Below are 111920 nucleotides of genomic sequence, written 5' to 3'. Positions count from 1 at the left end.
AGCAGAGGGCGTGAACACGGCGCCGCCCGCCGCCCCGCCCGCTGTCACCCGCCGTCACCCGTCTCCTCGGGCCCGCGGCCCCGACGCACGCCTCGGGCCGCGCCCGCCCCATACCAGTCCTAGCCGCGGCCCTCCGCCCGTACGGGTTCCCCGCCCTCCAGGGCGGCGGCCCGGGCCCTGCACCACCCTCTCTAAGGAGCCCCCTCCCGCCTGGGGCGCCTTCCCCGCAGCGCCCCCCACCGGGCTGCCGAGCGCCCGGCGCTCAGCCAGAGCCGCCAAGGACAGGGCTGAAGAAAGCCCCGGGCGCCTCTGCGCCTGCGCACTATCCTACAGGGAGCTTTTTCGCGCTTTTCAGTCTCCTCCCGTAAAAACCTGGAAGCGGCGCGAGCCCTTTCTCACGCCGGAGCACTCGGCGGAGCGCACAGACGAGATCACACGATGACCGGTGAAAGGATGCGGCGGCGGGACAGAGAGCAGATCTGGGCTTGGGGCGGGTCTGCGGCCCCGGCGACCCAGGCTAGGGCTGGTGCTGTCACCCTGCGTCCCAGAGCCGAGCACCGGACTGAGACGCAGAACACTGTGGGAGAGGACATCGCTGCGGGTCAGCGCAGTTGTGGAAGGCGTTGTGGAGGAGGTGGTTGGCGAGCAGTGAAATTGGGTAACTTTGAGGAGAGGAAGAGATCATTTCATAACTTGAGCCGAAGTGCAAAAGGAGACACGGCCAAGGCATCCCGGCTACTTAGAGCGAGAGACCAATCCAAATGCAATGTAGTATTTTAGTACACGTGCAAAGGAAGCCAGAGGAGAGGATCCTAAAAGCCACCCGGACGCAAGGAGGCTTCATGATGCGGGCATCTCTACGCTGGGGATTGGGGAGGCCAGCAGCCTGATTCTCTCACATTTAAGAGTCGTGGTTGAACAAGGTGGATAGATTTTTGTTGACTCGTAATTTTACAGGGCCGATACTAGGGTAAGGCTAGTGAGAGACACGTGCCTCAATTGCAAAATTTATGGATTCGAAAAAAAAACCCCATACTTCAATAATCAAGATAAATATTTTAATGCAATATTTTTAAAGTCAAAATTAATTTCAAAAAATAAAAAAATCCATAAGCAATATATCAAAACTTCAAATATATAAAAACTTTAAATGCACTTTTGCATTTGCACGATCCTGCAATTTGCAAGATCCTCTCTCTTTCCATCTTAATCCCACCCCTGAAAGCCTTATTTACAGAAGTAGGCAGTTAGCAGATGGCCTAGTTTACCAATTTTTAAAAAAAATTTTCATTAAAATATTATTTATCTTGATTACTGAGACTTTTTAGGCCCCCATTAAGCTTCACCCCCAGGAGAGTGACTCACTTATTTACCTCACCCTACTTGGGGCCCTGGTAGGAAAGGAGTGCAGGACTTTTGAGAGGCAATACAGATAACAGAAAGATAGCGTGGAATTAAATAGTGCTTTAAATGCCCCCAACAATCAGAAAGTGAGCAGGAAGCATGACGTCCTCTAAATTTCAATCTCTTAGACCAAGGGGAGCATGGAGTCCCCTCCACCCAAATTAACCATGACTTAGGTTAGCTTCTCATTGGTGTCTAAATTCTAGAATGCAGGATATAGATTGAAATCGACTCCACAGATTTATGAGCAGGCATGTTCCTTTTTGGAAAGATTTTATTAGGTGACTTCTAAAAAGTGAGGAGATAATACCTCATACCCCACATTATACATTCCCATTTAAGCCCCAGCTGAAGCAATGTCAAAAAATGAGATTCTCCTAGTTGGAAAGTGACAATTTTAAGTCAAATCTAACCTTCCTCTTACTTTCTTTTTCCCATTTTCCAGAGAACAGTTGCTGTTCCAAGGGCTGGGGAAGGCAGGACCATCCTTTGCTTTCTGCCTTCCCCAGAGTGATGTCCACTAGACTTATTCAGCAAGCACTCTCTGGGGCCTGGAATCTACAGAAAAATAACTCCAAGTGTAGTTGATTAAAAAACAAAACAAAACAGGGCACATGGGTGGCTCAGATGGTTAAGCGGCTGCCTTCAGCTCAGGTCATGATCTCAGGGTCCTGGGATGGAGCCCCACATTGGGTTCCCTGCTCAGTGGGGAGCCTGCTTCCCCCTCTCCCTCTACTGTTCCCCCTGTTCTGCCTGCCTGTGCTGTCTTGCTCTGTCAAATAAATAAAATATTTAAAAACAAAAAACAGGGGCGCCTGGGTGGCATAGCGGTTAAGCGTCTGCCTTCAGCTCAGGGCGTGATCCTGGCGTTATGGGATCGAGCCCCACATCAGGCTCCTCCACTATGAGCCTGCTTCTTCCTCTCCCACTCCCCCTGCTTGTGTTCCCTCTCTCCCTGGCTGTCTCTATCTCTGTTGAATAAATAAATAAAATCTTTATAAAAAAAATTGTTGGTTCACATTTCTAAAAATCAGACAGGTGGTAGGAAAACAACTTCGACAAAAATGTTATGCTAAAAATAAAAATCCTTCCCAGCCATCATATAATATGCAAGGCAAGAATTATTTCCATAGACTCTAAATAAAATGTCCATGGCTCTTATAAAATATATACGATGGGGGAATGGAGTAGGGAATAAATAAATATTGGCAGAAGGATCACTAGGACTTCCATAGTCATCACACACACACACACACACACACACACAAAAGAGAGCTACTTTAAATATATGTGTGTGTGTATATATATATTCAATATATATTCATATGAGAAGTTTGTCGTAATGCAAAGCAATAAATATATATGTTTTGCAGATGCATATATGTTATATATACGTTATTGTTTGCATTACTACGACCTCTTCCCATTTAAAAATAAGGATAACTTCTCTTTACCTCTTTAGAAGTTCTTTGGCTGCTAAAAAAGGCAAGAAATAGTCAAAGCTGTGTTTGGGAAAGTAAGACTCAAACACTTAGATGTGAATGGATTAATAGTACAAAATCCCACAGAAAAGCAAGAAAAGGCTGTGTATTAATTCTGAGACAACAAACAAAAGTCCAAATCCTGCCCACTGACAGACAGGAGGGGCTCTTGGTGGAGGTGTGATTGAACCCAGCAGTAAAGTCTGGCCCTCAGTGAATAGACTCTTAATAGGTTTAGTGGCTAACAGGTGTTGAATTCAAAAAGGATGTCTTTTGACAGAAACTTGAGAGCTGTTGGGATTACTTCAAGAACAGTTCCACCTGTGGGTGCCTGTACCTCTCAAAGGGCGACAAGGGTGCTCATGTGGACAGCAGGAGGGGGCCCATGAAACACAGCAGCACAAGAAGCAAACACAAATCTTCCTGGTGTGAAGCTTGTGATAGGATGAGGGTGGGGGTGGGGTTGTCATTTGACCTTTCTTTGTACATTTCTTTTTCTCTTAACTCAAGCTTGCAGTTCGTCTGGTCAAGGACAGGAGTGGCAGGGCAATGGCTGAAGGTGAAGCATGCAGTTCAGTGAAGCGTGAACCACGAAGGGGGTGGAATCCACATGGGGCCGAATTTGTAAATTCCACCAAAGTCCAGATTGAAGTTTTTGGTAACTCATCTGCACTGTGTGCTCCCCGTGAATGCTGGGGCTGTAACTTAGTCTCAGCAATAGGACTCAGGCCGGCTGAATGCAATGTCAGTAGGTTTCAGCATCTTTGGCTTTTACATTCTCTCTCACCTTCTCCCCAAAGATTCTAGAGAAAGGTTGTTATGGGTTGAATTGTGTCCTTCCAAAAAAGATATGTTGAAATCCTAACTCCTAGTATCTCAGAATGTGACCTTATTTGGAAATAGAGTGATTGCAGTTATAGTTAATGAAGGTAAGAGGAAGCCAGATTGGAGTAGGAGTAGGGTATCTTGATGAGAAGATGGCCATGGGAAGAGAGAGACACATGGGGAAAATGCCATAGGATGACCAAGGCAAAGATGGGAGTTATGCAGCTGCAAGCCGAGGAATGTCAAAGATTGCCTGCTAATCCCCACAAGCTGCCCAGAGGCAAGGAAGGATTTCCCTACAGGTTTCAGAGGAAGCATCACCCTGATTTCAGCCTCCAGGACCATGAGACAATAAATTTCTTTTATTTTAAGCCACACAGTTTGTGGTACTTTATTAAGGTAGCTCTAGGAAAGTACTACAAAGACCTAACATCAGTATCTTATATAATACTACCATAGATGCTCAGTATTTGTCCACTTAACACATGTTTAGCCAAATAAGCAACCGAGTTATTCAGGCTCCTCTGAACAGTCAGTTTGCAGGTCTCACCTTCTATAATGCTTAACTTTATCTTACCACAAGTATGTTCCACAGCTGTCCAGATTTCAGGCTACAAACAAGTTTGCATGATCTCATGACATGTAGCTCAGGACTATTCCACAAAAATAACATAAATGAAACGAGACAGTGAGCTGATTCTATGATTTGTATAATATTTAGGTACAGAGTTTTCTCTTATGTTAAGAGTCTGAGGTTGGACCCAGACATAGAGAAAAATTTTAGCATATTTTGAATATAAGGTGAAAGGCCCAAAAGTTACAAAAGGACACATACACTAATACCCTAGTCACTCACTCCTCTCTAGAGAAAACCACTGTTCCTTGTGTATCCTTGCAGAGATATTCTGTTAATATATGAGTGTATGTGTGTGTAAGTACATATATTTTTTATTTTAATTTTTTACACAAATATAGCATACTATACATGCAGCCCTGCACCTTGTGTTTTTCATGGCACATCTTAGGGTTTGATTCCCGACTGGCACATAATCCTTTCTAAAGGTTGCATGGTGTTCCATTGCCTGGATGTACCCCAATTTATTTAACTAATGTCCTAATACTAGACTGTAGTTTCTGGTCTTTTGCTATTATAAACAATACTGCAGTGAATATTTTTGTATGTATTTATCATACCACACATGTGGGAGTATGTATATAATTTAAATTCCTAGAAGTGACACACCTATTAGAATGATGAAAATTATTGATTAAAAATTAAGAAAACAATAAAAGATAGTCTCCTGTGTAGAAAAAGGGACGAAAATTTTAAAGATACCAAAAGACTACCTGAAAAAAATATACTTGATAAGTTTTATCACATATTTATTTATTTATTTCTAATTTTTCCCTCATTTTACAAACCCTTGTGTTGAGGGCCTCTTTCAAAAAAAATTTTTTTTTATTTGAGAGAGAGAGAAAGCAAGAGACAGAGCACAAGCAGAGGGATAGAGGCAGAGGGAGAGGGAGAAGCAGACTCCCTGCTCAGCAGAGAGCCCGATGCAGGGCTCCATCCCAGGACCCCGGGGTTATGACCTGAGCTGAAGGCTCAAAGCATTAAAAGGATAGATTTCTTCATCTATTTTATGAAATTTCATGAGCACTAATATTTAAATCTAACAAAGGTAGCCACCAAAAGTGAAACACAGAAAAATATCAACATACAAGTCCTTAATAAAACAACAGTCAATCATATCCAACAGAATATTACAAGACTTAAAAAAACCACATTATTGCTAAACTAACATGATAAGAATAGAACTGTCACATTGCACAGTGTCCTGAGAAAGAGCATCTAGATCAAGCCACCAGCCAACGTCATACTCACTAGTGAATCACTAGCGAAATAAGACAAAGACGCCAGTCATCACTGCCGCTGTTAAACATGGTGCTGGAGGTCCTAGCCAATGGGAGAGGCAAAAATGAATGAGGTGTAGTTGTAACAAGAGAAAGATGAAATTATCATTACATGCAAATTATATTCTTATTTACCTAAAAAACCCCAAAAAGAGTTAAGTGAAAAATAATGAAGCAATAAGAGAATTCCATGAATTCAAAATTCAAAAAAATAAGTTTTTCTGTGAATGAAGGTAGAGAATACACTGCCCAAAAATGGCACTAATAATTGCAATAAAAACATAAAACACCTAGGGGCGCCTGGGTAGCTCAGTTGGTTAAGCATCTGATTCTTGATCTCCACCTAGGTCTTGATCTCAGGGTGATGAGTTCAAGCCCCACATTGGCCGGCACCCTGGGTGTGGAGCCTACTTAAAAAAAAAAAAAAGTAAAACACCTAGTAATCAAATTGAAAGGAGTGTACAAGACAAATGTGAAGATAATAATAAAGCTGTACTGAGGTAGAAATAAGAAGACTCAAATAAATGAAGAGATATTTTCCTGGATGTGTAGACCAAATATTAATACATGATATGTACCAGGTTCTGTGTTAAGCAATTTATACACATAATCATACAACATTTTGAGGGATTTTTTTGTTTTGTTTTTAAACAAATGAAGAAGTTGTAGCCCAGAGGTGAAGCAATTTGGCCCAAGTCACACAAATAGTAGATGGCAGAGCAGGATTTGAATTCTGGCAGTTTCCAAAGCACATGACTAACAGCCAAGTCAGTTTTCCCACATTAATGTATAGATTTAACATAATTCAAACTAAACCCTTGAAAAAAAATTTTTTAATTGCTGAAGTGAATCTAGGTTATAAAAAAATAAAGAAGCCAAGAAAAACATCAGTTAATTGTAGCCAACTAAATATAGAGCTTCTCATACCTGCTCCCCAAAACTATATGGACTAACAAAAAAGAACAAATAAAGCCACATAAATCTCATACCTGTAACGTTATTACAAAGCTCATATTGCCAGTACATAGAAAAATAAACACCAGTTTTTACCAGAGCTATGTGTCCAGCTCTGTCACAAGGCTTTGAACAGAACTGGGACAGGAAGACTCCAGAAAAACTGTGAAAACAAAAGAAGAGGGGAGCAGGGGGTCTAAAATTGACCTAAAATCATGAAAGAGAAGGAAAACTTAAAGATGAAAATATGGGGGAGAGGGAAGAGTTCTAGTGGATCAAAACACTAGCCACAAGGAAAGAACAAAATGAGCAAGACTTAAGGTAACTACCTCAAAAAAGGAAAGGGAAAGTGGAAAGAAGGGAGGGTTACTCTTTGGAGAGTTGGTGGTACAGAGAAAAAGAAGAAAGAGGGGAAATTTTGAATCTTAAGTTTGGAAATAAGAACCAAAATCAATGATCACAATCCCATCCTCCTCCCTTCAGAGAGGCATCCATTAAATAAATCGCCTTTTACTACCCTGACAAATGAGGGCACTCCCAAATTAGTCATTTTGTAACCTAACCCCCAACCGCCAACTCTGCTCATAGAATGCTTAGACTTTTCATCAACACAAAACTATAAGAAAAGAAAAGGAAGATAAAAGCATTTCAGCTGATAAAAACTCTTCCCCCCCAAAATGACAGAAAGCAGAAGAAAACTGTGATACCATACACAAAATTAAATTGAATATTTTCAGTCAAGCATTGAATATTTTCAGTCAGTCAAGGAAAAACACCTTGAATCAGAAATTAAACTAAGAACAAAATAGGCAAAATTCGGAAGAGAAGAAATTGGTTGGTTGAATTCAAGAAAGAAATGGACAAAAACAAAACGTTATCTCTGAATTAAAGACTAAATGGCTAAGTGCCCAAGGGAAAATAGTTTCAAATAAAAAATTTAAAAAGCAGCATTGAAAAAAGGCAGGAAAATAATCAAAACAAAAGAGAATAAATGGCTCAAATGGAAGATGGTAGAGAAGGTCCAAAATTCTTATAATGGAGAAGCAAATCAAAACAATAGACCAGAACTAATATTAAATCTATAATCTGGGATACCTGGGTAGCTCAGTCAGTTAATTATCTGACCCCCTTTTTTTTTTAAGATTTTATTTATTAATTCGACAGAGATAGAGACAGCCAGCGAGAGAGGGAACACAAGTGGAGGGAGTGGGAAAGGAAGAAGCAGGCTCATAGCAGAGGAGCCTGAGGTGGGACTCGATCCCATAACGCTGGGATCACGCCCTGAGCCAAAGGCAGACGCTTAACCGCTGTGCCACCTAGGCGCCCCTAATTATCTGACTCTTGATATCAGCTCAGGTCTTGATCTCATGGTCATGAGTTCAAGCCCCATGTTGGGCTCCATGCTGGGCTTGGAGTCTACTTAAAAACAAACAAACAAACAAACAAACAAACAAAAAACCCCTACAATCTAAGAAAACATTTCAAAAATAAAAATAATCTGAATCTACTATTTAAAGAGCCCACACCTACTTGAGAAAATTGACACACGAAGGTCAATTCTGAGACATATGATAGCAAAATGGTTAAACTTTAAAGATAAATTCTCCAAGACTCCAGCCGAAAGGATCCACTGACTTGCAAGGGCAAGGGAATTAGCTTTCAGACTTTTCAAAGTTAATATGCAAAGTAAGGCAACTATGGAGGAGCATTTTTTGAAAAGAAAAGAAACTTGAGGAAAGAAAGCATAAACTAAAGATTTTATAACCAGCTAAGCTGTCTGTGTCGGTTTCCTAGGGCTATCATAATGGATTACCAGAAACTTGGTGGCTTAAAAAAATGGACATTTATTCATTCAGAGTTCTGGAGGCCAGAAATCTGAAATCAAGGTGTTGGTAGCATTGGTTTCTTCTGGTGGCTCTGCAGGATAATCTGTTCTGTGCCTGTCTTCTAGCTGCTGGTGGTTGCTGGCCATTCTGGCATTCCTCGCCTAGAGGCTGGGTAACTCCAATCTCTATCTTTTCCTTCACATGGCATTCCCTTATGTGCCTCTGTGTTTAAAGTTTCACCTTCTTTCCTCTATTAGGGCACCAGTCATTGGATTTAGGACCTATCCTAAATCCAGAATAGTATCATCCCAAGATTGTTAATTATATCTGCAAAGACCCCCTTTACAATTAAGTTGATATTCACAGGTCCCTGGGGTTAGGACTTGAGCATTTCTTTTTGTGGGACACTATTCAACTCACTACATTGTCCTTTAGGTATGAAAACTATAGAAAAATTGTTTTGAACATGGAAAAGCTTGGGAAATATGGAACTTATATGAGCCTTTCTTGAGGAGTCTATGAGAGGATGACCTTCAACTAAAAGATGATTGAGAAATCTTTTTTTTTTAAAGATTTTATTTATTTATTTGCCAGAGGGAGAGAGAGTGAGCGCACAAGCAGGGGGAGCAGCAGGCAGAGGGAGAAGCAGACTCCCCGCTGAGTAAGGAGCCCGATGTGGGACCTGATCCCAGGACCCCGGGATCATGACCTGAGCTGAAGGCAGACTCTCAACTGACTGAGGCACCCAGGTGTCCTAGGATGATTGAGAAATATTTAGCAAAGGGCTGATGGTGAGCATGTAATAATAATTAATTTAAATCTAAGACCAAGTGGGTGTCTGGCTGGCTCAGCCTGTACAGCATGTGACTCTTGATCTCTTGGCTGTGAGTTCAAGCCCCATGATGGGCATGGAGCCTACTTGAAAAAATTGAAAAATTTAAAATAAAAATAAATAAATAAATCTAAGACCAAAACAAAGTTGGGAATGAGGTTAAATTAGTAATATATAAATGTGATATATTCTAAGTAAAAATTTAAGCAACTAAAATAGGAGGAGAAGGAGAGGAGAAAGAAAAAGCAAAATGAACTGTCTAGACAACAGATGGGAATCAGTGGATATGAATACAAATGGACAAATCAGGAAAGTAAAAGGGAGCTAACACTAGAAAATAGAGAATTCCAAAAGTAAGCTCTAGAATAAAAATACAGTTTCCTAAATATCAAAAGAATATTTAAAAATAATAGAGCAAAGAAACACATCATGTAGAGAAACATGTCAACTAATCATACACAAAGCAATTTTAACACAAAATAAATGAGTAAATGTAAATGGATTTAGTTAATCTATGGAAATAGAAAGGTTTCCATTATGTCTAATAAAACAAGATCAACTGTATTCTGTATATAAAAGAATGGCAGAAAACAAAGGGATGGAAAGATGGAAACAAAAGCAAGTTCTGTGATCTTAATGCAGATAAAGTAGAATTCAAGCCAAAAAACCACTAAACATGAAGAAGCATATATGTATATGTATATATATATCTGTATATATATTTTTTATTTACATACATATTTATATATATATATATTTTAAAGATTTTATTTATTTATTTGACAGAGATAGAGACAGCCAGCGAGAGAGGGAACACAAGCAGGGGGAGTGGGAGAGGAAGAAGCAGGCTCCCAGCGGAGGAGCCTGATGTGGGGCTCGATCCCATAACGCCGGGATCATGCCCTGAGCTGAAGGCAGACGCCCAACCGCTGTGCCACCCAGGCGCCCCTATATATATTTTTTATACACACACATATATATTTTTTAGAGAGAGAGAGAGGGAGCTGAGGGGCAGGGGGGAGGGAGAGGAAGAATCAATCTTCAGCAGGCTCCATGTCCAGGAGGGAGCCCAACATGGGGCTTGATTTCACAACCCTGAGATCATGACCTGAGCTGAAATCAAGAGTCGGATTCTTAACTGACTGAGCCACCCAGACACCCCTAAAGGCACGTATTTTAAAATAAAAGTCAGAATTAGCAATGATGATACAACAGTAGCCACTCTTAGAAGGCAAAAAGAACTGGAAATGCAAGGAGAAACAGAAGCACACTAACAATAGCACACCTGCACATACCGATCTTAGTAGAAGAAAGGATGGACTAAAATTAAATAAGGATATAGAAAATCTAACCAACAGAATCAATGGGGTAGATGGTATGGATATATATTGAACTTCACATCCTAATAACAGTCTTTCTCAAGTGCCTGTGTGGTACTCACAAAATATGATCCTATATGATGTCGCAAAAAACCATAAGTTCCATAAAACAGAATCATTACAAACCACACTCTATGATTACAATGCAATAAAATTCAGAATTAATAAAATCAGATGATAGAAAGAAGCTTTAATAAAAAGTTTTTAAAAACCTTTTATTAAATAACACTTGAATAAAAGGGAACTTATAAAGAAAAAATACAGAACCTAATCAGTTAATTAATTAAAACACTATGTATCTGGGACACCTGGGTGGCTTAGTCAGTGAAACGTCTGCCTTGGGCTTAGGTCATGATCCTGGGGTCCTGGGATCGAGCCCCACATCGGACTCCTTGCTCAGCAGGTTCTTGTCCTTTCTTTTATTAATGTCGTGTATCACATTGATTGATTTGCAGATGTTGAACCACCCTTGCAACCCTGGAATAAATCCCACTTGATCATGGTGAATAATCCTTTTAATGTTCTGTTGGATCCTATTAGCTAGTGTCTTGGTGAGAATTTGTGCATCTATGTTCATCAGGGATATTGGTCTGTAATTCTCCTTTTTAGTGGGGTTCTTTGTCTGGTGTTGGGATGAAGGCAGTGCTGGCCTCATAGAGTTTGGAAGTTGTCCCTCCATTTCTATTTTTGGTAAAAGTTTCAGGAGAATAGTTATTAATTCTTCTTTAAGTGTTTGGTAGAATTCCCCTGGGAAGCCATGTGGCCCTGGACTCTTGTTCGTTGGGAGATTTTTAAAAAATTTATTTATTTGAGAGAGAGACAGAGAGAGCACAAGTGGTCCCGGGCAGGAGGAGGGGAGAAGTAGAGGGAGAGGGAGAAGCAGACTCCCCGCTGAGCAGGGAGCCCGACAGAGGCTCAATCCCAGGACCCTGAGATCACGACCTGAGCTGAAGGCAGATGCCCAGGTGCCCCTCATTGGGAGGTTTTTGATTACCGATACAATTTCTTTGCTGATTAAGGGTCCCTTCAGGTGTTCTCTTTCTTCCTGTATCAGTTTGGTAGTTTATATGTTTCCAGGAATGCATCCATTTCTTCCAGATTGCCTAATTTGTTGGCATATAATTGCTCATGATATTCTCTTATGATTGTTTGTATTTCTTCAGTGTTAGTTGTGATCGCTCCTCTTTCATTTGTGATTTCATTTATTTGGGTCCTTCCTGTTTTCTTTTTGATAAGTCTGGCTAGGGGTTTATCAATCTTATTAGTTCTTTCAAAGAATGAGCTCCTAGTTTCATTGATCTGTTCTACTTTTTTTTTTTTATTTCTATATCATTGATTTCTGCTCTGATCTTTATTATCCCTCTTCTCCTGCCAGATATAGGCTTTATTTGCTGTTCTTTTTCCAGGTCCTTTAGGTATAAGGTTAGGTTGTATATTTGAGACTTTTCTTGTTTCTAGAATAAAGCCTATATTGCCATATACTTCCCTCTTAGGACAATCTTTGCTGCATCCCAAAGGTTTTGAACTGTTGTGTTTTCATTTTCATTTGCTTCCATGTATTTAAAAAAAATTCTTCTTGGGGCGCCTGGGTGGCACAGCGGTTAAGCGTCTGCCTTCGGCTCAGGGCGTGATCCCGGCGTTATGGGATCGAGCCCCACGTCAGGCTCTTCCGCTATGAGCTTGCTTCTTCCTCTCCCACTCCCCTGCTTGTGTTCCCTCTCTCGCTGGCTGTCTCTGTCTCTGTCGAATAAATAAATAAAATCTTCTAAAAAAATAAAAATAAAAAAACTCTTCTTTACTTTTCTGGTTAACCCATTCATTCTTCAGTAGGATGTTATTTAACTTCCACATATTTGTAGTCCTTCCAAATTTTTTCTTGTGGTTGATTTCAAGTTTTATAGGGTTGTGGTCTGAAAATATGCATGGTATGATCTTAGTTTTTTTGTACCGGTTGAGACTTGATTTGTGACCCAGTATGTGATCTATTCTGAGAACGTTACATGTTGCACTAAGGAAGGATGTGAATTCTGTTGCTTTAGGATGAAATGCTCTGACTCTATCTGTGAAGTCCATTTGGTTCACTGTGTCATTCAAAACCCTTGTTTCCTTGTTGATCTTCTGCTTAGATGATCTGTCCATTGCAGTGAGTGGGGTGTTAAAGTCCCCTACTATGATTGATTATCAATGAGTTTTTAAAATTTTGTTATTACGGGGTGCCTGTGTGGCACAGTGGTTAAGCGTCTGCCTTCACTCAGGGCATGATCCCGGCGTTATGGGATCGAGCCCCACATCAGGCTCCTCTGCTGGGAGCCAGCTTCTTCCTCTCCCACTCCCCCTGCTTATGTTCCCTCTCTCACTGGCTGTCTCTTTGTCAACTAAATAAACAAAATCTTTTAAAATTTTTTTTGTTATTAATTGTTTTATATATTTGGCTGCTCCCAACTTAGGGGCATAAATATTTACAATTGTTAAGTCTTCTTGTTAGATAGACCTTCTTATTATGATCCGTTGTCCCTCTTCATCTCTTATCACGGTCTTTGGTTTAAAATCTAGTTTGTCTGATATAAGGATGGCTACTCCAGCTTTCTTTTGATGTCCGTTAGCATGATAAATGGTTCTTCACCCCCTCACTTTCAATCCGGAAGTATTTTTGGGTCTAAAATGCGTCTCTTGTAAGAAGCATATTGATGGGTCTTGTTATTGTTGCTGTTTTAAGATTTTATTTATTTACTTGAGAGAGAGCAAGTGAGAAAGACAGCATAAGCAGGGAAGAAGGGCAGAGGGAGAGGGAGAAGCAGACTCCCTGCTCAGAACTCAATCCCAGACTCAGGGCTCAATCCCAGGACTCTGGGACCATGATCTGAGCTGAAGGCAGATGCTTAACTGACTGAGCCACCCAGGCACCCCTCAATGGGTCTTGTTTTTTTTTTTTTATCCATTCTGATACCCTATGTCTTTTGATTGGAGCATCTAGTCCATTTACATTCAGAGTGATTATTGAAAGATATGAATGTAGTGCCATTGTATTACCTGTAAAGTCTCTGTTCCTGTAGATTGTTCTCTGTGCCTCCTGGAGTTGAATGCTTGTTTCCTTCCCCAGATTAGGGATGTTCTCAGCTATACTTTGTTCAAATAAACCATTTGCCCCTTTCTCCCACTCCTCATCTTCTGGGACCCCTATTATATGGATATTATTTTGCTTTACGGAATTGCTTAGTTCTATAAGCCTCCCTTTGTGATCTAATAGTTTTTTTTCTCTCTCTTCTTTTCAGCTTCCTTATTTTCTATCATTTTATCTTCTCTATCACTGATTCTCTCTTCTGCTTCACTCATCCTAATTTTTATAGCCTCTACTTGGGACTGCATCTTGGTAACAGCATTTTTAATTTCAGCCTGACTAAATTTTAGTTCTTTTGTTTCTTCGGTAAGGGATTCTCTAGTGTCTTCTATGCTTTTTTTTTCAAGCCCAGCTAGTATCTTTATAATCATTGTTTTAAATTCTAGTTCAGACATCTTACTTATATTCATATTGATTAAATCATGGCAGTGAGTTCCACCTCCTGTTCTTTCTTTTGGGGTGAATTTCTCTGTCTCATCATTTTGTCCAGAAAAGAAAAGAAGAAAGAAAGATGAACAACAACAACAGGAAAAAACAACAAACTAACAAAAAACAAAACAAAACAAAACAAAAAACTAGACCCTGGGTGTGTTTTGGTCTGTTTGTTAAAAGAAACTTCCAAAAAGTGGTTGCTTCTCTACTTGTAGAATTGCAGCATTTCTTTTCTCCCTTGATTTCTCAGGTGTTCAGAATGATTTGATAACTATCTAGCTGAACTCGAGGGACCAGACAAACTTAGGGTTCCCCTCCCTACTCCTCCACCATCTTAACTCCTCCCCTATATCTTAGTTATAAACTAACATTTTACTTAAAGAGGAAGTATTAGCTGCATTTCTGTTAATGTCAGGAACTGGAAAGGATGCCCAGTATCTATGTTACTATTTCACATAGTACCAGAGGTTTTTGCCAATGCAAACAATAAAGAGGAATCAACCAGAAACAGGAGAATTGGTAAAAGAAGTAAAAAGGTCTGTATTGCATATGATATGATAGTATCCCTAGAAAGCTCAGAGAATCAATGATAAAGATGAATGAAACAACACAGTTCTATTATAGTAGCAAAATATAATAGCAACATATAAAATTCAAAAGACTTCAGATATACCATAATTATATAATATAGAAGTACATTTAGGAATAAACATAAAATATATGTTCAAAGTTTACATAAGGATACTTTAAAACACTTCTGAAAGGTACAAAAATGGATTTTAAACAAATGGAAATTTATCCAGTGCTCTTGGATAGAATAGCTTAGTCTCATAAATGCACCAGTTCTCTGTAGGTTAATTTCCAAATTTAATGCAATCTCAATAAAATTACCAAAAATCTTTTTTAGAGACCTAAACTAAAGTTCATATGGAAAAATAAACACACAAGTAGAAAATTAAGGCGAAAAAATGAAAAAGTATTGACCTTACTAGTAATTAAGGGATGAGATACCAACCTCCCTATTAAATTAACCATATTAACAAATATATTAAATGGACCAATATATTTAAAAATAGAAATAAGTCACTAAAATAGAAACACGAATAAAATGATTGTGGAGAATGTAAGGGATAGCATGTTCATATAACTTTTGGTGATCTTTGGAGGACTATTTGGCAACATGTTAAAAAAATAGAAAAATACACTTCTTTTTAGTGTTTCACTTCTAAAAACCTATCCTAAAGAAAATGTTAGGAATGGACAGCAAATTAAATGGCCCATGGTCAAAGACTTATAAAGTGAATTATTGCACTCCCTACAATAGACCATGAAAAATCATGCAGAAGAATGTTTAATGACAAGAGAAAATATTCATGACATATTGTTAAGTGAAAAAAAGGAGATGACATTAGTAGCATTGTCAGTATGATCCCGATTTTGCAAAGAATTGGTTGAGTAGCCAAACATTGTATGATTCTCTCTGAGTTGCGTGGCTACTTGTAATTCTAATATTTATCTTTGTGATTATTGGTATTTTTCGTAGTAGCCTTTAGTAAAAACCCTCTTTTGATTAAAAAAAAGGAAAATGCTCAGGGTGCCTGGGTGGCTCAGTTGGTTAGGCAACAGATTCTCGATTTCGGCTGGGGTCATGATCTCAGGGTCATGAGACTGAGCCCCACATTGGGCTACCTGCTCAGCAGGGAGTCTGTTGGAGATTCTCTCCCTCTTCCTCTGCCTCTCCCCCTGCTATTCTCTCTCTCTCTCTAAAATAAATAAATAAATCTTTAAAAAAGATACCTTCATATACCTTCATGTACCCAACTGGTGTATCTATACCAAGGTTCAAATACTGAATAAAATATTTGAAATCAGCATGTATATGTTAGTTTCATTTTCCTAAACAGCAGTACTTCATTTTAATGTCAGGGATGATTAGGGGATGGGAGGAGTATGTGAATTGATTAACTGTCTCACTGTTTAGACTTTTTTTGGGCTGCTTGAAATTTCCTTTGGCTTAATCAATAAGGATCATCTTGCCTATTTACACACCATGTACCCCTTATTTCTCCTGTCTGAAAGATTGCTTTGGCAGCAGGTTTCCAAAGCAGACTCCTTGTTATATAGCTTCAAGAAATGTCAGTGGGCTTAAACAAGACCAGAAAAAAAGCTAATGGTGTTTCTGCAGCTAAGTAAGTTTGGAAAGAGTTTTTAAAGTGTAATTTTCAATAAGATACAAAGCATGACTACCTCTTACAAATATAAAATCAAACTGTGTCAAAGATCTATTTATTTAATTGAAGTATAGCTGACACACAATGTCACATTATTTTCGGTGGACAGCACAGTGATTGTCTGACGGGTCTATATGTTACACTATGCTCACAGATGTAACTACCATCTGTCACCACACAGCGCTGCTACAATGCTATGGACAATATTCCTTGTGCTCTCTTATCCCCATAACTTACACATTGCATAACTGGAAGCCTGTATCTCTGTCTCCCCTTCACTCATTTTTGCCCATCCCCGTCCCCTCTGGCAACCGCAGTTTGTTCTCTGTATTTACGGGTCTGTTTCAATTTTACTTTAGTCTCCCACAACGCTTACAAAGTTCATTGTGCAGAGGTAATCTTCCCTTGCTCCTGGAAGAAAAGTCGGGTAAGCACAAAGATTTTCTACTTTACCTAGGTAACAGTTCTAATTTGGTACCAAATCTCCTTCCTTGTCACCTCTGGGGTTATTTTTTCTATCTGACAGAAATCTAGATTCTGGGCTTTATAGCACTTTTTTTTTTTTTTCCTAAGAGAGAGAGAGCGTGAGCAAGAGGGACGGGGGAAAGAGAGAGAATCTTCAGCATGTTGCACACCCAGTGCAGAGCCTGACGCCGGGCTCAATCTCATGACCCTGAGATCAAGACCTGAACTAGAACCAAGAGTCAGAGGCTTAACTGACTGAGCCACCCAGGTGCCCCCACAGATTCTGGGCTTTAATGAAATAATAAACAACAGATGACTAAATTTCTCTAGATGACTAAATAATCATCCGTGTAAACTGAATTGTCATGCCCCCCACCTTTTCTTTTTTTTACCTTTCCTGTCAATTGGGGTCCCTGGGAAGCAGACATGAGTGCAAGTGGGCTACTGGGGTGTGTGGGTTGAATTGTGTCCCTTGCCCCCAAAGAGCACAGAGGAGGGATGGGGAGCTCAAAGTCCCCCAGTGGTCAAGGAGATGATGATAAGCAGGCCAACTCTCACTTCTACCCTTTGGTTGCTGGACCCTTGTATTCTTTCTATTGGAGAAGAGTGTGGTTACAACGTAGCTGCCATTTGTGGCTTGAACTTATTGAGGCATTCATCATAAATCAAGTTTGGGCGTCTTCTCCTACCTCACCCCCCTTGGCTAGTCATGTAAATTGGGGGAGGGTTCCTGGTGAGTGGCAAGGGGTCTGGCTACTCTAGTTCGTGGTTTACTTATACCGTCTTGTCCTGCTTGGGCTTGATTTGCATGTGCCATTTCCCTCCTATGACAATTGTCTCTGGGCTCACCTGATCCTATGAGCCATGAGTCTGACCGAACCCAGGTCTTGATAGGCAGCTCTACGTGCACGGCCGCTTGGTGTCCATGGGCAAACTTTTTTTTTTTTTTAAAGATTTTATTTATTTGACAGAGATAGAGACAGCCAGCGAGAGAGGGAACACAAAGCAGGGGGAGTGGGAGAGGAAGAAGCAGGCTCATAGCGGAGGAGCCTGATGTGGGGCTCGATCCCATAACGCCAGGATCACGCCCTGAGCAGAAGGGACGCTTAACCGCTGTGCCACCCAGGCGCCCCCATGGGCAAACTTTTGATCTCTTCCAGAGCCCGCAGCACATCAGGAGCACGTAGGACAGCCTCATTTGAGAGCCTGAGCCTGCACTGTGAGTTGCCCTCTGGAGCTTGCCGTCAGCTCCTCACCAGATCTTCTCCACCATGGATACGTCTGCTAGCTTCGGGCCTGTTGGGCCATATGACCCAAAGCAGGGCTGCTTTGCCTGCAGCCTGGGTCTGTTGAAGAGTTCCTTCCTGCTCCAGGCCCCATTCAAAGGGGGAAGCCTTTTGTGCCATATGGTATAGGGGCTGGAGCTCAGAATCTTTGTGTGGTTTATCTCTTAGCATCTGAAGTAGTGTGTCTTTCTTTCTTTCTTTTTTTTTTTTAAAGATTTTATTTATTTATTTATTTATTTATTTATTTGTGAGAGAGAGGCAGTGAGAGAGTGAGAGAGCACATGAGCAGGGGGGAGGGGCAGAGGAAGAAGCAGATCCCCCCACTGAGCAGGGAGTCCTGCGGGGCTTGATCCCAGGACCTTGGGATCATGACCTGAGCCAAAGGCAGATGCTTAACCGACTGAGCCACCCAGGCGCCCCTAAAGCACTGTGTCTTATCAAGTCTCCAGCATGCTAGCCATATCTTGCTTATTCAGTGAATCAGCATGATGTCAGCACCATATATTGTATATACCTAGAAAGGTCGGCTCTCTTCCCATGTGCTGGGTCAGGCACATAAAGTGGTAGAAGAATATGACATATATCTCCAATATAAAAATATGTGGTCTTAAAGGGTAAAAGAATGATTACAGAAGATATTTTGCCATGCCAATTTTCTGGCTTTGTTTGAGACCACATCATTAGATCAGATAATGTATATTACATGACAAAAATAGAGTTAAGTTTTAGACAAAGTGTTGAAAATTTGCCACGGAACTGGATTTTGAGCCTTGTTTTAATAAATTGAACTTAAAAGAGAAGGAATTTATTTTTCCTTAAGAGGCTAGATCTAAGGCATTAATGTTCATGGGAATTTCCTGAGCTATTGGGCACATTTACCAAGAACAAAACAAAACAAAACAACTTACCAGGAAGGCTTAGCACACGTTGTTAGTATTCAACTTACAGGCAAACATTTCATATGTCTGAGTACCTACTATTAACATGGCTGGCCTTTCTGTTACCTGAAAAACGGAGGTACCAGTGGAACAAATCTGGAAGTGTGAAATATTCACCCTACATCCAACAGAACTGACAACTTCCAGAAGTGGGCCTGCCCTACACATGTTTGGAGGGCATCGTTGAAGTAATGCTAAGTGTAATGAAGTATTTCCTGTGATCTTAAACTTCTTGGGCCACACTTGACAGTATGCTCTTTGAACTTGCAGAATATCACATCAGGGGACAGGGCGCCATAGTGTATCACCCCGATGGACGTGCTGGAAGTACTTCAGGTGTTGTTTTTTGCTCATGGGTAGATCCATGGCATTATTGCTCATAGGAACTACTTGAATGGTTGTGCACACTTACAAGAAGCAGGCAGATCCAAAGCAGCAATCCTGGTATTCAGCCTACAAGCAAACACTTCACATCAGAGATGTCTGAGCGCCCGCTGTGAGCAAGGCCTCCTGGGTAACTGAAAACCAGAAGTAGCGCTTGAGTACCATCTCTACGTGATTTCTCATGACTCTCTGGCATGTAGCACCATGCCTGGCACACAGCATATGCTCTGTAAGTGACAGCTTTTATTATTATCCTTTATAATGACCCCATGCTTCTGTCTACTCTCCTCTTCCTCTCCCCATCTCCAGCTGTCCCAGACACCAGAAGAAGAACATCACCTAAAAGAGTCTCTTAATATTTTATCATATCTTTCATTTGGCTTAATGCTGATTATCACCTAAGTGCTAATCCCTTCCTGACACTGGGAGGCCCCACAGAAGCCAAACACCTGGCAGAGAAGGGAGAAGCTACTTCCTCCTCAAGGGATTCACATTTTTACCTTCATCATTCACAAAGAAGGTGAGAGGATGGGGGAGTGAGGGAAAATCTATGGGACTTTTAAAAGAAATGTACGAACCATTGGCTGTAAGAACTGTTTGATCAGAACATAAAGGCCTGAGAGAAGGTCCAAAAACAGAGAAAAGGAGCAGGGAAATTAACTTCTGGCCTGCCTCCAATACATGTAAATATGGCTCCGAGCTCAGCAGAGAGGGAGGAGAGATGCGGGCAGGAGGCTGGGCTGCAGTTGATGGGAGACTCTCAGGTGTCCTCATCATGGCGCGCTTTTGGGCCGCAGCATGGATGGGCACAGCGCACAAACAGAAGGCCACTGCAGGACCCCCCAGCTGCAGTAAGCAGGCCCTCTGTGTGCTCTGACTGCCGCTGGAAGGAAGCCCGAGCAGCTCTGTCCGCACTGTTCAGGACTCACAGATCACTGAGAAGAGCGGCCTTCAGAGCCCAGGCTGGGAGCCACATGCTGGAGCCTGGCCCTGTGCCATGCTCGGGTGGTGGGATCCGACCCGTCACACAGTCTCAAGTTGGATTTGAAACCATGGTCATATTTTGGGAACTCTTAGCAAGTCGAGAAAAGGCATGAGGCTTGAAAATAACACGGGAACTGGCTAAGAGGAAGATAAGACAGGAAGGGGCTTGCCAAAGACAGTCCAAAACTTCGGGGATAACAGATTCTCAGTAGCACTGGAACCTAGGGATTTTATTCTTTAGGGGGATTAAGTTTATAATTAAAGAGAAATTTTATGTTGATTCCCAGCTGCAGTGTTTTTTTGTCCATTAAGAGGTGGTTTGTTGATTTCTCTGTTTTATATAACTAGCCCTTAAGAAAGACGATGATTAAGAGGTAGATTAAGTGTACAGTGCAGTATAGGAAATTTCCGGGCACTGAATTATGGCTTGATATCACTGCAAATCACTTTATTTAATTTTTCTGAGCTCAAGTAATAATTGCAGTACCTTGTCCCTTGTCGTACTTACATATGCTTTTATTCTGAGAAGCCAAAGGATTTTACCAAAATAAATTCAATGAGCCATTAGACAGTTTGTGGGTTAATTCAGGTTTGAGCTTTGTTTTTTTTTAATTTAATTTTATTTAAATTAAATTAATTAACATATAGTGCATTATTAGTTTCAGAGGTATATCAGTGAGAGCTTTGTTTTATAAATAGAGGCAAACCTAGAAACATCAATCAATCTAGTAATATTGGCTTAGCCAAGAAATACATTTGAAAACAAATTTTAGACACTTTTAGGAAGCATAAACCCTGTTTTTTCAAAAAAAAAAATAGCAAAGAAACTAGAACAATTCAAAATACAAAACTTGATGCATGGAGCTGATATCTGTGATGTTGCTCCAGTGAAGAAGTCAGCCTTAAAAGTCCTGCAGGTAGTTGAGCTGCAGTCTTCTCAAGGGCGAAAGGAGACCTATTGCTTTCTCCCATGACTGCGTAGCTACCATGTGCAACGCATTAATTTACTCACTCATTCAGTGAGCGTTTGAGTCCCAGTTATAGGTGAGTTACATCATTTGGAGGCAGTAGCTTATCTTTCGAATTTTTTCTTTTTTTGGTAACAGCTTTATTGAGATTTAACTCACCTACCCTACAACTCACTCATTTAAAGCGCACAACCCAATGGTTTTAGCATATTCAGAGTTGTGCAGCTATCAACATGGTCAATTTTCATCAAGCCCATGATACCTTTTGATTTTATCTTTGATTTCTCTAGGCAAATGTGTTGGCTTTTACATATTTTTGGAAAGAGATATTTTACCAACTTAGATTTTTTGGTTAATATTGCTAAGTACATATTATGGCGCCATTTGACTATGAAAATTTATCTGTCGTAAGCGCTACTTCAATTCTTTTTTTCCACATTTACAGATGGATACAGGCTCAGAGAAGCCAAGATGCTTACCCGAGGCCACGGCACGCCTCACTGCAGCTGGGAATCAACAGCACGCCTCATCTCTTTAGGCCACAGCGTTCCACATTCTGCAAATAAACCCTGGGCCGCCTCTCCTGCACCAGCTCAAACTAAGCAAGCCAACTAAAATACCCTTCTTCCCTCCCCCGCCCCACCAAAACTCCCCCATATTGCTTTTTGACAGGTATGCGCATTTCATAGCATCTGAATTCAGTGTCCACCCTGCTGGAGAGAGTAAACTGTACATCCCACTGTAATTCCAGAAAGCCAGATTGAGAGCAACAGCATCAGGCGATGGGACAACCAAGTCCAGGCTGAAGCAGTTGGAACTACTGGGATTGTACCCAGACAAAATAGCCAGCATTAACTGAATTCTCTGGGTTTGTTGTTGTTGGTGTTGTTTTTCCCCTTCTTCATGGTTTCAAAAAATAACCTCAAGTTCAGAGAGGCTAAGCAGCTTACTCTGGTTATCATACCTCTGTCAAAGCTGAGTGTTGTGAACAAAACCTAACGCAAAAGTATAAATCTGAGTGAACTAAAATAAATCATATTGGTTCATAAGCTCATTATTTTATTTACAACCTCCCTCCTTCTCCTTTTCCTTTTTTCCTTCCCACCTGTGAGCACTGAGGAAGGACCTGCACCCAGGACTACTGACCCCAGCCCTTGTACCTACTTGTCTCCTTGAGCAACATGCCTTGTCCTTCCCTCTCCCCAACCTGGATTCCCCTCCCCAGCATTCAGAAGGTCCCAGAGCAGTACTGTCCAGTTTCCATGTGATGGCCTCATTAGTGGGCCGTGAAATTAATCAGTAGGTTAAAAATTATTATTAATTTAAAAAATTATTAATATTAAAAATTATATATCACAGTACATCACATGTAGACATTTATGCACCACACCCTGTTGAGTCTCAGATTTAATTTAAAACATTTTTTTGAACATTTCTGGAATCAAGAGAGGATGAGACTTACAATTGGATGGCACTTTACAGCTGCACTCAGCTAGGCGGTACTTGTGACACGTGAAATGGGTTGTTAGTTAGTCCAGGTGCCAGGAAGGTATCACTGCGACTGCTCGTTATGTCCATCAGCAAACTATCTAGGGACAGTTCAGGAAGGAATAAGAAGTTTGGTTGTTTTCCGAAAGCCTTCTGTTGACACCTAAGATAAAGAAGGTGTCAACATCAAACCTTGAAGAATATCCTGGAAGAAAATCCTAGAGACAACAGTGGTGCTTTTTTTTTTTTTTAAATAACACTTCTAATTAATTAATTTATTTCGGAGAGAGAGCGAGCGAGAGAGAGTGCATGAGCGAGAGAGGCAGCGGCAGAGGCAGAGAGAATCTCAAGCAGTCTCCATGCTGAGCACGGAGCCTGATGCAGGGCTCAAACACATGACCCTGAGATCATGACCTGAACTGAAATCAAGAGTTGGACGCTCAAACGACTGAGCCACGCAGGTGCCCCAGTGGTGCCCTCTTTTAAGATGCTTCATCCGACATTTATTTAAGGACACAAAGGGGAGAATTTAGATACTGATGACTGACTCAAGAAATTGAACTGAAGGTAAAGAAGTTTTTGGACCACAATACCAATGTATTTCACTCATGGGGGAAAAACTATTAAGTCTTAAAGTTTTAAAATAAACATAAATTTAAAGTTCTAAATAAACATGAAAATTCTAAGTGACAAGAAAGCATTGCTCAACATTTGATGATAGCAAAAATAAATGGTACATAGAAGAATGCACCTCTTCTAGTCAATGGAATCCTAGTTTAATAAAATCCAGTATACGTGCATTCTAGGTCACAATATAAAATACATTTTTCTTGTGGGTTGAGGTCTAAACATTTGAAAGTGCCTGCTTTAGGAACTTTCATTAAAGATCAAACCAAACCAAACAACAGGCAATTAAATGATTCTTTTTTGCTTCCACATGTCTCAATCTCTGCCCCCTCTTTAAATGTCTCAAGTGCTGCCTGCATCCCTCGCTTTGCTCTCCACTTTCTCACCGTTTTATTCTTTCAAAAATGTTTTAAATAAGATGAAATAAAACTTCTTTGTACCACATAATGAACAGTTCTCGAGTGCACACTGTGGTGACCACCACCTAAGTCAAGAAATAGAATTCTAGTGTCCCTTCCTGATCAGGACCCTTCCCCCTCTACAGTTCTGTCATTGTTGTACACATATTAAAACCTATAGCTAGTTTTGTCTGATCTGAGCTCTATGTAAATGGAATCATTCTGTAGGAATAATTTGTCTTTCCTTCTCTTCAGTCAACACTATAAGATACATTCATGTTGTTACTTGTAGCTCTGTTTTCTTAGGGTCAAGTTTTGTATGACTATTCAGTAATGTATTTTTCCTTTCTATTCATGAGTGTTTAGTTTGTTTCCAGCTTTGGGAAATGATAGACAATGTTGCCACGGACATTTTCATATATGTATCCTGGTGGATGTGGATTGCTGGGAATAACAGAGTTCAACTTTCTTCAATTTAGCTACATAATACCACACTCTTCTCAGATAGGTTACAAATTTACATTCTCACCAGTGGAGGGTCTGATGTACCAACACTTGGTGTTGTCAGGCTTTCACAATGTTGTTAGTCTGAAGAGTGTTTAACACTGTCTCATTGTTTTAAATTTGCATTTCCCTGAGTAATACAAGGTTGAGTGATTTCTGATTTATTGACCATTTGGACTTCTTTTCTGAAGAAGGGCTTCCCTTTGAGACTTTCGCCTTTACCTCCCATTGACTATATGCTTTTTTCCTCACTGATTTGTAGTTCTTCATATATTTTAGAATTCTGCAGTCTGATATGCTAGTCACTAATCTCATGTGGTCATTTAAATATAAATTAATAAAAAATTCAGTTCCTGAGTTACACTATCCATATTTCAAATGCTTGATAGCTATCTGTGGCAAGGAGCTATTTTATGGGACAGCAGAGAACTACAGAATGTGCCCCACATCACAGCACTTTCTATAGGACAGGAGAGAGACTACAGAACATTTCTGTCCTCACACAATGTTCTATAGGACAGGACAGAACTAGAGAACGTTCCATTGTGCAGCTGATTCCACCGCACGATGTTGCTCTAGACACTTGTCTCTGTTGCTCATGTGTTACAAATATCTCCCCACATTCATGGCCTGTCCATTAGTTCTTCTGATGAATGAATGTTTTGAATTTAATCAATCTTGTCATTTTTGGTTAGGGCTTTTTGTTTCTTTAGAAATTTCTTCCTACCCCAAGGTCGTGAGGCTGTTCTTTAATGCATTTGGAACCAGTTCCCCTGTGGATTGCCCGTTGTCTTAGCCCTGTGGAAACAGCCTGTTCCTCCATCGTTGTATGCTTATCACCTGTCACAAACGAAGTGTCTGTATTTGTGTTACTACCTTTCCACTTTTCAATCCATTTCAATGTCCTTTCCATTTCTGTTACTCAATCATAACTACTAGGGCTCAGATTGGAGCCATCTGCCCACTAAGTCTAATGGATATTCTCCAATCCTTATTTGAATGCTCGGTAGCATCAAGAGAGCTGATGACTCCTTTTTTTTTTTTTTTTTAAAGATTTCATTTTTAAGTAATCTCTACTCCCAACATGGGACCCCAACTTACAACCCTGAGATCAAGAGTCGCATGCTCCACCAACTTAGCTTGCCAAAGTCTTCCCCCTACCACTCCTATTTTAGAGCACTTTCCTCTCTCGGTTCCTGGGGCAGTGCCCTCTCCTGTTTTTCCTCCTTTGTTGGCTGCTCTTCCTTTCTGACCCATACATGCTAGAGAACATCAGGGCTTAGTTGTGAGCCCTCATCTCTTTTTACCCTATGCTCTTATCCTTGGTAATCACATCTATTTGGAAGGCTTCGAATTCCAACTACATGCTAATGACTCTTGCCTTTGTTAGGGACAGGTTCAATGATTGGCAGGCCTAATGCAAATTGGAGAGGTTTGCTGGAGCTTCTAGATATTTTCTCCTTGCTCTAAAGAGCAAGGAATGAAAAAGTAAGCTCACATCCCCACTAGACATGCATGAGGGGGAGTTTGGCCTTCATTGCTGTTGGTAGCCCTCTCCCAACAGGAAAAGTCAGGCTGTGATCAAGTCAACTGCAGAAGAGAACACAATAGAGTTACAGAACACAGGAGGGGCCTTTAGTAAGTTGCACGTGAAATCCACCTGACCGCTACACTTCCTGTTATGTGAACCAATAAAATTCCTTATTTTTAAACCACTTGGAGTCAGATTTCTGTCCTTAGTGGCAGAAAGCACTCTAACCAATCTAAGTCCCAAACTAGCATGCCAAGGCAGACCTCTGCTCTGAGCTCTAGGTGTGTCCATCTAAATGCCTATCTGGTATTGTCACTTGGTTCTCTTATATGCACATCAAACTTCAGAGGCCCAAAACTGAATTCTTGATCTTTGCCCCCAAACCTCCTCTTCCTCCAGGATTTTCATCACAATAAATGGCAACCCTATCCACCAAACTGTTCATGCCAGAAACATGTGGGTCCATCCACAATTCCTGTCTTTTCTCCCAATACAACCCAATAAAGTCTAGACAACCCACCTCTAAAATACTCATTGATTTGTCCACTTTTCTCCATTTCCACTGTGGCCACTCTAGTCCACACCATCCTTCTCTCTCTCCTGGACAACTGCAATGATCTTAACTGGCCTCCCTGTTCACTCTCATACCCTCAATCCATATTCCTTACAGCTGCTAGTGATTTTTTTTTTAAATTAGTGATTATTTCATTTTCTACACCATAGCAGTCAAAAGAATGGACTGTGGAGTAGGACTGATATGCTAGTTATCTATTTGACACAAGAAATTACCCCAAACCTCAGGTTTAAAATGACATTTGGTAACTTACGGTTTCTGTCAGTTAGGAATCCGGGTAGACTTAGCTGGGTACCTGTCTCGAGGTTGATCAGGAGGCTACAGTCTTATCTGAAGGCTCAGCTGGGGCAGGATCCTCATCCAAGCTCACTCGTGTGGTGGTTGGCAGGGTTCAGGTTCTCACAGGCTGTTGGTTAGAGGCTGCTTTCAGTTCTTTGCCTGAGGGGCCACTCCATGGTAGCCCACTATATGGTAGCTGGCTTCCATCAGTTAGCTGTGCCCTGCAGTGCTTGGCACAGACGAGTTCAGTTAATGTTGCCTAGTTATCCTGATGCTGAAGTGCAAGTCCGCTGCAAATGTGTGTATGTCCTCTTGCTGCCAGTGATATTAAGGTGGAACTTGGACTTGATCACTTCCTTGTTGTACACCCTTCCATGGCTTCCATCCCACCTGGGATAAAAGCCAAACTCCTGACAGTGCCCAAAGCCCTGCCAATTATCCAAACTCGTGTTGTGCTGTTCTTCTGTTCCTTACTCACATTGCCTCAGCCCCAGTGGACTTCTTTGAGTGTACCAGGTTTTTTCCAGTTGGGGGTCTGGACCATTGTTCTCTGAATTCTGCCTGGCTAACTCCTGCTTACCCTTCAGGTCCCAGTTTCACTATTACTTCTACCGGGAGGCCCTCCTTGAATGCTTAGTCTAAATTAGATCTCCGGGCATATTCTTTTGTTGCATCCAGGACAGCACTCCCAACTGTTTGAAATCGTATATTTATTTATGGTATTAGTTGATCAATGTCTGTCTCCCTCTTTATAAACTCAAGCCAGGCCTGTATCAGTTTCTCTTACTGTTGGATTTCTGCCCACTAACACAATGTGTGATCATAATAGATACTCACATATTTAATATAAAAATATTTCTTTTAAGAATTTCAGAATCATGGGACAGTATATAAATTGTCCTTCAATGGGTCAAACTGGCAAGGAACATTTGCATTCCTCAAATTCTTTAATAAAGATTTTCTGGTTACCATAAAGCAGTTTCAGACTCATTTGGTTGCTATGTAGGGGTCAATAATCTGAATCCTTGTTGTGAGCTCGGCATAGATATAATGGACACTTTTCTCAAACATGCAACTAAAAGACAAGTTGAAGTGCAGACTAATCTTTTAATGCATACATTTAAATACCAATGTGGGCAATAGCAAAATTAGAAGCCTACATAGTCAATGAATGTTTTTATACAACCAAGACATTTTTAATATATGAATAAAATAAATGAAAAACTAGTAATCACAGCTATCCTTAGAAGCTGGATCTTGGATACAAAAACTTCAAATTGTTTCCCGTTTCATCTCTATTTCTTACTTTCCTTTATCTCAACTTTCTCTTTCTTTTGGCCAGTGTACTGCTAAATTGAAATTACAGTCAGATTTTCCTGCGCCTATCAGCGTAAGAAATTTCAGCTGTTTTTTTTTCTTCTGCACATTATACACATTGCAGAGATTTATCGTTGTGGCTCAAAATAACTGAATACTTTCAAATTTCTTTTAGCAATATATTAAGTTTGTTCTTACTGCCAGTTCCTGATCCTGCTAGATTCTGCTGCTGACTTATTTGGCAAAGCATGAGTCTTATAACTATTGCCAGGAACATTTGGTTACTAGTAACCTCAGGTCACTCTTTACCTGGTACTACGGGAATGAAGGGAGACAAGAGCCTGGGGAAGAGCATGAACCCTGGAGCCAGACTTCCCAGGTGCAAATCTTGGCTTTTTCAGTTACTAGCTGTGTGACCCTCTGGCAAAGTGACTTAAACCAACAAGGCCTCAGAATCCTCATTTGTAAAATGCGGATAAAAATGGTGTTTATCTCACAGGGTTGTTATGGAGATTAAATAAAAAAGTTAATTTTCATAAAGCGCATGGAATGATTCTGGTAGATAGTAAGCACTATATATATATGTTCGTTAAATATTCACTTTTCCTTTTTGGAGGTTTTTTTTTTTTTTTTTTAAGGTTTTTCTATCATCAGGGCTATATCCTCCAGCTAGAACTTGAGGATACTGAATACAGATCCTCTATGTAACACATTCAAGATATGTGACCATTCCATGTTGGGTATAGATAATAGAGCTTCTCTGGGCTTTAGGTTTCATCTACAAAATGGTAATATCATCAGTCCTGTCTGCCTAACAAAATTGCTCTGAAGAGAAAATACAACGCAAGAGAGCAACCTCAAGAGTCTAACTATGTTCTTACGCAGCCTTGTGGCCATAAACATACGTACATACCCCTTAGGATATTCCTAAGATTCTGGGAAGTTGTGAGGGGCATTCTATAAAGTTAAATTATCCCAAATTAAAATTAGTTCAAAAAAAGAGGCCAAACATGCAGCTCATTAAGAGCTTGAATCCAGTTACAAAGTATATGCATGATCGGTAATTTGAAGACCGAGCAACATAATGCATTTTTGTGTTTAATCAAAAAAATTTTGCATTAAAAAACAAACACAAAGACTTTCCAAATCATCCCTAATCAGTGGTATTTTCACTTCTGAGAATGATTTGGCCCAATTTAGGGACTTTATTGTTTCTAGCAATATACCATACAATTTAACTTAAGAGTTCACTTATTACAGATCAGAACACATTTGAATTCTTCACCACACACTATGTGGAAGTGGTGGAGGCACTAATGGATCCTTCTTACACTGTTACAAATATATAGGTTTTTATGAAGAAGAAACATTTCCTATTAGCATCTTAGGCTCAAGTAAAAAAAATTTCTTTTGGCATGGAATTCTAGAGTCTTTAGTTTCCTGATAATTCTTGGTGTTCTTGCCAGAAAATTGTGTTTCACAGTACATTAAAAAAATTCTGGCATCATTTAAATTTTTGAACGAGTCCTTTATCTGGAATTGTTTGAGAAATAGTTTAAGTTAGTTAAATAGCACAGTTCGTATGCCCCTTAGAAATTTAATAAGGGGGTCATTAAGGAAAACTGGAAGTGGGATCTTCCCAAATTACTCTAGATGGTAAAATACATGTTGTCTCCTGTTAGCAACTGGCAATCTTGGATGTATAAACAGTATTAAATGTTACCAAGAGGAAGCACGATTCAAAGTAAGCTGAACAGAACACAGGAACAGGTGGGAGTGTACCTGCGTTGGGGCCAGTCTGGCTGACACGAGTGGCTATCATCCCAGAGAGGTGGGCTGCACGTCACCCCAGGACAGGTCACACACCCGCCTGCCCTCACAGTTTAAATGAGATGACAACACTTTTTTTTTTGAAACTAAATACATTTTAATAGAAAACAAAATACAAAATAACTCTTTTCAGAAAACAGAAATATTTAATCCTTTTTCCATGAATTCGAACTTGCTTCATCCTCAAAGCACAGTTTTAGATGTATGTACTTACGATTTGTTTCACAAAGTGTTCGTTAAACCGCTATTGCAATGCAGGAGGTGGGAGCAAATGATGGCAGGAGAAAAGACGCTGAGAGAGCCACACCTCCGAATAAATGGGCATTTGGAAATTTCACATCTTCCAATTCAATCTTTTGACTTATCGCTTCAAATTCTTATCATTTCTTTACCACAATCTGTCCTTGCAGGGGAGAGAACTGTTCACAGAAGTGCAGCCATGAGGAGACTCTTCCTCTCCCACCATCACTGCAAGAGCCCAGGACTTTCTCAAACCAACCCACCCACCCACTTCTAGACACATCAGCCGGAGTGATCCGTCACCCAGAAACTTTCCCTTTCTCCCAAAACACTGTGCTACCAAATTCTCTGAATTCCCTGAACCTCAAGATTCCAAGTATCACAGCCAGTGCCAGGAGTAAAACCTGAAAGATGAGAGCAGAGAAGGCCCCTCTGCCAGTGCTAGGTTTCCTCTTCTCAATAATAATAATAATTATAATTATAATAATAAAAAATCCTGGTTCTCTGTAATTACGGAAAAGGAAAGACTTTTTGCCAGGATGATCCCCGCCCCCGTTCCTAGTTCCCACCCCCGCATTCCTACACCAGTCGAGATCCCTCGCACCGCAGCCGCCGACCAAGCAGCCGTGACCCTGTGGCACCGCTCCTCGTGACAGTGCCCCGCAACCATCCTTGGACCAAACGCAGCACCCGGCAGCGAGGTAAGCAGCATCTCGGGGTGCCACGCGGGAAAATGAGACAGAGACACGAAGCTGCTCGCACGAAGACACGGGTGGGATCTCTGTAAGAACTGGCAAGCTGACCTCCAGAGCCGCCTCCTTCTCCATCTCATGTCCAATCACAGCACTGTCCCCCTCCAGTCCTTCGACATTGGGGGGACCGAGTGAAGGGGTGATGAGCTCAGGATGTCTGCATGGGAGAAGGGGGAGAAGCGGGGAGTCTTTCACAGTCAGTCAGTGATTCAATCTCAATTTGTCCTAAGACTTGCAACCTGGAGGCTTTCCACTACTGCTCCAGTCCGTTACACAAAGATTAAAAAAAAATTAATGTTCCTGATTCTCTTGTGTGATTCCAGTCACTAGAAGAAGGTTGCAGGCCATGAACTGCACACTCAGTACATTGCTCATCTGCCCGGTGTACACGCCCACGAGTTCACCAGACGAGCCGTCGGCAGGCGCGCTGCAGTAAGTGTTCCTGATGTCCCAGACACGCACCGAGTTGTCCATGGACGCAGACGCGATCAGACTGCTGTCCGGACTGAAGGTGAGGCTGGTGATGTTGTCCGTGTGACCTCTCAGTTCTTTATAAAGAGTCCCAGAGGCCAAGTCCCATAGCTTCAGCCGCTGGTCCTCGCCAGCTGAGGCCAAGTACTTACCGTTGGGAGAAAAGGCAAGAGAGAGCACAGGGCCACGGTGGCCCGTGAAGAGCCTCACCGAGTTGCCCTGTTGAGCACTCCACAGCCGGACAGTCTTGTCGGTCGAGCCTGTGGCTAAGTAGTTTGAATTAGGGTGGAATTTGACACAGTCCACATCTGCCAGGTGTCCGGCATATATTCTCAGCGGGTACGTCCGATCAAATGACCACAGCCTCGCGGTGCGGTCATGGGACCCGCTGGCAAAGTACAGGCTATATGGGCTAATGTCCAGATCCCACACAGGGTAGGCATGTCCTTGGTACAACACAGTGTTGGTGAAACTCCCGAGGTCCCAGTACCTAATGGACATATCTTCAGAACAAGAGAGCAACCCTGAGCTGTCTGCGAGGAACCTTGTGCTGTACACTGGTCCACAGTGTCCCCGTAGTATCTTCATCTCTGTGCCCGCATTGTCATCCTCATCATCCTGGGGACAGTGGGGGGGAGGGGCGGGTGGCAGAGAGACACACAAGGGAAAAATGTTTAGTGGTCTGCCCAACAGTCCAGGAAAAAAAAAAAAAGCTACTACTTGGGAAATGGCATGCCCAGTAAATGACAGCAGTCTTGCCCTTAAGGGTGACCCCGGGAAAACAACTCATAATTGCACAACTGAATAAGAAGTCTCCTGCAACTTACAAATTGTCTTCCTCAAATTCATCTTGCAGCTAAGACTATGTCAAATTAAAAGTACACAAATGCAAAGCTATTATTACCCAGTAATAACTGTGGACCTTAGTGTTAGGCTGAGCATAACAAATTCCAAAGGCTGCTTAAAAGGTCGCCCACGGTAACTTCCACTCTTAATCCTCCTAGACATCATTTGGAAAGATTTAATTCTGAATTTACATTAAGTTCTCAGTTTCTTTTATTCTGTGGGCCTGTCTTCATCCGTCAGTTTTAGCTGCTTTATAAGCCACATTACTCCCTGTTTCTATTCCACTAAGAAAATTCCTGGCACGTTTATTACTCCCATGAGTGGGGTCAATGATGAAGGCAGACATGGTTTCACTTCAAAATTAACATAAAACCATTGTAGGAGGTTAGCCAAAATAAAGCCCGGACATATCAGAACAAATAGTAAACCAGAAAGGTGCAGTTATCAATGAATGACACTCACACTTTGTGACCACGCATAAACTGCTAGTGTCCAAAAAGAAATAAAGATGACGTTTTATAACTCTGACTTTCTGGAGGGTCTCAAATATTTTCTCATGCCAGTCATAGGTTCAGAATGGCTTTAAACAAAGCCGAGTGACTCATGGGACTCTTGGACCTAAATTCCTGTGTGTGGGGACAGAAAAGAAGACAGCCACTCATGGTACCAAGGGAGAAAGCCCCTTCCTCACCCTCTTCCCCACAAGGACAGTATTTCTGTTCGGAATCCATTTTCCCTTCATTCCCTCACAGACAAGCTCCTTAACACTATAGCTGTCTCTATCCAAGAATTCACAAATTAGAGTGGGTTTTAATTAAACACCAGAAGAATGAGGAGTAAGAAGAGTTTTGAACCAATCGGCTTTGTTAGCTTAGATATAAATATGTCTGTGGGCCTTAAGTTCTTGTACAGGAAAATGGCATCTTTTTAACTTCCATTTGAAAACTATTAAATTCAAAATAAAACAAACGCCTTCAATGTGTACAGATTTCAGAAAAAGTTGAGAGAAAATAAACACTGATGTCCATGAATATTCAAAATGGCTATTCCAGACACTCAACATTAAAAATACATAAGCATTTGGGAGCTTAACGTTCTACCGAGTGTTACCAAGAATATTAGTAATTTTCCTTTCAAAAGAGGTTATGACAACACTTTAAAATTTCAAGGATGACTCATTGCTGTACACCAGAAAGTTTATATAAAAACCGTGGGAGCAAAAAACGACCCCAGATGAATTACAGAGACCCTCTGAAAGTGAGTGGTGGATTTTTAAAGGGCACGTTACCATCTCTGAGGCTTAAGTGGTCTTCGTTCGGAGCAGGAAGTTAGGGAAGCGGGTCTTCAGCTCCTTACTGGGACCTAAACAGCGTGCTCAGAGATGGGAAGAGGAGGGTGCGCCAGGAGTCAAGCTGGCACTCCCCAGGGGTCTTGATGATTGTCCCCAGCATGTGGAAAAGCGCCTGGTTGACTCTATAGACCAAGAGATGGGGAAACCAGAGCATTCCTGCTGGCTATCACTATCAGCTCTTTGCCAGGACCACAGCTTAAAATAACCCAGCCACATTTTCTTCTGTGGCTCAACCCAGTCCCACAAGGGCCTCAGCACAGTCAAGCTAAAACTCTGAACAAGCAGCTGATTCACACATGCCCAACCCCAGATTCTCCTACCTTTCATGCTCACAGGACAAAACCCCAAACTCCCTACAAATGACTGAACACCCTATAGTAAATGGGCATGCATCCCAAATAGGAATTTTTAATTTGTTAAGTATATTTGTGTAACAATGAATCATACTATGCATATTATAAAACATGCATAAAATAAGAAATTTAAAAATAATAGGAAAACTAAGTATAAAAAGACTTTCAAACATTATCTTATGTACCCCTGTGTGCCATAGTTTGCTAAGCCCTGCTTTAGACCATGGAGGCCCTAAAAATCTCAGGCTTGTTATGGATGTCTGCTTGTGGACTAGGAGGGTCAGAGTGCCTCAGCTCACACTCATCTTTTCTAGCTTGAGGGTACTTTTGGGGGGGTCTGAAATTAAGCCTTGGGCCCTTCTCCCAACGTTAGCTGCCAATGGAAATGAAAGAAATTAAATCTGGCTGGGCTTGGGAGTGGGTTAAGATTTGGAAGCAAGTGGGGGGCTGCTCTCTCTGGGAGAGATGACAGTGGCCCGAACTAGAACAGAAAAGGCGGCTATTGGCTAGTTGAGCTGAACATGTGCTGTAAGTGTAAAACACACCAGACTTCCAAGACTTAGGACAAAAAAGGAGAATGTAACAGATTTCATTAATAATCTTTTAATATTGCTTACATGTTGAAATGATAATACTTTGGTCATACTGGATTGAATAAAATACATTACTGAAATTAATTGACTATTGTTTTTTACTTTTTTAATGTGGCTACTAGAAAAATCAAAGTTACAAACACGGCTCACATTATATTCCTCTAGGCCAGCATAGACCTACACGATTGTTTTATATACAAATCACAGAACTGAATATTATACAACACTGACTTCTTTACTTTTCAAAGTTAAAGACTGCTGGATTGGGGGAAGGCTCACTAGCCAGTACATGAACCGAAAACTGGTGCTGTAGTGCTGGGCTAGGAGGGCGGGAGGCTGGCAGTGACGAGGGTGATCGTGTACACATACCTGAAACGAAGAGCAAATCCTTGATATGGTATCTGTGGTTCTGCCATGTCGCTCAAATATTAAAAATACAGAGTTACTAGTCAACAAGAGCGGAAGTTGGACCTCATTTCCAACTCCATTTAGTGTGGAACACAGGATGGAGGATCTCAGACAGGATGGGGGCTACTGGTCCTGGTGGGGAGAGGAGCACTGCAACGCCAATTAATAGCTTTTCAAAGGTTAACCTAGAATATCTTTAAGTTGCAGATAATCAGAAGCTATAGGCCAGTGCTGTAAATCCAGTTTTATTTGGCTTAATAGAGAAAATTTTATGCCCTCATAGGAGCTTTTGATTACTGTTTTTGACTTTTTAAAACTAAGATATAATTCCCATACTATAAAATTCACTCTTTGAAAAGTATAATTCAATGACTTTTAGTATATTCACAGAGTTGTGCAACTATCACCATTATCTACTACAGAACATTTTTATCACCTCAAAAAAGAACCCTTTTACCCATTAGCAGTCACTGCCTATTTCCCTGTCCCCAGACCCCGGCTGTCATCAATCTACTTTCTGTTTCTATGGTTATACCTATTCTGGATATTTCCTAGAAATGGAATCATATAGCATGTGGTCCTTTGTGACTGGCTTCTTTTATTCAGTTAGCATGTTTCCAAGGTTCATCCACAACACAGCATGTCTCATGTCTATGTAGCTTCATTCCTTTCTATGGCAGGATAATATTCTATTACATGGATATGTCACATTTTGTTTATCTATTAATCAGCTGACATTTGGGCTGTACCCACTTATCGGCATTATGAATAATGATGTTACGAACATTTGTGTACAAGTTTTTGTGCGGACACATGTTTTCAATTTTCTTGGGTATATCCCTAAAAATGGAATTGGTGGGTCTGGTCAATATTTTAAATACCCACTATGAAAACATTTTATCCACTAACTTCACAAAGATTAAGGCAGAGGTTGCAAACTGGCTTTTTAATTGGGTTTTCATGTGCTTTCGTACTTCCTACCATCTCTTTGATCCAGGTATATTTACCTACTTGGCTTCTACAGGCATGTGAATTTGTGACCTTTGCATTAAGAATTTCTATTTTAATTGTGAATTCTATAAGGAAAAAAACGTCAAGTTCTCACTGAAGAAATATTAAAAACTAACTACCAGAACTGATTTATACCTTGCTTCTCCCCAAAATGTTCCTTGTCAGGAACAACAAAACCCCCCCCAAAACCCAAAAAACCCCAAAACAAGTCCCCCCGCCCCCCCACAAAAACCACCACCCCATAACAACAAAAACCTCCATAAACTGCTATAACAAAATGAGTGGGGGATGTAGAAATCCCAAACAGGAAACCCTGTGACATGATAAGAAGATCTCAACTTTAGTTCTAAAATGAAACAAAAGTTTGTTCCCAAGGAAAGCAGTACCTTTATACTGTAGCAGAATCCCCAGTGCTTTCAGTATGGATAATAGGGAATACATCAGGAAGATACTTAAACAAAGTATCTTCCCTTGGTAGGAACAGCACCTCCCGCCATCCACCCAGGTGGTCCAGTCTGAGATACAAATGTCATCCTCAACTCCTCCTTTCCCTCTAGCCCCTCCACTGAATCCAGTAAGAGAGCTCTTGTCTCACCAGTCCCTGTGCTCCCTTCCTGCCGCCACTCCCCCAGCACAGGTCACCATAATCCCAGTACAGCCTGTGGTGCCATGCTGCTACCTGTCTTAGCACCCCCAACTCCAGCCAGACTTTCTTTCACTTCTTGGAATTCATCATGTTATTCTTCACTTCTGGGTCTTCAAATGCATACCTTCCAAAGCCTGGGAGTTGTCACAGAATAAGTCTCTAATTTTCAGTGGTAGCCAGGGTAGAATCTTATACATTTTTTTGGTCTAATATTATTTCCTTCTTTGTATCTACCTTTCTATCTTTGCTATCTTCCTTTAATTTGTAATGCTGAGAATAATCTCCAAACACAATGTCATCAAGCTAATAAGGTCGGTGGAAAAATATTTTTCCTTGTATTTACAGAAAGTTGTAAATCAATTATGGCTGCATCCTTCAGTTGTAATGTGAAGAATGCTCAACAGGCTAGAATTGTCTCTTAGGAAAAGAAATTTTAAAACTCAAATACATGTGCAATAAAAAAATTTTGGAGGGTACCATAAAATCCTAGAAATCAAAGTGTGTACATTGGAATGTAGACCTTTTACTCAACAAACTCCTCTAATTATAATCTCAGTCACCAGAAACAAAAACTCAAAGACCATGCTAACTGTAAGTTGACTAAGAAAACAAGAATAGGAAAAAAGGGCTTATTTTGTGCATCCAATATTCTTGGTATCCTTATCACCTGTGGAAATTAACTTGAATGTTGGTTTTTTTTTTTAATTCCTTAATTTTTCAACCCCATGCAAAGAATTTTCCATTGAAAGTAACCTGAGGTAGAGCTACTTGAATTTCAGTGGTGAGATGACAAAAATATTCTAGCTCCCAGCTTTTGTGGGGCCACTCGCAGGGGAAGTTAACTCTGTGAAGTTCAATTTTATCTCTTCGTGTACATGTTTTCTAAGGCAGTGATTCTCAGTGACCCAAAACTCAGGCCACTCGGCCTGCCCTTTTCAGTAACCATCCCAAATCATTACACTGACCGATGGATAAAATAACAGCCATACTTCCCGTGCACTTTTCAAGCTGGGGTTTGGGAACACCCTGGAGCACACTAAAGCCAGAGGACGTGCACTGGCCTCAGACAGGCCACAACACCCAGTGTTGGTGAGAGAAGAGCAAGCAGTGTTCTCACTTACTGTTGATGAGACTGGAAAATGACAATATTCATCACAGTTTAAAATGCAGACCCTTTGACCCAGTAATCCTACTTCTAATTGTTTATATTCGCATAAACGTACAGACACTTACACCACATGCACACACGCACACACACTGTAAATCTCAATATTAGCTAAGGGTCTTTAATTAGGCTTAGCAATATTGTCCATATTCAGACAGTAATAAACACTGACCAATCATTAATAATGTTCAGTTAATGTTGTTAAACATAGTTTTCATGTCTTCCAAGGTTAGGCATGAGCAGGAATTCAGCGGCTACAGGTTACATGGGTATTAGTCTGGCTTTAGCTATACGATGGAGGAAATAATGAAGTCCATTCTCCGTAAGAGCTGTCATGTTTGGTAAGAATTCTAAGCAAATTAGTAAGGCAGGTGTAGGGAAGAAAAATGATATTCATACCTCCTCCTCCAGAATGTCACAAGCCAAGTGGATGCGGGACACGTCTACTTGATGGGGTTCTGATTTTAACTTCTTGGATCGTAAACTCCACAGTTTTATACAGGAGTTGTCAAACCCAGCAGCAAGCAGCTTGCTATCTGGGGAGATTTCTGCAGTGTTCAACAGCTGCTCTGTGTTATAGAAGGCATAGAAACAGATGGTAGTGAGGGAGGGAGGGCCATCCTTGACGCGCTTAATGCTCTCCTGCAAGACCTCCAGGGCAGCCTCGTTCTGCAGAATAGGGGCGGGCATGTCAGTGGGCTCCAAGCCGCTGCCCTCGCCTCGAGAGGAGCTGCCGCTGGTATAGAGCTGGTAATCTGTTCTCTTGGCAGGCTGCACGTCAAGATGGATATGCAAGGTGAGGACTTTGCACAGGGCGGTGTTGTTGTCACTTTGGAGGTAGCGGATAAGGTAGTTGTAGCTGTCTTCCTGGAGACGGACCACGTACTTGTTATCTAGGAATGCTCGAAGCTTGAAGTTAGACAGGATGTCCTGGATGGTTTGAGTGGTCTGTAGCTGCTCAATGACATCCTTCTGGCTAGCGTTCTGCAGAAACATTCCATGGAAGCGGCTGTAAAAACTTTCCACTGTGCTCTTCGGACTGTTCTGGACCAGGTTGAGATGGAGGTAGACAAAGAGAGGATAGAGGAGAGGCATCACTTCGTGGCTATGCTGGGAATCAGAATCTATAATGGAAAAAAGTGAGGGCTTTATAATCAGTATAATTTCAAAGAATAATGTGGCCCTCCTGGGGAGCCCACCATCACACAACACATTCTGGTCAGGACTGGTGACTGAAATATAAGCCCAACATAAAATTATGGAAACTCAAAGTTTTTGACTGAAGAAGGAAGAGCAGGGACTCAGAAGTCCAGCCAACCTGGGCCTGAAGTCGGCCCCAAATCAGGAACTGGCTGCCCAGAGAGGGTAAGTGACTTGCCTAAGTTCTCACAGCACTTCAGGAGCTTGTACCCAGGTGTTCGAGGTTTACTGTTTTTCCTCAATACATTAGCGTTCCTCAAATTGGAGAGCACAGACCTCTGAGGGTCCTTAGATATATTCTTGGGAGACTGTGAGTTCTTCAGAGAAACTTTTTAGTTTGATAATTTTTAAAAACGATAAACACAGGCATATTTATAATTATCTGGCTGGCCATTAGGCAAGTACTGACATATGATTTTAGTGCTCTATTTTGTTTTGTGACTACTTTTGGCCTCCATCATCCAACAGTATTATCGGAGTACTTATTTTAGTGAGTTCATTAACATGCCTCGCTACCCAGGCTGACACACCCTAACGCTAAGATGACAACACTCACCCCAAACTGTCCCATATTTGACAGTGTAATTGTTTTGATCACATTGGCTAAAAAGTAAAACTACTCTTTTGCAGTGATAATTTACAAATGAGATATTTTCATGTCATTAAGACTAAACCATTTACTTACTTGAGACTTTAACACCATGTGACTACGTGACAGAGGATGTTCACGTGTCTGGCTTTAACTGCCACAGGCAAATGAGGAAAGCACAGAGGTGTACCCGACACCCACATATGTGAGGGCGGAGTGAGCTGTGATGGTGCAGAGGTTCCGCAGCCATTCAGCCGCACGCGAGCGAGGGCAGCAGGACCCACGCAGGGCGCAAGCACCTTGGGAAGCTGAATGCAGACTAGTCTGTGTCACAGCCTTCGGGACCAGCCCCTGGCCCACGTGGAGCAGCAGGTTAGTTCTGGCAAAATCTATCTATTATATTCACTTGCTGTTAATTTGAATTTTGCTGTTTTGTGGTTTTGGTTGTACTGTATTTGTAAATGAGTTTTGGTTTCATACAGAAATACAGTAACCATAAACGTTTTATATCTTGTGTAATGTTTGTATATATTTAAGTAAATTAATACTGAAACGCTTTAAGTCAGCATTTAATACGTCTACTAGCATTTTTTTTTTCCTTCATGAAAAAGAATCCATACATGGCTCAAAATCAGGAACATTACATTAGGGAATCTCACCTCCCTAATTTGATGATAAATGATACCAGCATGCTATCTCTGCTTAATACCCTATTTCACTTTATCACAGGTAAATTAATTGCATAATATGTGCATTTTAGAATAAATGCATCCCTACTCAAAGACATATTTAGAAAATGAACTTAAATTACAACATGATTCCAATAAACTTAAGACTGTTACCCAGCCACTTTGGGCTCCTCATGTCTTCAATAGGCCAAGAAGGGAGTTACGGTGCTGGCTAGAGTGACTGATCCTTACTACCAAAGGGACATTGGACTGCTAGTCCATAGTGGAGGTAAGGCAGAGCATGTCTGCAATACAGGAGATCCCTTAGGGCATCTCTTAGTATCATTCCACCCTGTGGTTTAGGTTAATGGAAAACTCTAAAAATCTAATCCAGGTAGGACCAGTAAAGGCTCAAGACTCTTTAGAAATGAGATGTGGGTCACCCTATCCAGTAAAGAACCAGAACCAGCTGACATGTTTGCTGAAGACAAAGAAAATGCAGAATGGGTAGTGGAAGAAAGTAGTTAAATACCAGCTATGAAGTATGTGACCAGTTACAGAAATGAAGACTAATTATTTGTTATCCTCCTTATTTTGTTATGAATATGTGTGTGTATATCTACACATGAGCAAATATCTTTGTTTCCTTCCCTCTCTTGTTCCCTTATCATGTACATAAGTTACCCTGACTTTTTGTCGGAGTAGTTAAGTGTGGTTAACTCCACACCATGGTATTTAACTTACAGGATATCAAGGAGAACAGTAAGTCGCCTCAGGACTTCGCTTTCTCTTCTGGGGAACGGGTTAGTACATTTTTGGTTGTACCCAGGGGAGCTCTATCATGTTAGGTGGCTTAACAATAATCATCGTTATTTGGAGTTTAAGGTAGATATGGGTACCGAACTGACAGGGGATAGACTTGGGGTGGTTAGTTCTGTGTCAGCCTGGCTGTGCGACAGTGCCCAGATACTTAAACATTATCTAGATGTTTCTGTGAAGGTATTTTTTAGATGAAATTAACAGTTAAGTGAGTAGAGTTTGAGTAAAGCAGATTACCTTCCATAATGTGGGTAAGTCTCATCCAATCAGTTGAAGACCTTATGAGAACAAAGACTGACCTCCCCAGAAGAGGGAATTCTGCCAGCAGATTGACTTTGGGTTTGCGCTGCAGCTCTTTCCTGGGTCTCCAGCCTGCCTTCCTGTCTTACAGATTTTGGACTCGCTAGCTTCCATAACTGCACGAACCAATTCCTTAAAATGTATCTTTCTTTATATACATTCTACTGGTTCTGTTTCTATGGAGGATCCTGACTAATTCACATTTTGGTATTTCTTTAAATGCTGTAATTCTTTGGAAGACCTCTGGAAAATTTTTCCCCCAAAATACTAATTAAAAAAAACCAAACAAACTCAACCCTTATCAATTAGACTTCCAATATATTCTACTGGGATGAAGGATTGTTTGCAATTCCTTAAAATCTTAGTTTTAGGCTTATTTTTCAGAATAAGAGGCATTTTAGTTTAGTAAATTTAGGAAAAAAACCCAAAACCTAGCTACCAAGAGACAGGACTGCACTACTTTAAAACTTACTGAAATTCACTATTGTTTCAGCTCAGTTTCAAAATTGTTTAATGGTTTTCTCTTGTCTGAAGAGAACAGTATGTCAGGTATAAAATAAAATTTTGATCAACATATTCATTATGTGGAATAAAGTAAGACTCACATAAGTCTTAACTCTCATTTTTAATCTTGTTTCCTTGAAATCATAACATACACTTTATATTTTACTGAAAGTGTACTTGCTTGAAATACATTTTTTCGAATTTCAAAAGTAACACATCCCCTACAAGTGCACTCGTCCTTCCTTCTGTCCATCTCTCCACTGGCCAGGTAGCCAACTCCTACTTGGTACCACACTCTGCTGGTGCTGAAGTAAGAGGACGTTTTTCACAGAGCTTGTGGAAATTCGTCGTGAAAAGGACACTAAGTTAAACAAAAACCAAGCTTGTTAGCCCTGGTTCTCCTGCCTGTCTCTGTGGGGTCTGACCCCACTGACCTTACACCCGTCTTTTGTTCTGCAACACCACACTGCCCAGCTCGATTCTTCACTTCCCTCCCTTTCGGGCTCCTCTTCTCCTCTCATTCCTCACATATTCATTTCGTGTCAAGGATGAACACTGAGTGTGTGTGTCCTGTGGCCCAGGCACTTGACATCTATCGTCATGTCTAAGGGTCACAGCTGGCCCCACGTTCACACGCAGACTGCTCGATTCCAAAGTCTATGCTCTTCCTACTATGCCTCCTAAAGAAAAGGGCCCAGAGTACCAGGTGAGCTCACAGAATCTCTCCCCCACAGATAACTTATGGAGGAAAAATACACTTACTATAGCCCGAGATGCTCTTATTTCCCTTGTATCTTCCTTTGACATTTATCATCTCATAAAACTGGCATTTGCACCTCCATGAAACTGATACTGAGTTTTTTTATCACAAGTCTGTATCTTTCTCTTAAATACTACCCTCCAATTTCCTACTGCAAGCTATCCAGTAGGAGGCCACCCTCATAATGATGTAAAAAACCTGACTTATTTCTGCTCAATAGAGCGTAAGCCCCCATTTGTCACGGAGCCCGAGTCATCCTCAACTCTTCCTCCTTTAATCCTGAGCCTTGGAGAGTCTATCTTGGGAATTTTAATTAGGAAATCAAGACCTTGCTCTCCTCTTGCACAGCACTGTTGAGTTGTGGTTCTTTTCCAGCTCACTTCTCCAGTACTGCAGTGTGGACGTTAGGCTGGCCTCCTGGTCATCACACTTGCAGACCCTTTCGACAGCTGCTTTCAGACTTTTGTCTCCTAGTCCTGATGGTCAGATCTCTCTTCAGACTGGCTTCAATGTGGCTGGCCTTATCTCCAATCTGAACACCCCATTCTCAACAAAGCCGCTTCCTTCACTGTCCCTGCCCAAAGAATCACCATCTCTGCCCTTTTGCTCCTGTCTTTCCACATACCCCAAATCCTCCTACTTCTCTTCTTCCACAGATTACTGAAATCCAACCCATCTTCCAAACGCTAACTTAAATTCCACCTCCTGATACTCAGTAAGGCCTTCTCTGACTATTCCGTCCAAACCATTTTCTCCTTTCATTCCATAGTTCCTCTATGTGCAAACGTTAGCACTGATTTCATCCTGGCCTGGGAAAACTCTTCCACCGTATTTGAACTTCATTTAAAAACTTTTACTTTTAGCTTTCTCATGTTAGGACTGCTCCCTATTTAGATTAACGACTATATTTTATACTTTATCCTGGTGCTCAGGAAACATGTGTTCATTTCACTTGGCTGACTGCTCTTCAGAGACCTGAGGGTAGGGAAAAACATCCCAGGAAAAGCAGTCTGTAAAAAACACAAAAACAGGGCAACACTTTTGGGTTCCCTCCCTCCTCGGAAGCTTTGTGCTATCACTTGGCTATTGCTCAATAAACCTTGCTTTAAAAAAAAGAAAATAAAACAAAAAATAAAAAAACAAAAAACCCCACAAAAAATATTTACCCCCTCCAAATAACCTGTGCCCAGAGGATTAAAGCATTACAGGTAAAATAACAGACAACTTCCTCAGTTTTGAAACAAGACAAAGGAGAGGGTTAATAGATTACCATTTATTGAAATTTAAAGTTCTGGGGGAAGGAAATTAGGAGAGGAGAATAAAAAGGTACCACATATTAGGAAAAAACCAGCATCATCACACACAAGGAGTCAACAGCTATTCTACATTAAGAGTTTTAGTAAATATTCAAGAAAAACAACAAGAGCCCCCCCCAATAAACATTTTTTAAAAGATTTTTTAAAAAAATTTATTTTAGAGAGAGAGAGAGCATGAGCAGAGGCAGGGGCAGAGAGAAAGGGAGAAGCATACTCCCTGCTGAGCAGGAAGCCCAACACAGGGCTCCATCCCAGGACCCGGGATCATGACCTGAGCCAAAGGCAGACGCTTAACATACTGAGCCACCCAAGTGCCCCTCAAAGAAATAAATCTAAGCAGAAAACTTTGCACCAGGATAAGTCACATTAGTGATCAATTAGATGTATTAATTCTTCATTGTGAAAAACAATCATAGTTCTGTAATAAAATTATTCCAAGGAGTCCATTTTATTACAACTGTGCTTCAGTGATTAAAAAATATAAACAAAAATCGATATGTCACTACAGTCACGAGTGTCATTCATAGCGGAAATAAGTCACGTTTATGACAAGAGCCATCTCATGGCATGAGTACATGGAGGGCATCACTATTATAATGATACACTGGGGCTTTATGCTTTTGTCTGTTTCCCTCATGAGGCAGTAGGCTCCACAACATGTCCTATTGCAACATCTAGCCCAGCAAGTAGTCAGTGCCTCACATAAATATCAGCTGAGCGAATGAAAGAGAAAGGCTGAGAGAAGCCAGGCATTCCTTCTTAAACCACCTTCCCCACCGGTAGCATGGAGAGAGAAATTGATCATGGGGAAAGAAATACAGTTCCATTTTAAAAACAGAGTAAAATGTCTTTCTAAAGACTTAAAATTTAAAAAAAAAATTTGCTTAAAGCCTCATAAACCAACGCCAGTGATTACATAACGCATTATCTCCAAGTTCTTGCTTACCTCTGAATGAAAGCCTTCTTATAAATTCAATTTTTCTTTTATTATCCTTACTGGAGATGGAAAGCAGCTGATCATTGTTCTGAGATATTTAACATTCACATGATATGAGGATCTTAATGGAACTTTCTTTTCAGTTTAAACATAACAGACTCTTTTCACTAAACCTTTAAGCTTCATAATTTTTTCATTTTTGTAACAACTTAACAGATGATACTTATGAATGAATTCCATCACTCCAGTAACTCTGAGGCTGATAAGATAACCCTAAGGTTTTATTTTGTAACCTTTATTTCTTATAACATTTTGGCCATTTTCCCTAGAATACAGAAAATGTGGACTCTTTCCTTTAAAAAATACAGATCATCGTGAGGGTCAAGTAAAATCAGGATGACCATAAGCGATGTAAAACTACGTATGTTATTGTGGTTTGTACACTGATCACCTCACATGCATCTCGTGTGTGTGTGTGTGTGTGTGTGCGCGCACCTTATATACATCTTTACCATATATACATCTTTACCATTAAAACTTATTATCCTGAGAATTTTTTCAAATAAGTAAAGAAAAATGAAATAACCTTAAAGTGTTTTAACTACAATTTACACTTACCAATACCTGCTAATTACTCTCAACCCTTTGAGGGCAAAGTTTTTTATTTCTTACACCTCAAGGTGTTTTGTATAAAGAAAGTACTCAACAAAAGACTTTGATTAATAACCTGAATCAACATGGTCTCCCTCACTGCAATAATCTTTCCAACATTAAAATCATAATCAGTTATCTTAGGACGGGATCAAATCACTTGGTTATACATTTGAATCGCCTTATTTCACAGATGAAAAAACTAGGGCACTAGAGATGCTGAACAACTCCATTTTTTTTTAAGTGATTCATTTAAAAAGTCATACCGTGAGTTAAAAGAACTGATTGGAACTCGTATCTACTGATTTTGTGTTTTAGGGGTCATTACACCACCCACAAACTGGACTAAACTACCTCTAATTTTTTTTGTCTTGCTGATTCATGAGGACTAGTGTCTTGCGCTTTGGGAAATAAGGGGAAAAGGTCATTTTGAGATGTACTATATTCTTAATAGTGATTTCAATGCACACTTCAAATTCTCTGCATTTAAGGATGCTTCTCTACACAGCTGATTTAACTTGCACTGTTTCAACCCAAGTTCTAGTCACTCTGCTTACAGCCAAGGACAAAACAGTGACCAAAACACTGGGAGCCCTAGCCCTTGCAAACTTTAACTTGTGATTTAACACTCCTAGGAGTTCCAATAGATCGTTAAGATTGAATGCAAGGACTGTGCTAACTACCTTTGAATCTGTACCAAGTACACCATCCCTGGAATATAGTAGGTTCTGAGGGAAACTTGCATGATTCTTTCTTAATAAGAGGAAGTTCTTAGTACCAAGCACTTACCAGTGAGAAAATTCCGTAGTCGTCCGAACTGTACTTCATATTGCTGGGGCTCTGCCTGGCAAGGGGCTGCAGACACTATGTTGGCACAACCGGATTCTGATTGGACTAAGGAGGAAAAGATACATAAGGTGGGGATGGGAAACACAATTATTAATCCAGTATGTGGGAGGATGGATGCAAGAGGGTATTAAGTATATGCACCAGTAGCAATGGATATTTCAGTAGATTTTCAATGTATGGTCAGGTGTCTGGTTAAATATGGCTGAGCGATGACACTCATCTCCTCTCCTTCCTGATATCCGAAATAAAATGACAGTGGAGGAATGAAAAGGTATAAAGCACAGGATTAAGTTGAATGAGAGAGGACAGGTACATAAGTTCATGGGGGACATATCTGAAAGCATTTGACCCCATGTTCTGACATCCTACAATAATGGGCCTCGGTGTGGGTCTATTTTCAACCATCATGATGGACACTTAGCGGGCCCTTTCAGTAAAAAATCATGCCCCTTGGTTCTGAGAAATGTGCTGATTCTGTTTTCTTCTTCAGGGACCCTACTATTTCTCTTTCTTCTTCGTTTGTTAAAGAAAGCTCTAAGCCCAATGTGGGGCTCAAACTCACAACCCTGAGATCAAGAGTCACATGCTCTACCCACTGAACCAGCAATGTGTCCCCTGGGACTCCTACTATTTCAAGGTTAGATTCCCCTGAACTGATCTGCTTCCTCAACTTTCAACCTTTCTACTGATTTCTCTTCACTACCATTTACTTAAATTTACCACATTTCTTGCTGTTCTCCCAATGTTGTTTTTTAAAAATAGCATTTTCTTCTTGTCTCAAGGATATCAGTGACGGTATTTTTGAAGTTTTCTTCTCTCAGCTGTTTGCTTCACTCAAGTTGCTTCTCACTGATTCTTTCCACCTCTCCTCTTCACAGTGAGTATGTTACGTTCTTTCATGGCTGAAGGTGAGGTACAACAGAGGTGATGGAAACTCCATGTGTTTATCACCCGGCATGAGCTGGGTGGGAGATATCCCAATGTCAATGTTTTTATAGGTCTCCTCTCTTGGGCAGGTCAGATTCACCAGGGAAGAATCTGTAATCACCTTCCTGAGGGATGTGTGACTGGCTGCTAGTGACTAACCTTCTCATTGGATCATTCTCTGGCCTTCTAACTAGCTTCCCTGGTTCTATTCTGAGCCTTCCCCAATCAATGCTGCCACAGAGTGATCTTTCCATAATTCACACTTGAGAACCTGGATACCCTTCTCCAACTTGTCCCCTGGTAAGCTCCTAATGGTTCTTTTGAGACTCAGCTCACTCCTTCTGTTTACTAACCCCTGACTGTATGCTGGGAACCACGAAACCTTTGGGGAAGCAATCCTTGACCTGCCAAGCTAATTTAGATGACCATCTTCTTTGTTCCTACAGAACCTGAAACATTCTTCCTTCATAGAAATTACTACATCATGCCCTCCTGTCATCACTGATTTATCCGCCTCATTTCCTGGCTATAATGTTAAGCTCTTCAGGAGCTAGGATCAAACCGTAGCCATCTCTAGGGCTTTTCAGCACCTGACCTATAGCAGATGTTCAATAGGTGGTCTGCTGAATGAGGACAAAATCATTCAGATTACTCAACTGACAGAAAGACCTAGGACAAAATTTTATAATACTCACATTTTCTGGTGGTTTTCCAGGAACAACAGTGACCTTCCTAACAAGCCATTATATCTGACTGAAGATGACCAGAAGAGTCATGTTCTGTGTAACAGGGTTTGCTTCTATTTCCTATCAACAACTGCGTAGAATTACTGCTCCCAGGTTCTAATGAACATGGGGCAGCAGATTATTCATGGACATTAAAGGCTGTGCTGGCAATCTGAGAAGGAACTACTCTGGCTCTATAAATTGGCCATCCTACTCGAAACAATAAGGCATTTAGTAATCTATTCCAAGTCCCTCATCTGGCTCTGTTCCTGTCAGGGGTAACCCAGTCTGAAAGAAAGGAACAATAGGGGTGGATCTGATGTTAAAGAATAAAAAGGCAGATGCCTGACTGGGCTACTTCTACTGTCTCAGGGGGAGTCACGAGGCACCTCTTTGAGGACATCCTCGGGTCCCATCATTCTTGCCTATGGCAATGGCAATACAGCCTTAGAGTGTGAAGGGTCTGGGTTCATGACTCTGAAGATAATAAGAGGGAGCAGAGGGAGCTGCTGTTAGCAGTGTGGGGGTTGAAACCACTAAGGGATGAAGTAGGTGGTGACAGGTACTGAAAAGAGCAGAAGGAAGTACAAGGATAAAAAAGACAGAGGAGTCCAGTCGGAGCAGGTAAAAGGAACCAGGGCTGAGTAGAAGAAAGCACTGCAATGTTGAACTCCACATACAGCCATTAAAGCAGCACACAGTCACCCGAAAAGCACTGTGGCCATCTGTTTTTTGGCAAAGTCTTCAGTACCCAGATCCAATAGAAAAAATTATATCACATAAAAACGGAACTCATAACATAGCTAAGTAATCATTATTTGCTGTTCTAAATAGATTTAAGACACATTTTTTTTCTAAAAAAGAATCTGATTTCAAAACAGAAACCAAAAACAAATCTTAAAACCCTCAGGAACATATCTAGGATGCCAATCTTTCCCACCACTGATCCCAAAGTACTCGTTCACCCAGCGAATCTGACTTCCATGGGCAAGGCTCCAGGCTACAGGGAGGGACATGTGCAAGAGGGGGACAGAAACCCTGGCCCTCCGGCTCTTGTAGCATTATAGTTCACAGAGGGAAAAAGTTGCACGTAACATCAGATAGAGAGAAAAGCAGAGAATCCTGAGGCAGGATGGGTTACTGCAGGAGGCTTCTAGAAGTGGCTCTGAAGGACAGATAGCATCTCTGAAGGCCGGCATCATCATGTGGCCTGCCCGCGGAGGCTGCCGCAGTCTCTCCAGAAGAGGAGGGAAGGAACTTCTCACGGACCTCTGCACCAGTTCTGTTCCAACCTGCCCCTTGAGCGGCCCCCGGGGTTACCTGTGAGGTTGGCCGCCATCTCCTCAGGAGTCTGTGACAGCCGCAGTCCTTGCTTCAGGGGACCGTCGGAGTCCACGTACTGCCGGCGTTTGAGGTAGCAGGACACTGCCATCTGAATCTGCTCGGTGCGCACTCGTTTCATGACCTGCGGGCGGGACCATAGAACACCAAGCCATGTGGGCGACCACCCGCCCCAGCAAGGGCATGGCAGGGGTAAAATAAGGAGCGGACAAGGACTGGCCCTGTGGCTAGTTAAGTGACCTACTTAAGCCACAAAGCAAAGTGCCTTAGTGACTAACCTGGAGCACTCTCCCACGTGTCTATTTTCTCAAGAGCGATACAGTCAATTTCAATTGTGGAAAACAGGACTACTGTGGAGAATAAAACCCCACAGACCACCCCCAAACTTCAGTTAATACCATGATTTCAATCTTTCTGGTGGAACTTTTCATTAGAGCTGCTAACACCGAGCAAACAGGACCAGGTCAATTCCAGAGCCTTTGATTTCTCTGGCCTCCTCTGGGAGAGAGGTGTTAATTGGCAGTGAACCGGCCAAATAAAGCAGGCAGGAGGCAATACAAAAATCAAAGATCTAAGAAACTCAGAAACTGGATAAATGGATGTTGAGAAAGTGAGCAGTTAATAATGAGGAAAGGAATGCTCTGTTTTTCCTAACAGTCAGGAAAAGGCAGGCAGCACTACGTCAAAGATTTGAGCAATGTGTTTCCATTGTAATCCCATTATTTACCTCTTTCAGTCTTTATTTGTAACCTCAGGCACAGGAAAGCATCAAAATGGTCAGAGAGCATGTATACGCATTAGAATACGCATTAGAATACGTCTCACAAATTCTTACAAGAAAGAAAAAGAAAATGGTAGGAAGTGCACCAAATAGGGCTAAATTGCTTTTGATAATTCAAGCTAATTTGAGGGTTTCCCTCAAAAAGGACTATTTTCCTTGACGGCTAAATTAATTATCAAGAATAACAGGAACTCCTGAAGGCGCCACAGGTCTCAAACACTGCTTTCCCAGAAGTAAAGGATACTGCAGTCTGGGTGACCCATGACGGCTGGATGAGTTTTCTACGTTCACTTCTGTCCTGTAAAAATGGCATGCTTGCAACATTATCCATACACATGCTATTGTCCCCATCAAAGTAACCTTCCCTAAATCAATGGCTCCCACTGTTTTGTGTGTGGGAGATCTGCTTTTGGTAATTTATTTGGTGTGTCTGAGTTTTCTGTTTCAACGACATGCACACGCCTTCTCCTTTGTGATTTCCCTCTATTCCCTTTTAAGATTTGAAATTCCCCCATTCCAGAAATCTGCCTTTTTCCTCTTTAAACGTTTCAAAACATTTTATTGTATCTGATTTTTATCCACCTGCCATTTCTTTTAGGACATAAGTGTGGCAAATAGCCAAATGTTTTATACAGATACTGAAGCAACAAATTATTCTACAATTATCTGCAAATAATCCTTTCTTTCCAAACTGATCTGTGGTAGCCCTTTTAAAATATACTCTGAATATCTACTTTTCAATTCCCTAAAAGTCCTACAACAGAGCAAACAGTGAAGGCTGGAGACATACACACTAAAACATATATATCTATATAAAAATATAAATGTTAGGATATCATGTTACTTTAAATCATGTATTTAGAAAAATTGTATTCTCTATGTATTTCAGTTTTGGATTAAGAAAGAAAGTACAAAATCATTTGCTAAAAAGGAGGGGCACTGGGTGTGATATGGTTGACTGTGATACAATGAAAATTACTAATAAATTTCCCAAAACTGAACCACCTTTTTACTGGGGAATTTGCCTCACTCAGTTTTGGTATATTAGTCTTTCACTATATTGTTAACTTATTTTTTTAATTAAGTTTTTTTTTTTATTGCCAACACAAGGATTTTGATACATTGAGAGTGGGAATCCCTGCTCCAAGCATTCATCTGTCCATCAATGAAAGCAGATAATTGTTTTTTGGTGGCTACTAATAAGCATTACTTTATCATTTTGACTGTATCAGTGATTCTCTATGGTTCTCTAACCTGGCCACACCTAAGAACCTCCTGTAACTGTGTCTATAAATTATTTCAGCCCTGGAGATTCTGATTCAATGTTATATGCAGAGAAAAACAATGAAATGCACACAGAGACTGTGACAATATTGCCCTTTGCCAGTGTCACCCCAAGTCAGGACTAGTCAAATCCAACCGTTCCCACTGCCCCATCCTGTGCCTCCCCGCCTTCCCCACACAATGCTTGCTAAAGCTGCTTTTAATCTAATTTCAAGAGCACCCAGTCTCTGAACTCTTCCAAAGCAGCCTGGTTCCTCGTCTTTTAGCTGAGACTAACACTTTTTCAGATTTCCTCCTGCCAATCTCTTGTTGCTATGGGAATACATGCTTGTATCAATGTGTGTCCCTCAGTGCTCCAAATAAGATGGGAATAAGAGACCACCTCTCTAACAGGAAGAAACCATGCATGTGAAAGACACAGAACAACTGACAGAACAGACCCTGCAATGACACACTGCCCTCACAGTAGGGCAAAGTTTATGCACATCAGAGGAAGAGGAGAAAAGATATGAAAGGTATGGAAGAGTAAACAGGAGTGAGAATGAACAGCAGCAAAAACTGGCCATATTTGGGATTGCTAGAAATTAGTTTGTAAATACTGATTCTGATGAATTTGTCCAAATTAGCTGCCCCAAATGGCAGTTTCTCAGAACTCAAACCACTATTTATGACAAGGGACCTTCCCTGAGGGTGGGTGGTGAGCCATGTAGGGCCAAGGACCTTAAGAGCAGGAATGCTGGCATTAACTAACTCTTTTTCAACCACACTCAACTGAAATACCAGAGACATGATCCAATAGACTTAAGTGGATTTGATTCCAACGCACACATATTTCAAATGAAATAAATAATGAATAGTTCTGTGGAGAAACCAGTTCCTCTCCCCCTACTGATTTCTGTAATACTAATATCCATAAATGGACGCATGAGAGAGAAAAAAAACCTCCTTAAAATAGACCTTTCGAGAGACTCAGACATGACACTAACACTGCAATTTCAAGTTACTTGCTTAGCTTTTCCCATAATTATAAAATCTTTTAAATTTAAATTAAGTTTGGATATAATTATATCCTTGTTAAAATTTCAGGATTTCCCATGGTTTTCAATTTACATAATATCTTAACTTTGAAGTAAAAATAGATAATCACATATCTTTCTCTTCGTGTCATATTAGTAGTATTTCTGGAAATTAAAAAGAGGATTCTGACACAATATGTATCTATTTCTCATATATCAATAGCTGCCTACTGTTTAACTAATACTTTAACAAAGTTGCTATATAAAGTCAAGACATGATCATCTTCCTGTCTCAAAGTAACAACTGTGCAGGAAAAACCACAGCCACACTCTTGATATTTAATTACAGAAATATGGGGAGGCAAAGACACATAGAACCCAGGCACACTCCTAAGATGATGATGATAATATGGGACTGCCACCAAGTGAATTTCTTACTGGTTACAGACTGCATCCTAACCCCGCCCACTTATGTTCAAATGTGTGTGTGTGTTGGTGGAGGGTGCTGGGAGAGATATCCCTGGGCCACCACGTGAAGGGCTAAGCAGGCAAGATACTACACAATTCCATTAAATGCTAATATAATACTGTATAGACAATACCCCCCTGGGTAAGGTGGCAGCTTTGAGCATGGGTAAATTCAGAACAAATCCGGGTAAATTCAGAACAAATCCAAGCAAATTCACCACCACCATTCTCAAATCAGCTCCCCAAATGAGTCCACTGACAGGTGGCTAGGGGTGTGTGTACTTTGAAGCAAATGTATTCCAATAACAAATTTATGCTTAGAAACAAATAAAAATGCTTGTGTATTTTTCTGTTAAATAAGATGCTATATAAAGTGCATACTAGGTGCTCTAATACATTAGTTCTCTTCTCTTTACTTGCAGAAGTCTAAATGTAATAGCTATTAAAAGGTCATTCGAAGGAGGACCTAAAAAGCTAACTTTTGCATTAATCATCACGGTAAAGTGTATTCAATTATCTTTGTGAAAATATAAATCACAGGTGACAAATGAGCCATAGTCATTTCTAGTGATGTTCTAGTAATGTCATATAATTTTAACACTATGATGGCCTTTCATATTTGATTTCTGCTCACAGACTGACATGAATATACCTGAACTAGAAGCTGTGTTCTTTCTTATGGGGTCCCAAGAAATAAATGGCAGGAGAATAATGCTCAGAAGTAGGAGCTCAGGATGCAACCTAGCACCTGGAGGTTTTTGTTGTTGTTGTTGTTTTGGTTCGGTTTTTTGGCGGGGGCGGGTGCAGGCAGAACTCACACAACTAGGCAGACAGATGCCACTAAAACCGATTTTCTCTAACATCACCTGGGACCTCTGTGATGTTCCAGAAGTCTTTTCTCACTAATTCATTTCTTTCCTGATAGTTTCCCACCCAGCTATTCCAAAGCCACACCAGTCTCCTTATCCAGCCAGCTGACCCTGCTCCCTACCTCAGGGGGCTATTTACTAAAACCTGAGATTCCTCAACTCTTGCCAAACCAGTCACTTTTCCACACTATCCCACAAGGTCTCTTGGCTGCTGAACATGCCTCCTCCCTTGAAACTCCCTCTCCTTTGGTTGCTTCCCCTCTCCCATTCTTGGTCTGCTTCTCATTCTTCACATTCCCTGTATCATCACACTACTTAGACAAGACTTACATTGTCTCTAGTCAGACCACCTTCCTGAGCTCAAGTCTGAGGGACATGTCTACCTAGATCTGAAATTCAACATGCTCAAATTTATTATCTTCCTTTAAAACCTCCTCCTTCTCCTACTATTCGTAGCCAGCTTCATGGTGCTATGATCTACCACTAAGACAAAAGGCCCAGTCATCATCTTAAACTTTTTCTTCTCTCCCTCTCATTTCTAAGAGGCCTCCAACTACTTCTATTCCACGTAGAATTCTTTCTTGCAGCCATTGCTGCTACCCCATCTTCACTGCTCCTATGTGACAGCATAAATCACTTCTCAACTGGAATATTCTAATATCCTCCCACCTCTAGCCCTATGTCAAGCCATCCTCTAGAATGCAGCCAGCGTAGAAGACAAATCTGATTATGCTACTCCCAAGCTTAAAATTGCTTCCCAAGCCTGCCCCAATGCAGGCTGTCCAATCCGGCCATCACTGCTCCTCAGCTGCCCAGACAGATGCAGAATTCCTGGAGAACATTTTTTTTCTTATCTTTGAAACTCACATTAAAAATAAAGTGAAGGTTGGGGTGCCTGGGTGGATCAGTCAGTTAAGCATCTGCCTTCGGCTCAGGTCGTGATCCCAGGGTCCTGGGATCGAGTCCCAAGTCCGGCATCAGGCTCCCTCCTTAGCAGGAAGCCTGCTTCTCCCTCTCCCACTACCCCTGCCTGTCCGCTCTGTCAAATAAATAAATAAATAGATAGATAAATAAATAAATGAAGTAAATAAATAATAAATAGATAAATAAAATAAAATAAATAATAGGTAAATAAGTTAATTAAATAAAATAAATAATAAAGATAAATAAATAAAATAATTAAATAAATAATAAATAAATAAAATCCTAAAAAAATATAGTGAGGGTTGCCTAGCTTCTGTTTGGAATTCTTTTTTTTTTTTTTTTAAAAGATTTTATTAATTTATTCGACAGAGATAGAGACAGCCAGCGAGAGAGAGGGAACACAAGCAGGGGGAGTGGGAGAGGAAGAAGCAGGCTCATAGCGGAGGAGCCTGATGTGGGACTTGATCCCACAACGCCGGGATCACGCCCTGAGCCAAAGGCAGATGCTTAACCACTGTGCCACCCAGGCGCCCCTCTGTTTGGAATTCTTGACAGTTTACTCTAGGTTCATGATGTTTCTGAATTTTTATGAGCCACAAATATTTGATTCCTGCTTTAATATTGTTTTACAGCAGAGAAAAAAAATATTCCTACACAAAACCTCATTAACACAGAAGAGTACGGCACAAAGATGGATATATACGTTATTTACTATGACTTCAGAAAGAAAACTTTCATACATGCTTTATTTGCAAACACTGTGGTAGATGGAAAAAACAGAGGTTTTGTTCTTAGAGAATTAGGAGAAATATGTTTTCCTATGTTAATCTTTCTCCATGAAACTGAATCAAATGCAGCCAGGTTTCGTAAACAGTTTAAAGACATTAAAACATTTATGTATATGTCTCAAAGTAGAATATTAATTTTTCGCTTTAGAACAGTACCATCCTATAAGACTTTCCTCAATAATAAAAATGTTCTAAGTCTGCACTGTTCAGTATGGTAGCCACCAGCCACACAGAGCTATTGAGCAATTAAACTGTGGCTAGTGCTGAATTTTTATTTTAATTTAAACACATGTGCCAACAGTTACTGCACCGGACAACACAGTTCTAGAGCATGGTATTACTTTGTGAAACTAATGTACTAGCATCTTAGCCTAAAGATGTTGATTGACAAAGTTTTGCATAACAAGTCTCATTACTAAATTACCAAATATCCGAAAGTGAGTACCATTGACCCCTGAACAACATCAAACCTGCCCCTGCCCCCATCAAAAATTTGCATTTAACTTCTGACTCTCCAAAAACTTCATTACTAATAGCCTACTGTTCAGTGAAAGCCTTACTGATAACATAAACAGTGGATTAACACATTTCATTTAAGAGTTATATACTATATTCTTACAATAAAGCTAGAGAAAAAAATGTTAAGAAAATATAAGGAAAATATTTACAGTACTGTTCTGTCTTTATGGAAAAAAAAATCTGTGTCTAAGTGGATCCACACAGTTAATTACCTGTGTTCTTCAAGGGTCAGCTGTATTTTGCTAGTAAAACAGAACTACCCTTTATGACAGCCCATCACTGTAAGGAGACTAAGATACATTTCAATACATTTTATCAGAAGAGTATCTTATTTGACTGCAGAATAAAGAATTATGAATGGAAGTTCTCCACAATGTTTTCTAAACCTTGCCAGTACACAATGTTCTTTAAACCTTCTAAAAATTAAAAAATGAGAAAAGGGAATTTGTTTCCGTAGAGAAAAAGATCAGCAGTCAATTTCTGTGAAATATCCAAATAAAAGGTTAAGTTCAAACCTAAGACAATGATACCCTTGCAATGAGAAAATTAAGAAGAAATTTTGGGGGTTAATTTAAATAAAAAAAAAAACCTTTGAGGACTATACAGGAAACAGTCAAACGTCTGCTTAAATCTTTATTAACTTACATATATTTATTTATTTATTTAAAAGATTTTATTTATTTATTCTACAGAGATAGAGACAGCCAGCGAGAGAGGGAACACAAGCAGGGGGAGTGGGAGAGGAAGAAGCAGGCTTATAGCGGAGGAGCCTGATGTGGGACTTGATCCCACAACGCCGGGATCACGCCCTGAGCCGAAGGCAGACGCTTAACCGCTGTGCCACCCAGATGCCCCGACGTACATATATTCAAAAATACATTATACAGTGCAATATATTACTTCATGAAACAATTTTACTCTATTTACTTTCATCTTCCACTTATCAGTGTCTCTGTGGTCACTTAAGCCACTCGGAATGATCAAATTCCATTTTCTAGAGCACATCACCATCACGATTACCAAATCAGCTATGATAGAGTACTTCTTGAATCCATACATGATGCTCTCATTGGAAATCTTAACCAACCAAGGCCATCAACACCTATTCAGGAGGGCAGAACATTTTTTCAGTCATCACTGACTATACTGATTGATTGAATAACTATATTAAACTAGCATCAGCTGAAGTTATTTTAGCCTAATACATATTTCCCAAATAGCATCCTGTTGTTCAAAATAGAGTGACCGAGGGACACCTGGGTGGCTCAGTCCATTAAGCAGACCCTTCGGCTCAGGTCATGACCCCAGGGTCGTTGGATCAAGTCCCGCATTGGGCTCCTTGCTCAGCAGGGAGCCTGCTTCTCCCTCTGCCCCCCCACCCCGACAAATAAATAAATAAATAAATAAATAAAATCTTAAAAAAAAAATAGAGTGACTGAGAGTTCCCTGTAATAGGAGAGACTTGAACACGTGGTGACATTCTCTTTACAGAGGGATATGTTTGGGGGGATCTTTGCCTTATAATCACGTATATACAGTATATACTTGAAGTCAGCTTTTAAGAGGGAAGGCTGCCTGGGATGATCTAAGGATTTCTTCATGCCTTCTGTAAATGCTCTCTAAGCTTCCAGATTTGGAATGAAATGCCTATCTCTGCTAAGCAGTCATTTTCCTTTTCGAGTCACAGGCAGATACAAAGCTGCCAGGACAAGTGGATGGATGGGCCTTCCTTACTTTTAATCCAATCCCACACTACCGCAGGCACAATCGGCACAATCTTTCCAAAAAACTAATCTGATGGCATCTGCTCAGCTTAAAAACTTTCTACTACCTCCACCAGTGTGGAGGATACAAAATTCAATCTCCCTTGTGTCATTTTGAGGTTACTCTGATCCACCTTTGTTAACTTAACTGGTAGGCACCACCCCACTTTCTCATCTCAGGGGCTTTGGTGAAGACCTCTCCATTAACTGGAGGCACCCCCTACACTGGCACTCCAACCTGGTTAAATTCTACTCTTTTTTTCACAGCTCAGCTCAGCTTCCTCCACCACTGAATCCAGGAACTTCTGTCTCATTGCTTACCACAATATTTGTTTCCTACACTACCACTACTACTACCTAATACTTATTCAGTGTATGCCACTGGTTAGACACTATTTTAAGGGCTGCAATATTGCTTATCTCCTGTACACCTCAACAGCTTTCTAAGCTGGCTTTCTAAGCGAGGTAACATTCTTGGGATAGGAAAGCTGATGTCCACAGAAGTCAGATACTGTCCCAAGGTTCCACAGTGCTAGGATGGAAAGTCAGGTCATCTGGCTTCAGGGTCTGAACTCTTACCCTTTACAACGTCCTACTGCCCAAAGGGTTCCGCATTAAATCAGAGGCTTCTTGACAATAGTGAAGGCTTACCAGTTGCTTGTTGAGACAATGATCAGAACAATTACAGGTAGAACAATTATTACCTGAGAAGATGAAGGGAGGCTGGAAATGACTTCTAGTCCCGTCCACTGAGTAATGCTGGTTTAACAGAGGATCCCTAGGGCTCCCTTCCAGCGAAAATCAATCAAAACCAAAACCCTGTCCCTTTCTCCAATGATGTCCTTCACAGGTGTTATGAAGGACATCTGTTTGCAAAAACAAAATCCTCCAAACTAGTTGCTGAGAAGTTAAGTGAGGCTTTTACCTAGCTTCACAGTGACAGAAACACACATAAACCTCACATTTACAGGCAAAAGCAACAAAACTATTCCAAGACACAATAACCTGATTTATTGTTTGATGACAAAGGAAAAAAAACCCCAAACAACTCAAGGCAAGCCCACCCTTTGGTTTCCTAGTTTAACACTGATTTTCAAGGCAAGAATTTATAATTTATAAAGCAAATCAATGTTTGTATAGGCTTCCCATTTAACACAAAATATTTAGGCCTACAAGGAATCTAAAAGGTATTTTCCCAAAAAGGAAATTACAACAGCTAATATTTAGAGTGTTTTCTATATGTCAGGCATTTTCACATTCATTATTCCTTTTTGTGATACTCTTTAAACGATCCACTTTTATCAGTCATCACCTTGTTTCACAGAAGAGGAAACTAAGGCTCACAGAGAGTTACACTGATAGTTACATGGTTTCAACCTTAGCTCTACATAGTCATCAAGCCCCATGCACTACGTTAAGTTTCCCAGAGTTTAAAGATTTGACACAAACTCCCCTTCCTGCTCTCACTTTCAAGCAGGGCTTTGAGCAAGGCTGGGGAACCGCCGCCTTGTCCTCCTCCCACCCCACAACTCAGGTATGTCCCACACTTGTATCACCTAAGAGAAGACAAACTCCGCCCTGTTTCTCCCGACACAGCACCCAACTGCTTGTTCGCGGGAGTCACCATTCCAAGATCTCAATCTGCAAGGTCAGAGTTTAGGTAATTTAAGACGAACGCCGCATGGGATTGGCAGACTTACCTTCTGATCCCAGAACCATACAAGCTGCGAGATCCGCAGAATAACGCCACTTTCACAACTGATGGGAGAACCGCATGAAGCTTTTAAGTGCTCCACTTCCGCTAAGTCTAAAATGACACCACTATTTCTAACCATCAACTGACTTCGGACCAACGCCTTACCTAATACATTTTCAAAAGCCCTGGAGCTTCGCGAGTACCGCCTAGGCGCACAAATCTCTTGCTGTCATGAGTTAATCCCAAAGGCAACCTTGCAGGTCGGTATCCTCTAGCAACAACTAGTCTAACTCGAGATCTCCCCTGTCACATGCAGAGGTCGATTTCACACCCAGCCACCCGCAATCACCATGTGCGAAGTTTAATCTTGAGTTCGGCCAAAAGGCGTTTCCTTTTTCCTTAAATGAAAAGGAGATTCGGACCTGTCCTTCTGCCCGGCTGTCCAGCGCTCAGGACCCCTTCCCGGTGGGTGCCCGGCAGCCGCCCCGGCAGGACCCACCCCGAGCAGGAACGCGGAGCCCTCCAGGTGTAGCTGCCGACTGCAGGCCACGCCGCCCGCGGCCGCCTGGGACTCCGAGGCCGAGGGCGGAGGCGCCGCGCCCTGCCGCCCCCGCGGCGGCAGCTCTGGGCGGCCGCTCCATGACTGACTGACACGGAGCGGGCCGCGGGCTGGGCCGCTCGGGCCTCCAACGCGCAACTGTCTCCACCAATGGGCGAGGCGCCTCGGCGCTCTGCTGGCGATGCCTGGCGTGCGCGCCGCCCCGCCCCGCCGCCGGCGTCGGGCGGAAGGAGTGCGGGGGCCGGTCCCACGTGGTGGGGCAGCCCGGGAGCCCGTCCTCCGCGCCCGACCGCGGTCCCCACGCGGGACTGGCTGCTAGGTGAGCTCCTTAACCTGGGGACTGCCTTCCGTCGCGCCCGCCGGTCCTACTCGGGGCGGGGCCTGAGGTGAGCTCCTTACCTGAGGACGGTCTCCAAGTGAGTCCCTTCCCGGGGGCCGGCCCTGAGGTGAGCATACTCTCCAGCTCCCCGGGGCAGGCGCTACGCCCCCGCCCGCGGTCCCTATTCAGGGTTGGCCTCGAGGTGAGCTCCTTAACCGAGGAGGACCCTCCGCCCCGGGTCCAGCCCCGGGTCCTCCAGCGGGCAGCAAGCGCGGGGAGAGCCCACTGGGCTCGCTCGCTCCTTCGGCGGCCTCTCACGTCTCTCCTCTTTGCTGTCTTCGATTCTTGTTACTTGGTTTCATTCTGCTCCGCGGGATTCCGAGTTTAGCCGCGCTTCAGCGCCCTTTGCGTTGGCCCTAGCAGGGTTTTTCGTTGGGCCCTTGACTTTTTACGTCCCCTCACAGAGACCTGTGGAGGGCGCCGAGAGCAGAACGTTTGTAGCCTCCCGGCAGGGTCTCTAGGGCGTCTTTGTAACCAATTCTGCAAACACTTTTTAAGTACTTTGTAGCTGGTACGGTGGTTTTCCGACAGTGAATTTAGAAGTTGTTGAACGGATACGTCTTAGACGTTTTGACAAAATGGGAAAACCGACAGCACTTGAGTGTTAACTGTTCTCTGTAATAGAGTGAAGGATGCCCTACTGATTAAAGTCCTTCATGAGGTGTTTGCTTTCCTCATGTAATTACCTATTGAGCATAAGTTCTGAAGGTCGGTAGGTCTGTAGGATTTCAGGCTCCATAGATTGAAGAAATGAAAGTGATCCAGCCCTTGGCAAATTCTTTTGGTTTCACAGTATATTAGAATTATGGGTCTGCTATCATTTTTGATGTTGTCCTATTTTGTTTTTATGTACGATATTTTTATTTCAGTATTTTGAAAAATTTTCACTTTTGAGAAACTGACTTTTCTTTTATCTAATGAAAATGACAATGTGATACGTTTCCCCTTTTTATTATGATTTTTAGGAAACTCAAAGCTATGTTTACTTCAGGTTTGTAGAGTTATAGCTGGTTGGTGTGTTTGCTTTCCTTTATTCATGACATCATTGTATTCTATTTTTACAGTTTCAATTGTGTAACTATTTTATAGAGTCTTTTTGGAAGTAGTGCATGTCCCTAAGCTCATATGTAAATGAATAAAGTTATAGTGGGAAGTTACTGTTGCAGCTGAAATAACAGTATTTCTATTGGGACTGGGTTTATACTTTATTTCTTTTTTACTTGGTGAAATATTACTGTCTCCAAATACTGCTTATTTCTGTCTCTCAACTAATTTTTTATAAGATTATTTATTTGAGAGAGAGAGAGCGCGCATACACATGAGTGTGAAAGAGAGAGAGAGTGAGCGAGCTCAGGAGCAGCGGAGTGAGGGTGGAGAGGGAGAAGTGGTCTCCTCACCGAGCAGGGAGCCCAGGGAGCAGGGAGTCGGACGCCGGGCTCCATCCCTCATGGCCTGAGCCGAAGGCAGCCGCTTAACCCACAGAGCCACCCAGGCGCCCCTCTCTCTCTCAACTATTTAATGGAGCTTTTCTTAATACATGGTATATTTCAGATGATTTGTGCAGAAACTTTCAGTCTAAAACCATGTGTGAATCTCCTTTCACAAATAATTTGAACGCTTTGGGTTTTGCCCAGTTGTATTCCTTCACAGTGACCTCTGAGTACTTTTCCCCAGTTGTATTCCTGCACAATCACCTCACAGCACGAATACTCCTACATATGTCTGAGTAATCCTTCTGCCTTCTTTTGTCTGAATTTCCCCCAGAAAATTCATGGGCTAAAGCATTTAAAATTTTTTAAAATTTAAATTTCATTTAATTAACATATACTGTATTATTTATTTCAGAGGTAGAATTTCATGATTTGTCAGTTGCATTCAATATCCAGTGCTCATTACTTCAAATGCCCTCCTTCATGTCCATCACCCAGTTACCCCATTCCCCCCATTTTCCTCCCCTCCAGCAACTCCCCATTTGTTTCCTATGGTTAAGAGTTTTTTATGGTTTGCTTCCCTCTGTTTTTGTCTTATTTTATTTTTTTTCCCTTCCCCTGTGTTCGTCTGTTTTATTTCTTAAATTCCACACATGAGTGAAATCATATGGCAGTTGTCTTTTGTTGAATGACTTATTTCGCTTATCATAATACCGTCTAGTTCCATCCATGTCTTTGCAAATGGCAAGAGTTCATTCTTTTTGATGGCTGTGTAATATTCCATTGTATATATACACACCACATCTTCTTTATCCATTCATCTTGTCAATGGACATCTGGGCTCTTTCCATAGTTTGGCTGTTGGGGACATTGCTGCTATAAACATTGGGGTGCATGAGCCCCTTTGAATCACTATGTTTGTATATTTTGGATAAATACCTAGTAGTATAATTGCTGGGCTGTAGGATAACTCTATTTTTAATTGTTTGAGGAATCTCCATACTCTTCTCTAGAGTTTGCATTCCCACCAACAGTGTAAGAGGGGTCCCCTTCCTCTGCATCCTCACCAACATCTGTTGTTTCCTGAGTTGTTTATTTTAGCCATTCTGACCAGTGCAAAGTGGTATCTCATTGTGGTTTTGATTTGTATTTCCGTGATCATGGGCTATAGCATTTTGTGTATAGATTTATACCCAACCATTTTTGTTGGGGTATTTTAATTCACTAAATTTTTTTTTTTAAAAGGAATATATGTTATGTACGCTATAATGTATGTGATGTTCATTTTTTGATGCCTATTGAGTTTGACCTTAATATATGTTTTCCATTTTAAATTATAGATAAAGTGTAGCAATGGCTGCTGTTTACTCTGGCATTTCTTTTAAGCTTAAAAGCAAGACAACTTCTTGGGAAGATAAACTAAAACTAGCTCATTTTGCTTGGATTTCCCACCAGTGCGTTCTTCCAAATAAAGAGCAAGTAAGTGTAATGTGAAATTTACATTTTTACAACTGCAAAGAATGGTCACTTATATGAAGTGTATATTGACATTTAGTTAAAATTTAAAAAGATTAAAGACAAGGTTGGGGAAGGAAACATGTTTGGAGGTTAAAAGTAATGTCAGTGAAAATGCATGAGTTAAATATTTCATTGACAGAGTTTCTGTTACAAAGTCTCAGCATGTCTTTTATGTTTGGAAACATCTCTTATATTTTGAATTAAGTATATGCATCAAATTGGGAATCAAGTTACAGAAATTAGAGTCTGAGTCTGTGGGTAACTTCATTTGTTGATAAATTCAAGGTGATACTCCATAAGCAACGGCTTGTTGGTGCTTTGTTAAACATCTTTGGAATTTGGTAAGTTGATAGGGAGGGAAATAGAGAAACTTTAGTATTTGTAGTAAGCCATTCTAGAAATAGATTAGGAACCAAGAAAGGCTTTTTCTCTTTGTTAACATTTTTCAAGCTTATCTGGCAAAAACAAACAAACAGACAAATTATAAAGCACTAGAGACCCCAGGATGTTGAGCTCATGAAATTGAAGTAACACACACCGTATGCTAGTATTAGAGAAGACCGCGCAAAATGTGTCAAAGATGGATTACATCTATTAAAATGATGAGGTGCAGTATGTAGAGCACTCTTACACCCAGTGGTTTCGAAACCTGGCTGCACCTGAGAATCGTCTTGGCAGCTTGATAGTCAACTGGCAAGTGCTACCCGGGGTGAGATGAAAGGGGAAGTGGTGGTGGCAGTTTAAGGTCTCATCCAGTCTCTTGCTGAGAACTTTTTTCCCTTTTAGCATCTGACACTTTCATACTGTTATTGACAGTTCTGGTATCATGAGCTGAGGCCTCACAGCTTTCTTTGTGTTCATGAATAAGTGAATATGTCACACTAATAAAAACTATGTATGACTGACCCTCCTTTTCATAAAGCACTTGTGCGTTACTTTGCAGAAGACTGTATCTGTCTTCTGAGGAAGTAAATAGACCGAGAGGTTTTATGGGTAACTTGGGAAGCCAGGGCACAAGCTCTGCCTTTTGACTGTGCGTTTTGCTTTTGTGCGTGATTCATTTTGTGGCCATTCTGAATAATTGTTGTGCTTCTGACTTTTGAAAATTAGTATAACTTCAGAAAAGTTAGAAAAAACTGTTAGAGTTTCATTTGAAACTTTTTATTGGCCCTACATGAAGACAAAACTAGTTTTTCTTTTTTTTTATTGATTTTTTAATAATAAGCATTTTAAGATACTAAGATGTTTATAATGTAATATTACCAAAGGTAAGTTTTAAAAGACAGCTTTTCCCCCTGGCAATTGGATTTGGTTATTCATGGAATGTCTCTTTAAATGTCCTCCAGCATCTTTCTTTCTTGGTAAAAAAATTCATTTATTTTTGGAGCATATTTCTTCCAAATTCAGGTTCTACTTGATTGGGCACGACAGTCATTGATTGCGTTTTATAAGAAAAAACTTGAACTGAAGGAAGACATTGTCGAAAGGCTTTGGATCTATATAGATAACATTCTACACAGCAAAAAACTGCAGGATCTCCTCAAGAATGGAAAGACAATTAACCTTCAGATTTCCCTAGTCAAGGTAATTGTATCTGTTTCCTATGTTGTCCTGTATGTGTGACATGCATCTCTGTTGGTTTCCTGTTAATTATTGAAGATGCATGAAGTGTCAAGGTAGAGAAAGAGAAGGAAATAATACTAGAAATATAATGATGACTGATATTTATTGAATGCATGTGGTATGCTCTATGCTGCGTGAAACACTTTCTGTTGTTTAATGTTCAAGGAGAGCTTAGAACTATTTCATAGAGTGGTTGTTAATTACCTTTTAATTGGAAAATGTCACCAGCAAATAATACTATTTTTGCTCCTTACCCTTCCTTCCCCCACTTTTCCATTGGCCTAAAGGAATTTAGATAGGAATTTCCTCAAAGTTTTTTGAGTCAAAGCAATTTTGAAGTCTCAAATTAGAATTTTGAACTTCATTGTCAAAACTGAGTGTTTTGAGAATAGTGAGAATAGTTGATAACAATAGAAAGCACTAATGATGAGCACTTAGTGTGTCCTAGGCACAGAGAGGTTCAGTAACTTGTTAAAAGTCACAGTGGCACAGGTCGAATTTGAACGTAGATTTGCCTGATTGCAAAGCCTGCGCTCTTAACCATCATTCTGCCTTACCCACAGGAGTGTGTGGGCAGAAAGAGAAAATCAGTAAAGTCTGATAATAAGAAAATTAAATAGTTGAGCTGCACGATGGTTCATAGGCTTTAGTGATTCTTAAAATTGTGTTCTAAATTGTATGTTAATTTTTAAAGTAATAGACTGGCCACCAAAGCGGGTTATTCTGATTTGTCCTTTGGGAGTATGGAAAGAAAATCTTGTGTTTTTAAATGTCGTATTTTAATTTTATGTGCATTTTATATTTACATGAGATATTAGTACTGTAGTCTATGCATATGATTTATAAATAAACTGTTATTGGGTGCAAACATGAAAAAAGTTTGGTAGATGAGCTGTATAATCAGAAATATTGACAGTTACTGTAGCAGTGCATTGGGTTTTAAGTATTTGACATTCTTATTTCAGTTTTTCCAGAGCCAGCAGTTACTTGAATGGAGATGCGCACACCTGTGTCATTGGGCTGCTGATAATACAGCACTTAGGACAGATTTGGTTCTCAGATACTGTAAGGCGGGGAGCAGGCCACTTAGCCTATGAGTGAACTTTGGAATCTTCCTGTGCCTCATAATTTCTTCTGCTTTTGAATTTCAGAATTTTGGAAGCAGAAGACTGGGTTTGCCGTATGATATGTAGCAACTGCCAACGTTTGCTTTCCTCTTTCAAGAGAACTTTTTGCTTTGTTTTTTAAATAGAAAAACAGTGTAATTGACTATAAAAATGTATTTTGGACCACAGGATCGTAGCCCAAGGCTACCGTCCATCCATCTGTAGCATCTAAGCTGAATTGCAGGTTTAGGATGTAAGCAAAAGTAATCTTTGCAGTTTTATAAAAACCCAGCTCTTTAAATAGGGAAAGCAGAATTACAAAGGCACTGATCCCTTTTCTGAATTCATGTTGGTAGGAAATGGATGTATGAAGGACTTAAAACAGGTACTCTGCCTTCTCTCGGTGCATTAAGCAAATGTCAAGTTTGTTTAGATGTGATAATCTGGGGATTTCTTTCTCATCAAGATAAGGGCAAAGAGTGAGTTCATTGATTCTCTTGTATTTTTCTTGTATATATGTAGAGTCAGTAATGAGTTTTCTTTCTTAATGCTCAGATCATAAATGAGAGAATAGCTGAATTCTCTCTTTTGGAATCCCAAAGAAGTATGTGTGCTGTGCTGAGCTGCTGCCAGGGCATCCTCTCGACGCCTGCCCTTGCTGTCATCTACACGGCTAGACAGGAGCTGATAGTGGCGTTGCTGAGCCAGCTGTGCTGGTTGGCCTGCAGGCAGCCAGAAGGAGCCGTGGTAGCCCAGTTATTCGAGGTCATTCACCTGGCGCTTGGCCACTACCTCTCGATCCAGCAACAGCAAGTCAACCCAAGACGTGCCTTTGGGGAGGTGACTGGGCACTTGCTCCAGCCCTGTCTGGTCCTGAGGCACTTTCTCTCAGGGGGCACATGGACACAGGCTGGCCAGGGCCAGCTGCGGCAGGCGCTGAGCCGGGATATAAGGAGTCAGATTGAGGCCATGCTTCGAGGTGGAACTTTTCAGCCCGAGTTGCTCTCGTCCTACAAAGAGGAGCTCTTGGACCAGCAGCAAGGTGATATGAAGATAGGGGCCATGAAGACTCTTCTAGCTCCTATGGACACTGTGATTGCCAGGCTGGTAGATTCTGGCTACTGTGATCCGTGCCTTCATGCTGCTGTTACAGCGCACTCAGTGGCCTTGCTCTATAAGCTCTTTTTAGATTCTTACTTCAAGGAGGGGAATGAGCTTCTCTGCTTCCAGGTACTCCCCAGGCTGTTTGGCTGCTTGAGGATTTCACACCTGCAGGAGGAGCAGCTAAAAGCCCTGACCACATCAGATTGGACCACAGAGCTCCTGGTTGTAGAACAACTGCTCAGCTCAGTGGCCAACAACAGTATCTACAACATTGCTGCTGATAGGATCCGGCATGGAGAGACTCAGTTCCACTTTTACCGCCGTCTGGCTGAGCTGCTGATAAACCATTCACAAGCATCTGTGCCGGCCTGGTTCCGCTGCCTCAAGGCTTTGATGTCTCTGAATCATTTGATTTTGGAGCCAGACCTAGATGACCTGCTGGCTTCAGCTTGGATTGATGCAGAAGTGACAGACTTTCGAACCAAAAAAGCACAGGAGGCGCTTCTTCACACTCTCTTCCAGACGTATGTCAAACTCCGACAAGTGCCGCGGTTGTTTGAGGAGATTTTGGGGGTGATCTGTCGTCCAGCTGCTGAGGCGCTGAGGCAGCCTGTGCTGACCTCGGGCCCCTCAAGGGTGCTCTGTGAGTGCCTCTTGGAGTTGCCTCCGAGTCAGATCTTGGACACATGGTCCCTTGTATTGGAGAAGTTCCAGTCTTTGGTCTTACCTTATTTGCGGGGTGATGCCGACATGGCCTTGAAGTCGCTGTCCCTGAGCTCACTGCTGCACTGCATCATGTTCAATATGAGGAGCCTGGACAGCAGCACCCCTCTGCCTGTCATCAGACGGATGCAGTGCACAATGGAGAGGATGCTCCGAGAGCTTGTGAGGCCCCTGTTGGACCTTCTCCTGGACCCCCAGGGCCCAGAGCTTGAGCTCTGGCTACAGAAGGTCAGTGACTCTGCACTTTTGCTCTCTTACACTTGGGCCCAGGTTGATGCCATGCTCAGTATAAACTGTAGCCAGTATCACTCTGTGTCTGGGGCTCTTAGCGATGTTGCTGTAGAGATCTCAAACTTCCCCTTGTTGCTCCCAGGTGTTGAAACATGCCATTGGAAGAAGATAGAAAAGTTTACAGCTCAGTTTGACTCTCTTGGCAGGTATTGCTTAGAACAGCTCTACCTACAGAAAATGAAAAGGACTTTAATGCACACTAGTTTCCAATCTGAAGAAGCCCTCCGCAGTTTGAAGTGTGATGCTGCCTACATTCTTGGTTCTGGCAGAGAAAGCTTGAATCGAGGGACAACAGCTTCCTGGGATGGCCAGGTTGGAACAGTGAGTGCACTCACATACCCTGTAGCTCACTGGCACTTGATTGTGTCAAATCTCACAATTTTGATATCCTATCTTTGTCCAGATGATGTGAGATCCCTGGCCAGTGTGCTGCTAAGAACTTTACCAGTGAGCAAAGCCCAGGAAGGCTCAGCAGATGAAGAGCCAAGCATCACACTTGAAAAAATATCCAGTGCTATTCTTCATAGCCCTCTCTTTCCAGAAATGCAGTCCCTTCATTCTGCTTTCTTAATGTGCCTAACTGAAGGATGTACTAGCATCCTGTGTTCTGGGACCCAGAGTGACCTGAGTCTTCTCAATCAACAACTGCCCTGGCTTTTTGAAAAGGACCACATGGTGGTGGCTTTTTGGGAAAACAGATTTGCAAAAGTTGGACCCGAAGGTGTAGAACCAAAAGGAGAAATTGCCCAAAACTTACTGTCCTTGGTCAAGAGTGACTTCCCCATTCAGCTGGAGGGAGAACAATTAGAGACCATTCTGGGACTTTTGGAAGTTATTTCTACTCTGCAACTGGACAGCCTCTTGACTCCCTATCATGTGCATTACTTTCTTCTATTATTGTCCATGGCCATCACCAAGCTGGGGAGCTCTTGCTCCTCCTCACTGACCCTCAAGTTTTTGATGACTTGCTACCGGCTTCTTGGTTACCTGCAGAGAGGGAAAAGTGCTCGCTCAGTGCTCAAGATTATGTATGTTAGTGATATTTTTGAGATCATATTGACCTCGCTGTTCAAAGCCAGTAGTAGATTTTCTGTTAATACGGATGACCCCTCTTGGTTGGAATTCCTCCAAGTGATAGGAGCATTCTTAGAACAGCTAATGCAGATGCTTATCCAGATGAAGCTCAGCTTGGTGCTCAATTTCAGGAAAATCATTGGATTCCTCCACAAACTGTACACAGAAGCAACTGCAGGCAAACAGGTGGAAAATCAGAATCCTCGGGGCCAGCAGCTCCTTCTGGTGTCTTTAACCAAGTTGTGCCAAGTCCTGGGGCCTTTTGTCAGAGAGCGGAAGCAGCAACATGAGGCCCCGGAATCACTGTCTGAGCTTCTGCAGAAGGCCATTCTCCACACAGGAGCCGTGCTGCAGCTCTGCTGGGCCCAGGGGGCCCAGGGCCCGCGCCTTCCCTCCGTCTTCATCGCGTCAGTCAGCACGCTCTTGGAGGCGGATGTGGGCCAGCACTCCAGGCACAGGACAGAGATTTCCCGAATGACAGACAAGATGCCACTCTCCCATACTGCCTTCTACCAGAGTGTTTACTCTCAACTACTGTCAGAGTTGCCGGCTCTTGCAGGAGACAGTCAGTGTTTCCAGGCGGCCGTGCGGTTTTTAACTCTGTTCTTTTGGGCGCCAGAACTACATCCCAAGAAGGATTCTGTTTTTACCTCCATGTTTCATTCTGTGAGAAAAGTTCTTACAGGTAAGATATTTTCTCTTGGGCTAATTCTATGCTGTAGAGCTTTTGGTAAAAGCTATTAAGCCACCGGCAAGGTGAGTGCCCCCTGTCCCCCACACCCTTTTGGATCAGGTGTTCATTTCAGAACGTACAGGCCTGTGAGCCAGGAGAAACCCCCCACCCCCGTCTGCTCCCAGAAACTCATTTCTAGTATCTGCATTCTCTGCAGAGAGAAGCAGTGACCCTCACAGTTCTGCTTTGTACACAAATAGTAACCTTCTAGGTATATTGTTTGGCACTTTAGTTTTTCATTTATTTTGGAGATTGTTCTAGGTTATAGTTTTGAAATCTATTACTTTTATCTTTTTTAGCCTTTATCTGTTCTGGCTCTGGATTGTCAACATAATATAATTTCATCCTTCTTAGTAGGCTTTTTTGTATCTGATCTTCAGTGCCATCTTCAGTGACTTAAGAAAGATCTAAAACTTGCCAACTTAAAAAATGCAACTGACTTAATTTGTAGGGAATGTCATAAAATTCCTTGAGGTCCAGACTCCCACTCCTAGGTCTCAATGTGGTTCCTGGCCGTCATCGGGCTGTGGGTGCAAATAGGGCAGAAGCTTAGCTGTCATCTTGGTCTTTTAGTCTGATGTCATCCTTCTGGGCCAGCCAATCAGGACTGCAAACCTAGTCCATGTCTTTGTGCAGAAGCTTTCAATATCTACTGTCCCCTAGCTCAATGGCCAGCGGGCCAGATTTGATTCTGTTTCAAGATAGCCCTGTTTCAAGTTGGTTTAGGTTTGTTTTCTTTTTGTTTTGGTTGTTCCTGAAAGGTTGGGGTTAGTTAGGACTGTCCTTAGAGACGAGGCTGGGGAGTCCCTAGCTCTCAGAACGATGCCGACTTTTGTTTCTCAGTGGAGAAGCTGTGACAGGCGAGAGGGAGCCGCAGATGGGGCTGCAGGCGTGCTCAGATACAAGAGTGTAAAATAGGGCCTTGTAGGAAGCAAAGCTGCCCGGCTGCCCAGGCTGCCCGGGCCAGCGCCAGAACTGAAGTGTTGAGGCTAGAATAACACCACTGTTGTCTCCCTTCAGTAGCCTTTCTATCCCTGCCTTGATTGTGGATTGACTGAAAAGGCTTTGGTGTCACATGTTCTATCTTATTCTGTCAGTGACTCTTTTAGGGAATGGTGTTCACCTTAGTGGAGGCTAGAACTTGGTCTTTTATTAACATCAGTACAGTGTACTTAAATGAGTGATCTAAGAAATGGCAGCTGGTGGTCTGAAACTCTGATCTCTCTTCCCTTTTGTTAAACAGGATACTGAGTCTTTCTTTTTCCCCCCAGTCCCCTTGGCTTGTGGTGGCCTCTAGGTCCTAACTGTGTGTCTGTGGACTTGGGGTGCCTCTGGCCCCAGGTACAGAGCCGCAGTTGTGCAGTCAGGGAGCTGAGGCCACCTGCCCTGCTGCCCCTCAGACCATGGGCTCAGGTGTTTCTGTTGGGTCCAGGCCTCATACCTTTGAGCTGCTAGACTTTGTCTAGAAAAGAGACCGGAGTGCCAGGTCTGGAAGAAATGCCTACTGAGGAGGGCCCAAAGCTTTGAGTGGAGAGAGTTAAGGTGGCTATGAATAATCAGAGTGGTGTGGCCCTCTGTGTCCTCCGGGGTGTTTCAGGTAGGTTGCAGCTCATAAAAGTGAGCATTTGTGAGGAATGCTTTCTGACACTAGAATAGACTACCTCAATTCAATCACAAAAAAATGATTACTTTTACAAACGTTTACATATGTGTGGAACCACATCTTACTCTGGAGATGAATGCAATGTTGATTTTGACCTATCTAATCAAGTAAACAGACATTCACACAAATCACACAAATTGCAGAACAGTGAAGTGCTGGTAAGTGCACCAGAACTAGGGAACTGTGGGTTGAGAGTGTGTGTAGGTAGAGCAGTAGTTGGCAGAGGCTAACTAGGGGAGTGCTAACGTTGAGCCTTCCATGCGGCAGACACTCTGCAGTGCTCCTTCTTTTATTTGCCAGCCACGGGAGTTAGCGCTCTTATTTTACTAATGAGGGGGTGGACTCTCAGAGAGCTCATGAGTCCAGGATCTTACAGCTTGTAGGACACTTTCGGGCTGAGGTCTTTATCTCTCAAAGCCTGTTGCCCCCTCCACCCCCAATGCTTAGGTAGTGAGCAAAGACTGGGACGTGGGAAGGTATTCTGGCAATGTGGAACCGCGTGGGCTGAAATGTGGCTGGGAAGGTAGGCTGGCATCAGACAATAAAGGGCCTTATATGCCCTGACTTTGGGCTCTAATATGAAACCCCGGGGCCATTAGAAGGCTTTCCCACATCAAGTGGGAAACACCTGGATAACTGCGGCAGATAGGCCCTGGGAGTTTGGAGCTCTTTTAAGGTCTTCAACATTCCCATCTCTCTCAGTGTACCACGCCATGCCTGTGTCCCTACTGATTTTACAAAAGAAAATGGGCATACCTCATTTTATTGTGCTTTTCTTTATTGAGCTTCACAGATACTCTGTTTTTTACAGTTTGAAGGCTTGGGGCAACCTTGCTCCAGTAGATGTGTTGGCACTATTTTTCAAGCAGCATTTGCTTACTTTGTGTCTCTGTCACATTTTGGTAAATCTTGCGATATCTCAAACATTTTCATTATTACATTTGTTATGTGATCTGTGATCAATGATTAAGATTCACAGAAAGCTAGATGGTGGTTAGCATTTTTTAGCGAGAAAGTATGTTTAAATTAAGGTTACGTGCCATTGTTTTTTGGATGTAATGCTGTTGTGCACTCAATAATACAGTATAGTTTAAACATTAACTTTTATCTGCTCTGGGTAACCCCAAAATTCATTTGATTCATTTTATTGCAACACTTGCTTCATTGCGGTGGTGTGGATCCCAACCTGTCCTGTCTCCAAGGTATGCCTGTACAAGGAAAGTAGAAAAAAGTATAGAGAAAGTGGCAATCACCTGCGCCCCAGAGTCCAGCTTTCAGCACTGCTGACCATTGTCATCAGTCCCTCAGACTTTCCCCTTCCCTGTGCTGTGTGTGTACTCTGCACAGGTCAGCTGTGTGCAAGAGAGCACTGTTGCTCTGTGGCATGTGCCCCGCTTTCTTGGCTTGCTCCACAAGTATTTCCATGCCTCTCAGATTATGACTTTAAGGGCCGGGGCCCCATTCATCATGTGGTTATTCTAGTATATTTCACCTGCCCCTCTTCTATCATATCTTAGCAGTTTTGGTTTTTTTCTCCCCCACGTAGATCCTGCAGTTCCGGTTGAGGTAATTCAGGATATTGAACCTCATTTGGGAGCCTTGTTTACCGAGATGTTAGAAGTTGGGACAACAGAGGACTTTAGGATGGTGATGCGGTATATTCTCCAAGGATTAGACATCAGTAACATGTGGAAAGCCGATCGGCAGGTGGGTATTCTTTTTCTGTCTTGTATGGCAGGCACATAAATGGTAGCTCAAATGGCGAAACTTATTTGAGATACGATGTCACCCCTAAAATTAAACCCACAAGATCAAACCCCAAGGGGGGTTTATGGAGGTAGCCCTAGCCTGTGGAGAGGCCTGGCGCTTTAGTGTAAGGGGGCCTTATTTTTTAAAGAGGAACATTTTCAGATTACAACTATGTGTGCTTATTATGCGAAATACTAAGTATCGTATACTTATAATATTGACATATAAAAAAAGCTACACTTTGCTCATCCTATGTATACGACATCTCCCATCATACTTTTTAAAAAATTTTGCTTGACTTGGTCACATAGCCCTGATCCCATTTGAGAATCACTCCAATTAGCGAGCTGCACTGCAGTCCTTTGCACCTTAGTGTATTTGGTAGTTGCTAATAAAGCCCTGCATTTGCATTTGGCATTACATATTTTGGCGAGCCTCTCTATGGAGCTTACATGCTGGAATTTGGTCTGCTAAATTGCCCTGTGCACTGGGCTGGTCAGATGTCCCTGCTTGCACAGGAGGAAGAATGTCACAGAGCTAAGTATTTTGGAGCCAGCAGTGCAGCCCACTTCTTCTGGTTCTGAGCTTTCTCTGCCCCAGGAGTGGCCTCTTGACTCGTGGTTATAATCAGCACTCACGCTTTGGTTTTGATTTGGATTAAAGGAGAGCTGGAGAGGGTAATTGAGGCTACAGAGAGGCAGCAGGGAGAATTCACATCTCCTGTATGTGAGCAAGAAGCCCGTGCTGGGCCAGAGCCACTGCTCTGCACCAGCCCCCTCCTCATTGCCTGTGGCATGTGTCCCTCTCTCTGGAAGTTTTCATTGTGTGCATTTGCAGCACGATTGGGCCCCAGCTTTGAGGAGGCCTCACTGTAGATTTCTGTTTAAACCAGTCAGTAGGAGGAGGTGAGGCTGGAGCCTGAGCATTCGAGCTGGAGAGGATTTGGATGGGGGGATGTTGCTATAGAGATGGGGAGGAGGGCGTTCTTTGCACAGCAGGGCAGAGGTTGTGTGGGTGTGAGAGGTAGACAGCAAGGGAGGCACCAGTATGCAGGACCTATGTGGGTACACACGTCCTACAGGTGGTCAGGAAAGTGAGCCCCCAGCTCAGGAGAGGGTGGGGCTGCCTGGGGGTTGGGGAGGGAGTCTACATAGGGGTATGACTAGTCAGGGAGAGAGAGAGATGGGAAAGAAGCTGAGAGCAGAGGGCTGAGGCCAGAATTGTATGGGTTGTGGGGATGCAGTGTTAGGGGAGGAAGGGCTGGTATGGGGCTGAAATTGATGGTGTAAAATGCCAGCACAGGGTTGGATGTTTATTGATATAGGTACTCAATAAAGTGAGTTCCCTTCCCACATAGTTCCTTTCTCATGGTTTAAAACCATCACCTACAATCATAGCACCTAATCTGTTTTACTTTGTCCATGTTTTCCCCTGGCTCCTCCTATTACCCACAAACATATGCCATTCTTGCGTTAGGTAAGTTATAGCTTGCCGCCTCTTTCCACACTATCTTGACAAGATGGGATCTCTAATTAGGTTGCTGTGTCCATTTGCGGCCTCCTTTTATTTCACTATCCTGGCACATTTGCATGGTTGGCTTAGTGAGATGCTGCTGAAAAGGCCTCCCCTTGGCCACAGTTCTGCTCGTCTTATGCGTTTATTTTCTGGCTGCCTGGTGATGGAAGGGGCCTCACCCTCAGGATCGCGCCCAGACCAGGTCTTGTCCATGCCCTGATGCCAGAGTTCTAATGGGTTCTGCTCTATCTCTTCAGGACCAGTGACTGGGTTTCTTCCCAAGATGGACTTCTTAAGAGAAAGCTGGCTATTTCTGCTAAGTTTTTGTCCCTTTTCTCTCAGGCCATTTTGTCAGCTGTTACATTGACCAAGTTGCTCCTGAACTGCCCACTTGACGGAGAGAAAGCGAGTCTGTTCTGGTGTGTGTGCCCCCAGATAGTCACAGCTCTCACTGTGAGTACCCCTGGGCTGTGCCCTTCATCTCACTTCTTCTCATCACCCCTGTTCCTCTAGAGACGAAAGGCCGCATTTTGGCTTCTGCCATTTCTGGTTTTAATGCAGCGTATGTTTCTGGGCACTGTGTCCTAAAGATGGCTGCCGGCAGGATGCTTTTCTGTCAGTGTGTGTGTACTGTATGTGCTTTGGTGTCTCTGCAAACACTGGTGTCAGCTCCAGATGTGGTGAAGAGGTGGTGTGAAGTGGTGTCGAGGAGCCCCAGGAAGCATTAGGCAGGTGGTAATAGGAGGTGTGCAGTGATGAGATGGGGCTCCTGTGGAAGCCTGTTGAAAGTAGATGAGATGAGAAGGAATTCTGGGGCTTTCTTTTGTCCCCACAAAATTCTGTGGTCAGTTTAGTGTATTTATTCATATGGGGGGGGTTGTGTACATTTAAAATCTATGATGTAGTGAGAAAATGGCCTTATAGAATGGGACAGTAATGTTGCAGATAGATTATTGTTATAATCCTACCCAATTGTTAAATTTTGGCACCTGGTGAATAGACATGGCAGTCACGTGACTTTTCGTTTCACTAGCACAAAAACGTAGTTTTTGATTGGGACTGTCACAGTGTTTTTGAGTCTCCAGTCAGTATTCTTACAGTTGGGTTTGAAAGATCAATATTTATTTTACCATCATTATAACTGTAATTCTCTTGTGCCACCTGTGAGAATTGCCCTGGATTAGCATCTTCTCAGGGCAGAAGGATTTAGAGAGTAGACATAATTTTCCCTCCTATTCTGTCTTGTTGCTTTGTTGTTTTCCTGGAAATCTGCATTAGTGGATGAATCTCATCTTTCCCTGGTGTGTATAGTAGGTGTCAGGAGGAGGAGTGCAGGGAATGGGGCGGGGGGAGAGGGACTTACATGGTGAGTGGTCAGCATTGGTGGTGTGCACAGTAGGGCTGCGTCAATAGAGACACTAGGCTAGAAACCACTTAGGTAAATCTAAAAGTAGATCTAATAGCATGAAGTCAGCACAGTTGGAGTCCCCAGGCCACGGAAGTGCTGCACCAGGGCTGCTATTTACACCTGCAGCCTGAGGACAAGGGTCACAGGTGAGCTTTCCCAGGTTAGGTGGGTAGAACTTTGAGCTAGCCTTCATCTGGAGCCTGTTCTCCCTATTCTCTAGAACAGAATTGAACATCTTAATTGAGCTGATTTTTTTTTTAAGGTTTTATTTAGTTATTTGATAGATAGCGAGCACAAGTAGGGAGAGCAGCAGGCAGAGGGGGAGGGAGAAGCAGGCTTCCTAACAAACAGGGAGCCTGATGTGGGGCTTGATCCCAGGACCCTGGGATCATGACCTGAGCCGAAGGCAGACGCTTAATTATTGAGCCACCCAGGCGCCCCTAGAGCTGATTTTTAAGAAATGTAACAAGTGAACTTTAATTTTAGATACAACTAATGATCTTTTTGGGAAAATATTGTTATGTATGTCTGATGTCAAGTTTTCCTGTTCTGAGAAATTGGGTGAATCAACTCTCATAAGAAATTATTTCTCTTTGTGGTTGATGAGTCCAACAAAAAGTGTGGACCAAAATGGCCAAGTCCACGGTAGTTTGCCTTGGGAGATTGAGCACTGGCTTCCTTGTCTCTTCAAAGTACCTTCTGACCGCATCAGTACATTTTGGACATGCTTAACCTCTGTCACTTCAGTTCTTACCTCTGTCTACTTCAGTTTTTATATTCTTTCTTTGGAGAATTGCCTTCATTTTCTTTCCCTTATTCCTTCTTTTCCTGTAGCTGCAAAACCGAGAGGCTTGTCAGGAGCAGCCTGTGTCCCTGGCAGTGGTGGGGCCTATTTTGGACGTCCTGGCAGCATTGCTGCGACAGGGGGAGGAGACCATCAGCAACCCGCACCATGTCAGCCTGGCCTTCAGCATCCTGCTGACAGTCCCTTTGGACCACCTGAAACCCTCTGAGTATGGGAGCATCTTTCGGCAAGTGCACAGTGTGCTCTTCTCCATCCTGCAGTGCCATCCGAAGGTGAGGAGGAGGAGCAGGGCACGAGGCAGGGTAATTTCAGCCTGCAGAACAGAAGCAGTAGAGCTTTCCTGTTGGAGGGTAATAAAAATAGTGATTTTGTTAAGCAGACTTTTTGGTTGCAGTAATTTCCAGGGTCGCTGGTTTCTCAGGCATGAAAATGTTTGATCTTTACGTCAGGCTGTTTGAGTGAGTTTCATCTTTGTTGGGTCTGACACTTAGACAGTGTTTATATACTAGCTATTTAAGGAAGCTCATTAGAAATTCTTCGTTTTTGCAGACCACACATTTAAATCTCACTCACTTGCTTAGTTGTCTTCATGGGTTTATAACTCAGATGGGTGTAGGGAGTGAGGGTTCCTTAGTTTCAGTTTTGTAGTGGGCTGCCTTTGAAATTAAACTGAGTAGGAATAATTGTCCCACAGAAAAGAGTCTAGTTTAGCCACCATCTGTTGAACATTTGCTATGTGTCTCATTTCACCCCTACAGGAAGTCTGTAAAGTGGATGGTAGTCCATTTTATTGATAAAGAAACTGAGGCTTAGAGCTGCTAAGCAGTTTGACCAATGTCACCCAGCTGAGTCTAAATCTTAGCTTCAGGCCTGTGTTCTTTCCACTGTACCACTGCTGTACGTGTGACGTGTGGGAAGTCATAAATAAGATATATGCACATATACACAGGCACGTTCCAATATTTTTAGGTGTTTTAATGTTCTCAAGTTAGAGACTTGACAGCAGTGCCATTTTTAAAAAAGTGTATTGTCTGGTAAACTGAGCACTCATGACATCGGGCCTCACTCTAGTGCCTTTGGCCCTGCCTATCTAGTGAGCATCTTTGTTTTAAATCTCTCTGCTGATTGTTAGATTTTTATGTGACCAAACAATATAAATGCAATACATATCAATTACAAGCTGAAATTATCCATCTTGTAAAAGATGCAGGATTCCATGCAGTTGATGAAAAGTAATACTAGAAAGCTGTGGGAATCTCCTGCAGAACCATTGACAAATGACCATTTAGCAGAATTAGACCATTTAATGAAAGGAGAAAATTGACAGGGATAATGACATGGTATTGCAATAAAGAATGAGGTGACTAATAATCACACTCCCACTCACTGCCTGTGGATTAGAGTGGGGGACGGGGCCCCCATGTGGTGTGCGATCACACTGTTGGCCCTGTGCATAGTTGGGTTGATAAAAGCACCAGGCTAGAATCTGCTTCCGTAGATCTAAAGGGGATAGCATGAGGTCAGCTCAGCCAGCATACCCAGCAGAACGATCAGCAGCTGGTGCCATATTAAGCTAGGGTGTGAACTCAAATAGTCTGGCTCTGGATTTGTGTGCTTTTAATCATTGTGATAGCAGAGGCTTACGAGTGGGCCTTGGGAAGTTTGATGACGCTCTGGAATATTTTTGCAAAAATGACTTCTTTCAGAGCATGCTGCGGATGTTGGTAATTCGATGTAAAGAACGGGATGTTACGCTATCAAGAATTTGGTTGGATAAATTATACCAAAGGAAAAAATCTCAGGTCTTGATTTAATTTTTGTTCATTCTAAGAATTCTGAGAAAGAGCAGGACTAGCCAGTAGATCTTTAAAGCGCTGTTGGATGTGTTCTATGTCTGTATTGTCCAGCACAGTAATCACAGGCCACATGTGTCTTAACCATTTGAAATATGGTCTAGGAGCTGTATGACTAGGAACTGAATTTTAGTTAAGTTGAAGTAGCCTTACGTAGCTCATGGCTGCTTTATTGGGTAGTGTGTTGTTTTGATCACGATCTAAAAGGTTGCATATAAAAGAAGCATGTTTTAAATTTTTCATTATCATTCTTAAATATAAAGTCCCAGCCAGACCTCTTTCATCACTAAAAAATGAGAAGTTTGGGTCCTTCTTTTAAATGTATTTGCTTTCTGTAACCTCTTTCTAATGCCAATTACACTTGAATATGTTGCTATTGTTGCTTCTGTTATTTATTTCTACCCATTTCCAGGATGCACTGGTAACAGCTTACAGTAGCAGATTAAGCAAATTCTGAACTGGGATCACTCCATAGATTCCTAAACTTAGAAGCCCTATCCCAAACCATTAAAATAAATCTTAAAGAGTCAAGTAAGGTGGGTGAACTATTTCCCTAGAAAGTTCAGGCAGAAAGACGTTGCCATGCTGTTTTGAGCATCCTGATAGATATGGTTAGGGAAATAAACATGTGCTCCTTTAAAGTAAAGACAAACTGTAAGAGACTCTTAATCGTAAGAAACAAACAGAAGGTTGCTGGGGGAGGGTGTGGGTAATGGGTGATGGACATTAAGGAGGGCATGTAATGTAATGAGCACTGGGTATTATATAAGATTGTCACGGTCCTGTACCTCTGAAACAAATAATCTGTGTTAATTAATTAAATTTAAATAAAAAATGTTTAAAAAAATAAAGTAGAACTTGAAATAAATACATGTTTTTGTATTTTTTTGCCTATTATTATTACAGGTAATGCTGAAAGCCATTCCTTCTTTCTTGAACTGTTTTAATAGATTGGTGTTTTCAGTTATGCATGAAGGGAGACAGAAAGACAAAGGTAATTCAAAGTAACAGTATCAGATACATGATTTCAAATGTGTTTATTTTGTGATGTCTCTGGCCCTCATATGTTACAGAAAATAAAACCACCCAGTTGAGTTTAAGTAAGAAATGTTCAGATCATTAAATGAATACCCAAAACAATTTTTTAAAAAATTTCAATCTGTCACTTTTTCTNTTTTTTTTTTTTTTTTTTTTTTTTTTTTGCTATGTCCGAAAGAATGAGCGCATTTGTGATCTCCTAATTGAAATAGTTCTTTTCCTGGGGGGGGAAGTATCTAGATTCAGGAAATGTTTATTCTCATGTAGAGGAGATATAAAGTGACTAGAATTCTGTTCTTGCCCTAAAGGAGTTCCTAGTTTGATGGGGAAGTTAAGAACAGGCAGTCATAGAGCTATTTCATTTTATAAAAGGGACGAGGTCTGGCAAATCATCATTTCAGTCTTATTTTGGCAAGGTTGTGTTTGTTTACCAATGAAGTGAACTGCCATATGGTGATAGCATAAATTGTGTGTACATGTGTACAGCTTGTTTTCAGCCTTGGAGGTTGTTGATTCTTGCTAAATTTCTAATTTGGGGGAGAGTCTTATTATTTAAAATAAAAATTTGCATATAAATTGAGGTGGTCTATATTGCATTATTTTAAATTTGCATAGCGTGGTACCTGATGGAATGCTCTGGGATCAACAGGGAGGGCCTTATAACTCAACTTGGAGGGTGTCCAGGAAGACCCTGTGGCAGCAGTTCTGTACTAACTAGAAACACATGAGTAGTGCTCAGTCCCCCCCCCCCCCNCAGGCCCCCCCCCCCCCGCCCCCGGGTGAACCACTTTGATGGGTTCAGACTTGCAGATTTATGCTACTTAAACCAAGTAACTATTGAGAAAAGAGAAAAGGTATAGTTATTACTGGGCTATAATTCCCACATTATTCTGCCTGGTTTTGAGATCAGTCAGTGGCCACAATGAGGTCTTTTGCTTTCTCCCAGGCCTGGTGCAGAGTGATGTAATATTGGTGTAAGTGTGAAATTGTGACTATGTTTAGAGGCAGGGTGGGGAAACAGGTTCCATCTCCCAAGCTAGCCTTGGTCGGTTGGTGGTGGCTAGCTGTAGCGTTGTGTCAAGGCCCCTAAGGTGCTAGCTGTTTGAGCTCGGCAAAAAGAAACCCTGTTTTTCCTAGTGATGTCTGCCTGGACTAGAGATGGGAAATGGCAGTGTAGGGAAGGCCCTGGTCCAGCCCTTGCTGAGCAGTGGGGGAGCAGAACCCTTGTCACACACTGCCACAGGCGTGTCCCGCGTGTAGTTTTAAGTGTGTCCTTTGTTATGTGTTCTGAGGGAGTATAGGGGCATGTTTCACAAGTGTGGCTCTGCTGTGTCCATGTTGGTGGAGCTCAGTTACCTCCCATCTGCCAAGAGTCGGTTCTCTGATGTGTTCATAGCTTAACTGAGTAGAGTTTTAACTGTTTACTTTCTTGTTGGTATCTAATGTGCTCTTAGTAACCACACATTAACTGTGTGGCTGAAATAATAACTGCCAGGTGTTCACTAGACTGCATGTGTGTGCTGAACACTCTCAAAAGAGAGAAGAAATGGTACATGGTAGATATTTAAGTGCTCGACTGTTGAAATGTCCAGTGAATGTTAGGAATTTAGATAATTTCATAAAATTATACTGTATGTGGAAAAATTGCATATATGTAACATTTGTATATTCAAGGTTTCAAGAAAAGACATTGTGCATTCTTATTGAGTCATAAAATATGTGTAACAAACTGGATCTGTTTATACAATTGAATGAGTTTTGATTGGTAAATTCATGCAGGAAACCATCTCCACAATCAAAATACAGAACATTCGCATCATCCCCAAGAGTCCTCTTGTAGCCTATTCCCATTCTGGCCCTAGCCCCAGCCAACCACTGATCTGCTTTTTGTCACTGTAAATTTGTTCGCAGTTTCTAGAATTTTACAAAAATGGGTCTGTTTCTGTGCTGCATGAAAGCCAGGGAAGATGCTCTGGTCTGTGCTGGGGTTCCCCACCTGGCTCTGTTGTGGTGCCTAGGGGAGTGGGTGTGTGACGAGGGCCTCAGGGACATCCTAGGCTGTTAGAATCCTTGAGAGGAGTTTGTTAAGAAGGGCCTGAGTGGTCCTGGCACCTTAAGGTGGAGAGAACTAGGAAATTGGAAGCAAATCTGGGAAGACAGGAAGGTATCTAGTAATGATAGTTGAGTCTTATATCTGTCTGCCTACGTGATTTCTGAAAACATAAGGAGGCAAAGGCATAATTAGGCCTTCTTATCTTTAAAGTCATATGATGTCAAAAACCATGTTTTTTAAAGATAATTTTCCAATTTAAACCTTTCTTACAGATCTCTACCTTTTAAAAAAAATATAATAGCAGTCATAGATTTCATCTTAAAAATTTTGATTTTTTTAGACTCCTAAAAAAACACATGTACTCGAGTATTTTAAGTGTTCTTTCCTTTGTAATACAGATAAATATTTGGACATATTATCTCTCCCTCATTCTGTCTGTGAAATAAGCCCATTATTGAGTCTGGAAAAAAGGGAAGACTTGAATAATTTTCAGCTGTATTAAAGCTATAAAGTTAGAAGGGTTAAAGTGCATGGGTTTTGGACTAATCAGTTTGGAAACACTTTACTTCCATAGGAAGCACAGATGATCTGTCGGTGGTCATTGAGTGTGCCCGCCTGGTGGAAAGGATGTACAGCCACATTGCAGCTCGGGCCGAAGAGTTCACGGTGTTTTCCCCCTTTATGGTGGCCCAGTATGTCACGGAGGTGCAGAAGGTAAACTGAGCTCACTCCCCCTCACCAAGTGCTTTCATTTGTAGTCCGTTGTAGCATGGCTTCTTCAACCATAGTGGCAAGTGATGTCTTGGGCCTGATGGTCGTCCCAAACCATGCGTTGTAGCAGGCTGTCCTGCCCATCTGCAGAGTTCCGCAGCAGCCCTGCAGGGTTACTGGGACAACTGAGTGAGGCGACATTCAAAGGGCTGGCAGTGCCTGGTACCTAGAAGGCACTCCATGACTGCTAGCTCTCCCTTGCTACAGCACAAGCTGCAGGGCCTGTTTTGGTCACTTTCTTGAGTAATGAGCAAGCTGAAATGCTTGCCAGGTTCAAGAAGAGGAGCTCTCCTAGGGCCAGCCTTAATGGTGACCAGGAAGAAGGGTCTTGGGACCCCCAACAGCAGGAGTTCCTGGGTTTATCCTTTTGGAGTGCATCATGTGAGTCAGCTGCTCCCAGACACTTAAAGTAGATGACGTGGTAGAGATACCAGCAGATTCGTTCAGCTCCATTAGACAAAAGTACTTTTATCTTATTGGACTTTTTCACTTAATATTCTGGGTAATTATCAGCAGTGGTCTCACTTTGGAATGTTAGCATGTTATTTCCAAAATTCCACAAGACCCTGTGTGACCCGTGAAATGAGGACTTCGTATCTTATTTGGTTTAAATTGAATGTACAGTGTGTTTCTGTTTGTATCTATTTGTAGCACGGTGTAGATATATACATCTGTGTTGTTTATATTGCTCTCCGTAGAATAGCCCCCCCCTTTGTAAATCTTGTAAGAATAATGTTAAAGCCACCAGTAAACTTGTTAAGAGATTTCTCAAGGGAGATTGGGCTGAATGAGCTTCCTCAGAAAATCTGGTGTTGCATCCGTTTTTATTCTGACCCTGTTTTAGGATGAATCTATAACTATTAAATAATTTTCAAACACGCTGGCCCTGCTCTCCTCAGCCAGTGGAGATGCCTGTCATGTGGGTGGGCACTTGGCCGGGTTTGAGATGGGGCTGAGGCGGGGGGTGGGGGAACCCTGTAGAATGCAACCCACCCCCACGGGTGTGCACAGGGTCCTCACCAGGCACGTTGTGTGGAGGAGTGGGGGCAACATGTGAGGACCCCCTTCAAGTCAGCCTTTGAATGAGAGATGGGCTTCATGTTTGGTTTCCTTGGAATTTCTTAGCATTTTTATAGAATCTTGATATTTCACAGGCACTCAAGCCATTGATATGTAAGCCTTTGATGAAAGAAAAGCTGGCATTATTTTGTGTTTCAGTGAAAAATAAAATGAGAGTAATATCACTTAACTAAGGGGCAAGAAGGGAGGTGATAATTTGAACCCTTAAGTCACTAATTATTATTCTGAGATTGATTTTATGAAAAGTCTCTGGTTTCCTGGCTTCATTATTCATGTCTAATTTATGCTTCTCAGTTATTTTTTAATTTTTAATCTTGAAATCCAAAGGCCTTGGGAATTATCTAAAGCTGTAGCATCCCAGAATTCATTGGCAAGAGTCCATGTTTTATCTTTCATTTGTTTTTTTAACTCAGTAATGAAGAAAATACTCCATATGTATTAGAGGCTTCTACTAAGAACTGGAAATCTTTCCAGACCAGAAAGACAGTTAAATGCTGGATAGCGAGTACAGCTAAATGAATCTCCTTTGCATTCCCCTGGTAGTCCTGTGGAGTGGGTATGGGTGAAGGTCTGGCAGTGACCTGGTGAGACTGTGTCAGGCAGGACATGCAGTGACTCCTACAGACCTTGTACAGTCATGTGTCACAGTGGGCATGTGTTGGGGAAATCTTGGTCACTGGTCTCTTTCATCCGTAGATCAAACTTGCATCTGTCTATGTTGACAGCCTGGAGTGAATAGTTTGTACTGCCTATCCTGCGTAAGGTCCTTTATGCTACTTGGAGATCTTTTCATTCATAGGTCAGTGATCTTAGTGTCATAGAAACTGAGTTTCTTCCCTTTCTTTAATAAATAAGTGGGCTGAAACACAAAGATATGCAGTGGTTGTGTAGGCCAGATGCTGCTGGCCTTCCTGTGACCCAGCAGGGCTGTGTGCTTGGTGCCATGCTTTGACTTAAGGAGCCCTCGTATAAGGGAATGGTGGAGCACGTGGGCCCTGGCCTCCGACTGGCGGGCTTCAGCTCTCATTTCTGTCATTGGGACAGTTACTTCACCTTCTTTGCTTTTGGAGGTGGAATTATCTGTTTAGTGAGTGCTGATTATATGAATAAATGAGCAGTCAACTTAACAGTGTCCTCACCCGGCTGGTAAGATTCAGGACTTTTGTTTTTGTTTTTGTTTTTTTTTCCTTCTTTCTCTAATGCCTTCCATTGAAATCACAGTTCCACCTTCAGTCCTTGAGTGTTCTTATCTCTAAACAGTAAAACTTAAGATGATTGTCAGAAATTTTTTGAGCTGTCATGTGAAAATTACCGTGACTTTGAAAAACAGCCCCATTTTAGTGACAGGAACAAACTGCCTCTTTAGGCCCAGACCTCACAGAGGTTGCTTTGGTGAATCAGACTTCTCCGAGGGAGTACCGAGTATCCTCCCCAGAAGCTGTGTGTTTGCAGAGGGCTTTAACTCTTTTAGGCCATTAAGACATTAATAAAGAATCTGCCAAATCCCAGGCCTGTCTGCCAGAACCTTCCAGTTGCCTTTTGGTTTCAGGTCCTGGGGTATTCAGACGGTTCAGTGCCAGGTTCAGCTGCAGTGTGAGTGGTTGTGGCAGATGTGAGTAGAGCTGCTCTGTCGGCCTTTTTATCTAGACAGTAGTCTGAATCTCTGATCTGAAAGTTTGTGCGCAATACCCAGTACAGCCAAGTTGAGCCAGACTGCCCGCTCTTCCTGCTGTGCCCCAGATTTTAGTTAAGCCAGAAGTTGTTCAGGGAAGAAAGGCATCTCTAGGCTCAAGAACTGATTCTGCTATTCTGGGGCAGTTAGAAATTCAGGTCCCATTGAGCTATTATTGATAGAAATAAAAAGATGTATTAAGTATAATCATAAATCACATCTGATTTGTTTGGAGATGATGTGATCTAATTACTCATGTGGGCCTATCAATGATCCGTTTATGGAGCGTCGGAGCATGCCTGGACGCCTGCCTTGCTGGGCATGGGGGTGGCCAGTCACATAGTGAACACTAACGTCATTATCCCATGTTAGTGCAGCTTCCAGTGCGCTTGGTTATGGCGAAGAATTTGGAACAATGTGCAGGTGACTCTCATAAGATTTGTAAGTTTAAAGATTCCGGTTTTTAAATTCCCCTGGTAGGCATCATTTACCAAATAGGAAAGCTACCCCTGTGATTTTTGAGGTTTTGTTCCAAGTTTTTGTCGCATGAGTTGGCTTTTATTTCCCTAAAATACAAACTTTTTTTTTTTTTTTAAAGATTTTATTTATCTATTCGACAGAGAGACAGCCAGCGAGAGAGGGAACACACGCAGGGGGAGTGGGAGAGGAAGAAGCAGGCTCATAGCAGAAGAGCCTGATGTGGGGCTCGATCCCATAATGCTGGGATCACGCCCTGAGCCAAAGGCAGATGCTTAACCGCTATGCCACCCAGGCGCCCCTAAAATACAAACTTTTAAGATATGAATATTTATTTCTGTGCAAAATGATAATTTAGAAGGGATGTCTTTTCTCAAGTTGGAGGCTGAACTCGAACCTCCTTGTCAGGACTTCCAGGGGGTTGGTCTGTGTGTTTGCTCTCACAAAGGGCGTGTCCTCCTTTCACAGGTCACCTTGTATCCGGCGGTGAAGGGCCTTCTGCAGGAGGGCATTTACCTCATCCTGGACCTCTGCATTGAGCCGGATGTCCAATTCCTGCGGGTCTCCCTGCAGCCAGGGGTGAGAGACATCTTTAAGGAGCTGTACAATGATTATGTGAGATACCACAAGGGGAAACACGAAGGAGAGAGAAGATACACGGTCTGAGGCTGTGTTCTGGACGTGCTGCTGGTGTTTCTGCAGAGTGGCTTTGGCTCTTGGTCTGAAAGAGCTGGTGAAGGAGAGACTTCAGGTGTTCTAATTTGTGATGTTGAGATATGTGGAATACACTTTTAGGTTTATGTAATATATATTGTATTTTGTAGCCGTATTTTTCACACTGAATATTTTTTAACATATCTTTTTAAGCATTATGTGTTGCAAATTAGAATCCTGGTAATTGACCTCAGAATAAGGTGAATTTAATAAAAAAATTGCTGAATCTCTCTTGTGGCCATTCCAAATGTAGTTCTTGTCTCTATCATCCAATGGTTTGGTGTCTCTTCCCCCCTACTATCTAGGTACATGGCTATATAATTAAATTCCATTTAAATATCCTTACCTTTTATATTCTCCAAGTAACATGGGCAGTGTTCTTGAAATGTCATTCGCTCTGCCTTCCCCCAGAGTATACCTTCTGATGGGGGTGAGGGATGGTTAGAGCTTTGAGACTCGGTGTTAGCTGAGGTGACTGCTCCAGGGCAGGGGTGGGGGGCCTGTGTGAGGTGAGTCCACCTCTTCAGTGATCCATGATCCTTCCTGCTCTGCTCTTCCTGCTTCAGCTCTCTGGGAATTATTTTTTTTCTTTTCAGTCTAAGAAATACTCCTCTTTTTTTTATTATGCAGTATATTTTATTGTAGTAACCTCAGAAAATAAAAATAAAAGGGAAAAAATTTAACAAAACACCCCTAGTGTTAGCTACACGGACAGCCTCTGTCATGTTGAGTACCTCGTTTCCATCTCTGCTGTGCATTTGTCTATCTATCTATCTAGATATACATGTAAGTAAATACATAGTTGCCAAATTGGATCTTAAATGCATTTTTGTTTTAGTTACTGCAATATTACATAGGAAAAAGCTAGGTAACATATTTGGGTCCCTAAAGACATTTGACATACTTTTTAATGGCTGCGTAGTAGTTCATTGAGTAGATATAGCTGTTTAATTTAATAACTGTCCCATGGTTAGACATCAGGATCTTTCCAAACTTCTTTTTGCACATGGTGCTTGCAGCTGACTCTTTCCTTCTGCCTTTACTTCCATAAGATGGACTCCCATAATTGTATAGTTTGTAAAAAAAATCCTATGCAGTTTTAAGGATTTATATAAATACTGCCAAATTATCTTCCAGAAAGTGTACTAATTTATTTTCTCACCAGTGAGTCAACTTTAGTATAATTGATTTTCTTGATTTTATGTTTCCTTGATGGAGAAATGTTATTTTGTCTTGAATTTCTTTAGTTATCTGGAGATTATACATTTTTCACATTCATTTCATATTTTTATTTCTTGTATAAATTACATTTATGTAATTAGGTTTCTTATGTAATATTAGCCTGTTTCTCAATTGGGATATTTGCTTTTTTTCTTACGCACTATATTTGTGGAATTTATGTTGGAATTCTCCTGAAATACAGACTTAAATTATTTGAAGGATCATACTTAAGCAAAAGGCTTGTTTTTACCCTACTTTTTCAAGCACATATGATTGGAACAGACAATAGAAAATGGATTTTTTTGGCTACCTAAGAGAAATAGCTCATTTTTCACACCCTAGATTTGATTCTGTTTCTTGCACCGGCTGACTGAGTTGAGGAGATGGTTCTACTTTGCATGCTACATGCTTGATCCATTTCCTTCCCTCTGTCTAGACGGTATGTGTGTAGAGACTTCTAAGCTCCAGTAACCCAAAGTGGATTCAGGTGGTCTGGCATCTTTTTGCTTAATGTGCTGTATTGATGAAGTTTTGTTTCTGTGCCAAATTCCCTGAAGAATCCTCTAACTCTAAGAGCGGTTGATGACGTTATTTCTTGTTCACACCTGGAGATGGTGTGTTGGAGCAAGCGGGTGACCTTTCAAGGACACAGGCTGTAAACAAAGCTGGAATTAAAACCACGTTCTTGGTTTTACCGTTTTGGTCAAGTGCCCAGACAGGATGGTCTCTCGTCTCAGAATTCCCTCATGAAGTTGTAACTATTTTTTTCTGCCAGGAGTTCACCGAGGCCAGAGATTAGCAGTAACTGGTTTTCAACTGCGTTGGGAATGTTCATGGAACGCAGACCAACGGAGCAGTTCCTCGGGCGTCCTCATGGTGGCACTGCGGGCCGCAACTGAAGGCCCTGCCTGTGCTGCTTTGAAGCAAGTGCAGAGACACCTGTATATAAATTGCCCCCTGCCTGGAAAAAGGGGAACGAAGAAAAGGAGGCTGCCAACCCTGTGGCCTTGCTGCACAGTTCAGACGTGCTGCTTCTGCAGTATGCCTGTTCCTGAGAAATCCTGGCCCCCTATCCTCACCGTCATTGCTCGAGGAACTCTAAATCTCCCTCAGGAAAGAATAATTTTCGACTCTATTTTGCTGATTAATGGGGAAGAGGGGACATTTCTTTTAGGGCAGCCATGCTGTGTATTTTTATTTGATTAGAGTAGATATCATGGGCAAAGCAAGTCAGCCCAGGCTAGCTGTCTGCATGGCAGAGCAGGAGGCTTTTGGGGTGACGGTGAAAGATGGCTTGAGCAGGACCCCATCAGATCTGCGTGGCACCAAATGCCCCTGCACTGGAAGGCCTGGCTGTACGTTCATTTGACAAGTGGGCATCACTTTCTTCTGTATTCTGCCAAGTGCTGGGGCCGTACTCCTTGCCTTCATAGAGCTTGCCTTCTGGCAGGTTTCATGGACAAGGAGCCAGCAGTCAAATAACCATGATCATCCTGGGGCGTGGTCACAGGGGTACGAAGCAAAGAAAACAAGTGCAGGGGCTGGCGGGGAGGAGGCCATCCTGGGGAGGTGACATTTGAGCCGAGACCTGCTGATGGAAGGGCAGGGGCTTTTAAGGAGGCCTGCTCTGAATTCACTTGTCAGACTGGTTTGGCAGAGATAAGGCACCTGAAGGGAGGGGCAGATGTGGGGTAAGTTGGGAGGGAGAAGGCTAGATTGGGGTGGGGTGGCTCTGCCTGGGATGGGACTTTGCAGGAGCCACCATGGAGGTGCTAGATGGTAGCACCTCAAGTGGCCCCAGAGACACAGACTGCAGACTTGCCCTCTTCCCAGCCTTGACCTTGACCACCACCCATGGACCACAGTGGGTAGGTCTTCAGAGCCTGTCTTCCTCTTCAGCTTCTTGAAATGCGGACCTTCCACCTGATCTCCCTTCCTTTCTTGTCACACCCTCACTGCTTCTTTGTGGAAACTGCCCGATGCTGTGGAAGGATAGAAAGGCTTAAGAACACAAGACGTCAAGGAGGGCAGGTATGGACCTGGAAGGGTTCAGGTGGAACATTCCAAAGAGTTCACAGAGATTATTCTGATTGATTGCTCATGTGCCAGGCTACAGCCCTGTCTCTTTTGTCTAAGAAGCTCCCATCTTCATGCTTTGAGTCTCATAAAATCCACTGCAGAGGCAGCAGCAGTCCTCTGGGTTTGATTCTTCGTTCCCTGTTGTGTCTTCTCAACGTTCTCCCTTTCTCTTCTTCATTCCCCTCTCCTTTCCGAGGGGCTCAAGTCTCTCTCTCTTTTTTACTTTTCCACTTCTTCCTTTCCTGCTCAGCCTGTGGGTGACTGTTGTCTCTCTCATGGGTGTGACTTCTGTCGCCTGGGCCAGGGGGCCCGAGGGATCTTTCATCCCCATGTTGTGTGGGACACTGTGCTGCCGTCCGCATCAGCAGCTTCTGCTCCGGGCTCTCTGGCTGGCCGGTTGCGCCTATGCCTGCAGCTCCCAGCTCTCTCCTCTGTCCCCACTCTCCCCTCTTGTTTCCTCCTGGTGTCCTTTGTAGCCTCAGTATTCACAGTGAAGACCCTTCTGACACTCAGGCCTCCTATTTCCAGGCCTCCACCTGTGCTCTCCTTCACCCATCAGTCTCTCTGAGGAGCCAGTGGCCCCTCCCCCTCTATACCCCCTTGTCTCAGTCTGCCCTGTTGTCACTCCCTTATTCCCTGTGGCCACTGTGCCCATCATGCCCCTATTCCCTTCCTGGCATCTGGCATCTCCCTTCTTTGGTTGTTGTCACTTTGTCACGCTCTGGAGATGCCCCTGGTTATCCTGTGTGTCACCCCCACCCCTACTCCAGAGGGATAAGCTCTCTCTTGCTAGAGAGGGTAATAGGATCCTTGTGATGATTCTGCACAAAATCCCGCTATGTCCTCAGCTGGGTCCACTTGTTTGGAGGAGAATACTTTTTTTTTTAATCAGGGAAGGAAGCATCCATGAGGCAAAATAGCTTTGAGACTTTATGAGTTAGTGGTGATTAGTTTATTGTAGTGGTTTTAGTACGAAGTTCTGGTTGAGTGTAGAACATAAATTTATGGACAAGAGAAAGAGGTCTGTAAGATGCTCCCTAATGGACACAGCTGACATGAGCGGGAAAGGGTTTTCATCACCTAGAAGGACTGAGGGAGGTGACTCAGCGCCGACCATGCCACACGCAGTGGGACCAGGCTCACATGGTGTGTGGGATGAGAGACACACTCGGAAAAATGGGACCACGGAAGATCCTACAGGAATGTCTGGCCAGATGCCACATTGGCGCTAAGCCCTCGGGAAGAGTCCTGAGGGAAGCCACACAAAAAAGCACAGGGACGTGCCAACCTCACAGTGGAGGATGTGGCCACACTCATTTTTACCAACTGGCCACTTTTAAAGACTGAGGTGATTGCTTTCATGTGCATGGGTGTGGATGCCCACAACGTTCAATGTCCAATATTCTTTGGCCATGCAGCGTGTGCTGGCATTCCTTCTAAGCCCTCTTTCATTTTTTATCACAGATGACATGAGCCAGTCTTTTTCTAGTCTTCTCACCACATCCCTTCTGTCTCTTGAATCTCTATCAGTTTCCTCTCTGTGTATAGACACAGAATACCCTTCATCTAAAAAGTTTGAATATTATTCCTGTGATCCTCCCAAATCAGTCTTGACTGCCAACCAGATAGAAGGGGTAGCTTACGTTTGTCGTTCGTACCTTGCCACCCTTTTCTCTTGTAATCCTCCCCATTGAAACTGCCCTCTGAAAGGTAATTGGATCAATTTTAACCACCCAACATCATGGCTGTTTGGTTGGTCCTTGATCTTGTTTGTCTTGAGGCACCTCTGGTTTGTTGGGCCCACCACTGGCTTCTCTGACTCTTCTATTTCTAGGGCCTCACATATCTCTGATGCTTTCTTACCTCCACTGCCTCCTTTTTCTCTCCCACCCTGAAATGCTCGCGTCCCCCAGGATCAGTCCTTGGCAGTTCTCTCTTGACCTTCTCCCCACCACCCCCACCCCCTTCCATTCCTCTGATATCACCATTTGCCTCTGTGCAAGATTCTCTCAAATTGCCCAGTTTCTACATTGAACCACCCTGCTTTGTTTCTGGAGTTGACAGTCTGAGAGGACAGAGTGGGTTTCTCACACTGGGTCCTCCAGACTCTTGTCTAACTCCTTTGGTTTGAGCTCTCATTACCAGCATCTGTATGGCTGCACCAGCGCCTATCTTTCCTCCTTTCTCTTGCTGCCTCCGGTCATCCCATGTATTATTCTAAATTGCCTTAATGACTGTAGCTCCGCCTTGCTTGAAAATCTTCAAGGACCCTTTGTCTTCTAAAAACAGACCCTTTATCCCAGCACTAGAAGCTCTCTGTGATCAGACTACACTCCATGTATGACCTTCCCAGTTGTCGAGGAGGAACCTTGACCAAGGTGGTCTCTCTGTCATCTCTCAAACACATCTTGCTTGTTAAACCAGCACCTTGTATGTGCTGTCCCCTCCACCTGCAGTGTCCTCCCTGATTCATATCCTGTGTCAAAAAGCTGCCCTTGCTTGCAGGCCTCATTCTGGGGTTGCCTCCTCCTGGTCCTTGTAGCTGAAAATAATGGCTTCTGGAGATGAACTCTCTAGCTCACCTCGGCCTGATGCTGCCTTTGTATGCATCATCTCACCTTGCTTACTGGCTGGTGAGTTCCTCAAAGGCAGGTCCCATGTCCAAGCTTCCCTCAAGTGCAGCCTAAACCATAGTAGGGACAGGGAAACCATCCACTGTGCTCTGGTAAGTTCCAAACCCTAGGCCAATTGCTCCTTCTCCAAGTCTTCCCATGCTGGTCGCACAGAGAGTGAGAAGTGAGAGCTCTAGGAAACTCAGGCCACAAGTGACCAACCTGGGAATCAAACCCAGCGCTGTCTTATTCAAAAGCCTTTGTACTGTACGTGGGTTTTCAAGCCTCCCCCACCCCTACTCTTTTTAGCAGTGAACGATTTTCCAAAACAAAAACCAATGCAGAACATCAGTATTTTGAACAGATGAAAGGACTACCATAGTTGAAAAACTGGGTCACCTGGCACAGCCTGCAGTGTCCTCCCTCCCTTGTTCTCCCTCTCTGATCTGCCTTCTCTCCCCTCCCTTACCACCTCCTACCCACCCCCTGCCCCCCACTTCCCTGGCTCTGCCTTCCCTTTCTCCCCTGTTCTGCCTTCCCCTCCCTCCCTCCCTGGCTCTGCTGGGCTACCAGGGTCTCCTTTTCTTTCAGAGCTTCACTCAAAAATCTCTGTGAAGCCTTCCCTAGAAACCCAGTCTAAAGTCCCACCCTTCCTGCTTTGACCATCCTACCCCCTTTCCCTGCTTTATTACTTTTCCCTATTATTACTACTACTGCTAATTATTATGACTATTACTTCCCAATTTACTATGTATTTTACTTATTAAACTTGTCTGGTGTCCTCGCTCTCGTTAGAAGTTAAGATCCACATGAACCTGGGTTGTTTGTGCTGTTCGTTGCTGTATCTTAGCACCCACCAGAACACTGCCTGGCACATAGTAGGTGTTCATTTCATATTTGTTAAATGAAGACCCCCTGGGAACTCTGGGTTTTCAGCTGAACAGTTTGAAACCGGGCTCCACCCTCCCGCCTCTATAAATGTCAACGGATGCCTCTTTGTAGAATACATATTTGAAAGAACAAGTGATTGGGCCAGTGAGGTTTTGCATCCCCTGTGTGCAGCCTCATGGCCGGAATCTGCAGAGGCCGCTGTTTACTGCAGGGGGTGTTACTGAAGCTTGACACTGAATTGTGTCGTCATTCCACTTAACGCCCACAGCTTCCATTGCAATAAAAGTGGGGAAATGTGGCACTAGCAGCATGTTTCATTTTGCTTTGTTTTTAGTTTCCTGGATGTCACAATTTCCAGATGCATCATCCCTAATCCAGCACATGTCAGGAGGGCTGCTTTAAGTCCCAGAGGCTGAGGTTTTTGGAAGCTGTTTGCTAGACACCTCGTTTTGGTTGTCAGTCAGATTTGAGAGCAGGCGGAAGACAGTTCCGCCAGATTTGATGGTCTGATGAGGCTCCTGGCAACATGTCCTGCAGCTGGCTCTGGCGTTGGGGTCCTGGAAATGCAGGAACCGGTGGCTCCCTCTGCAAGAGGAGTCGTGAAGAGAGGCGGAAATATTCAGAGGAGCTGGAGTGCATTTAAAGCAGCCATCCCCTCTGTCCGCCGTGCCTTTGCATGGAGCAGGGGCACAGGACGGACCTAAAGTCCTGTTGGTCTCTCAGGATTCTCTAGGTGGCATTTGGATGCCCCTGTTGGTTTTCAGCTGACAGGTTGTCAAAATGATTAGCATGCATGTCCAAGACTGTTGCATTAGCTGTGCATTCAGAGGTTGCTAATGGTTTCCTCTAGCCCCTAAAATGCATAGTCATTGCAGATGTAGGCATGTGGCCAGGGGGCTTCCCCTTCCCTCCTTAGAGAAGAGGAGGAAGAACTGTAAAATTTCCTTTCAAAGTCTCCAGAAGGGCAAATGTTTCTCGTTTCAGGATACCTGGGTTGGAGGTGACTTACAGAAATCCCTTCAAAACCCCATGGCATTTTCCTTCCTGGTACGGGAGTTGGGGGAGCATGTGTGGAGATTCAGGTTGCTTCATGCAGGGCTGCAGGAACTATGATCTGCGTGAATGGCTCTTTCTGCCTGTGGGATTCTGGACTATGGAAGGTTTTGTAATGAACTTTTTATCTTACTGAACAATTTTGATGCTTCTTGCTAAAACATAAAGGGTATTTTGGGAAAAGACTATGTATGCTGAGATTGGGATACTAGTTGAGAGCTGGAGCAGTGGGGGAGAAACATGCTGTCCCACCTCAAAATCCATTTTAAACCCTCATCCAGTTGTTTGGTAATTTCTGACAGCTGGTTCACTGCTGCTTGGTTTTAGCTTCTGGTGAATGTTTCGAGGCTGCTGAGTGCTATGTTGAGCTCCCGTCTCCATGACCAACTCCTGAGTTTTCCCGGAGTCAGAAGTCCTGGCATGTGTCCAAGAATAAGAAAAAGAAAATGTGCTTTAATTTAGAAACCATAACCTCTACGTTTTCTCCTTAAGGTCACGTTCTTTTTTTTTTTTTTTAAGATTTTATTTATTAGAGTGAGAGCATGCATGAGCAGGGCAGAGGGAGAGGGAGAAGAGGACTCCCTGCTGAGCTGGGGGCCCCGATGCAGGGCTCAATACGGGGCTCCATCCTACGACCAAGGAGATCATGACCTGAGCCAAAGGCAGATGCTTAACTGACTAAGCCACCCAGGCACCCCTTAAGGTCACATTCTTAAGCTGACCTTCAGGGGTGTCCAAAGCCACTGAGCCCTCATGCCTCGGTTCATATGTGAAGTTTTCTGAGGAGAGGGTCCGTGGCTTCCACTTACTCTGTCTTAGCCTGGGCTCCCCAGAAAGCAGACTGTGAGACAGAGGATGTGTGTGATCTCATTTTCTTATGGAGTCCAATCTCAGGGAGGAGGAGTGAGGACACAAGCCATGAAGCAGAGGAGAGAGAGCTAATAGGAGGGCATGTTCCTGTCTTGGCCTCTGGCCCCTCTGCATTGCGTGGGCCTCAGGTAGGGGATGAGGAGGAGGCCTCCATCAAGGGAAGCAGTGGCGTAGGAGGCTAGGCTGTGTCTGCAAGAGTTCAAAATTCCCAGAGTTGGAAATCTACACAGAGCTCTGTGGTGGGACAAAGAGTTGTCTGATACAGATTCTTTGACTAACCTCGTTAACTTCCTGGCTTGTGTGTACAGTTTGCACAATGCCCAAAAGTTCCTGGCTGAAGGAACGAGTCAGGGCTGGAATCTGACCTGACTTCTGTTCATAGAGCCTGTACCCAGGATCCTGTGTCCACCCAGAGCAGGCACCTTTTTCTCTCAGCTCCAGGGGAGTTCTGCTCACCTGCCTTTCCACAGTATCCACGGGTCTCCCATGCCACTTGACCCTATGCCCCAGCCTGGGCACCTTGAAGTATGGCTCAGATATCTCATGAGCAGTCACTGCTCCTGGGGCCCGTTTCCTCCCCACCTGCCCCGAGGTTTTGTTCCAGACTCTTGTTCTTGGATGTGAATATTTGGCCCTAGCTTCTTTCCCATTGCTTCCCTTAGCTTACTCCCAGCATGCCCCAGTGTCAGGGCTGCCTCTGTTATGACATGGGACCCTCAGGCACTAAGCCATAGTCTTCCTTTTGACAAGCAGCTACATTTAGCTTATGGCATGTATGACAGTCTGTATTTTTATTTTTTAACTCATGAAACTATTTGTGCTTTCATTTAGCAAACATTTGTTAACTTTTACTATGTGGCAGGAACCACTTCTTAATTATGAGACTCTGGGGCAGTGACTTAATTTACTGAGTTCTGTTTTCTCATCTGCGAAATGGAGAGAATTATTAATTACGCGAGAGTGGTCCTGTACTTTGAACAAGGTAATGAATTTTGAAAGGCTTCACCCAATATAGCACATAGAAGGAATTCAGCAGGTGGGAATGCTCTCTCTGCCAACCCTCCCGTCCCTTTCCCAGAGGGCAGTGTGGTGCAGTGGCTGCCACCAAGGTGCTCAGGGCCAGGCCTGCTGTCCTCCCTGTTCCAGTGTAACAAACTCTGGGGAGGCCACCTTCCATCTTGCCATGCAGTGGTGAGAAGTATGTGCTCTGGAATTACGTTATCCAGGCTGTACTTAGTACCTACGACTGCTGTGCCTCATTTTCCTTTCAGAACGTACCTCACAGAGTTGTTAGGAGAATTAGGTCGTTTGTGAAGAGCACTCAGAACAGTGTCTGGCACACAGGGAGTGTTCAATACATAGTAACTTATAGTTCCCATCATCGCTATTCTGTAACCCATTAGAGAGGAGTGAGTGGAAATCCAGCCTTGCCAGTAGTATTTGAAGTGACTTGTTTTGGCCCTTTGCCTGTGGGTGGTTGGAGAAAATCATCATAGTTACTGGAGACATTAAACTGAACAAAGGCTTGTTGCATAAGTGAGAAGATGCAGTGGGTCTGATCCTGGGAGTAGGTCAGCGCCCTTGCTGCAATCATGGTGGGTGACCTCGTCAGCAGGGTCCTGACTCAAGATTATAGTTTCTTTGGGTTCACATCCCACTGCTTGTGGGTCTTTAGAATAAAGATGGAGGGGCTCAGTCAGTTAAGCGTCTGCCTTCGGCTCAGGTCATCCCTGGGGCCTCCTCTCCCCCTGTCCATGCTAGCTCTCCCTCTCTCTCTCTTGCTCACTCTTTCTCTCAAATAAATGAATAAAATCTTTTAAGAAAATAGAATAAAGATGGAGGTTGGAAAGAGCTAGAAAAAGGACTTTCCTGAACTATGATTCTTTCTTTTGAATGCTGAGGGGGCAATATACTTTTGTGATTCAAAACTTGGATTCCAAGTCACACATACTCAATTCAGTCTTGTTATTCATTAAACTCTGTGTAACTGTGCAAATCCGCTAACCTCTCTGTTCCTTGTTTTCTCTGTCAGGAAAAGTCAGATGATATAGCACCTACCTCCTATGGTTGTTTCAGGGATTAAATGTGATAATGTATGAAAGACTTTTAACACTTTTTTGTACAGTCCCTGGAAGAAAATAAGTGCTATTATTTATTAGTTAAAAAATTTTGCCCTCAGCTTTTTATTGTAAAAAAATTCAAAATTATAGGAAGAGTGAAAATATAGCATGATAGATACCCATATACTCTGTACCTAGATTTTTAAAAATTGTAAATATTTGACATATTTGCATTATCTTTTTGAACATATTCATTTATCTATATCTGCACATATATACATATATATAACATTTTGCTAATACAGTGTGAAAATAATTTGCAAACATGTTTCATTCCTGTTCCTAGTAATAAGGACATTATCCTACATTGTTGCAATGTCCTTATCGTACCTAAGAAAAATCAAAATAATTCCGTAAAGTCATCTAATGTCCAGTCTACATTGAAATTTTCCAGTTGTCCCAAGAAGGAGATTTGTATGATGTCAAAGTATCACCTCATGGATTACTTACTGAGGACAAAGAGGGAGGAAGGTATCTGTATCAGAGAGAGATCTGGCCATGTTAACAATAAACATAATATCATTAAGTAGTGATCTGCTCACACACCATCACTCAGATAATTACCACCAAAATTTTTACCTGTAATCTCATCAAGCATCTAGACCTGTGCTATCCAACATGGTAGCCATTAGCTAGCCCTATGAGCACTTTAAATGGGACTAGTCCCTATTGACACATGTTCTACGTTTAAAACGTGTTCCACATTTAAAAGACCTACTATGAAGAAAGAATGTAAAATGTTTCATCAATAACTTTTAAAATACTGATTAAGTGTGAAAATGATAAGTTTTTAGATATAGTGAGTTAAATAAAGTATGTTATTAAAATTAACTTCACCTGTTTTAAAGTTTTAAAAATGTGGCTACTAAAATTTCTAAATTACATATTTGGCACACGTCATATTTCTTTTGGACAGCATTGCTCTAGACTGAACTTTCAGAAAGTTAAGGAATGGAGACATCTATCTTTGAGGCACTCTGTAAAACTCTTCAAAAAGTCAGTGTCATGAAGGAAAGAAAAAGTCCTAAGAGGCATTCTTCAAAGCTGTTACTATTAAAGACAAGCAAAAACTAGATTGTGGGGGGACATGTTCTGTATTTGTTGAGGACCATGCAGATATCTAAGAGGGGTTTATTATTATAGTTCCTATGGATATTTCATGGGAAATGGGGATGCTGATGTTTTAAGATGTCAAGGTTTGAGAAACTCTAGGTGATCAGACAAGATCATCCCATTCTCTTGGGACAGAGTGACAAAAGGAGAAGGACACTTATTTTGAGAGGTCACATTGCATGGAGAAGGTGTTTTTGGTGGGTTTTCATTGCAGACACTGAAGCCACTCTTAAAAGAATAGATGTTGGGGTTTATAAGAGCATCAACAATAATAACATATGTAATGAAATTGAAGAAAGTCTTGACCCTCTTAACCCTTGTTCTCCTTGTTGTCCTTGCCCTTGGGTCATTCAACTTGAGTTTCTATCCCTAGCTCTAAGCAATGAAGGATATTTTAACACAGAAAAAGAAAGACTCTTTGGTTCCCAAAAGTGGACACAATCCTACTGGGATCAAACTGTCCCCCCCGCCCCGCCCCAGGTGTCTGGGAGCTTTTGATGCTACAGATGTTTCTCTGTGGGTTTTGCAGGTGTTTCATTTTTATTTGCTACCTTTTTGAAACAGCTCACTTTCTGGGAGCTTCGAAATTGTTTCTGCTCTATTTCTTTTTAGAAACATCTAAACACCAACTGATAGAGATGAATTTTATGCCAGCTCTGGGCTTTTCTCCATCCAAATTACACATTTATCGAGAATAGCTACGCCTGTAATTTCCACTGAACACGAAAAGATCACTTAAGAAAATTGATAGGCAGGGCACTATGTACCTTTGATTATATTTGAAATGTATTTCTGATTTGGGTTTTTTGTGAAGTTTTATTATTTTATTTCCATTGTAGATGTTGGCAGGAGATCCGCTCCCCCTTTCTTCCCTTATATGTGAATCTCAAACCAGAGATGTGAAATCAGAAATACTGGTGGTCTTATTTTTGAGTGCTAGGGAAAAGGCATTTGGGGGTTTCTGTGCTTAATGGCCCTAAGAGTTTCTGTGATTCTTGGTGACTTCAGTAGCACCTCCTGTCTCAAATACATAGCTGTAGGGACATGCCTGCTATCATGTTGCACCTTTTAGTTGGCAGGTAGTCATTCTGGTGTAAACATGCACATTCAAGCCACGAGACCACACATTGTCAGGCTAGCCTTCTGTTGTCATGAAACATGCATGCCCTTGACAGAAATGCTGAGGTGGTGCTGGCTGGCTACCTGTACTGGGCAGGCCCATAACAGGATTCCTATGTTCTGGTGATGTGCCTTCACTTAGCAGTTTCAGAAACTTCACTGTATCAGTGAACCCAGCATTAACTAGGTTCTCAGATCTAACACATAATGTCATGATCACCAAACTTGAAAGAGATTTACAATGGGCAAGATCCATTGACAGTGACTACTAGATTTGATCTATTAAGGAAGACACTGAGCTCTTACCCAGTTTCAGAGTCCTTGGAAAGCTGGCTCATCATCTGGGGTTTGCTGGATAAGGATATTATTTGTATAAAAAAGACTGCATGGCCATAAAGGATTATTTCACATAGCTCGTTCCATGCCATTCCTCTGTGCTTTAAATGCTGCCGATGCCAGTCTTCTTGCAGGTCTCACACATGGCTTTTTAATCCATGACTCTGAGCCTGTGCCCAGGCTGGTGCACCCCCGTCCACCTAACTGTAGAGTGTTTCTGTGCATTTCTCCGACCTCCTTCACCTGCTGTGGCAAACTTCCCTGGTGAAGTTCATGGGTCCACCAAAGCTCTGCTCAATATGGCAGCTCTGTGCCTTGTTCTTCACTCAGAATCGTGTCAAAATGAAAGACAACAAGAGGGATATGCAATTTGAAAATTGCGGGAAAAAAAAGTCCTTCAAAAACATCAGTGTTTTAATTTTTACTGGAGCCAGAGTACCCAGAAAATACCTTACAAACTATCCCAACACAGCTGTGAATGATTCTGCTCTCTGCCCCCATATCTGTCCTCCCTTCCGCACTGACAGAGTGTCACCAGGTACGTGATCTCTGAAGAGAAAGGCTACACTCCCTAGGCTACCTTGTGCGGCCATGTGGCTGGTGGGCCATGAGCCAAAGTAGTTGCGCATCTTCAGGGTCATTCCCTTAAAAGGAGGGGAAATAGATTCCTTTTCCTGCTGCCTACAGTGCAGCCAAGCTGGCCACGTAGACAAGACCAATGCCCTGGGGATGGTCCATGACTGGGGGAAGAGCCTGGATCCTGTACCTTGAGTGCCACACCTGCTACAGCAGACGTTTGTCACAGCTCACTGGATAGCCTCATGCCCCCCACTTTCTTTGGCAGTTCAGCAGAGCCATGTTCAGTTGTGACATAGACTCACTTCTGGGCTGAAAGCACACACAACTTTCCAGTCAGTGTTCTTCTCTGGTACAGGTGGAGATGGTGGGGTTGCAGGTGTAGGGAACAGCTCCACATGAGGCTTGACATGCAGTGAATCTGTCCTGCTGGCACGCCTCGGATCCTTCTGGAATACAAAAGGAGGGGGGCTTGTGTGGAGCCCTCCCAGACCCATGCCCAAGCCTCCCTCTCTCCCTTCCTAGATTGTGAGGCAGTTTCCCATTGCTTCTGGGGTTCTGAGTGGTGGTGCTTCCTGCCGCAGCCCCTTGGAATGAAGATGCAGACTGTAAAAGCACTTGGTTGGCATTTTGCAGTTGGTGGCTCCACCACTGGGTGTCCCACAACATTGTGTTGCAGTCACCTGGCCTCCCGTTTGAGGGTTCATCCTTTCAGGCTCTGTGGTGAGGACCTCAGGAAGGGGGCACCTTTGGCCCTACTTCCTCACTGTCCATGTAAATAGTAAACTGTCTAAATCAGAAAAAGAGCTCTTGCTTTATCAGCCGTGGGCCTCGCCTTGGCCTTGTGTTTGACAAAAACATTGATTCAATCTAGATCCTTGCACACTGCCTGAAGTAGCTTTCCAGAGAACAGTCAGGCCCGTAGCAGCTGCTTCGTGAGCAGGGGGAAAGAACCAGAAAAATGTTTAATTATTAAGCCATTGAGATTTCAGGGTGGTCTTCCTGCAGTGTAACTTAATCTAACCTGACTAGCATGCAGACTGTTCCTGGAGTAACTTCGTGGAGAGAGCCCCAATGCGGTCTGGATGTATGTGTGTGAGAGAAACACAGTCCTGTGCTGATGAGGACACTGATTTTTGGTTTAACCACAGCCGGCTGATCTGTATCATAACACCCATGAGTCTTGACATCTCATTTGAGAACTATTCAATAGTAGATAGTCAATCAATGTTTATTAACTGAACTGAGCCAGGTAAAGCTGGGTAAACCATCTCTGTCCCAAAATAGCAGATGTCATTCTGGTGACCAGAAGCCCTCTGTTTAACAGATTCAATGATTCTTTCTCCTGGATCATGCTGGATTAACATGGACAAATTCTTCCATGCATGAATAAATGAATGAAAGAATTGTCTGTCCTTCATCTATCCATCCATCCATCCATCCATCCAAACAGAAAAAAAAAATCTCTTCCTTCATGGAACTTACTTTCTTATTAGTAAGGGAATCAGAAATATTAAAAATTCTTTATTTTTTTAGTATTTAGAAATTATTTCTTTTATAATTTGAGATTTTTCCTTCCAGATATGTATAGTTTTAATTTAAGGAAAATACCATCTGTAATCTCAATTTTTATTTACCATTAGATGGTGAATATTTTTTCATCAAGTATATACTTAAAAAACCTGGTTATTTATTTATTTTTCCTTATTTTATTTAATTCCAGTATAGTTAACATACAGTGTTATATTAGTTTCAAGTGTACAGTATAGTAATTCAGAAAAATTTTTAAAAATTAAAAAAATTTTTTTAGAAAGAGAGAGCATGCATGCGTACAGAGGGTTGGAGGGGCAGAAAGAGAGGGAGAGAGAGAATCTTAGGCAGGCTCTATGCCCAGTGCAGAGCCTGATGCAGGGCTTGATCTCACAACCATGAGACTATGACCTGAGCCGAAATAAAGAATAATATGTCCAAACAACTCAGCCACTCAGGCAACCCTGACAAATTAAAAAATTTTCATCTCTGATCCCTTATTTTCCAGATCCTATTCGGTTACATAGTTGTTTGTTTGTTTGTTTCTCCTAGCAGTATATAAAAAATTAGTCTTCTATTTTTTGGTTGCAATCATGTTTATATCATGACTCCCTGATACTATCTCCCACATCTTAATTATACTCAGGAGTCCCAAATCCTTCCTTTCTCACATATCTAGACATTCTTTTGGATTATTTTTTACAGATAGCTATGGTCTTCTCATATATCTTACTATTAGTTTCATTCCCAGAGGTTAACCTTATTCCAAGTTTTGGCAGATATTTACTTCTGCATCTAAATGACATTCATTCATTCACTCAAAAGCATTCATTATTTTAACAGATACTTCTCCAGCAGCAATTATGTGCCATACTGTTGTAGGTGCTGGGAGTACAATGGTGAAGCAAACAAACAAGTCCAACCTCATGGAGCTCACACTGCAGTGATGCAGTGGGGATTAACCTCCCACTCAGCTGTGATTGCAGAGGAATATGTGAATGAGGCTATAAGAAAGAGTATTTTGACGAAATTTGTAAAATTCTTGTAATCCTGAAATGCAAGAATTTTCCTAAAATCAGCATCATAACTTAAACATCACCATTATAATTTCTGTATCTTATAGCATAGCAGTCAAAATGGTTTTTAAAAAGCTGGTATAGGTCCCCAATTTTCTTTGGGGAACTTTTTTCGGTTTCTGTAATTAGTTCTATAAAGACGTCAGCCCCATTTTCACTAATTATCATCCCATTTTTTTTCTCATTAAGATTTACACTCAATACATCCCATTTTTGCAGAGTCCTTGGATTTAACCACCATTATTTTCAGTCTGTATTATGAAAACCATTTCATGAGCAAAAACTATCATAGATGATTCTCAAGTGGGCTTAATAGTTTTGCTTTTATGCTGAAATCCAGGAATACTTTTTGATGAGCCAAATCACGAATTCTTCACTTTATAGCAGTAGGCATATTAATTTTTCATCTTATTCCTAACTTAAATAGAAACATCTGAATATTTTGTTCTCTATTTTAAGCTGTAAGCAGACTACTACCTGGCTGACATTCCAAATAATATTTTATTTGACGTCTTCATATATTTTGATGTATGTTCTACTAATACTTCTTCCTCAACAATTTCACCTCATTCTGAGTTTTTTTATCTTCATTGCTTTCTTTCAATGCCTAATAAAAGCTTCATTTATAAGGCACTTTATTTCCATTATAAGGAAAAGACGAAAATCTTTCAAAGAACAGTTTTGTATCGAATCATCAAAGTTATGCCACCAGGGAGCTGCCTTATTAGCTTCTATCTCTATTCTGATTGTAGACACTTGTCGTTGTTTATTAGATTACTAAAGTGTTTTTTTCTCTTTGCAATTAAATAGTAAGAATCACCGTCTTTTTTTTTCAAAACAATTGAGGGAACCCAAAATAGCATTGGCATATAAATTTGTATTTCACATATTGTTCTTAAAATAATTTTAATACCATATTGCTTTTTAACATTTTATGAGATAATATTGATCAAACCCAAGTTATTCCATGTAGGTAGGGTGACCATCCATGCAGGTAAATGTTTCTTAGTGCCATAATTTTAACCCACATCTCTCTCTGGGGCTCTGCTTTTAATCAGCTACATAGATTATCCACACTGCAGGTTTATCTCAGAAATCCCAACTAGGACTCCCTTACAGTTCTTGTTCAGATATCTGTGGAGGACTCCCTGAAGGAAGGGCAATCCGTGCGTGCACACACACACACACACACACACATTTTGGCTCTAACCAGTTCTTCAGGGAGCTGTGGATTGGACTGCATTAGTTTGGCCTCACACAGAACTTCCTAAATTCACACGTTCTTTGGCTTTGTGCTGACTGCAATTATGTGTGTGAATTACAAGAGTGTGAGTTATAAAACTCATCATAGTATTAACTATAAAGATGTTGTCAGGGCACCTGGGTGGCTCAGCCAGTTAAGTGTCTGGCTTCGGCTCAGGTCATGATCCCGGGATCCTGGGATCGAGTCCCGCATCAGGCCCCCCACTGAGCAGGGACTCTGCTTCTCCCTCTGCTCTTCACCCCACTTGTGCTCTCTCTCTCTCTGTCCCTCAAATAAATAAAATCTAAAAAAGAAAAAAAAATGTTGTCAGGACATTATCCATGACATCACACAGTATTACTCTCTTTATGAAGATTCAAGGGTAAAATTCTCTCAGTTTCAGAAAAATTGGGGCTAGCTAAATTTGTACTTATCCTTAAGATAAGGATATTGTGACTCTTACAACTAGTGTTCTTCCTTTTGTGATTTGTCTACTAGGAATCCTTAATATTTTTGGCTTATTCCTGGCTTCCAATTAGTATAATATGGAATATAATTCTAGGGGATAACCAGGATTTAATTTCTTAATCATGTTTTTCCTTTACTTTGACTTCTCAACTATTTAGCCTAACAGTTAAGAGCTTGAGGACTCGGACCTGACTTGAATTCTAGCTTGCCACTTATTAGCTGTGTCACATTGTGCAATTATTTAAAAGACTCTCCAAATCCCAGTTTTTTCATCCAAAAAATGGAGATCGGGGTGCCTGGGTGGCTCAGTCGGTTAAGCGTCTGCCTTCAGCTCAGATGATAATCTCAGTGTCCTGGGATCCAGCCAGCTTCCAGCTCCCTGCTCGGTGGAGAAGCCTTCCCCGTCTCCCTCTGCCACTCCCACTGCTTGTACTCTCTTTCTTGCTCTCTCTTTCTCTTGCCCTCTCTCTCTCTCTCTCTCAAATAAATAAAATCTTTTTTTAAAAATGGAGGTAATAACACTACCTACTGTAAAGGATTATTTCAGGTAAAATACAATAGTGTAGGTAAAAGCTTTAGCGTGTACCTGCCATATGGTAAATGTTTGATTAATCATTTTTGAAAATAATGTACTTTTCTATGCCTCTCAGAAACTTTATAAAAACAAGGCATTATATTGGTAAACAAACAAATTCATAACTTTATGGAGCTTTTCTTTTTCATACTTGCTCAGACTAGCAAAATACTTTTCTACCCAAAGAGTTGCAGTGATGAGTAGAGGAAAGAGCCTGGGCTTTTAAATCTGATAGACTTGGTCTTAGTGCTCAATCTGCAAGTAGCTCTGTGAACTGGAATTGCGAGTCCTTCTGGCTCCCTCTGACCCACCTCAGGTCCTATGTCTCCCATCTTCACCTTACTAGAATTGTCTTTCTTGGTTTTGGCTTTAGGAAAAAAAAAAAAAACAGGGATGCCTGGGTGGCTCAGTAGGTTAAGCATCTGCCTTTGGTTCAGATCATGATCCCAGGGTCCTGGGATCAAGTCCCATGTTGGGCTCCTTGCTCAGTGGGGAGCCTGCTTCTCCCTCTCTGCCACTCCCTGGCTTGTGCTCTCTATCAAGTAAATTAAAAATCTTTAAAAAATATTTTAAAAAATAAATAAAAGAAAAAAACAAAAACATACCTCAACCTTGTATGTAGCTGCTGTTTTCAATATGGTATCTCCCTCTCTGTCCCTACTATGTAGATTCGAGGGCCCCTCTGATATGGTCCTATAGCATTCTGTGCTTACCACCAACCTTTAGCACACTGTACTATTAATTATATTCTGATGATTCCCACCCGCCATTGTGGCTAACTCTTGGTTTGTCTGTTTTGCCCCTCAAATCCACATAGTAGCCATGGTGGGCTCTTTGTAGCTCTCTGTGCTATATGATCCTATCTCCCTGGTTACAGTTAATTGGACAAGGAGAATGCAGCTAATGCAGGCCAATTATTATCCCTTACTTAGGCCATAGTTGAGGAATTTATGGATGGAGACTCTTCAATGTCTCTTCCTAGGAATTTGGATTTGGGACGACAGAGAGACATGTCTAGAGCAGTAATGAGCAAATATGGTTAATGTCTTTGGCCACANCCATGTTGCAGCAAATGTTGAGAATTCGTTCTTTCTGATAGCTGAGTAATATTCCATTGTATATATGGACCACAGCTTCTTAATCCAGTCATCTGTTGAAGGGCATCTCGGCTCCTTCCATGATTTGGCTATTGTGGACAATTAGCTGCTGTTTTCAATATGGCATCTCCCTCTCTGTCCCTACTATGTAGATTCGAGGGCCCCTCTGATATGGTCCTATAGCATTCTGTGCTTACCACCAACCTTTAGCACACTGTACTATTAATTATATTCTGATGATTCCCACCCGCCATTGTGGCTAACTCTTGGTTTGTCTGTTTTGCCCCTCAAATCCACATAGTAGCCATGGTGGGCTCTTTGTAGCTATGTGCTATATGATCCTATCTCCCTGGTTACAGTTAATTGGACAAGGAGAATGCAGCTAATGCAGGCCAATTATTATCCCTTACTTAGGCCATAGTTGAGGAATTTATGGATGGAGACTCTTCAATGTCTCTTCCTAGGAATTTGGATTTGGGACGACAGAGAGACATGTCTAGAGCAGTAATGAGCAAATATGGTTAATGTCTTTGGCCACATTTGCTACCATACAAATGGGAAGAGTGGTGGAAGCCAATATGTAAGGAAGAAAAGAATGAAACAGATGTTTGGAAAGACATAGATATGAGAGATGGTGGTGGAGGGCATCCTGAGTACCTTAAAGCCTTCTAGTTCCTGGTTCCTTGCTTTCTCTGAGGCCTGGCTGCCATTCTTACAGTAAACCACTCCTTGTTTCTCAGGTTAGTTTTAACGAGTGTCTGATGTAATCCGAAAGACCCTAACACATACCCCACTTGATTTTGAGGTTCACAAGAGCATGAGGTATATCTTGTCTTTGAACCTTAGTGCCTAGCACATAATGTGGCGAATTGTGGGTGCCCAGTAAATGCTGTGGAATGAAAGAATGTTGATAAAGTATTCTTTTTAATCTTTGGTCCTGCTTCTATTTGCTCTCTCTGATTCCCAGCACAGCATGGTTGGCAGGGTTTATTACTGGTCCCCAGTAGATGGTGATTTGGGTGCTTTGATGATTGGGTTCAATCACATGTTTATGTCACAGAAGACTTAATATCCTTAAGATTACAATACTACTCAAGCAATTTACATTCAGTGCAATCCCTGTAAAATCCCATTGTGGTGTTTTTGTTTTTGTTTTGCAGAAATAGAAAATAGAAATAAATAGAAATAGAAAAACCATCTCAAGATTCCTGTGGAATCTCAAGGGTCTCCCAATGACCAAAACAATAATTAAAAAGAACAGAAGTGAAAGACTTACACCTCTTGATTTCAAAATTTACTACAAAGCTACAGTAATCAAAATGGTGTGGTACTTGCATAAGGACAGACACATAGACAACTGAATAGAATTGAGAGTCCAGAAATAAACCCATACATCTATGGCCAAATGGTTTTGAACAAGGGTGCCAAATCCATTATATGGATTTACTGAAGTACAATCTCTTGAATAAATGGTGCTGGGAAATCTGAATTTCCATTTGCAAAAGAATGAAATTGGACCCCTACATCACACAGTATGCAAAATTAACTAAAAGTGGATCAATGACCTAAATATAAGAACTAAACCCATAAAACTGTTAATGAGTACACCTTAATGACCTCAGATTAGGTAACAGATTATTAGATATGATACCAAAAGTATGAACAACAAAAGAAAAAATAGAGAAAGTGGATTTCATCTTAATTAAAGATTTCTGTGTGTCAAGGACATTATCACGATGTTCAAAAGGCAGCCTACAGAATGGGAGGAAATAATTGCAAAGCCTATATCTGATAAGGGCTTAATATTCAGAATATATAAAGAATACCTAAAACTCAACAACAATAAAACAAATAACCCAATTTAAAAATGGTCAAAAGACTTGAATAGACATTTTTTTCCACAGAAGACGTATGAATGGCCAACATGCACATGAAAAGATACTCAGTATCACTGGTCATTAGGGAAATGCAAATCAAAACCACAATGAGATACCATGTTACACTCATTAGCATGGATATAATCAAAACAGAGGAAAATAGCAAGTGCTAGTGGAGATGTGGAGAAATTTGATGGGGATATGAGAAATGTTTGATGGTTCCTCAAAAAGCTAAATATAGAATTACTAAGTGAGCCAGAAATTCCACTTCTAAGTATATCCCCAAGAGAATTGAAAACAGGGACTCAGATATTTTTATACCAATGTTCATAGCAACATTATTCACAATAGCTGAAAGGTGGGGTACAAGGTAAGCTCAGAGCTAGCTCCCTGGCTGCAGACTGAGTCAGCAGCCTGCTCTCCTAGATGTCTGCAGTTCATCCCCTTCGGCTAAGCAGGGCACTGCTCCTGTTGTTCATGGGGGCATCCACATTTTTAAAAAGATTTTATTATTTATTTATTTATTTATTTATTTATTTATTTATTTATTCTAGAGAGTAAGCAGGGGGAGGGGCAGAGGGAGAGGGAGAGAGAGACTCTCAAGCAGACTCTGCTCCAAGTGCGGAGCCGGACACAGGGCTTGATCTCAGAACACTGAGATCATGACCTGAGCTGAAATTGAGAGTTGGTTGCTTAACTGACTGAGCCACCCAGGCACCCGGGAAACATCCAAATTTTTGTGCCTTATACTGTCCTGAGAAGAGGAACCTGCTTGCACCCTCCACCTGGAATGATCTCTTAATTTTATTGTAATTTTTAAATATTGTGGCAAAATACATATCATATATTAAATTTACCATTTTAACCATTTTAGTTGTATAATTCAGTGGCATTAAATACATTCACTATGTTGTACAATTATCATCACTATCTACTTCCAAAACCTTTTCAGCATCCCAAATTGAAATTCTATACCCATCAGACAAGAACTCCTTATTATTCCCTCCTCTCAGCTCCTAGTAACCACTATTCTACTTTCTATGAATTTGACCTCTCTAGTTACCTCCTATAGGTGAATCATATCATATTTGTCCCTTTGTATCTGATTTCTTTCATTCAGCATAATGTCTTCAAGGTACATCCATGATGTAGCATGGGTGAGAACTTTCTCCTTTTCTTAAGGCTGAATATTATTCCATTGTATGTGTATATCACATTTTGTCTATCCATTTATCTATTGATGGGCACCGAGGTTGTCTCCACCTTTTGGCTGTCGTGAATAATGCTGCTGTGAATATTGGAGGAGAAGCATCTTTTGAATACCTGCTTTCAATTCTTTGAGTATACACCTATGAGCTGAATGATGGACCACATGGTAAGTCTGTGTTTAACTATTTGAGGAACTGCCAAACTGCTTTCCACAGCAGCTGCATCATTTTACATTCCCATCAGGAATGCAAGAGGGTTCTGCTTTCTCCACATCTTTGTCAACAGTAATTGCATTTTTTTTTAAAATAATGGGCATTGTAATGGGTTTGAAGTTGTGTTTCATTGTGGTTTTGAATTGCATTTTTCTAATGAATATGATGTTGAACATCTTTTATGTACTTATCATCCATTTGTATATCTTCTTTGGAGGAATGCCTGCTCACAGGTTTCGCCCATTTTTGAATTGAGTCTTTATTATTTTTGTTGAGTTATAAGAGTCCTTTATATATATTCTTATTAAGCCTTTATCAGATATATGATTTGCAAATGTTTTCTCCCATTTTGTGCATTTCTTTTCACTCTCTTGATGGTGTTCTTTGATGCATGAAAGTTTTTAATTCTGATGAAGTCCAATTTATATATATTTTTTCTTTGTTGCCTATGCTTTTGGTGTCAGATCCAAGAAACCAGTGCCAAATCCAATGTCACAAGGCTTTTCCTATATGTTTTCTCCTGTTTTATAGTTTGAGCTGTTGAATTTAGGTCTTTGATACATTTTGGGTTAATTTTTGAATATAATGTAAGGTACGAGTCCAACTCATTCTTTTCCATCTGAATATTCAGTTCTTCCAACATCATTTGTTAAAGAGACTGTCTTTTCCCTATCGCATATCCTTGGCACCCTTGTCAAATGTCATTTGACCATATATGTGAGGGTTTATTTCTGAGCTGTCTATTCGTTACTCCATATGTCTGTCTTTATGCAAGTACCATACCGCTTTATTACTATAACTTTGTAAATGTTTTGATTCAGAAAGTATGAGGCTTCCAGCTCTGTTTTTCTTTCTTAAGATTGTTTTGGATATTCAGGGTCCTTTGAGATTCTGTGTTTTTTTCTATTTTTCTAATATTTTTTCTATTTTAAAATGCTGTTGGAATCTTATAGGGATTGTAGTGAATCTATAGATTGCTTTGAGTATTATTGTAATCTAAACAATATAATTTCTTTTAATCTATGAACCATGAGACATCTGATTTATGTTTCATTCTCTTCAGAATGTTTTAGAATTTTCAGTGTAAAGTCTTTCATCTCTTTTGCTAAAGTTATTCCTGAGTATTTTATTCTTTTCATGCTATTATAAGTGTAATTGTTTTCTTAATTTCCTTTTTGGGTTGTTCACTGCCCATGTATAGAAACACAACTGATTTTCGAGTGTTGATTTTGTATCCTGCACCTTTGCTGAATTCATTTATTAGCTTTAACAGGTTTTTTTTTCCGAATGGAATCTTTAAAGATTTTCTACCCATAAGAACCTGTCTTCTGTGAACAGAGATAATTTTACTTCTTCTTTTCTATTCGATGCCTTTAATTGATTTTTCATGGCTAATTTCTCTGGCTAGAATGTCTAGTATTATGTTGAATAGAAGTAGCAAAAGTAGACATCTTGTTCTCATCTGAGAGGAAAAGCTTTCAGTCTTTCACCATTAAGTATGTTAGCTGTGCCTTTTTCATCTCTGGTGCTTGTCATATTGAAGAAGTTTCCTTCTACTTATAGTTTATGGAATGTTTTTGTCATAAAAGGGTGTTGAATTTATTCAGATTTTTTTTCTGCATTGAGATAATCGTGAGTCCCCCCCCCTTCATTCTGGTAATGTGATGTATTGATTGATTTTTGTAGGCTGAACCATCCTTATATTTCAGGAACAAATCATACTTGGCCATGGTGTATTTCCTTTTAATATGCTGCTGAATTTGGTTTGCTAGTATTTTGTGGAGGATTTTGCATACTGTTCATAAAG

The 111920-nt window shown here is 41.9% G+C and overlaps 2 protein-coding genes across 7 annotated transcripts; one reads left to right on the top strand and one right to left on the bottom strand.

The window, feature by feature from the left end:
* Nucleotides 1-28746: 28746 nt before the first annotated feature.
* Nucleotides 28747-60055, bottom strand: TAF5L (TATA-box binding protein associated factor 5 like). Of its 2 annotated transcripts, none has more exons than XM_002921545.4 (5): nucleotides 59922-60055; nucleotides 49371-49515; nucleotides 46339-46443; nucleotides 38205-38929; nucleotides 28747-32050 (listed from the first exon to the last, which is right to left on the bottom strand). In XM_002921545.4, the coding sequence occupies exons 2-5, from the start codon at nucleotides 49510-49512 to the stop codon at nucleotides 31253-31255; spliced, it is 1770 nt and encodes a 589-aa protein (XP_002921591.1). In that variant the 5' UTR covers nucleotides 49513-49515; nucleotides 59922-60055; the 3' UTR covers nucleotides 28747-31252. The 2 variants fall into 2 exon arrangements, with proteins under 2 accessions (XP_002921591.1, XP_034518418.1); XM_034662527.1 differs by lacking the exon at nucleotides 59922-60055 and adding an exon at nucleotides 59504-59840.
* A 47-nt stretch (nucleotides 60056-60102) lies between these two features.
* URB2 (URB2 ribosome biogenesis homolog) lies at nucleotides 60103-88086 on the top strand. Of its 5 annotated transcripts, none has more exons than XM_034662525.1 (10): nucleotides 60103-60579; nucleotides 63208-63346; nucleotides 64793-64969; nucleotides 66670-69991; nucleotides 73249-73409; nucleotides 75309-75419; nucleotides 77209-77451; nucleotides 79939-80026; nucleotides 82698-82837; nucleotides 86592-88086. In XM_034662525.1, the coding sequence occupies exons 2-10, from the start codon at nucleotides 63221-63223 to the stop codon at nucleotides 86787-86789; spliced, it is 4566 nt and encodes a 1521-aa protein (XP_034518416.1). In that variant the 5' UTR covers nucleotides 60103-60579; nucleotides 63208-63220; the 3' UTR covers nucleotides 86790-88086. The 5 variants fall into 5 exon arrangements, with proteins under 5 accessions (XP_034518416.1, XP_002921596.1, XP_019657636.1 ...); XM_002921550.4 differs by having other exon boundaries at nucleotides 60103-60377; nucleotides 86592-88085; XM_019802077.2 differs by having other exon boundaries at nucleotides 60103-60444; nucleotides 86592-88085.
* Nucleotides 88087-111920: the final 23834 nt, after the last annotated feature.

The sequence above is a fragment of the Ailuropoda melanoleuca genome, chromosome 6 (genome assembly GCF_002007445.2).
Source record: "Ailuropoda melanoleuca isolate Jingjing chromosome 6, ASM200744v2, whole genome shotgun sequence".
NCBI classification, from domain to species: Eukaryota; Metazoa; Chordata; class Mammalia; order Carnivora; family Ursidae; genus Ailuropoda; species Ailuropoda melanoleuca.
This window is presented reverse-complemented; position numbering and strand designations above follow the sequence as displayed.

Bases quoted from the DNA above. Each gene is read 5' to 3' on its own strand.
- TAF5L (XM_034662527.1), bottom strand. From the start codon at position 59,638: ATGGTTAGAAATAGTGGTGTCATTTTAGACTTAGCGGAAGTGGAGCAC. The intron at 49,516-59,503 runs GTAAGTCTGCCA...TCCCGCCCGCAG, and splicing joins TATGGTTCTGGGATCAGAAG to GTCATGAAACGAGTGCGCAC. The intron at 46,444-49,370 runs GTAACCCCGGGG...TTTCCTCCTTAG, and splicing joins GATGGCGGCCAACCTCACAG to TCCAATCAGAATCCGGTTGT.
- URB2 (XM_034662525.1), top strand. From the start codon at position 63,221: ATGGCTGCTGTTTACTCTGGCATTTCTTTTAAGCTTAAAAGCAAGACA. The intron at 69,992-73,248 runs GTAAGATATTTT...TCCCCCACGTAG, and splicing joins TGTGAGAAAAGTTCTTACAG to ATCCTGCAGTTCCGGTTGAG. The intron at 77,452-79,938 runs GTGAGGAGGAGG...TTATTATTACAG, and splicing joins TCCTGCAGTGCCATCCGAAG to GTAATGCTGAAAGCCATTCC.